The sequence below is a fragment of the Trachypithecus francoisi genome, unplaced genomic scaffold (assembly GCF_009764315.1).
Source record: "Trachypithecus francoisi isolate TF-2019V2 unplaced genomic scaffold, Tfra_2.0 Lachesis_group3, whole genome shotgun sequence".
Classification (NCBI taxonomy): Eukaryota; Metazoa; Chordata; class Mammalia; order Primates; family Cercopithecidae; genus Trachypithecus; species Trachypithecus francoisi.
The window spans coordinates 114,764,677-114,876,213 of NW_022681468.1; the positions used below are offsets into that span (position 1 = coordinate 114,764,677).

At 51.9% G+C, this 111,537-nt stretch overlaps 2 protein-coding genes and 2 long non-coding RNA genes across 10 annotated transcripts; 3 read left to right on the forward strand and 1 right to left on the reverse strand.

The window, feature by feature from the left end:
• Positions 1–3,680: 3,680 nt before the first annotated feature.
• On the forward strand, positions 3,681–4,330 carry LOC117070373. The gene has a single exon (XR_004431897.1). It is a non-coding gene; the product is annotated as an uncharacterized LOC117070373 (long non-coding RNA).
• Positions 4,331–19,607: 15,277 nt separating this feature from the next.
• UBL7 (ubiquitin like 7) lies at positions 19,608–34,728 on the forward strand. 7 transcript variants are annotated; one of them, XM_033189388.1, is made up of 12 exons: positions 19,682–19,698; positions 20,029–20,096; positions 21,606–21,818; positions 23,997–24,116; positions 28,321–28,403; positions 29,183–29,267; positions 29,845–29,902; positions 30,620–30,753; positions 31,014–31,063; positions 31,324–31,491; positions 32,069–32,191; positions 34,474–34,728. In XM_033189388.1, the coding sequence occupies exons 3-12, from the start codon at positions 21,635–21,637 to the stop codon at positions 34,609–34,611; spliced, it is 1,143 nt and encodes a 380-aa protein (XP_033045279.1). In that variant the 5' UTR covers positions 19,682–19,698; positions 20,029–20,096; positions 21,606–21,634; the 3' UTR covers positions 34,612–34,728. The 7 variants fall into 7 exon arrangements, with proteins under 7 accessions (XP_033045276.1, XP_033045275.1, XP_033045277.1 ...); XM_033189387.1 differs by lacking the exon at positions 19,682–19,698 and adding an exon at positions 19,748–19,769; XM_033189390.1 differs by lacking the exon at positions 19,682–19,698 and adding an exon at positions 21,046–21,057 and having other exon boundaries at positions 20,034–20,127.
• Positions 34,729–46,225: 11,497 nt separating this feature from the next.
• Positions 46,226–71,398, forward strand: SEMA7A (semaphorin 7A (John Milton Hagen blood group)). The gene is made up of 14 exons (XM_033189391.1): positions 46,226–46,941; positions 61,769–61,920; positions 62,407–62,448; positions 62,746–62,838; positions 63,040–63,124; positions 63,270–63,380; positions 64,000–64,139; positions 64,721–64,905; positions 65,756–65,864; positions 65,958–66,156; positions 68,702–68,829; positions 69,004–69,158; positions 69,355–69,416; positions 69,725–71,398. Exons 1-14 carry the CDS (start codon positions 46,770–46,772, stop codon positions 70,084–70,086), a joined length of 1,995 nt encoding a protein of 664 aa, XP_033045282.1. The 5' UTR covers positions 46,226–46,769; the 3' UTR covers positions 70,087–71,398.
• Positions 71,399–86,190: 14,792 nt separating this feature from the next.
• Positions 86,191–102,079, reverse strand: LOC117070376. Its single transcript, XR_004431898.1, has 4 exons — positions 101,980–102,079; positions 99,646–99,728; positions 89,852–90,413; positions 86,191–87,630 (listed from the first exon to the last, which is right to left on the reverse strand). It is a non-coding gene; the product is annotated as an uncharacterized LOC117070376 (long non-coding RNA).
• Between the last annotated feature and the right edge of the window lie 9,458 nt (positions 102,080–111,537).

Consider the following 111,537-nt stretch of genomic DNA (forward strand, 5'->3'; position numbering starts at 1 on the left):
GCTCAAGCCTGTAATCCCAGCACTTTGGGAGGCCGAGACGGGCAGATCACGAGGTCAGGAGATCGAGACCATCCTGGCTAACACGGTGAAACCCTGTCTCTACTAAAAAATACAAAAATCTAGCCGGGCGAGGTGGCGGGCGCCTGTAGTCCCAGCTACTCTGGAGGCTGAGACAGGAGAATGGCGGGAACCCGGGAGGCGGAGCTTGCAGTGAGCTGAGATCCGGCCACTGCACTCCAGCCTGGGAGACAGAGCGAGACTCTGTCTCAAAAAAAATAAATAAATAAATAAAATAAAATAAAAATAAAAATAAATAAATAAATAAATAAAATGAAATAAAAATAAAAAATAAGCCAGGAGCGGCAGCTCACACCTGTAATCCCAGTACTTTGGGAGGCCAAGGTAGGTGGATCACTTGAGGGCAGGAGTTCGAGACCAGCCTGGCCAACAGGGTGAAACCCCGTCTCTACCAAAAAAAATAGCTGGGTGTGGTGGCGTGTGCCTGTAGACCCAGCTACTCAGGAGGCTGAGGCACAAGAATCCCTTGAACTTGGGAAGCAGAGGTTGGAGTGAGCCGAGATCATGCCACTATACTCCATCCTGGGCAACAGAGCGAGACTCCATCTCAAAATAAACAAACAAACAAAATCCAGCTGGGCGCAGTGGCTCATGCCGGTAATCCCAGCACTTTGAGAGGCTGAGGCGGGTGGATCACCTGAGGTCAGGAGTTTGAGGCCAGCCTGACCAACATGGTGAAACTCGTCTCTACTAAAAATACAAAATTAGCTGGGTGTGGTGGGGGGCACCTGTAATCCCAGCTTCTCCCAGGAGCTGAGGCAGGAGAGTCAACTGAACCCGGGAGGTGGAGGTTGCAGTGAGCTGAGACTGTGCCACTGCACTCTAACCTGGGCGACAGCAAGACTTGGTCTCGAAGAAAATAAAAAATTCAGGCCAGGCACAGTGGTTCATGCGTAGCAGGACGAGCTGCAGACAAAACTCCTCAGACACCGGATTAAAGAAAGAAGTGGTTTATTTGGCCAGGAGCATCGGCTGACTTGTGTCTTAAGAGCCAAGCTCCTTGCAGTGAGCTGAGATCCGGCCACTGCACTCCAGCCTGGGTGGCAGAGCAAGACTCTGTCTCAAAAAAAAAAAAAAAAAAAAAAAAAGACTTCAACATGATGGAATTTTTCATTGTGTGTTTTTCTTGGGGGATTGGGATTACAGCTGTATGAACTGGACGGTGATCCTGAAAGGAAAGAGTTCCTGGATGACCTCTTCGTCTTTATGCAGGAGTTGGAGACCAGCCTGGCCAACATGATGAAACCCTGTCTCTACCAAAAAAAAAAAAATTAGCCGGGAGTGGTGGCGCATGCCTGTACTCCCAGCTACTTGGGAGCCAAGATCATGCCACTGCACTCCAACCTGGGTGACAGAGCAAGACTCCATCTCAAAAAAAAATTTTTTTTTCAGTAAGAGGCAGGATTCCAGGCTGAGGTGTAGTGACACTATCATAGCTCACTGCAGCCTTCAATTCCTGGGCTCAAGCCATCCTCTTGCCTCAGCCTCCCGAGTAGCTGACATTACAGATGCGTACCACCACACCCAGCTAATATTTTTATATTTTGTAGAGACAAGGTCTTGCTGTGTTGCCCAGGCTGGTCTCAAGGAGTCCTCCTGGCCTCAAGAGGTCCTCCTATCTCAGCTTCCCAATGGGCTGGGATTACAGGCATGGGCCACCATGCCTGGCTGGGAGTTGGAACAGTCTAAGATCTTTATACTGTTTGGGAGGGAGGTGGTGATACTGATTAACTGTAGAGTTTGTTAAGCTAAATGTGCATTCTGTGCTTTTAAGGGATACCACTGAGAGAACCGAAATGGAACTGTGACTTCAATGTGGATTGGAAGGGAAGGGCAAAAAAGAAAATTTGATTAAGCCAATGGGAGGCAGGAATGAAGAAAAAGCAGCAAAGATACAATAAAAAGAAAGCACAAAGCTTCCTGATTGTTGTGGAAAAATGGCAGATGCCTAAAATCCCTTCACAGTCCTTCACAAACCATACAGATTGACAATGAAAGCAAATTAAATCACCCCATCCCTCACGGCATCACTAGGAGACAAGGCATACCTCAAACTTCAATTTACATGTAAATGGGGAGATAAATATCTGCAACCAGCAGAGCTAGGTCTAGAGCTCACTTCTGAACGGGAAAGTCAGGAGGGTTGTGTGGAAGGCAGCAGAGTGCAGCCAGGTCCTGGAGGTGGCGGCACACTGATAACATTGGCTAGAATTAGCCCCAGAGGACCCTATCCTAAGACTTGGTGGATCAGAGAACTGTCTACTGAGTAATTGAAAGAAACATTCGTGAATTAGCAATGGCAGAAACAACATTCTCTGATCACAGAATGCAATACAATGACAAATTAACAAAATTAGAAGCAAAAAGACTTTTCGAATTTTTTTTTTTTTTTTTTTGAGATGGAGTCTCGTTCTGTCACCCAGGTTGGATGGAGTGCAGTGGTGCGATTTCAGCTCACTGCAACCTCCGCCTCCCGGTTCAAGCAATTCTCAAGCTTCAGGCTCCCAAGTAGCTGGGATTACAGGTGCCTGCCACTACGTCCAGCTAATTTTTGTATTTTTAGTAGAGACGAAGTTTTGCCATGTTGGCCAGGCTGGTCTCGAACTCCTGACCTCAAGTGATCTGCCCCCCTTGGCCTCCCAAAGTGCTGGGATTACAGGTGTGAGCCACTCTGCCCGGCCTAGAAATTTTAAAGAACTAGATCAAGCAACTCTGGAATCAACAGGGTAATACAAACCAAAATTGCAGAATTTCATAAAATAACAATAATGAAAACACAGCTTATCTGAATCTATGAGGTACTGCTTACAGTTGTCAGGAAATGTATTACATCAAATACATCTATCAGTAAAAGTAAACATCAACTAAAAAGTTAGGAAAAAAGCAAAGTAAACAAAGAGAAAGTAGAAGGTAGGAATGAATATAGACATAAATAGAAATTAATGAGTTAGGGCCAGGGGCGGTGGCTCACGCCTGTAATCCCAGCACTTTGAGAGGCTCAGGCAGGTGATCACTTTGAGCTCAGGAGTTCGAAACCAGCCTGGGCAACATGGTAAAACCGTGTCTCTACTAAAAATATGAAAATTAGCTAGGCACATGGTGGCACGTGCTTGTAATCCCAGCTACTCAGGAGGCTGAGGCAGGAGAATCACTTGAACTTGGGAGGCAAAGGTTGCAGTGAGCTGAGATTGCACCACTGTATTACAGCCTGGGCAACAGAGTGAGATTCCATCTCAAAAAAGAAAGGAATTAATGAGTTAGGAAGCAGGAAAAATGGTGTTTGGAGCTGGAGATGGCATGGGCACTGGTAGAACTATTCTGGCTGTGGTGAGGAGGTGACCCCTGCCTGGTCCAGGAACTCCCAGCTCTCCCTGCACCCTCCTTGGCTCCAGCCTTTGAAGCTTTTCTGCCTGCCTCACTCCTACTTTCCTGCGTTTCCTCGTCCTCTGCCCCTCTCCACACCATTGAAGGCAGAAGAATGGGGTGTTCCCCTGTGCCAGCTGTCCACGGGCAGTACCAATGGGCAGAAGGCAGTTAGGTCTCTGATTCACCTCTCTTGTTTCTCCATTCCACCTCCCCATCCTCCTCCATAAGAAGACTGGATGCCTGTGCTAATGCAGAGATTGAGAGACCCCAACATAAACCCTTGCTTGAAGGAATCTGATGCTTCTACCGGAGGAATGGATGAAAATGACCATGACAGGGAAACATGTTCCATTTATTTATTTATTTATTGGTGGTCTTGCTGTGGTGTCCAGGCTGGCCTCAAACTGCTGGACTCAAGGGATCCTCCTGCCTCAGCCTCCCGAGTAACTGTAATTACAGGCCACCACTCTGGGCTCTACTTCTTGGAATGCAAAAACTACCGAGAGTCTGGAATTCTATCATGGTCCAGAGAATACAGGATGGAGTGAAGCCATCTGTGTCCACAGCAGAGAGAGAGATGAAATCTTGGGAAAATGGGAAAGAAGCCCTATTGAACGTTTGCATTAAAATTGTTTGTATAAATTGATGCCCGCATCAACATGGACAAATATAATCATTATGCTGAGTGAGAGAAAACAGACTCAAAGGGCTACATAATATATGATTCCATTTATGTGACATTCTGGAAAAGGTAAAACCTTAAAGTTACCAGCTGCTGAAATTGGGGATGAAGAGTGCTGAAAAAGAGGCATGAGTTATAATTGAATATTGATTGTGGTAGCACTTATTCTATAGTGTATATATGTCGAAAGTCATCATATTGTACAGTTAAAATGGGTAAATTTTATTGTATGGAAATTAGGCCTAAATAAAGTTTTTGTTTGTTTGTTTGTTTTTGAGAAAGGGTCTCACTCTGTCACCCAGGCTGGAGTGCAGTATCATGATCTTAGCTCACTGCAACATCCTCTGCCTGGGCTTAAGTGATTCTTGTGCCTCAGTCTCCCCAGGAGCTGGGACTACAGGTGTGAGCCACTACACCTAGCTAATTTTTGTATTTTTAATAGAGACGATGTTTCACCATGTTGCCAGCCTGGTCTTGAACTCCTGACCTCAGGTGATCCACCCGCCTCAACCTCCCAAAGTGCCAGGATTACAGGTATGAACCACTGTGTCTGGCCATAAATTTGATTTTAAAACTAAAAAAAAAACTGTGTAACTTGACGCAAATAATTTATTTTTTTCTTTTTCTTTTTTTTTTTTTTCAAGACAGAGTTTTGCTTTTGTTGTGCAGGCTGGAGTGCAATGGTGCTATCTCAGCTCACTGCAACCTCTGCCTCCCGGGTTCAAGCGAGTCTCTTGCCTCAGCTTCCTAAGTAGCTGGGATTACAGACGCTCGCCACCATGCCCAGCTAATTTTTGCATTTTTTTTTTTTTTTTTTTTTGAGACGGAGTCTCGCTCTGTCGCCCGGGCTGGAGTGCAGTGGCCGGATCTCAGCTCACTGCAAGCTCCGCCTCCCGGGTTCATGCCATTCTCCTGCCTCAGCCTCCCGAGTAGCTGGGACTACAGGCGCCCGCCACCTCGCCCGGCTAATTTTTTGTATTTTTTTTTTTTAGTAGAGATGGGGTTTCACCATGTTAGCCAGGATGGTCTCGATCTCCTGACCTCGTGATCCGCCCGTCTCGGCCTCCCAAAGTGCTGGGATTACAGGCAATTTTTGCATTTTTAGTAGAGACGGGGTTTTGCTATGATGGCCAGGCTGGTCTCGAACTCCTGACATCAGGTAATTGACCTGCCTCAGCCTCCCAAAGTGCTGGAATTACAGGCATGAGCCACTGTGCCTGGCCAAGAACATTGTTTTAATGTCAACTGACAATAAACTATCTATCTGAATCCTAAACCCAGCTCAGAAGATTTTAAGTCATATGACCTTGATTGTTAAATATGATTCCATTTGAATAAAAAGTGGATTGTTTAAAAAAAAAGAAAAAGAATATAAAAAACATAAATTAACTGAACTGCTGTTTCTTGGAGAAAACAAATCAGTCAAGTAGATGAACTGCTAGCTAACCTAATCAAGAACAAAAGGATATGTTCCCAACACAAAGAGATGGTATTTGAGGTGATGGATATCCCAGTTACCCAGATCTGAACATTACATATCGTATGCTTTTATGAAAATATCACATGTACTCCATAAATATGTATGACTATTATGTATTCATAAATTAAAAAAAAAAGAACAAAAGAAAAAGGCATCAGTGTGCAAGATAAGAAATGACAAGGAGGACAACCACTGAAACAGAAGACAATTTACAAATCCTAAGACACTACTTTTCTCAAGTCTAGACAAACACCTTTGAAAACCTCGGTTAAATAGATAATTTTCTACAAAAATATTATTTACCCGAATTGACCCTGGTAAATACAGAAAATTTAAATAAATTAACGAATTGCTCTTTAACAAGTCACAAGGCCCAGATGGATTCACAGGAGAATTTACTAAACCTTCACAGCTACTTAAAATGTTACAGAGCATAAAAAAAGAAAGCTTCTACTTATTTTTAAACGGCCACATGCATTTTAAAGAAACTAAGAGGAAAAAGTAGTTTTTAATGTGTATTTACATATTTATAAATTTGTCCTTACTTCACTCACTTTGTTTAAACAAGGTTAGGCACATATTAACCATTTCTGATGCTCATCAGTCTTTTCTGAAAATTCCAGTTTCCATCTGGTTCTGGCAAAGGGGTGCAAAGGAGAGATGGAGTAGCACCTACAACTGGAAGACAAAGCTTTTCCAGATAACCTTGGCAGTGTTTTGCTGGCCAGAGAGGTTGAGGTCATCCCCAGTTGCAAGGGAGGTAGGGAATTGTAATGTTTTTGCTGGACACATTGTGATATGGTATGGCTGTGTCCCCACCAAAATCTCATCTTGAATTGTACTCCCATAATTCCCACATGTTGTGGGAGGGACCCGGTGGGAGATAACTGAATCATGGAGGTGGTTTCCCCCATACTGTTCTTGTGGGGGGAAATAAGTTTTGCAAGATCTGATGGTTCGATAAGGGGAAACCTGTTTCACTTGGCTCTCATTCCCTTCTCGTCTGCCGCCATGTGAGACATGCCTTTCACCTTCTGTCATGATTGTGAGTTGTCCCCAGCCATGTAGAACTGTTAAGTCCAATCAACCTCTTTCTTTGTAAATTGCCCGGTCTCGGGTATATCTTTATCAGCAGCATGAAAAATGGACAAATACACATTCCTTCCTCCATCAAATTCAGGGTTGTACTAGTCAAGAAGAAAAGGAGACTGGTCATTGGGTAGAAGGAAAGCAGTGACTGCCATAGCCCACCCTTGGCTATCCATCCTCACATGCACAGAATATACTCCCTTTCTAAGGGAGACAGTGCCAAATTCTCACCCAGAGCCTACATCCATCTCAAAACCCAGAATCTCCAGCTGATATATAGTTTTCTCCCTTTAGTCCTGATGTGAATCTTCAGAGTCCAGTAATCTGTGAACTAAAAGGTAAGTTATCTTCCCCCAGCATGTCTCATATACAATAATGGAGGAGAAGGAACAGAATAAAACTTCAATGTAGGACAGGGAAGAATGTGAATAAAGGGGCCGGGCGCGGTGGCTCAAGCCTGTAATCCCAGCACTTTGGGAGGCCGAGACGGGCGGATCACGAGGTCAGGAGATCGAGACCATCCTGGCTAACACGGTGAAACCCCGTCTCTACTAAAAAATACAAAAAACTAGCCGGGCGACGTGGCGGGCTCCTGTAGTCCCAGCTACTTGGGAGGCTGAGGCAGGAGAATGGCGTAAACCCAGGAGGCGGGGCTTGCAGTGAGCTGAGATCCGGCCACTGCACTCCAGCCTGTGCCGCAGAGCGAGACTCCGTCTCAAAAAAAAAAAAAAAAAAGAAAAAAGAATGTGAATAAAGGAGAGAATCTCTCTGTTCTAAGCATGTCAAAGCTATTGCAAATATTGGATCTATAACAAATGTCAGATCCTGCTAGACAGGAGTGGCCATGACTCCCTTCCAGGCAGGGAGTAATTTCCTTGTTCAGTCAACCTACTCTCTAGGAGGAATTCCTTTCTCTATTGTACTCTGTGGTCCAAGTTCCATCCTCTTCTGAGACGGCTTCTTGTTCATTATCCTCTTTAACCATATCTGAAGTGAACTTTGGGGAGAATATGCTTTCTGTTGTGTGAATTCAGGAGCCTGGGATTGAAAAATTATATGCTTTTGCTGGCCAGGTTTTTAAATTTTTGTTTTTGGTGATATGATTCCTTAAAAATTGTTGCAGGCTCTCAGTGTATTTGCCTCTGGTTGATCCTATGTTTGAGTCACCATAGCCAAATCGCCTATATAGGCATAGTCTTTTAGGCCTGAAAACCTTCCTTTGTTAGCTACTGGCCTTTGTGTCCTGCCTGTCCCTCTAGCCTTTAACTTAACGATTATTGACTTGAGACAATTTGAAACAAAAGATTCTAGTGGGAAGAAACCACTTTGCGGACTCCACTTCCTCTGTTGAGTGATGAGTTCTTAGAGGAAGGTGCTTAGGAAAGGCCCAAGACACCAACCAGTCTTACCTTCTTCCACCATATTGCTTGGCAGCCACCACTCCTATATGGAGAACAGAGCAATTATCTTTTTTTTTTTTTTCTTTGAAACAGGGTCTTGTTTGGCTCTGTTGCCCTGGCTAGAGTGCAGTGGTGTGATCATGGCTCACTGCAGCCTCAACCTTCCTAGGCTCGGGTGATCTTCCTGCCTCAGCTTCCCAAGTAGTTAAGACTACAGGCACATGCCACCACACCAGGTTAAGTTTCTGTATGTTTTGTAGAGATGGAGTCTTGCTATGTTGCCCAGGTTGGTCTAAAACTCCTGGTCTCAAGTGATCTGCCCACCTCAGCCTCCCAAAGTACTAGGAATACAGGCATGAGAAACTTTGCCTGGCCCACAGCAATTGTCTTTTTCAGCCCTGCAATTCTCCAAATTATGAAATGCTCCTTCAAAGCAGATTTGCAGGCCATAGGCAGAAGTACTACTTAGTGAAGTAGCACTGCCTTCCTGTTTTCCTTCAGCCTGGATAACTCAAGTTCACTGGTCTTCTTCAAGAATTCATTGAAAGTGGACTGAAGTCACCAACAGGAGCCAACATTCTGATTTATTCTAGCCATTTACCCTATCACTACAGACTTGGTTGATATGTGGGGTGTCTCCCATAAAATAGCGGATTGACTAAATGTTTCCCCACAGCATAGGAGGGTTGTCAGCATTCCTGTCTGCAGTATCTGTGCCCCCACTGCCCAAAGCTCTGTCTCTACCACTCAAGGAAGTCCACGTTTCAGATATTATGTGCAGCATCCCACTTCAGTGGACTGAATTCTCTATTTGATAGGAATGCACTTGGCTGTACTTAACAAACCCAGCAAAGCAAAGGCTTAACAAGAAAGGGGTTTACTTTTTTTTATGTTACGAGGAGACTGTGATAGGCAGTCCAGGGCTCTCGTAGCAGCTCAAGGAATTTGGTTCTTTTTATCTTCTTCAGTCATCCTTAGTGTGTGTCTTTTGGCTTCATGATCACAAGGTGGCTGTAACTCTTCTGGTTTGCAGGTAGGAAGAAGTGGGTGGGGGAAGGCAGAATGCATGTTCCAGTTGAGACTGGCTTCTCTTCTTCTTTTTGAATCAGCTAATCAGTTGCTTTTCCAAAAGTACCACCCAGTGACTTTCACTTGCACCTTATTGGCCATTAACACCCTTAGCTCTGGAGGAATGTGGGGAGATAAATATCTAAAAACTCTGAATAAAATGGGGGTTCTGCGAGGAGGGGAGAATAGGCCAGGTAGTGTGGTGACTCACATCTGTCATTCCAGCACTTTGGGAGGCTGATGTAGGAGGATCTCCTGAGCCCAGGAGGTTGAGACCAGTCTGGGCAACATAGTGAGATGCCATCACTACAAAACATATATTTATTAATTAATTATAGAAATGGGTTCTTGCTATGTTGCCCAGGCTGGGCTCAAACTCCTGGGGGTCAAGTGATCCTCCTGCCTTGGCCTCCCAAAGTGCTAGGATTATAGGCATGAGCCACCATGCCTCACCTACTACAGAAGATTTTTTAAAAAATTAGCTGGGCATGGTGGTGTGCACCTGTGGTTCCAGCTACTTGAGAGGCTGAGGTGGGAGGATGACTTGAGCCCAGGAGGTCAAGGCTGCAGTGAGCTGTGATTACACCACTGCACTCCAGCCTGGGTGACAGAGCAAAATCCTGTCTCAAAAAAAAAAAAAGAAAAGAAAAAGGAGATTAGATATTGTACAGTCAACTAGGTCTGCCAGACCAGTACAAACTGGTTTATACACAAGAAGTAATTTATTGGCTTAAGTAACTGAAAAGTTCAGAGGGGTTGTGGTTACTTGATCCAGCAGTTTACCAAAATTATCAAGAAGTTAGGTTCTTTCCAGCCCTCCCCTCTGCCTTAGTCCATGTCAGAATACTCTGTGGCTAGCTCCCCTTACAGTCCTCAGAAAGCACCCAGGGCTATGTGCTTTCTCATTCACGCCCAGTGAAAAATATAGAGTTTCAGCACCCTAGCATTTGTGGCTAACATACTGAACCCATCAATGGGCTCAGAGGATGGACTGTGCTGAACGGCTTGGCTTATGTGATGCCACATGCCAGGAACTACATGGATTGATCCCCAAAGGGAAAGTATAGTCTGTTGAAAAGAGGCCAGGGATCTCTGGGAGTGATGTGGGAAAATGGATAAGACAACCAACAAATGTTCTGCAGCATAGCTGAAGAAAGAGTCAACAAGAAGGGATGAGTTACCACTGGAGAGGCTGAAAACAGGACAGTCCCTGAGGTGACATTGGTGATGCTCATCTGAACACTGCTGGGGGAGAGGGAGCCCTGGGCCACGATCACATCCTGTGCAGTTCTAGTGGCAGATCCATCTTTACCGTGAAGGTCTTGAAAGCACATTCCTATTCTCCCTTGACCTCCTCTCCCATTGTGGTGCTCTGAATCCAGCTCTCCAAGCAGGCTTGTGATTATATTTGGCTTTCCATGTGTTTTGTTGTTTTGTTTGGTTTGTTTGTTTTTTGAGACAGAGTCTCACTCTGTTGCCCAGGCTAGAGTGCAGTGGCATGATCTCAGCTCACTGCAACCTCCGCCTCCTGGGTTCCAGTGATTCTACTGCCTCAGCTACCTGAGTAGCTGGGATTACAGGCACCTGCCACCACGCCCGGCTAATTTTTTTGTATTTTTAATAGAGATGGGGTTTTACCATGTTGGCCAGGCTGGTCTCGAACTCCTGACCTCAAGTGATCCACCGGTCTCGGCCTCCCAAAATGCTGGGATTACAGGCATGAGTCACTGTACCCAGCCTGCTTTTTTTTTTTTGAGACGGAGTTTCACTCTTGTTGCCCAGGCTAGAGTACAATGGTGTGATCTCGGCTCACCACAAACTCCACCTCCCCAGGTTCAAGCGATTCTCCTGCCTCAGCCTCCCAAGTAGCTGGGATTACAGGCTTGCGCCACCACGCCCAGCTAATTTTGTATTTTTAGTAGTTTCTCCATGTTGGTCAGGCTGGTCTTGAACTCCTGACCTCAGGTGATCTGCCTGCCTCGGCCTCCCAAAGTGCTGGGACTACAGGCATAAGCCACTGCACCCATCCCTATCCTGACCTCTAATACCATAGATTAGTTTTGCTTCACTTCTTATAAATGGGATTATACCATATAGGTTTTTTTTTTTTTTTTTTTTGAGACACAGTCTCACTCTGTCACCTAGGTTGCAGTTCAGTGACATTGACATGACCTCAGCTCACTACAACCTCCATCTCCCGGGTTCAAGCAATTCTCATGCCTCAGCCTCCTGAGTAGCTGGAATTACAGGCATGCACCACCATGCCCAGCTAATTTTTATATTTTTAGTAGAGACGGGGTTTTGCCATGTTGGCCAGGCTGGTCTCGAACTCCTGACCTCAAGCGATCCACCCACCTTGGCCTCCCAAAGTGTTGGGATTACAGGTGTGAGCTATGGTGCCTGACCCCATCTATAGCCTTTTGTGTCTAGCTTCTTTCATTCAACATTATGTTAATGTGATTCTTCCAGGTTATTGTGAATAGGGGTGGCTCCGTAACTCTCATTACTTTATAGTGCACCACAGTTTGAATATAACACAATGTATTCATTCATTCTACTATTGGTGAATATTTGTGTTATTTCCCATTTAGCGCTATCAGGAATGGTGCTGCAATGAATATTCTTGCACATGTCTTTTGTGAGCACATGTGTGCATTTCTGTTATCAACATACTTAGGAATAGAATTGCTGGGATATAGGGTAAATGTAAATTCAGCTTCAGTGCATATTGCCAAACAAACATCTCAAGAACTGTACTAATTTATACTCCTACCAGAACCATGGGAGTCCCAGTTTCTTCATTCCCTTGCCAGCACTTGGTATTACTGATCTTTTTAATTGTAGTCATTCTGATGGGTGTGTAGTAGTATTTCATTTTTGTTTAATTTACATATTTCTTATGACTAATGAGCATGAGTAAATTTCCATATGAACATTTAGATATCCTTTTTTGTGAAGTATCTGTTCATGTAAGATTCAAGTCTGCTTCATAGACTCTTCTACAAGATCAGAAGGGCAGCTAGGCAGGTTATGAGGCTCACAGCAAGAGATGCTAAAGATGAAAAAGAACTTTGAGGCCGGACACAGTGGCTCACACATGTAATCCTAGCATTTTGGGAGGCCAAGGCAGGTGGATCACTTGAGCTCAGAAGTTCAAGACCAGCCTGGGCAACATGGTGACACCCCATCTCCACAAAAAATGCAAATACTAGCCAAGCATGGTGGTGTGCACCTATAGTCCCAACTATTTGGGGGGCTGAGGGAGGAGGATAGCTTGAACATAGGAGGTCAAGGTTTCAGTAAGCCGAAATCATGTCACTCTACTCCAGCCTGGGTGACAAAGTGAGACCCTGTCTCAAACAACAACACCACCACCAAAAAACAACTTTGCATCAGGCTGGACATGGTGGCTCATGCCTGTAATCCTAGCACTTTGGGAGGCTGAGATGGGCAGACTGCCTGAGCTCAGGAGTTCAAAACCACCCTGGGCAACATGGTGAAACCCCATCTCTACTGAAAATACAAAAATTAACTGGGCGTGATGACATGTGCCTATAGTCCCAGCTACTCAGGAGGCCGAGGGAGGAGAATCACTTGAGCCTGCGAGGTGGAGGTTGCAGTGAAATGAGATCATGCCACTGCACTCCGGCCTGGGTGACAGAGCGAGACTCCATCTCCAAAAACAAACAAACAAACAAACAAAAAAACAACTTTGCATCAGCTCCAACCCAGCCTTATCAGCATCAGGAATGATACAATGAGATTCCAGAATAAGATACTGAACTCCATGAGACCTCAAACGAATACCCAAGAAGTGGATGGTGGAGTGGACACATGGCAATGTGGGGGTTAGGGTTTTTCAAGGGAAATCTATTGGCTGGTTGCTCACAGACTCACAGGTTGTCAGGTATCTTGAAAGTACCAGGACTTCAGGGTCTGGTTCTCAACCACACAGACTCAGAAAGGAGCTTTTGCAGACACAGTGAGTCAGAAATAAATGTAAAAACCAGAGCTGCCAAGCATTCTAGTCTCTGATTAGGATACTCTTTCCCTATTAAAAAACAAACAGGGCTGGGTGTGGTGGCTCATGCCTGTAATTCCTGCACTTTGGAAGGCTGAGGCGGGTGGATCACCTGAGGTCAGAAGTTCGAGACCAGCCTGACCAATATGGAGAAACCCTGTCTCTACTAAAAATACAAAATTAGCCGGGTGTGGTGGCACATTCCTGTAATCCCAGCTACTCAGGAGGCTGAGGCAGGAGAATCGCTTGAACCCGGGAGGCGGGGTTTGTGGTGAGCCGCGATCGCACCATTGCACTCCAGCCTGGGTAACAACAGCAAAGCTCCGTCTCAAAAAAAAAAAGAGAAAAAAAAAAACAAACCGGATAATGGCTACCTTTGGAGGAGGAGTGGGTAATGACTGGGAAGGTGCACGAGAGGTGCCTCTGAGGTGTTGTTAAGGTTCTAATTCTTGATCTGGGTGGTGATTATATAGATATGTTCACTTTGTGAAAATTCATCAAGTTGTATAATTATAATTCATACCCTTTTCTTAGGTGGGCTCACTCATATGTCTATATGCGGTCTGGCAGGCAGTTAACCAAGGCTGGCATCAGCTGGAGCAACTCAGGAGTCTCAGCTCCATGACATGTGTCTGTCATGTTCTCATGATGTTAGAGGTGCAAAAGGGCAGCTCCCAGTGTTCAGATCAATTTCAAGCCTCTGCTGCCATGGTATCTGCTAACTTTCCATTGGCCAAACCAAGTCACATACTGGAAGTTAGAATTATGGGGCAGGAGAGGTTACTCCTCTCATGGTGGTGGGGGGCACTGCACAGTCACATGGTAAAGGGCATGGCTACAGAGAATGTGATGAATTGGGCCATCAACACAGTCTACCACAGTGTGGGAGAAAGAAAAGTGAATAGTTAATGACAATACAGAGAAACACATCCAATAATTAAGAAAAGCAAGGCCAGTCATGGTGGCTTATGCCTGTAACCCCGGAACTTTGGGAGGATGAAGTGGGCAGCTCACTTGAGGACAAGAGTTCAAGACCAGCCTGGGTAACATGATGAAACTCCGTCTCTATAAAAAATACAAAATAATTAGCCTGGCATGATGGCATGTGCCTGTAGTCCCAGCTACTGGGGAGGCCGAGGTGGGAGGATCATTTGAGCCCCGGAGGTTGAGGTTGCAGTGAGCTGTGATCACAGAGCACCTTAGGGGCACAGAAAAGGACATACTTCATATTTTCTCTTATATTAAAATTATTCATGGAAAAATTTATGCATGTGCATATCCCCTTCAGGATTCTGAGCTTCTTGTATATGCTTCATTTTCACATTTTCCACAGCTCCTGACACAATATCTTGCATATAATAGGCACCTGAATATTTGTGAAATAAAACTTCAGCTGTAGTCATTTCTTCTTTGTCCTTTTTTTTTTTTTTTTGAGGCAGAGTCTTGCTCTGTCACCCAGGCTGGAGTACAGTGGCATGATCTCGGGTCACTGCAAACTCCGCCTTCCAGGTTCAAGCGATTCTCCTGCCTCAGCCTCCCAAGTAGCTGGGATTACAGGTAAACACCACCACGCCTGGCTAATTTTTGTATTTTTAGTAGAGATGGGGTTTCGTCGTGTTGGTCAGGCTGGTCTCCAACTCCCGACCTCGTGATCTGCCCACCTTGGCCTCCCAAAGTGCTGGGATTATAGGCATGAGCCACCATGCCCGGCCTAAACATGGAATTCTTTGTAGTATTAAGAGAGTTACAAAGAGGAAGGTACAGTAATGAGTATAGGCTCAGATAATATACAGCACATCTGTTAAAATGGAGAGAAGGAATGGAGGGGATAGAATGAGAAGGGCATATGCAAACATTTTTTAAAATGTCTCAGTAATTATATTGGTGGTGATAGTGTCAGTAGTATTGTTATTTTGAGACTGCTGTGTATGTGATGTCGGATAAAGGAAATGAGTAGTTATGGGATATTTAAATACTGTTGTCCCTTATGTTCTTGAGAACTAGTATTCTCAGTGTGGAAGAAAGGAAATAAAGATGTAATATAGAAAAGATTAAATTAAAATTCTGTAGTCTTACTTCGGGAGGCTGAGGCAGGCAGATTGCTTGAGTCCAGGAATTCAAGACCAGCCTGGGCAACATGGTGAAACCCTGCCTCCACAGAAAATACACAAATTAGCTGGGCCTGGTGGTGCACAACTGTAGTCCCAGCTACTTGGCAGGCTGAGGTGGGAGAATCGCTTAAGCTGGGGAGTTCGAGGCTGCAGTGAGTCATGATTGCACCTCTGCACTCCAGCCTGGGCAACAGAGTGAGACCCTGTCTCAAAAAACAAAACAAAAAACAACCCATAAAACCAAAAACCAAAACCAAACCCAACCTCCGTAGTCTTGACTTTGAAGTGGCAGTATAAATGTTCTCTATTTCTATCTCTATGGATAGAGATCTCCCTCTAGCTCCATCCATTAATGTGGCTTACAAGTAACAAACAATTCAGTAGTAATAAGCATCCCTAGTGCCCAGATTGTGATCTTAATATACAGTTTCCCACAGAAAACAATATGAATTTCTTGAAGAAATGGCTAATTTTTATGCCTAGGGCAGGAAGTACAAGATTAGCCAGGAACTCTTGTCATGCTAGATAGCAGGGAGCTATAAAAAATCTCCAGAGTTATGTAAAAAAGACTCAAGAATCGAGCTGAAGAGGAGGCTCCATTGTTATGGTACTGTATTAGTCTGTTCTTGCAGTGCTATAAAGAACTACCTGAGACCAGGTAATTTATAAAGAAAAGGGGTTTAATTGACTCACAGTTCCGCATGCTATATAGGAAGCATGGCTGGGGAAGCCTCAGGAAACATACAATCGTGGCAGAAGGTGAAGGGGAAGCAAGTACATCTTCACATGGCAGAGCAAGACAGAGAGGGCAAAGGGGGAAGTGCTACACACTTTTAAACAACCAGATCTCGTGAGAAATCACTATCATGAGAACAGCAAGGCGGAAGTCTGCCCCATGATCCAATCACCTCCCACCAGGCCCCTCCTCCAACACTGAGGACTACAATTCAACACGAAATTTGGGTGGGGACACAGAGCAAAACCATATCAGGTACCATGAATTTCAACATGAGAAAATACAAGTATATCCTGGAAAATGAGAATCAAGTTTCTTACTGTTGCAGAAAGGAGGTAAAATTATAGAGAAGAGGAAGACTAGAGAAAAATATGTGCTATCGGACTGGAATTTGAGTTACTGGTGTGAACTCCTACTTTATATATATACATTTTATATATACATATATTTTGATATGTGTGTACATATATATGTTCACATACATAGATCTATACATATGTATATATAACATACACATCTATATGCACACATATTTAAATATATTTAATAGAAATATATTCATTTATTTGCTAGGTCTAGTCACTGAGATAGACTGGAAATAATGACATCTCAGTAACAATAAACAAACCTAGCAGCCAGACTTGGCTTCTAAATACCATTCATTCTTCACTAAAAGGAACTAACGCTCTTTGGAGAAATGACTGATGTGACAGATGTGAAAATCTATGACATAACTTATGAAAATGGCAGAGAGATAATCAGCCTCCACCCAACTGGAATGGTTGATGAAAGCTGAATGAGATTGTAAGTTACATGGTAGTACTGTATTTATTAATTTCTTGATTTTGCTGGGTTGTACTGTGGCTGTGGCATAGAATATTTCCTTGTTTTCAGGAAATAATGAAATACTTAGGGTAATGTCTGTAACTGGCTCTTAAACGGGTGGAAAAACAAAAGAACAATATGCATAGTGAGAGAGTGAGACAGAAAGAATAACGAGGTAAATATAAACTATTAACAATTGGGGACTTTGGGTTAAGGGTATGAGGGCATTATTTTGTAATATTTTTGCAACTGTACTGTAAACTTGAAATTATTTCAAAGTAAAAAGTCTCAAGAATGCGCACAAGGGAAATATTCAAGCTAAGTAAAGTATGTAGATTACTAAACAAATGTGCAGTGTAATTTAAATTTTGTTGAATGCATATATATTTAAAATTAAAAGTAAAATTATACTTTTAGAAGCATAAGGCCGGGCGCGGTGGCTCAAGCCTGTAATCCCAGCACTTTGGGAGGCCGAGACGGGCGGATCACGAGGTCAGGAGATCGAGACCACCCTGGCTAACACGGTGAAACCCCGTCTCTACTAAAAAAATACAAAAAACTAGCCGGGCAAGGTGGCGGGCGCCTGTAGTCCCAGCTACTCGGGAGGCTGAGGCAGGAGAATGGCGTAAACCCGGGAGGCGGAGCTTGCAGTGAGCTGCGATCTGGCCACTGCACTCCAGCCTGGGCGACAGAGCGAGACTCCGTCTCAAAAAAAAAAAAAAAAAAAAAAGCATAAAACAAAAGTTAACAATTGTCATCTATTGGTGATAGAACAGCCATGCCCCTCTTAAAGGAAAAAGGCTAGCAGATATCAAGATCTACTCTAAAGTTATAGAAATCAAGACGTGTGATATTGGCACAATGACAGAAAAATACACCCATGGCACAGAATAGAGTCAAAAATTGACCCAGACATACACAGTCACCGGATTTATGACAAAGCTGCCACTGAAATTCAGTGGGAACAAAATTTTTAAATAGTGCTGGATCAACTGTACACCCATATGGAAGAGAAGAATCTTGATGTCTAACTCCTATCATATACAAAGATTAATGTGAAATTAATCATAGACCTAAATGTGAAAGATAAAATAACACGGAAGAAAAACTAGGGTAATATCTTCACAACGAGGGCAGGCAAAGATTTCTTACATAGGACACAAAAGGCACTAACCATCAAAACAAAATATCAGGCCGGGCGTGGTGGCTCCCGCCTGTAATCCCTGCACTTTGGGAGGCCAAAGCAGGTGGATCACCTGAGGTCAGGAGTTTGAGACCAGCCTGGACAACGTGGTGAAACCCCGTCTCTACTAAAAAAAACAAAAATTAGCCGGGCATGGTGGCAGGTGCCTGTAGTCCCAGCTCCTCGGGAGGCTGAGGCATGAGAATCTCTTGAACTCGGGAGGCGGAGGGTGCAGGGAGCCGAGATCAGCCACTAGTGCACTCCAACCCAACCTGGGCGACAGAGTAATATTCCGTCTCAAAACAAATTTTTTTTTAATGAAATTAAATTATCTAATACCATTAAGAGTTAAAAAAAAATCATGAACTGAGGAAAGTATTCATAATATATAATTTTGATAAATTATGGAGCTCAGGTGCAAGTAACTTAGGAGAGGAAGGAGTCTAAAGATCTGGTTAGGAAGGATTACTGAAAGAGTGGGTGTATCTAAAAATGGGTAGGATGGGAAAGGGAGACTTTGGGAACAGCCTTGGGTTCCTAATATGCCCACAACATACACGAAGATAAACTCCCTGAAGACAGTGAAAGTCATTTCAAAAACCCCCCACATAACTTATGAGAACAGAGGGGTGATCCGCCTTTAATGTTAGGCCTTCTCAGACCCTGCGATCTGTTTGCTCTCAGTAACATTACCCTGCTCAATTGCTGCCCTAATCCCAGGCCGTACATTGGAATGTGGGAATTCAGCATTTACATTTGCCCACACAGGATCAGCCTTCAGTTGCTACGATCAACTTCAGTATTTTCATATAATCACTTCTTTCTTTCCTTAGTTCTTGAATTATTAATTCCTTGAGAAGAGTCCAATCAGAGGTAGTCTTTCTTCAGTATCCTAATTTCTGTGCAAAAAAAGTTCTGTTCAATTTTAACCATGCAGAACTTTCTCAGTTACCTAAAACACAGTTTCTCTATGAGCGTTCAGCGAAAATTCCCCTCCCCAAACTGATTCTATGAATGACTGTTAGATAAGCTTCACCACTGCATGTAGAGGGTGTATCAGGAACCCAAGTTAGTAGCTCTCTTCAAGGACCCAACTTTTGGAGGGGGTCAACGTCCGGTTCCCGGTATGCCTCCACAGGTAGGCCCGCCGCAGGAAGTCAGCGGCGAGGAGCACAGAAGAGGCTGCCAGCACCAGCGGACAGCAGTTTTCATCGTGAGGGCCGTGGGAAACCCCTGGGATGTGTCTTAAGAGGCCTCTTGGGAACCGGTCCTTCTGGAGGGAAGGGTCGAAGTGGGAGGGGATTCAGGATCCGCCTTACGGCCGAGTGTCCAGCAGCGCGTTCCAACCTGGCAGAACCGACGTACTTCATAAGCTCCTCAGGGGAGCGCGGGAATCACCAGGCTGAAGAATGACTGGAAATGCGACCCTCTCCAACTAAAGCACCAAGAGACCCGGGCGCCGGTCATTTCAAAGAGCGCGGAAGCCACGCCCTCCCCGAGAACCGGAAGCCTTGCAACTAGGCTGTCTATAAGGGGGCGGGGGCCACAGCGGGAACTACAACTCCCAGAATGCAGCGCGGAATTTCCGGTTTCCGGCTAGAGGGCCAGAGTGAGTGTTTACACCGGCGGCAGTGCGGCCGGGTTCCTTCCGCGGGACGGGTGAGGGCGCTGGGTCCCTGGGCAGCGCGGGCTCGATGTGTGTCAGCTAATTAGCTGGTCCCACTGGAGCGGTGAGGTCGCCACCAGATATGTGCCCCTGCCCCATTGCTAGCGATCTGTGACCTTGGGCCAGTGACTTTACTGAGTCTTGGTTCCCTCATCCTTAAAATGTGGCTAATGCCTGCCGCAGGGAACCGTTGTGAGGATTAAGTGAGACATGGTATATAAAACGACCTCCTTCTGGCATAAACTTGAGGTGGAAGGTACCTTGAGGATGCTTTAAGGTCTGCTAGGCAGCTTCACAGCCTTTTCTTTCCTCTTCCCTACCAGAGGTCTCTTTGGAAGCAATAATGATGACTATAACAAGAACTTATCTTGCTTTGCAAGATTCTTCCGCCGTAAGAGTTTCTGATTTATTTTCTGGGGTCCATATATGCCAGGTGTGGGGACAAGGATGAGGAAAACTTTAGTCTTTTGTTTCCAAGAGCCTTCAAGAATTGGGGTGGAGGAGGGAGCAGGCAGATATTTGTAGCCCTTTTGTTCTGAGGGGATGTGGGAACAACAGAGGAAAGAGAGGGGACTGAAGTTGTTGAATCTGTTGGTTTCGGTAGGAGTTTGCTAAGAGGCCAAAAAGGGAAGAGAAATTACTTGCAGAGTTAGATGAGCAGAGGTGTAAAATAGGGGAGAGCTTTGTTATGAGTGTGTACTTATATGTTGTGGAGGCCCCTGGAAGGGTAGGGCTCTGTTGGGGAAGGAGCCTGGTAGGGAGTTTTGTAAGCCAGGCGATGAAGTTTATACTTAATTTATATAGATGGTTTGGAGGCATTGGAAGATGTCTTTTTTGGTGGAGGGCGGGGACGAAGTCTCTGTCGCCCAAGCTGGAGGGCAGTGGCGCTATCTCGACTCACTGCAACCTCGACTCACTGCAACCTCGACTCACTGCAACCTCCGCCTCCCAGATTCAAGCAATTCTCCTGCCTCAGCCTCCCAAGTAGCTGGGATTGGTTACAAGCGCCTGCCACCATGCCTGACTAATTTTTTTCTATTACAGTAGAGACGTAGTTTCACTATGTTGGCCAGGCTGGTTTCGAACACCTCATCTTAAGTGTTCGGCCGCCTCGGCCTCCCAAAGTGCTAGGATTACACGTGTGAGCCACCGCCTCTGGGTTGCTTTTTTAAATTTTTATTTATTTATTTTTTGCGACAGAGTCTCATGTCACCCAGGCTGGAGTACAGTGAAGTGAGATCTTGGCTCACTGCAACCTCAGCCTTCTGAGTAGCTGGGACTACAGGTGTGCACTACCATGCCCGGCTAATTTTTGTATTTTTAGTAGAGATGAGTTTCACCATGTTGGCCAGGCTGGTCTCAAACTCCTGAGCTCAGGCAGTCCGCCTGTCTAGACCTCCCAAAGTGCTAGTATTACAGGCATGAGTCACTGCACCCAGCCCGACATTGGAAGAGTTCTAAGCAAAGAAGTGACTTGATCAGATCTGTGTTTTAGAATGATGGGTTGTTAAGTGGCAGCATAGATATTTGATAGGGAGAGGCAAGAGTTAGGGAACTTGTTATAAGGCTGTTCTACTGGTTCAAACAAGAGTTGAAGAAAATTGGGAAAAGGACCATACAGAAGGGAGAGGGTTAGATGATCTCTTTCATAACATTACTATTAGGTTGGATGGCGTTTTTATGTCCACATTAGGGATGAAGAAACTGAGGCCTAGAGAGCTGTCCATCACAGTATGAGTAGAGAGAGAACCCCAGATTCTAGTTCTGGCCTCCTGATGGTGCACCCTGTGCTTCTTCAAGAGTGTCACGTTGAATTGTCTTTTATTCAACCCTTTGGTGGGTGGGGGTGGAGTAGGGTGGTGGTCTGTCTTTTAACCACTGAGGCTTTGTTCTTTTACAGGGAGAAAGAGAGAGCGCGAAAGAGAGAGGATGTCTCTCTCAGACTGGCACCTGGCGGTGAAGCTGGCTGACCAGCCACTTGCTCCAAAGTCTATTCTTCGGTTGCCAGAGACAGAACTGGGAGAATACTCGCTTGGGGGCTATAGTATTTCATTTCTGAAGCAGCTTATTGCTGGTAAACTCCAGGAGTCTGTTCCAGACCCTGAGCTGATTGGTGAGTCTCTCTGGAATGGGGTTGGGCTGCTGCTCTGATCTCTTTTAGGGGAGGATACTTCTGGAATTACAAGAGTAAAGTAAGGGCTTGGGATTTGTTGCCTCATAATGTTAACACTCCAGGGACGTGAGTGTTGGGTAAATAGAAACACAAATCATATAATGAAACTATGGGTTGCCATTTTCAGCCATGTATTATACTGAACTACTTTATCACCAGGTTCTTTATGACATTGTCTTATTTTATTTATTTATTTATTTATTATTATTATTTTATTTTATTATTATTTTTTTTGAGGCGGAGTCTCGCTCTGTCGCCCGGACTGGAGTGCAGTGGCCAGATCTCAGCTCACTGCAAGCTCCGTCTCCCAGGTTTACGCCATTCTCCTGCCTCAGCCTCCCGAGTAGCTGGGACTACAGGCGCCCGCCACCTCGCCCGGCTAGTTTTTTTGTATTTTTAGTAGAGACGGGGTTTCACCGTGTTAGCCAGGATGGTCTCGATCTCCTGACCTCGTGATCCGCCCATCTCGGCCTCCCAAAGTGCTGGGATTACAGGCTTGAGCCACCGCGCCCGGCCTATTATTATTATTTTAAATTTATTTTTTAGACGAAGTCTTGCTCTGTAGCCCAGGCTGGACTGCAGTTTTGCGATTGCAGCTCACTGCAACCTCTGTCTCCCGGGTCCCAGTTCAAGCAATTCTCCTGCCTCAGCCTCCCAAGTAACTGGGATTACAGACATGTGCCACCATGCCCAGCTAATTTTTATATTTTTAGCAGAGACATGGGGTTTCACCATGTTGGCCAGGCTGGTCTTGAACTCTTGACCTTGTGATCTGCCCACCTTGGCCTCCCAAACTGCTGGAATTACAGGCATGAGCGACCGCTCCCGGCCAACGTTGTGAATTCTTTTTCTGAAAGAACAGACGTTTGGGGTGAGTTAGGGAAGGAGAAGTTGGTCAGGGGAGGCTCCTCAGTATATTTGAGGTAGGTCTTAAGGGATGATTAGGAGGATTTGCTTGGTTGATTGGTTAAAAAAAAGGCAGTAAAAAGGAAAATGAAAATGACGTGAGCAGTCCAGGTGGAGGAGGGAGGAATTTAAATATAATTAAATTATACTGGAAAGGTAATTTATAATAGCTAAAGGATCCAACTGGCAAAAAAGATGTTTTCAGTCATACCTGGATTGGGTTCATCCTGTTTTGTTGTTTTTCCATTGATTTAAATTGGGCAGTCTTCACAATGTTAAACTCTAGAGCTTTTCTATGGATAGATTCTATGTGAATCCTGTTTTTTTTTTGAGACGGAGTCTCGCTCTGTGACCCAGGCTGGAGTGCAGTGGCACGATCTCAGCTCATTGTAACCTCTCTCTCCCAGGTTCAGGCAATTTTCCTGCCTCAGCCTCCTGAGTAGCTGGGATTACAGGCGTCTTCCACCATGCCTGGCTAATTTTTGTATTTGTGGTAGAGATGAGGTTTCACCATCTTGGCCAGACTGGCCTTGAACTCCTGACCTCAGGTGATCCACCCACCTCGGCCTCCCAAAGTGCTGGGATTACAGGTGTGAGCCACCGTGCCTGGCCCTAATTTTTGTATTTTTAGTAGAGACAGGGTTTCGCCATGTTGGCCAGGCTCCAAAAGTGCTGGGATTATAGGCGTGAGCCACCATATCTGGCCAGATTCTATGTAAGTCCGTTTTATGAGTTTATATTTGCAAATAGTTGTTAAAATATATTTAATTGGCTAGACGTGGTGGCTCACGCGTGTCATCCCAGCACTTTGTGAGGCTAAGGCAGGAGGATCCCTTGAGCCCAGGAGTTAAGAGACTAGTCTGGGCAACATGGCAAAACCCTATCTCTACAAAAAACTACAAAAATTAGCGGGGTGTGGTGGCATGTGCCCATAGTCCCAGCTACTCAGGAGGCTGAGGCGGGAGAATTGCTTGAGCCCAGGAGGTTGAGGCTGCAGTGAACCGTGATGGTGCCATTGCACTCAAGCCTGGGCAACAGAGTAAGACCCTGTTTCAGAAAAAAAAAAAAGTATTAAGTTATTAAATAAGAGTATCTTTTAAAACATGTATCATGCTCCAGGTATCTATCCAATCAAAATAAGTTTCTCAGGGAACAAAAACCATCTGAATTTGTTTTGAGGAGCAAAATGTAAGTGGACAGTTCTTTTTTTAGATCTGATCTACTGTGGTCGGAAGCTAAAAGATGACCAGACACTTGACTTCTATGGCATTCAACCTGGGTCCACCGTCCATGTTCTGCGAAAGTCCTGGCCCGAACCTGATCAGAAACCAGGTGAGTGAGAGTCAGCCCTTAAGCAGGCAGAGTTTCTGTAATATCTGCAAGGGAAAGGTCTATGTGTTCTTGAGACACAAGCCTGGGTGGAACAAAGGGATGATTTACTAAGCTGATGATAAATGATATCTTTATTACTTATTGGATTAGACCATGCTGATAAACAGAGTCCAATTTTGACCTTCTTACTGCTGGTATCACTAATGGGAGATTTGTTTCTCCACTTTGTTTTTTGGTTTTTGTTTTTTTTTTGAGACAGAGTCTCACTCTGTTGCCCAGGCTGGAGTGCAGTGGCACAATCTTGATCTTGGCTCACTACAGCCTCCACCTCCCGGGTTCAAGTGATTCTCATGCCTCAGCCTCCTGAGTAGCTGGGATTACAGATATGTGCCACTACGCCCAGCTAATTTTTGTATTTTTAGTAGAGACGGGGTGTCTCCATGTTGGTCAGCCTGGTCTCGAACTCCTGACCCAAGCCATCCGCCCCACCTCAGCCTCCCAAAGTACAGGCACCATTCCTGACTGTTTCTTCACTTTCTAAGTTTGTCATCCACTGTTTTTTCCTAATGGGATAGTGAGTTTGTGTCTGCTTAAACTCTTTTTTTTTTTTTTTTTTTTTTTTTTGAGACAGAGTCTTGCTCTGTCGCCCAGGCTGGAGTACAGTGGCCGGATCTCAGCTCACTGCAAGCTCCGCCTCCCGGGTTCACGCCATTCTCCTGCCTCAGCCTCCCAAGTAGCTGGGACCACAGGCGCCCGCCACCACGCCCGGCTAATTTTTTGTATTTTTTAGTAGAGACGGGGTTTCACCGTGTTAGCCAGGATGGTCTCGATCTCCTGACCTTGTGATCCGCCCGTCTCGGCCTCCCAAAGTGCTGGGATTACAGGCTTGAGCCACCGCGCCCGGCCGTGTCTGCTTAAACTCTTTTAACAGTTTATTTTTCAGTGATACAAAGTAAACTTTGTATCCTTTTATTATTGTTGTTCTCATTAGAAAAAACTGGAAACTTTTGGCACTTTCCTAATGCCCCAGTTTGTTCCCTTGTTAACAAATCTTCCTACAAACTGCCTCAGGTGGTGATTTGTTCAGTCAGCTAACTGCTCTTGCTATACTGGTAATTTATTTTCCTGAAGATATTCAAAGAGTATTTAAATAGCTCTTGGAGAAAATATACAAAGCCTCGGATGCCTTTTTGGTTTATAAATAGAAGGTGCTTGGAATTCATGATTTAAATTTTGCATGTGTGTTTTAAAAGCCTCTCCAAGAATAAAGCTAAGCTGTGTAAAAGAGATTAGCTTTGTTAAACTGGCAGGTTGACATCTTTTTATAATGTTCATGATTGCTGTGACTAGTTATCAGTTTGAAATTTACCCCCCTTTCAGTTATAACCGTAAAAGACAAAAATGTCTTTCATACCCTGATGGGAAGTGAGAAAGAGGAACGGAGTTCCTGACATCCAGAGGTTGGCCTGGCACTCACAGCCTGGCCTTGGAGTCCTTTTGGGGAACATGAACAATTGTACAGATCCCCAGTATCAGTCAAGGCCACTCTGAGACCACTATGGATTAAGACAAAAACAAGATCCCTATCATTGCTGAACCGAGACAAAAACATGAGCATTATCCAAATCACAAAAGTGACCAAGTATCTTTCTATCTTGGCTGATGAGAGTAATAGCTGCTTCTTTGCCAATTACAGCTTCCACCTTGCTCTAGTTTTCCTTCCTTCTAGGTAAGAGTTATTAAAATACTCAATTATAAAATCACTCCCACTGCCAAAAGCATCCTATCCGGAGTAAAACCTTACTTCTTTAAATTTTTCCCCAAATCACCCAGACAAAGCCAAAATCGTGTAAGAAGCCCTTTCTGGCTGGGCTCAGCGGCTCATGCCTGTAATCCAGCACTTTGGGAGGCCGAGGCGGGCGGATCACCTGAGATTGGGAGTTCGAGACAAGCCTGACCAACATGGAGAAACCCCGTCTCTACTCAAAATAAAAAATAAGCTGGGCATGGTGGTGCATGCCTGTAATCCCAGCTACTTGAGAGACTGAGGCAGGAGAATCGGTTGAACCCGGGAGGCAGAGGTTGCCATGAGCCAAGATCATGCCATTGTACTCTAGCCTGGGCAACAAGAGCGAAACTCTGTCTCAAAAAAAAAAAAAAACCAAGAAGTCCTTTCTAATATCCTCTTACTGAGACAGCCGATGGTTTCCTATGGTGTTCATTCTTCTCTCTGTACTGAGCAGTACACCCAACTAGTTTAAATACAGATATGACCCTCAGCTCTTTGGCTGGAGGGCATTAACAGAAGGAAAATAACATTTGTGGCTTTTGTGAGCCAGGTTTTTTCCCTTTTATACCTCATTTAATCATTACAGTGGCCCTGCAGGGTAAGTAACAGCATTAGCATCTTATGGAGGAAGAAAAGGGTTAGAAAGGCATTTATTCAAGGTCAGCTACTTAGAAAGTGAATGCAAGAGCTGGGATATGGACCAGGGGTTTTCCTGGCTCAAGAGGAAAACCATTTCCGCTGGGCTGGCTGCCTTCCACTTTCAAAGGATGAATTTAGCTCAGAGATCTTACAGTGACAGCCATGACTCTTAGCTGAATACTGGCTTAAGATATTAAGAGTCCTTTTCCTCCCACCTTCTACCTGGAGGATTATTTTTGAAACAAATGACCTTTTTATTGGAAGGTTACAATAAACTCTTAGATCTGTGAAGAAACTGTCTTGTAACAGTGTTTTAGATATTTTCTCCTTGAGTGCTTTTCTTCACAAAGGAATCACATTTCGTGTTCTTCTACAGATTAGGATCTGTAGGAGGAGAACCCATTGTTGTCTGTCTTCCCAGCTGGATCCCTTTGGTGGTTCTCCATGGCAGGTTACAAATCCCTTCAGGACCTCACTTTATTAGCCTGCTGTTTGAGCTGGGATGTGTACCCCAAGCTGCAGCCACAAAGAATGACTTGCTGTTTGTTCAAAGCACCACATTCTTTTATTCTCCCATGCCTTTGCACATGTTCTCATTTAGGCTTGGAATACCTTCACCCCCCAGTAAATATCGGCTCTCTCTTTGATACCCATTTCAAATGGTCTCCTCTGGGAGGCAGCTCTCTGTCTTTACCCTCCCTCTCAGTGGTGGCTGTCTGCCTTTGTGTTCCTGGTGCCCTAGCTGGGATCCACATCTCTGTTGAGGTCCTCAGCGTGGCATTTTGTAATTGTGTGTTTGATGTAGTCTCATTTCTCCTACTGCCGTAAGAGTTTCTTGACGGCAGGGGTTCTTATTTTTCACATTCTAGTTCCCTGTCCAAAGTCAGGCATGGAGTAAATGCTTAGTACATGTTTGTTGAATGAATAAATTAGGTAATTTACTTACGGTGACTATTTTTCAAAAGACAGCCTCATGATCAGGACTGTCGATAAGGATGTGGTTGCCACACTGAACCCCAGGAGTGCTATTCACCTTGCTTTGGGAGTGGTGCCCCTGGAGTTGGGCAGTACACAGTCAGTACAGTCACAAGTAGTGGTCCTTCAGGAGGATAACCATACTTTAAAAAGTGTGACCCAGGGCGGGGCATGGTGGCTCACGCCTGTAATCCTAGCACTTTGGGAAGCCGAGGCACTGGATCACTTGAGGTCAGGAGTTTGAGACCAGTCTGACCAATATGGTGAAACCCTGTGTCTACTAAAAATGCAAAAATTATCCAGGAGTGGATAATTGCACACTTGTAATCACAGCTACTCGGGAGGCTGAGGCACGAGAGTCGCTTCAACCAGGGAGGTGGAGGTTGCAGAGAGCCGAGACTGCGCCACTGTACTCTGGCCTGGGCAAGAGATGAGATTGTGTCTGAAAAACAAAGGCAAAAACACCAACAACCAAATGGTATTAGTCTGGAATTCCTGCAGTGGGATGTTGATCAGAGCACTATTTTTCATGTGGTAAGATTCTCCTCTGCCACAAGTTGAATTTGTTTGTTTTATCTGTGGAAGATGCTTACAAGCGAATGTAAAGATGCTTACTAGCAGTTTTCACATCCGTGGCACAAATGGGTTTTTCTGAGTGGGCACTCACATTCTTAAGGGGTAATGAGGGAAGGGAATGCACAGACCAGGCTGCTCCTTGGCACATGCTGAAATGATGTTACCATGTCTGTGGAAGAGACAGGGCCTGTGCTGTAGGGTAACTCTGAGTGTCTTGTCCGCCAGAACCTGTGGACAAAGTGGCTGCCATGAGAGAGTTCCGGGTGCTGCACACTGCCCTGCACAGCAGCTCCTCTTACAGGGAAGCGGTGAGTGTGTGCCACGGCCCCCAGCCAGGACTGTAGGAGAGGGTGTGAACGCTGGCTGGCGAGTGGTGTGGAGTGGGAGCTGGAAGCCCGTTTCCATGACAACCAAGAGTTCCTTGGGGAGTTTTTGCCATGTCTGTGGGCCTCAGTAGAGCCCTGTCTTTCCCCAAAGAGCCTGTCTCAGTCAGGCATTGTTGATTCCCTCTAATGATAATCATACAAGCTGCCCGTATGGTGACAGCCAAAAGATCCACATACTGTTTCTGCTGGACCTTGTTCTTTGACTTTGGCTGAACTGCCTGCTTATCGCCCCTTGACCTAGATGTCCTTACTGGGGAAGTGGGCTGATGTCTTTCTGTAGGAGAGTTGAGAGGCAAAATTAGTACAGCTGTGAACTTAGCAATATATACAAATATGAAATAGTAATTGTACAGAGATTGAAAAGGACTTTTGGAACCTAGAGAAACCTTTGTTACCGGGCTTGTAATGAGAGCTTTTATTTTGGAAGCATTAAACTGTAGGTGGGGAAAAGGAGCACAGAGATTTGAAGGTTTACTGTGGTCTTGCCTTTTTTTTTCTTTTCTTTTTTTTAATTGTTTGTTTCCCCTCTAGTAAGCTACGATCTTAGACCAAAAAGAGGTTCATCTGTTTCCGGGGCTATTGTTCCATTGTGGTGATGTACATGCAAGCACTTAAAGGGAGGAAGTCCTCAGCACAATGTGGGCATTTGATGAGTGCATTGAGCTGGTTGGAGTGCTCAGCCCTCCCCATTTCTCCTGCAGGTCTTTAAGATGCTCAGCAATAAGGAATCTCTGGATCAGATCATTGTGGCCACCCCAGGCCTCAGCAGTGACCCCATTGCTCTTGGTAAGTGCAGGACTGAATTTGCGGAAATAGGAGTTGTCGGAAAAGGAGAAAACAGGAGAAGACAGTTCTTCTAAAGAGACTTAGACTATCTTTTGAAGAATGACTGGTCTTGTGGGAAGAGGGAGACTAATCAAGGTGTGTTTGATATACCCAGCACTTTAAGAGCTCTCAGTCCCACAGAGAGATAATGGCCTAACTAACATCGTAAATAAGGGTATGAGGATGCCAAATGAGGACAGCAGTTAGCCCACATCACAGCAATCAGGGAAGGTGTCTTGCACACCTTGAGTAAGGGAAGAGCCCAGAGATACGGGAGAAAGAGACAGGTGTGTTGGTACCCAGTCTGTGATGTGACTGAAGTGCAGGGGGAGGTGGAGAGCTGGGGACCATCCTCCTTAGAGCAAAATCGGGAGTACCTGAATTGTGTTGCTTGGTGCTTTGTTTCCTCTACTTCTGATGAAGATTGGCTTGTTGTCCTATGTCCCTGTTGAGCTGGTTGCTCTGAGACACAAAGCCTCTTCTCCCTCGTGGATCTGGCTGATTTCCTTTCCCTGAGGTGAGCTCTGCTCTTTTTCAGGGGTTCTCCAGGACAAGGACCTCTTCTCTGTCTTTGCTGATCCCAATATGCTTGATACGTAAGTGTACCTGTCCTATTAGAGGGTACCTTCTCTCTCCTCATGTGCTAATTGTCACCCTACAGTCTGCTCTGGGAGCCCATCCATAGTCTGTCACCAAGTCTACCCTCTAAATATGTTGGGGGTGAGAAAGAGCAAAGCGCAAGAGCAGGGCTTTTGTCAAGAGTGTTGGGAGGAAGCAGGATTCTGAGGGAAAGGATCTTGCCTGCCAGGCTCAGTTTAGGTTTCATTTGGTAGAAATTAGGGAGCTTTCCAAGGATTTTAAACTGGTGAAAGGAGAAGCAGGTGTACAGATCCATAAAGTGTCAAAGCTGCAAAGGACATGTCCTCATTTTGCAAGTGAAGAAAACAGCCACACCCTGAGAAGAGAAGGGACTTGTCCAGGGTTGCCTGATGTAGTAGTGGTGCCTAGACCAGAGGCTCCTCATGTGCTCAGGCCAGAACCCTGAGCCTCCCAGGCTGCACCTTTCCCATCATGCCTTGCCTACGGAGAGGGTGAAGAATCTGCAGTGGACCCAGGAATTGAAGGCCTTGCTCCTGTTGCTGGGGGCAGATCAGCAGGAAGATAAATCTTCCTGGCGGAAGATGCTGAAGACTGAGGAATTTGAGGGCAGGCACAGGTGGCTGCATTGTTGTGAGAGGGCACCCAGAACTCTTGTCGTGGTCGAGGGTGCTCTTTTGGAGTCACCCTTGGGTTTCTTCCTGCTTCTGTCCTAGGTTGGTGCCTGCTCACCCAGCCCTCGTCAATGCCATTGTCCTGGTTCTGCACTCAGTAGCAGGCAGTGCCCCGATGCCAGGGACTGACTCCTCTTCCCGGAGCATGCCCTCCAGCTCATACCGGGATATGCCAGGTGAGCCCCTGAATAGCGTAATATGGGCCCCTTAGGAGCCGGCAGTGGCCCAGGAATTTGCTTTACTCAGCAGCTATGTATAGCGTTGGCAGAGGGCGTTCCTTGGGAACTCTCGGTTTGAGTCAGGAAGTGCATCTGTCCTGTAATTTTCCAAGGGGAGAGATGAAAATATGAATTTGGAGAGTAACTTGAGCTAAGATTCTGGAGCTGCGCCTGTGCCTTTCTGTTCTTCCTCCTGAAATCTGTTCGTCCTCCTCCAGGTGGCTTCCTGTTTGAAGGGCTCTCGGATGATGAGGACGACTTTCACCCAGTAAGTGGACTGCCTGCCTGCCATTTGGGGGAGATGGTGCTGGGAATGAGCTGCATCCTGGGACCTGGCACTCCCAAGGCTGGGAGGTGGACATAGGCCATTGGGGGGCCAAGACCATGTCATACTATTTCTGCTTTGGGATTCCTTTCTGAACCTGGGAGCTTAAGAGTTTCCCCAATAACTATTCCTGGAGGTGGGTGAAGTTCATCTGGAAGTTTCATAGTACTGCTTGCCTGATTCTGAGTGTCTTCTTTCTCTAGAACTCCAGGTCCACACCCTCTAGCAGTACGCCCAGCTCCCGCCCAGCCTCCCTGGGGTACAGTGGAGCTGCTGGGCCTCGGCCCATCACCCAGAGTGAGCTGGCCACCGCCCTGGCCCTGGCCAGCACTCCAGAGAGCAGCTCTCACACACCAACTCCTGGCACCCAGGTATGAAGACAGGGCCTAGAAGATCAAGGCTGGGTCCCCAAGGAACAAGCTCCCCAGCAGTAGAATAGATTTGCCTTTGCTGACCCTGGTGCTAGATCTAGTTTAAGCTGAACCCTGGACTCCTGGTGGGGATTTCTTACTGCAGCTTAAGCGACCTCCCCTTCACTTGCCTTGAGGACTCAGAGGTCTAGATTTTAACATGGTCCTGAGTAGTCCCTCCTGTTAGTTCAGAAGACTCTCCCCTCACACAATACGCCCTTCCTCATCCCTGACAGGGAGCAGACACTACCAGCTTAAGCATTTCTGGGTAACAAGTCACTTCAGCTTTCAAGGCCATCTCTCCCAGTGCTGGGGTCCTAGGTTGGGACAAGGGGCTCAGTGCAGAAAAGAATGGAACCTTTCCTGCCCACATTGAGAGTTTCTAGGTACCTTTTTTTGGTTGTCTCATGGCAGGTCTTTGTTGGGAGGCAGAAGTTGGGTACCTCAGGAGCACTATGGGGTGATAGGACAACAGCGAGTATCTGCTATAAGATTGAGATGGCTCTGAGGGTGGCACTCACCACTGATTTGTCTCTAGGGCCATTCCTCAGGGACCTCACCAATGTCCTCTGGTGTCCAGTCAGGGACACCCATCACCAATGATCTCTTCAGCCAAGCCCTACAGCATGCCCTTCAGGCCTCTGGGCAGCCCAGCCTTCAGGTCAGTCTTCCCCACTTCCTGGTTTCCATGTGGCTTCCTTGTTATTTTGGATGCCCATCCTTTTTTTGCTCTCTGGGGGTCCTTCACACCTGGCATGCTTCATTCTGGGAACAGCTGGAGCATGGCAGTGGGACAGGTACAGAGTGTTCCCAGCAAGGGCACACTCTCAGACCATACACAGTGGTCACTATGGCTTCTCCTGCCCCTACTGACCATGGCTTGACTCCCTAGACGACCTGGCTTAGCTAATCATGGCCATTTCATTCATTCATTCAGTGAGCATTGACTGAGCATATATATACTAGGCTGGAGTCCAGATGCTGGGCTAGAGGCAAGCTGGTTCTCATCCCTGCCATGGAGGGGTACCAGGCAGGTACTGAGCCGGGGAGCAGCAAGGCAAGAAGCCCAGCTGCTTGAAGTAAGGGCCTAGGTCAGATAAAACTTTTCTGAGGGAGGGGTATTTAAACTGATTGTCAGAAGAATTAGAAGTTAGCTAACCAGGGAGGGGGTGTTTGAGGTAGGAAGGGGATGATTTCCAGGTGAAGACAGCTACCTGTTTGTGCACGTGTGGAGGTATATGTGATGTACTCAAAACTACGAGGCTAGGATGCAGTGTCCAGTGTAGAAGATCCGCCGATGGGGCTAGAGAAAGAGAGCAGGAACCTACATGTGAGGGGCTTGAATGCCAACCTGAGGAGATGAGACTTGATGACTTGATGTAGCAGTCACCAGGGATCCCTGGGAGGCGTTGATTGATTGATTGATTGATTGAGACAGGGTCTCACTCCAGGGTGGAGTACAGTGGTGTGATCACAACTCACTGCAGCCTCAACTTCCTGGGCTCAGGTGATCCTCCCACCTCAGCCTCCTGGGTAGCTGAGGTAGGGACTACAGGTATGCACCACCATGCCTGGCTAATTTTTTGTACTTTTTGTAGAGATGGGGGTCTCCCTATGTTGCCCAGCCTCTTCTTGAACTCTTGGGCTCAAGTGATTCACCCACTTTAGCCTCCCAGAGTACTAGATTACAGGTGTGAGCCACCACACCTGGCTCATGGGAAGCTTTAAGGAGGGGAAAGGTCACCCTAGCAGCTAAGGGGCAGACCTGAGGGGCCAGCATTGTAGTTCACAGCTCCATGCATGAGCTGTTTGCTTCACATCTCTTTTCCTCTATTCCACATAGTAAGCCAATGGGTAGAGCATCATTCCTGGAACTTGTCTGGGGTCAAAAGGCCATGAAGTTGTAACGATAGCGTTCAAGCCTGTGTGATTTTCCGTGTTCCATGTAGTCCTTGTGGACAGTAAGGGAATAGGAGCAGGATGTGTGAAAGACTTGTCTTCTCCATTTTTGCATCTCCCCTGTTGCTAGATGCCTGTTTACTTTATTCCCTAGCTCAGGAGCTTTCACTGGTTCCACCTGGCCTGTAAAATGAATTCAAATTGATTTGTGTGGATTTTTTTAAAGCCCTCCACGTTCTCATTCCTGCCTGCCTCTTTGACTTTGCTTTTCTTCCCCTTTGCATTGCCTTCTTCCCACATGTGAACACATTGTTTTCCCTAAATTGTGCTCATCCCTGAAAACATTGTTTTCCCTAAATTGTGCTCATGCTCTATCTCATGAAATAGAGATATTAATGAAGCTATGAAAGTACTAGAAGAAGATATGGGTGAATTTCTTCAAATCCTTATAGTAGGAAAGGGCTTTCTTGGCCGAAACTCAGTATCCAGGAGCCATTAAATAAAAGTTCTGCATTTTGAGTTTGTAAAAGCGAAAAATTTAAAACATCTCTTACACTCCACAAATAGATATACGTACTATATACCACAAAAATTTAAAACATTTAAAAAAAGGTGAAAATTTCTGCATGGCAAACCAAACCAAACAAAAACCGAAGCAAAGTCCGAAGGCTAACAACAAACTGGGAAAAAAATCTGTAACACTCATCACATAAAGAGCAAAATCTTGCTGATGTGTGTGTACACATAGCAAGAGAAAGAAAGTAATTTAGCCTCTTGGAATTCAGACAGTGAATAATTTGTACATTCTCTTTTGATCCTTATGCCAAGAATTTCCTTTTTTTATTGTAAAACTTTGGATTTGTTCTCTTAACCCTCAAGCCTATCTTTTAGTCTTCCTAGAAGTACCATGTTCTGTGGAACTCAGCATCAACAGCTTTGCTGAGGACTCCCCCATCTTCCTTTCCTTCCCCGGAAAGCACAGACCTAAGTGAGTCTTCACTGGATCCCAGCTAACAGCTTCTGCCCATTCCTATTTTTTCACAGAGCCAGTGGCAGCCCCAGCTACAGCAGCTACGTGACATGGGCATCCAGGACGATGAGCTGAGCCTGCGGGCCCTGCAGGCCACCGGTGGGGACATCCAAGCAGCCCTGGAGCTCATCTTTGCTGGAGGAGCCCCATGAACTCCCTGCTTCCCCTGAACTCCCAGCAAGTTGCAGAGGCTGCTGCCCATGGGAGGCACTCATGAAGGTGCCTCCATCTCTCCCTCCCCCAATATACCCACCTGATGGTCAACTCTCCTGCTTTGTCCAGTTCTTGATCTTTCTGGCTGATCTGAGTTGGTGGAGGCAGTGGGGCAAACAAGGTGTGCTGGTCTTGATGCTGTGGCCTCGGAGCAGGGCTGGCCCCTGGTTCTGGGCCCTGGATGGAGGATTTTAGACCCCACATCGTGGGATGCTGTGAGATACCCATGTTCACTTCTGGGAGAAGTTTCCAGCCGTAGCCCCCAGACTCTCTGGGGCTTTGGAGTTTGGCAGCCTCAGGATGTGCCGAAGGCTGGGCAGGGCTGCGACCCAATCTTCAGGGTGGCTGCTGGATTACAGCTGTGCCCAGAAGAGGCTTATGCTTCCGAGACGTCCAGTCTAGGGAGTGGCTGGGTGGACTTTCATGGGAAGCAAACGGAGGCAGCTTGTCTTCCACATTTCTCTCTCTCTCAATGGCTTCCAAAGATTTCCTTGTCCACCCCACCAGCCTACTCTTACCAAGCATTTTTTGATGCTTGTTCTGTAATGATGCCAGAATCCGGGCCTCAGAGCTTTGCCAGGAGGCAGGGCGCTCCTTGTCCTGAAGGCATAAATACAAGAGCAGTTAAATAGCAATACTAAAGAACAACACCAACATGAATAGGGCTTAGCTTTAATATTGAAGAGAGGGCACCAACCCCCAAGCTGCTGCTCCATCTGCCTGTGCTCACTCACGTTCCCCTTGGCATGGTGTTCCCTGTGACGTTCCCTGTGGCATCACAGACATGTCCAAGTTGAGAAAGTGGGTTTTAAGTGCTTTGAATACTTCGTTGGGAAAAATCTTCTTCCCCTCAGATGGTATTTTGGTTCATTTGGGAATAACATGGGTGGAAAGGGGCTCAGAGGTCTGTTCCTGCCCTCTGCCTTGGCAGACGTTTCATCTCCACCATTCCCAGTCATGGTTGTTTGGTTTCTGCTTGTCTCCTCCAGGAACAAAAGATTTACCATTTACAGCCTATTCTGTCCTTTAACTATTTGCCAGGGCATTACCCCTTGGTCCCCTCTCTGCCCTAAGGAACCACTCGGAACAAGCCTGCTTTCTCTTCTACTTTAGTGGGGCTTTAATTACTTACGGAATGCCATGGTGGGTCATTGACTTGCCCCTTTGACCTGTCCTTCTGGTTTTGGTTCCCAGCACATCCTGTTCATTTCTCTGGATGACCTCCAGTGTATCAGTGATACTCTTAATGTCCAGATATGGCCTGAACAGTATGTTATTCTTTGCCTCTTCCAGAAAATTTGAGAAGTCTATTTGCATTGACAGAAAAGATTCAGAACTGGCCTTCTCAGTGCTAGGCCTCTGTGTGCCTCAGTGGTCTGCCTGGAGCCCAGCTGCCTACTTGTGGTTGAGAGCAAAGACCAGGAAGCTCTGTCTTTGAACACAGTGTCTCTTGCTTGTTTGTGGTGGAAACAAAGGCCAGTCCCATCCTCATGGGTCTGTCTTGGTCAAATGGGGCTGACACAGCCCTTCTTGTGCCCATGATACAGCCTGCCCAGAGCTGGTTTCCGTTCTGTGGCAGCTCTCACCCTGCCTCTGAGGACTGCCTTGAAAGATGCTGAGGTTCCTTAACTCCCCCACCCCATTATGCTGCAGAACATTTGGGTCACCCTGCCCTATCCCTTGGACCAACCCCCAATACCAGTTCCCAGAACAGAGCTGTCCCCATGGTTTCCCTTTCCCTTCTTTGTTGGCTTTTTCCTCCAGGGGCTTGGCAAGTTGGCTTTGCTTCCTGTGGCCATGTTTCAAGTAGTCTATGTTGAGTCTGATAAGTGCCCCCACTGAGCCTGGGGCTTTCCATGAGCCAAGGACTCTTTCCTCACCACTGTCCCTTTCATAGTTTCTTTTTATTTTTATTATTTAAAAAAAAATTTTTTTTTTTGAGACAAAGTCTCACTCTGTCGCCCAGGCTGGAGTTGAGTGGCACGATTTCGGCTCACTGCAACCTCTGCCTCCTGGGCTCCTGCCTCAGCTTCCTGAGTAGCTGGGACTATAGGCGCGTGCCATCACAGCCGGCTAATTTATGTAGTTTTAGTAGAGATGAGGTTTTGCCATGTTGGCCAGGCTGGTTTCAAACTCCTGACCTCAAATGATCCATCCGTCTCAGCCTCCTAAAGTGTTGAGATTACAGTCGTGAGCCCCCGCACCCGGCCACCTTTCATCCTTTCAAAAACCATTGACTGAGCCTCCACTCTGTGCCAGATAAACATGATGGTATCCTAGCTCTGACAATGCTGTGTTGTTGGTAAGATGGACAAACAGATGATTACATTAAAGCCTAATGAGAACTGGGCGAGGCAAGTCTAGGGGCTGTGGCGCTCACAGGAAGGGGGGCTAATGTGGGCTGGGGTGGGAGTGTGAGGGTAAGAGAAAGCTTCATGGAGAAAGTGGCACTACACTGAGACCTGAAGGGTAAGGGAGAATTGGGCAGGAAGGTATATGTACTGAGGGGGCTGGGAGTGGGGAGCAAACCTGGCTTCTGTAGCCCTGTCTGTTAGGGTGGCTTGCAAGGCAAGTGGGTGGGCAGAGGCTAGATCATCTGAAGGCACGTAAGGGGTTTAGACTTAACCCTGGAAAATGGGAGTCATAGAATGGCAATCAGGAGAGAGTCCAATGTGTATTTTAGAAAGGTCATTCTGGCTGCTGTGTGGTGAATATATTGGGAGTAGAAGGCTAAGGGAGGGCAGGCATGAGGAAGCTGGGGAGGAGGCTCTAGCAGTGATCCACTTAGAACTGCTGGTAGGCTGACCTGGCAGCGTGGCAGTGAGGAAGGAGAGGAGGAGGTAGAGAGGCTTTAGGAGTTAGAATTGATACCAGATCTTTGGGAAAGGCAAGTATACTGTTGTCTCCACTGAACAGATGGGGACACCAAGGTTCCAAGGGTTGAAATCATCTGCCCACAGTCTCATGGGTAGGAAGTGGACAAGTGGTCCCAGAAACTCAGGTCTGTCTTACTCCAGAGCTGGCGCCCTTCCTCCCACTGCCCTTGGCCTCTGAAGTGTGGAGGAATGGGAGATCATGAGGGCTTAGATCCAGCTGAGGAGCTAGGGCTTTCCCTGAGGGCAAAGAGCACCCCTGAGACAGCTTCAGGCAGGGCCGTGGGGGACCAGATCTGTGTGTGAGAGAATCTGACAGCTGTGTGGAGGCTGGATTTGTGGGAGGTGAGACTGGGGGTAGGCGACCAGCTAGGAGGCTGGCTGGATCCTCCAGATGGGACACGGAGGGAGCCTCAACTGGAGCTGCTGCAGGGGAGCTGGGTGGAGGGGAGCTGCTAGGTGTGAAGGACAGACTAGCTCTGGGGGCTGAAAGTGGGAAGGGAGGCAGGATGTGAGCGGGCGGATGGTGGTGCAGCAGTAAGAATAAGGGACTGGGGTGACAATTTGGAATGAGGTGCCATGGGACAGCCAGGTGGGGATGTATATAATTAAAGACAGTTGGATGTCTTTGGGCTGAGGTAGTGATCAGGAAGTTCTAAGTTGAACACTGGGCCTGTGTCATGTGAGAAGGCAATTAAGCTTTTCAGAGAAAGGTAGAGGAAAAGGGATACCCACTAAGGAGTTCAGCTTTATGGGAAATGGTGACTGATAGATGTGAGGCATGGAACGGGGGCAGGATCCGCTGCTTTCAGGAAGATGAGAGCAGGAGTAAGCAAAGCTGAGGGAGTGGAAGGAACTGGACAAAGAGGGCATGGTCAGTGGGGTCAGATGCCACAGACAAACCTAGCAACAGAAGGACTGACCTTGGACTTGTTGACTTGTGCCATGGTGACCTTGGGGAGACATTCCAATGGAACCGGAGCCAGATAGCAGGGGTTGAGGACTGAACAGGTGAGGGGCAGTGGATGCAGAGAGGGCAGGGGACCTTGCTGGTGAGGGAGAGAGTAGTAGTTAGAGGAGAGATGGGATTGAGTGTGAGTTTTTGCAGTTCAGCAGAGGTGAAGTTGGAAGTGATCACAAGAACTTTTCTAGGAAGCTGACGGAAAAAAAGGAAAAGACCCCAAAATAGAATATGCAAATATGTAGAGATGGGTGAGTTTTCTAACAGATCCGTTCTCCTGATATAACTCAAATTTGGCTGGGCTGGTATGGGCTGGGCTGGCACAGCTTGCTGGGCACATGGGCCCCAGATCTGCTCCTCGCCTCAGCCCCATCTGGCCTGGGCCCCAGACCAAGCTCTCAGAGCCCTACCCTGAGGTGGCTTCTTGTTGCTGTTGCCACAGACTTTGGCAGTGGGTGTTTGTTGAGGATGTTGGGGAGTTTATTCAGGCCTCCCTCTTTCTGCTTACCCAGTCTCTCCAGCAGGTGGAGTCCCCTCTGGCCCTGGGCTGAGTTCAGGTCGTTCAGCTGTGCCGCTAGTTCCCCTGGGCCTGGGCCTGTCTCGCTCTCGTAGGCCCCAAGATTGCTGGGAATAGAATTCAACTTCTATGCTTGAAACGCTTTCGTGGCAACCCAGGCACTGGCCTATTCTATCTTGGCAAAACTAGCTAATATTAATAGCACACTGCACAGCACAGTAGTGCTTATTTATCAAGCATCCTGTCTGTGCCAGGCATTGAGCTAGGCACTCACATGTGCCATCTTAGTTAATCCTCACAGTGACTCTGAAAAGTAGATATTATTAGCCCTATGTACAGATGAGTGCTTCCTGTATGCTGGGGAAATGGCCTTTCTAGGGGTTGGGTGGGATTGTGTCAGCATGATTCCATCAGTGCACCTACCTGGGGCCTTGTGCCTGGCTGACTGAAGGGTCTCCTAACCACTTATCTTGGGAGTGCAGCTCAGGTCTTGGAGGGGACTTAGGCTTCTAAGTCAGACTGAGGTTTAGATTGCTTTTCCACATATGACCTAACTTCTTGGAGCATCAGTTGTGCCATATTTGACATTTCCCCTCAATTTCTATAAGTGGATATTGAGTGTATGTATCAGAGATGCCAGGCACTCAGAGCTGGGCCTTTGAATGTTCTAGATGGCATCAGGGCCCAGACAATGAAGTAACCCTAACAAGGACAGAAGCAAAGAAAGTCTAAGGTCTTGCAGTGGGGACCAGAAAATTAATTGCTCTTATGCAGAATCGAGTCTCATTTCTTCTCCTGGGCCCAGATTCACTGATCTTTCTCAAATGTGCATCCCAGAGAGCCACTACTGATGGTTGAGAATTGGCCCAGGGATAACCCTGGGCTAAGATCAAGAGGATTTAACAACGTGGTGTCTCAAACCATTAAGAGTGCCCTTAGAGGTGCTAGAATAAGGAGGAAAGAAGCCAGTCTTTCAGCCCTTTACTGCTCAGCCTCCATACTAGGTGTGTTCTGATCTGAGGCCTGATCTTTGAAAGAGAGAGAGACAATCTGGACTGTTTAGCATCTAGGAGGGGTCGGTAAAAGTTTGTTAAATAACTGACTATGTCTTAGAAATCAACCAGGATTAGCGAGCTTCTCAAGGAAAGCCCCATGAGGGATCTATTTGAAACTGGGGTTATTTACCATGAATAAAGAGCAGATTTAGAAGGATATGACCTCTGTGAAATCACTGAAGGGCTCTATTCCAGGAAGAGAGATTAGACATGTCCTTGTGGCCTCAGACGGCAAATTTAGGACCACTGTTTTTGGGAGTCTTTCACTGGAGAAGAAGGCCCTGTGTCAGAGCTAAACAAGATGGGCAAGACTGGCTTGTGAGGGAGCTCATCATCACTGGAGGTATGTAAGCAGAACCTGCATGGCCGCCATAAGGAGTCTTGTGAGTGGCTTTCAGGTAGCTACTCCTAATTCCAGGAATTGAGATTCTTGGATCATTATATTCATGAAAGAAAGTGAACTGTTTGTGGGTGACCACACTTCTGCATGTGTATCTCCTCATTGAAGTGGCCTCAGCAGGCCCAAGGATCACATCAGAGATGGGAGGGTCCTGGGACATCATCTCTCCTGTAGACATCACTTTATTTTTATGTTATTTTAGTTTAGTTTAGTTTAGTTTAGTTTAGTTGTGAGATGGAGTTTTGCTCGTTGCCCAGGCTGGAGTACAATAGCATGCTCTCGGCTCACTGTAACCTCCACCTCCTGGGTTCAGGTGATTCTCCTGCCTCAGCCTCCTGAGAAACTGGGATTACAGGCGTGCACCACCATCCTCATCTAATTTTTATATTTTTAGTAGAGACGGGGTTTCACCATGTTGGCCAGGCTGGTCTTGAATTTCTGACCTCAGGTGATCCACCCGCCTTGGCCCCCCAAAGTGCTGGGATTATAGGCATGAGCCACCACGCCTGGCTGACATCACTTTATTTTTTTTTTTTTTTTTTTTTTTTTGAGGCAGAGTCTCGCTCTGTCGCCCGGACTGGAGTGCAGTGGCCGGATCTCAGCTCACTGCAAGCTCCGTCTCCCAGGTTTACGCCATTCTCCTGCCTCAGCCTCCCGAGTAGCTGGGACTACAGGCGCCTGCCACCTCGCCCGGCTAGTTTTTGTATTTTTAGTAGAGACGGGGTTTCACCGTGTTAGCCAGGATGGTCTCGATCTCCTGACCTCGTGATCCGCCCGTCTCGGCCTCCCAAAGTGCTGGGATTACAGGCTTGAGCCACCGCGCCCGGCCTAACATCACTTTAAAAGCATAATTTATTCATCCTACAGAAGGAAATGCAGAAGATGGAATGAGAAAGCTTTGTCTCTCTCTGATATAGACAGAAGATAGACCAGGAGAAGATACGTAGTTTTAACTCCTCTTTCTCATTTTGTACACAAAGAAACAGAGCCGTGGACTGGGTCAGGGCCTTCCTTGAGTCAGTATCCAGGCTGAGACTTCATCTTTGGCCTCCCAGCCATGTCTAGTCAGGAGATTTCGTTAGTCTAGATGGATTCCATATGACGTCCATGAGATTCTGCCCTGCCTTAGGCCTTGGACAGTGAGAATAGAGGCTCAGAGATGGATTAGGGGCATAGGAATGGGAGGGAGAAATTTGTCTCTAGAAAGTCTGGGGAGTGTCTATCACATAAAAGCACATGTAGAATGTATGACTAGGACAGAGCAAAGATGCACTTAGTCTCTGCTAAGACTAGGCTCTGTTCCAGAGTGGCCACCAGGTGGCACTCCCACCACAAGCCCAGTGCCAAGTTGGCCAAGTTTGGGGCTTGGGTCTAAGGATGTTGCTGATTTGTCTGTGGAAGGCACAGGACCTGTAGTGTTTTCAGGTGAGCTGAGTGCCCTGGTAGAAGGAAAAAAAAAGTCTGTCTCTTCTCTGCTGACTGAATATTCCTCTTTGGATTTTTACTGTTTTTGTCTGTCTTAACTTGACCTGCTGTACTTAGATCTTAGTAATTTAGGCAGGGTTGATCAGATAAAAATGCACGTAGAATGATTAGGACAGAAAGCAGAGATGTAGGCATGGGATGCTGCTGGGAGTGAGACCCTCAGGGCTAAGAGGGTGGTGGCAGTTCTGAGAAGTTCTCCATTCACAGTGGGCTGAACAGACGTATGGAAGGTGGTGATCTCTGAACTGGTCTAGGAGGAAGAGTCAGGCACTTGAGGGGAATGTCCTGGCTGAGGTTTGGAGGCAGGCAGAGCACTGAGGGGAGGGTGAGGCATGGCCTATGCAGCCTGAGAAGTGTCTTCTCAGCACTCCTTGCCTGACATGGTCTGCCACGAGTTGGGCAAGGTACAGTGACTGTTGTGCCTGTGCCTGTGAGATAGTCACAGTGGGCACATGGTATGTTGGGGGTCCCAGATATGGGCCCCAGACCTGTTTTTGTTTGCCCATATCCATCCTTCTTAACTTCTGAATTATTTGCCAATATTTTAAAAGTGAGAGTTTCAACGGAGTCAATTTTCTTTTCTTTTCTTTTTTTTTGATGGAGTCTTGCCCTGTCACCCAGGCTGGAGTGCAGTGGCGCGATCTCAGCTCACTGCAACCTCCACCTCCCAGGTTCAAGAGATTCTCCTGCCTCAGCCTCACAAGTAGCTGGGATTACAGGTGCGTGCCACCACACCCGGCTAATTTTTGTATTTTTAGTAGAGATGGGGTTTCACCATCTTGGCCAGGCTGGTCTCGAACTCCTGACCTTGTCAGATAAAAATGCACATAGAATGATTAGGACAGAAATCATTGACCTTGTGATCCACCCACCTTGGTCTCCCAAAGTGCTGGGATTACAGGCATGAGCCACCATGCCCAGCCTCTTTTTTCTTTTCTTTTCTTTCTTTTTTTTTTGTAAGACAAGTTTCGCTCTTGTGGCCCATGCTGGAGTGCAGTGGTGCGAACTTGGCTCACTGCAACCTCCGCCTCCTGGGTTCAAGTGATTTTCCTGTAATTACGCCTGGAATTACAGGCGCTAGCTACCATGCCTGGCTAATTTTTGTATTTTTTAGTAGAGATGAGGTTTCACCATGTTGTGTAGGCTGGTCTTGAACTCCTGACCACAGGTGATCCACCTGCCTCGGCCTCCCAAAGTGCTGGGGTTACAGGCATGAGCCACCGCACCCAGCCCTCAATTTTCAGCTTCCCTTGAAAATCATACTACCTTTCACTACTGGGTTTACTTCTTCATGGTTCCATGGGCTGGAGCTGAGTGGAAATTACCTTATAGACAGGACAGGGTTCTGCAGACCCCAGCCGACCCACTCCCCTCATTCTCATCAGTGCCTAGTCTCTGCCCCCTGCAATAGGTAGTAATGGTGGTAGGCAATAGGAATTGTTGCTGCTGTTAGTAGCCAGGAGGCCTGGGTGGCCACCAAGCTCTGAGGCCTCAAAGCAGGGGTGGGATCTAGCATGGAGGGGGCTGTTGGGGGTTGAATGCTCTCTGAGAGCTACTTCTAATCCTAAGAATTGGGATTCTTGGATCATCGTATCTATGAAAGGAAGTGAACTGTGTGTGGGTGACCTCACATCTGCATATGTTATCTCTTCAGGGAATCCTTCTACCTCCTACAGGCCTCTTGTTTGGGGTGGGTCACTCCTGTGAAGGCCGTGTATAGCCATGGAATCAGGGCTGAGGAGGAGGTCACATAACCCTGGAGAATGGAAGGATGAGTTAAGTTGGACCCTGAAAGGTGAGAGGCTTTAGTTGGAATGTTGGGATTGCCTGGGGCTTCTGCTAGTGCTTCAGGACCATTAATCTCAGCTCTGTGTGTATCCATTTCTTTCATTCCAAAAGGAGTCTTCTTGGATTGGGCTGTGCCTCAGCTGTCCATGGGGCTCAGGAAGTGGTCTCCTCAAGGTATTTTTCTTATAGATTGAAGCCCTGCATCATTTCTTTCTCCCAGCCTCCTTCCTCCTTCCCCTGAATGTGGAATCACGGGGAAGGGAGGGACAAGAATGTGCCTCCCCATCAGACATATCAGCATCCACATCTGTTGCTTCCTCTGCTGGTCCACTTTCCATCACTGGCTGTGAGTGGGGATTGTGCCCTTGTTCTTAGTCCAGGCTCAAGAGCCAGCCTTGGCTTTCAATGAGGCAGGCAGGCCCCTGACACCACCTATACCATTCTGACTTGATTTTCCTATGCTGCCTGAGGCAGGAAAACCCATGCCTAAACTCTGGTCATAGTGTCTGCCCCACAATCTAGCTGCCTTTCCCCTTATAAAGTTATTGCCTCAAGTCATGGGCTTAGTTTTCTCCTCCCCTGGCTGCCTGCAGCCAACCAAGAGAGTGGGCTGCCATCTCGCCTGGCCCTTTGTCCCCAGGTTGGCTGGCTTGTGGGGAGGATGGTCTTCAGTACTACTTCCTTCCCCCCTACCCCCAAGTCTGGAAAAAAATTATCTGGCATCTACCCCAGTTTCCATCTGCTGCTCTGTTGATTGGGAGATTGAGCCCATTCCCTGGTCTGCCCTTCTACCTAGCACCTGGTGACCTGGGCCCTGTCTAGGTCCTTCTGGGGATGGTTTGGATCCAGACTTCAGCCACAGACAGGAGGCAGCAGTGCCAGGGTACATCACACAGAGAGAAGTCAAGGGTGTGGACCCTTGAGAAACCACCTGAGTTTCAATCCGTCCTGCCTCTAGTTGTGCGATCCTGGCACTTCATATCCCTTGTCTGTGCCTTGATTTCTTCATTTGTAAAGGGAGGTGACTAATAGCTCCAATTGCATAGGAGTATGAAGATTGAATGAGTTCAGATGAGGCTGTGAGATGGCACAGCACATGGGAACCACAGTGTTAGCAATTGTTATTGCAGTCAGAAAACCCATCTTCGTTCTACCATTTACCGGTTGACCTTGGGCAGGTCCATCCTTGTCCCTCCCTGTACCTCAGTTTTCTTCTCTGCAATGGAGTTATGCTTCTTCCCTCAGTGAGAGGAAGAGAGTGGAGGACCGGCAGAGATGATGTAGGTGAACATGGGTTATGTGTTGTGAGTTGCTGTGCACATGGGCAATGTTATCATTGATTTTGAATCCATTTGAATTCTTAGTTCCAAAAGGCAGAGACAGGTGATTTCTTAGTTTGCTCTAGCTTTGCATAGACAGGAGAGACACTAGGGGCAATACCTATTTAGCAGATGAAACTGAATGTCCATCTTAGAGGCTAGCCTGGGCCAGGCTCCACTGCTGGCTTCAGGGCCACAGGCTTAGGTGCAGGCCTGAGGAGGAGCTCTTAGACTGTCTACAGCCTCCCTCTCTGGGGCAGTGTGCCCCTGGGTATCATGGGGTTGTTGGCTCCACCCAGTGGGCCAGGAACCTCGCTCTGCACTGTCTCTGGAGGTGCCTTGAGTTTACCTTCCTGGCCTGCTGGGGTGCCTCAGGGCTCTCAGGGAAGAAGGAGGGGTAACTGGAAGCAAAATGTAGAATGGTAAAGTCAAACTTCTTGGTAGCAAAACTTTCCTGGTTCCAGGGGGTAAAAACAACAACCAAATGGTCCTGGCCCCATGGAGCAGGGCAGAGGGCAGAGGGCAGCTAGCCCACCGCCTTTGCGGGTGTCTGCAGTGCGTGAATCATATCTAGGTCTGTGAGTTCTGAAGGGTGGATATTCACCTCTGCTCCTTCCTCATCCTGTCTTCTCAGTAAACACTAGATAAGTACTTACTGAGCTGGGTAGATTTTCCATTCATGGTTCCCTGGGGCACAAGTGGAGGTGGTAGATCTGGGCCCTCTCTGGTCTAGAGAGAGGAGACCCTTTTACAAAGGGCAGGCACGTAGTTCTGAGAGGAGGAACTGATGGCAGAGCTGGCTGGGCTGCTCAGGTAACTGCAGAGGGTCTGGGCCTGGACCCCCCAAGGGAGTCCCCACTGAATGGTCAGATTGCCTGAGATAGGTGAGCCCTAGGTACTTTGTGGGCAGAGATCCCCTTAAGCTGCTCTCACCCTCCCTCCCCCACAGTGAGTCTTGGGCATGGGGGATGCTCCCCTCTCTACTTGGGGAAGGGGCCTTCCTAATTATATCCCCCTCCACTCACATGGAAATGAGTTTGGATTTTCTGAGCCTACACCAGCTGGCTGGGGGGGAGGCAGCCCAGAAGGCTGCTGGCTGGGGAAGGGAGGAGAAAGGAGAGGGAGGGGAAGGAGCCAGGCCAAGATGAAAAATTTCCAGTGTTCTCCCAGGCAGAGCAATAGCGGGTCCCTGAGTGCTCCCCACATATCATCGTTGTACCTGCTGGTAGGCTCAGCAGGGAGCTGTGTCCACTTAGGCGAACCCATCCTCCAAGGACCATAGTCCTCAGGGTGCGAACCACTTAGCTGGCCATAGCAAGGTTGTTGGGTGTTGGACTCCTCTGTGCCCTTGGACAGAGGTCCTCCACGACTTCTAGGCCAATCTTTTTATGGGGTGCAGGGAGTGGAACTGAGGCCCAGAGAGGGGATAGGGCCTGCCGCCCCTGGCAGAAGACCACAAGTCTGGCTTGTCCGCAGCTGGGCTTTCCCCGTAGAGTTGCCCGGGAGAGAGTGGCGAAGGTTCCCCCAGCGGTTCCGCTCTCACTCAGGAAAGCCAGTGAGGCGAGAAAAGGCTGCGAGGGGCGGGGGGAGGGGCGGGGTGGGGTCAGTGCTGGCTCCGCCTCCTAGCGCTTGGGTCTGCCTGCGGCCGGGCGCTGGCTCAGTCTCGGCTGATTGCTGCTGTCGCTCCCGGGGCCACGGGATGACGCCTCCTCCGCCCGGACGTGCCGCCCCCAGCGCACCGCGCGCCCGCGTCCCTGGCCCACCGGCTCGGTCGGTGCTCCTGCTGCGGCTGCTGCTCCTGCTCTGGGCGGCCGCCGCTTCCGCCCAAGGCCACTCAAGGAGCGGACCCCGCATCTTCGCCGTCTGGAAAGGTAGGCGGCGCCGCGCGGCTGGTCGGGCGCGGGATCAGACGCTGCGCGGGGCGGATGCGGAGTATGCTGCACCCGGAGGGAGTGCGTGCACTCGGCTCTGCGGGTCCCGGGCTGTCCCCGCGCTGTCCCCGCGTGGAGCGTGTGGGTTTGGGTGAGTGTGTGTGAGTGTGCGCGCTGGCACACCAGAGCTGGCTGTAACGCTGCGGCGAGCGAGCGGCGGAGCCGGAGCCCCGGCTAAGTCGCACCAAGTCCCTGGCAGCCGGGAGCCGCAACGCCCGGGCGCCAGGGGAGGGGGCGGGCCCCTCTCTCGGCCCGGAGCCACTCTGGGTTCTCTGGCGCGGGGGCTTCGGCGCAGGACCCTTTCCCCGCCCGGGACACCAACCCCGGTCCCCTCCTCTTGAGCTGCGGGCTCTGCTGGCGCGCAGGGCGCAGGCTGGGCCGGTGAGGGGGGCGCGGACCCCTTGCCGCCGCCGCCGCCGCGCTTCGGCAGCGGAACAAAGACCCCGCCGCCTGCCCCCGCCCCCGCCCCGGCCTGGAGCTCGGGCCAGGCAAGGGGGTGGGCACCCTGCGGCGAGGCGGCAGGACGTGGTGTGGTGCGGGGGCTTGGGGTACCAGGGCGCTGCCTCCGCAGTGCCGGCACCGGCCGCTCCCCCCTTGCCTGCACGTGGCAGTTGTCACCAGAAATCGGCTCCAGCGTTGGGGGGCAGTGCCCGTTGGGTGGGGCACGGCTGTTGGGACCCCCAGGCATTGGATCTAGGGCGGGGGTGCAGCCTTTAGGCCAGGGTAGGTATAAGAACCTGGGGGACCAGAGTCTCCCCCAAGGCACCTCAGTTTAGACCCTGTACTATGGGACAGAAAGCCGGCTAGGCGGGTGTTTGAGGCTTTCTGCCGTGAGGAACTGATCTCCCCTCCCCTGCATTGCACACAAATGCCTCCCCGCCCCCAGGCCGACTCGGCTCTGTCCCCAAATTTGGCGTGTCTGCAGCCCCCCTGTGGTGATGGTGAGGGAGTCGCAGTGGGGACTGGGGGCACTGGTCGGGTCTGGCCCCACCGGGAGCCTTTTGATGCCTTTGGCAGTTTGCAGGGATTGCGGGAGTCTGAGCATTATCTGGGGCAGGTATTATTAGCAGAGGGGGAAAAAAAAAAAAAAAAACGTACAGGAAAACGAGTGGCCCGAACTGCCGCAGTAGCTGAGGGAATGTGACTTGCCCAAGGTCACTGAGCAGTGTGGGTGCTTAGGTGCAGGCAGGGGCTCTGATCTGGCACAGGACCAGTCGAGGTTCTGGGTTAGGGAGGGGAGAAGGATTTAGATGGTTCAGGGACTATGAATGAGGTGTTCTGGGGACCAACTCGGCTACCCAGCCTGAGGTGCTCCTGGAGGAAGCCGAGCAGCCCTGCTAGAGCTCTGGCCGCCTGTGCATGTAGGAGACCTGCACACCACTTTGCAATCCTAGCTCCAGCCCCAGCTTCCTTTGCCCTCCCAGCAGCTTTGCCTTCCCTCAGTCCCCTTAGCTGTCTTGGACATCATAGCATGTGGGCACTCTGGAGGGGACAAATGGGCATGTCTGAGTGTTCTGGAATCTTTCCCTGCATCAAACCCTTTGCATTTTGGCTCTGTTTGCCTGTCCCACAGTCTTCCCATGACCCCCCACCCCCACCCCACTTAATGCACACCTGCTTCTTAGCGCTTAATGCATACATCCCATCCTGGCCACTTAGTTCCCACCCTGAGGCTATTTAAAGCTGCTTTCAGTCCTCTTACCCACTTTTCGAAGCTCCCAGCCCAGCTCCATGGCCTACCTCCCCTACCCGCAGTTCACTGCTGTAGCCACACTGGCTGTGCCCTCTGCTTAGTAATGCACTGTTGAACCCCACTGGCTGGGGTCTGCCAACCATTCACCAGTCTTGTCCAAGGACAGTCTGTGGTCTCCTTCACCAGTGCCAGGTGCCCCACTGGCCAGACAGGCCCTGCCATTCACCTGCCCCCCACCCCCAGGGCCACCAGCTGGTGATGGTGTGCCCGACTGACAGCTGCCTCCTGTCTCCTGTGGGGTGACACATGGTAATCGGACAGGAATGGGCTTGGGTAGGACAAACCCAGGAATAGGGTAAGAGGGGGTCTTGCTGGAAGCCTAGAGCTCTGTCTACCAGTGGGTGGGTGGGAGTATGGTGGTATCCAGGAATGACAAAATCAGGGATGGTGGTGGTTCTGGAGCCGTTTCTCTGTGAGGCATAGATGGGGATTTTAGTTTTGAGTCAGGACAGCTGTGGGGACTGGAATAGGTATGGAAAGTTCTTTATTTTCTGCTGCTTGGATCTCCAAGTTCTAGAGAAAGATTAAAGCAGGGAACTCTGAGAGGGGCCCAGCCTGCACTGATCAGGGAGGTTGCTGCCTCTGCAGCCTGATGAAAGTCTGGCACAGTGTAGCTCAGGCCAGGGAGAGAGATGGGCCATCATGTACCTGCTGGGTGCCCTTGAGCTCCGCACTTGTCTTTGACCCTTAGAGCTTGCCAGAGCAAGAAAGGCTCTAGGGGTTGTCTCCCAAGGGCTGTCGCTGACACATGGGCCAGTCAAGGATGTGCATGTGTGGTCCTGATCTTCCTGCAAGCAGCGACTGGAAGGGAGTAGATTGCAGGTGAGGGCTGGGGCTTAAAAGGAGGTTGGCATGCCTGTGTAAGCTGTGCACCCCTCTTCCATTTTATCAGTGGTTGGAGGAGGTAGAGAAGGCATGGAAGGTCCTGAACCCCAAGGTCAGAGGTGAACCAGCCTGTCCATGGGGAAACAGAGCGCACATCCCCAGTCTCAACCTGCCCAGCTGGTTCTGCCCTCCCTTGCTTTTGTCCTATTAAACAATGGGATGTTATTGTTGACTTGGTGGCTGCTGGGGAGCCATTCTGGGGCTGCTCCCCAGGGCAGAAGGTTTGTTACCTCCTCCAGGGGATGAGGTCACATCTGGGACTCCCCAAGCATCAGCATTTCCAGTGGAAATCCTTGCCCCCTTGGGGACTTAGATGTGTTCATCACCTTCAAGGTGAACTTCCTCTGCAGAGTCTCATGGTGGGGGGGCAATTCTCCGGAGGAGAGGGGGAGTTTCCTAAGCCGAGAGAAATGCATGGTGAGGTCATCAGGAGCTTCCTACCAAGCTCTGTGACCCCTCTGTCCTGGACAGTGAAGATTCTGAGAGCAGGTCTGGTGGAATGGATGCTGGCACAGGTCCAAGGATGACCGTGGTATAGGTGAGAGAGTTGGGAGGTCGGGAGCCTGGTTCAGGCTGTGACCTAATTTGCTCTGTGACTCTGGGCAAGTGTTTGTCTTTTACTGAACCTCAGTTTCCCCAAGTGCCCAAAGAGGGTAGGGGAGGGGGCTTATCCTTGTCTGAGATTTAATGCCTTAGGATTTCTATCTCTCTGGGATGGGAGGGGCTAGACAGAGTCTGTGGTGGCCTGTTTAAATCTTAGATTTCCAGAAATCTAGAGGAGAAATTGAAACCTGGGAAGTCAGGGGAAACCCTTAAGTTTCATGTTCTTTCCTTTTTTTTTGTCTCATGGGCCAAAGGCTGAGGATCATTTGGAGGAAATGGCTCATTAGCTTGTGCCCTCAAGGGTGGACATATTCACTCAGCAAACATTTGCTGGGGCCAACCTTGTGCCAGTCTTGGGGCTGAGCTTGGGGATCCGGTGGTGATGATGAGCTTGGAGATCATGGAACAAGATGATTCTATGCCCTTGTAGACTTTTCAGTGTAGATGGAGATGGGCAGATAAACCTGCAGGTACAACAGAATGTGTAACAGAGAGCAGCTATGGGCACTGAGGAGATGTGTAACCCAATTTTCCCAATCAGGGAGGGCTTCCTGGAAGAGGTAGCAAGCTGAAATGGCAGGAGGAGTGAGTCAGCTGGGGGAAGGGAGGAACGGGAGGAAGCACCCCACTTAATAGGATTTTAAACCCAAGAATTTACGGCAAGGACCACAGAGAGGAGAGAAGCCATGTGAGGGGCCCCCATATGAGAAGGTATTGAGTCAGCCTGGGCCTGGGGGCTTCCGGAAAGTTTGAAACTTGTCCAGCTGGGCATAGGTGAGGGGATACCTGTCATCCTATGGCTGGCCCAGCAGTGGGGAGGAAGGCTGCATCCACTGGAGAAAGACCGTGGCAGGCAGGGAAGGCCTCTCGAGTGCTGGCAAGGCCATAGCCCCATCACAGCTCCCTGGTGGGAGGCTGGGGCTGGGTCCAGGGAGACCACGGCTTTCCCCATTGACTCCTGACCACAGGACAGTCTCCAGGTGAGAAAGTCTGTCCCTCAGCTCTGTCTTCTCCTGCTCTTCCTCTGTAGAGATGGAAGGAGCCTAGAGGTGGCGGGGGTGGGGGTGGCGTGGATAGATCACTATCTGGGCTGAGGGTGGGGCCCTGGGGGAAGCAGGGAGAGGTGGGCTCTGTTTTTTGAGGAGGGCCAGGCAAGGTGGGATGTGAAGTTCAGCCCAGGGGGCAGGTCTGGCAGCCCTCAGGGGGCAGTAGCGGGAGTGGGTGGCCCACTAGCTGATGGCCTGTCCACCCCCAGCTTCACAGGGCTCTGTCACAAGAGATTGACTGCACTTCCCCCGCTTTGGTCCGCAGCTCTGCGCTGAAAAGTTTCCACTTCTCTTGATTTCCTTTTTTGGCCCAGCGTGGCTGCCGCAGGAGCCTTCCTTCATCCATGGTTGGGGGAGGAAGGGGCCCTTAACCTGTCCTGCCTTCAGAAGAGCCAGGGTTCCGTACCCTTGCAGGAAGGGCCAGCCACCAGGTGTATGGCCAGCTGTCCTGTCCTCAGGGAGCCAGACAGGCTAGAAAGAAAGCCAGGGGATGGAGAGCCCCGGCGTCTTGTTGGGCCCTGCCTCCTCAGAGGACAGAGTTCCCCCTTCTCTAGCCAGCCAGGCCTCAAGGGACTGTCCCCTCTCTGCCCTGAATGGTATGGGGTGGCTCTCCAAGCCCTTTACTCTCCCTGGCCCTGGCCTTACCGTCTCTCCAGAACTGTGCCCAGCCTCCTGGAGGACCTCCATCCCTATGCTGCATCCCATCTGGAACACACGGCACACAGCTGCCGCCTTCCCCATGCCCTGCATAGTGGCCTGGCCCCACTGCCTCCTGGACTCCCATGGTTCTTCCCTCACTGCTCCCTGGCTCCCCCACTCCTCTCTGCACCCCACTCCTCTCTGTACCCCACTTATCTCCTCCTTTCTGCCCAGAAAGGAGGCTGCTGGTTCTTTCTCAGTTCTTCTGAGGGACCTTCTCGGATGACCCCAACCCACACAGCCTGACAGCGCTAGCTTAGGATGTCAGAAAAGAAATGTCAGAGATTAGCTGGGCCAGCCAAACATTCCACAGATGGGGAAACTGAGGCTCAGAGATGACAGGGACTGGCCCGAGGTTACCCAGTGAGACAGGCAGAGCTGGGACCAGGGCTGAGTCTTCTGAGCCTGTTTCTGCACCAGCTCTCAGCCTGTTTCCAGCTTCCTGTCTGCCGTCATACTCTGTCCCAGGCTGGGGGCTCCTTGAGTGCCTTTTTTCCTCAGCTAGCTCAGCTGGGCCCAGACTTCCTGCCCCACTGCTGTCTGTTCTAGGAGCCGCACCAGCCATCAGTGCCCTCTCTTCAGGACCTTGGATTCGGACCAGCTCCATATACCCCTTCTGGTCTTTCCTCAGGTGGTCTGGACCTTGGGTGCCAAGGACAGGTTGATCTGTGTCCCAGCTCGGGCTAATCTGGTTTTAACTGTCATGACAGCCTGGGATTAGGCTGATCCTGCCATGCCTTCTGCACCCCATGCTTCCAGCCAGAGGCTTGGGCTCTGTGCCAGCACCCCTGGGTAACTCCTCATCATGGAGGGCAGCAGGCCTTGGTCTGTGTTCAGCTCCTCTGGGGGAAAGTCAGGAAGAGAAGCCCTGGGTTTGCCCTTGGGGAGCCCCCCACATTCCTGGAGAGGTGGGTCTTCTGCCTGTGAAGTAGGGTGGACCCCTAGGGAAGTCAGGAATGACCTGCAGATGTAGCCTAGGACTGTGACAGGAGGTGAGAGCAGGAAAGATCAGTGTGGGATGGTGTAATCAAGGAAGGCTTCCTGGGGGAGGAGGAAGAGCCAGGCTAGAGCTTGGGGCAAGGGCATAGGGTGGGGGCAGAGGACAGCACAGACAACTATTCATATTGTTGTTTGTACAGAGTCTCACGCCTATAATCCCAGCACTTTGGGAGGCTGAGGCAGGTGGATCATTTGAGGTCAGGAGTTCAAGACCAGCCTGGCCAACATGGTGAAACCCTAGCTCTACTAAAAATACAAAAAATTAGCTGGGTGTGGTGGCACACATCTGTAATCCCAGCTACTTGGGAGGCTGAGGCAGGAGCTCTGGCCCAGCGTGTCGAGGAAGGAAGGTCACTGTGATGACTTCTGCACCCCATTGGTGACCCAGGCATCTGTTCTAGGATACCTGTCCCTCTGGCATGGGAGTTTGGCCTGCCCTAGTCTTGCCTTTCTTCATTGTCTGAGCTGCTCCCTAGCAATGGAAGACATGGAGCAAGAGGAAGCCTTGTCCTCACCTTCAGGACCCCACAGGCCAGATGAAATCCCATTAGACAGCATGATCTGAGCAAAGATGGTAGTGCCAGATGGTTTGTGGTACAAGGTTGAAGGTACGGGCAGTGAATCTGGAATACTTCCTGGATCCAAGGGATTTAGCTAGATTTTCAAGGACAGGTAAGATCCATGTGCACAGAGAAAAGGGGAAAGGTCAATCCAGGGAACGGAGAACAGGAGCAAAGTGCAGAGATGGGAATGAGCCATGGCAGAGCTGTGCAGAAATGAGGTGGGCCTTGACTGCCCTGCCCTGAGGTTTTGGGCCCTGCTTGGATGGGCAGATAGGAGCCATGGTGGGTCCTTGAGCTGAGGAGTGGAGGTGAGTGTTTTGGCCAGGGCTGGCTGGGTGGGGACCTGGCTGGTGAGCACACTCTGCCCTTCACTGTGGTCAGCTTCAGAGCATGCAGTACTTTTTTTTTTTTTTTAGAGACAGGATCTCACTGCCTCCCAGGCGGAGAGCAGTGGTGCAATCATAGCTCTCTGCAGCCTCGAACTCCTGGACACACGTGATCATTCTGCCTTGGCCTCCTAGAGTGCTGGGATAACAGGCATGAGCCATGGCGCCCGGCCCCGCAGAGTACTTTATGTTCTGAGCAGAGATCTTGAGAGACTTGTCTTCCTAATCAGTCACTCAGGACCAGGGCCCCATGCCGCACCATGAGAAGATTCCTGCCCCACTGTTGTAACTTAGGATCTTTAAGATGGAGAACACCCCTTCCATGATTAAGAGAGAGACAGGTGGAAATAAAGATGTTGTTACTAACAGGTCTTGAGGGATACCTGGCATACCTGAGGCCACACACGTGGAGGTCAGGGAGCACGTGCAGGGTGGAGGGATCCATGGGCCAGCATCTTTATGGGGTCCAAGGTTTTATTCAAACAAGTTTTTCACGGGGAGTTTGTTTTGTTGTTGTTGTTTTTTGGAGATGGAGTCTCACTCTGTCACCCAGGCTGGAGTGCAGTGGCGCGATCTCAGCTCACTACAACCTCTGCCTCCTGGGTTCAAGCGATTCTCCTGCCTCAGCCTCCCAAGTAGCTGGGACTACAGGTGCACACCACCATGTCTGGCTAATTTTTTTGTATTTTTGGTAGAGACAGGGTTTCACCATGTTGGCCAGGCTGGTCTAGAACTCCTGACCTCAAATGATCTGCCCGCCTCAGCCTCCCAAAGTGCTGGGATTACAGGCGTGAGCCACCGTGCCTGGCCTCCACAGGGAGTTTTAATTGGTGGGTTTACAGCAAGCAGTCATGAGTTCCAGGAGGTCATGTTGTGACTGAGACAAGGTCACTGGCCTGTCTGCACAGTCCATGTGGGCTGTGGGGTCAGCGGGACCAGTTAAATGGGCTGTATGTAGCTGTCCCACAGGGAGGCAGTCACCAGGAGATGACTCTCTATGGTAGATATCTGGATTGAGCACATTGAGGAACTAGGAGGGGGCAGGGAGCTGGAAATGGTGTCAAGGGTGACAGCGCTGCTTCTGGTGTAAGAAAGCCCAGATTATATTCAAAACGGATGCCAGGGCAACATCAAGGCATAGGAATTCACTACACTCACCTGGGCCTGCACACCCGTGCTCACTTACACACTGTCTTCAGGGTGTTATGGGCAGAGGTCAGGCCTTCGTTGGCCAAGTAGCCTCTAACTGGGCTTCACCCTCTGTGGGCCTTGGTCTCCTCATCTGTCTGGGAATGGCTGGCCTGGAAGCCTCCAAGGGCCCATCTCTGGAATACAATGTTATAAACGCAGATTCTGGAGTCAGCTTGCCTGAGTATGAACCTCTGCTCCACCTCTTAGTAGCTGTGTAATGCTGGGTAAGTTACTCAGCTTCTTTGTGTCTCACGATCCTCATCTGCAAAATGGGGATAATAAAAGAACCTACTTCATGAGAGTTCAGTGGTGATTGAGTTAATATCTCTAAAACTCATTTGGAATAGTGCTTGGCACGTAGTAAATGCGATGGAAGGGTTGGGTGGTAGGGGCATCATCATCGTCGTCATCATCTTCCTCCTCCTCCTCTGGCATTTCTGGTTTCTGATGGAATGCAGCCCTGGCAGCCCAGCCCCTGCCAGTTCTCCCTAATGGGCTTTGCTGGCTGGCTGCCCTTGCTCAGTCTCCCCTGCTGGCTCAGGCTAAGGCTAAGACTGGGTAACCTTCTGTTTCTCAACAGTCTTCCACCTGCCTCCCTCCCTCCACTTGGGGTGGTGTAGCCATCCTCTGCCCTCTCCCCTACCCCTGCCCTGGCTCTGGGCCCAGGGGCAGGCCCTGCACCGCTACCCATTGTCTGCTTTGAAGGAGCCACCAGCTGACTTCGGCCCCACTCTGGGGCTTTTGGAACCTGCTGGGCTGGAGAACAGCCGGAAGGTGGACAGGACATGGTGTTTGTCCTGGGCTTCCGGCCTTCCCTGGGCTTGGGCTCAGGGCCTCCTTGCCGGCCTTCCTTCCCTGAGTCCTTGAATCCTGCCCAGGACAGCCCCTCATCACACTGCTTTCCACACTGACCCTTCTCCCCAGGACTTTGCCCCAGATAGTCTCCCCAATAGCCAAACCTTCTTCTGGTCCTTTGAGCACAGTGGTGCCGTGGGGAGAGCCTCCAGACCTTGGTGGCTTGGAAGGGCATTAGTTTTCTTGTTTGTAAAACGGCAATACAGGTTGTCCTGCCTTCTTTACAGGGTGGCTAGGGGTTTGGTGGGCTGGTCAGTGGAAGCAGATGAGAGTGTCAAGTTTTTTCTGCTGCCTCCACTTCCAGAAAACTGTCTGACTTCTGTGGCACTCAGAGAGTCACACTTTCTCAGAAAGACCCATGGACTTAACCCTGATTGTTTTGTGATTTGTTTCAAGAATCCTGGCGGGTCGTAAAACCCAGGCCCAAACAAGTACCAGCACCCACCCCAACTCACACCCAGCTAAACCACAGAGGAGGAAAGTGAACCCAGGAAGGCCCAGCCTCAGTCACCGTCACAGCCAGCCAGCTGTCCGGCCACCAAAGAGATAATGAGACTTCTTGGAGTCAGGGCTGAGCCACACGAGATATACTCCCCTCCCACCCACAGCTGACCTTGGTGGGTGGGAGGATACTCCCCTTTGGCCCAGCACACAGCTCATTCTTCTCATGGCTCATAAAGAAGGTAGACTACTCACTCCTCCATGAGCTGAGTGCTATCTCGAGGCCCCACCACCTGCCCCAGCACACAGGCTCTGCCCTTGCCAGGCAGCTAGCTAATCTAGAACCTAACCCTGCCTGAATTTTGCCAGGACCCACCTGCAACCATGACCTGTCCTTAGCACCAAGCCAGTGCCACCCTGGAAACCAGGCTTCTCACACCCTCTTCCTGGCCATATCAGGAGAGACAGAAACATTTGTTCCTGTGCTCCCACCCTTAGTGGAAGGGTTTCCTCTACCACTCTGACATGCACAGCACCTACACTTCCACCATTAGTCACTCCTTTGGATTTAAGGCTTTGATCACTAAAGGCCCCTGGGAGAACAGGGCCTCACCTGGAAGGTGGGTGGGCGGGTGATTCCCTTTAGTTATCAGGTTAGTGACTCGGCACCTAGTGAGCAAGAGAGGGAAGGGTAGAGTAGGGATGATTCAGGGAAGTAGGGAGAGACTGAATATACAGCTTTTTTGCAAATCAGAGGCTCTCCAGGAAGCCCAGGATGTGATCCTGGAGAGAAGCAGCTGGGTAATGGGTACTGGAAACTTGGAGCTTCCCTCGCTCTGTGTCCTTGGGCCAGTGGTACAGCCTCTCTGGCCTCCATGTCCTTCAGTTCAATGACTGTTCAGATCCTCTCCCTTCCACCTTGACAAGTGGATGTGGGATTCCAAAAGGTGGAGAGGCTGCAGGCTAATTCCTGGGCAGCATGTGGGCCTTCCCTCTACTCTGTTTGCCAGGCATGTGGTTGGGCAAGGATGTGAGGTAGGCCTGGCAGTGCAGGGGTGGGGGCACAACTGTGGGAGGAGGCTCCTGCCAGATGTGCTGGCTCTCCAACCTGAGGTCGGCCTGCTTTCTGCTCCTTGGCCCGGGGCCTCTCTGACTGCCTGACTTAGGCATTCTCTGGGGGGGTGCCCACATTCCTGCCATTTTCAGAGCCTGACTCTCTGCCCACTTTCAAAGGGCTCCTTGAGGTTAGCATTCAAGGCCCACTGGGTCAGTGGGTCAGGTTGCAAGGCTGGCTTTGCCAGACCAGAGCATGGGACCCAGCCCCTTCATGGGCAACACCACCTCCCACTCCGCCCTCCCCTGGAGCTGCACTCTTCTTTCACAAACAAGAGTATGGGGACAGCAGGCCAGACGGTGACAGCACCAGAGTGAATGAGAAGAGGAAGCGTGCTCCACCAGGCAGGCCTGCTTTAGGAAACGCACCCCAGAGGCCCAGACTTGCCACAGTCGGTCAGCTGCTGGGGTGGTGATCAAGGGTAGGGGCCTCAAGGAGTCAGGCCCCATTCTTTTCAATGGGATCAGAGCCCCCTGAGCACCCGGCCCCAGGGCTATGTCTGGTGGAGGTTATCTCCTATAATCCAGCCTTCCTTGCAGCTCGCCTATCTGACTGGAGCTGGGCCTTGCTGGCCCTGCCACCATGAGAAATGGGACTCAGGGGAACTATGGAGTCCGGCTGGGTATGGGGCAGCCTGAATGTACTTTCTTGGTCCAGCAGGAGCGAGGATTGGCTCAGAATCACATGGGGTGGGGGGTGGGTTGTCTTGTGCCTGGCTTGCCTCTGGGCTATGCCCTCCCCATGTGTCCCTAGCCCCATCCCCTGCCTGAACCCCTGGTTATTCTAGGAGCTTTTAGCTACCACTTAGTCAGCCACTAATGCGTCAGGCTGGGTAGTGAGGGGGGAGACACGGTGCCAGACGGTGCTCCTTTTAGACAAGCAGGATGGGAAGCAGGGGGAGCCAGGAGGTGGGGGACGCCAGAGGATGGGGAGGCATTTTCCACTCCTGGCCCTGCTCGTAGAGTTCAGGCAGCAGGGGAGAGTGATGGGCAGTGGGTCAGTGTGTCCTTGGACAGGCTGCATCTTCCCTCCCCCATCACACGTGGGCCTCAGCTCACCTTCCCGATTCTTCTCTCATTAGGACTGTGCCAGGCTGCAGCGCATGGCCTCTGCCCTCTGTACAGCCACCTTCCCTACCTTTGCTCAGGCTGTGTCCCCTGCCTGGCGTTCCCTCCCTGCCTGTTCTGGGCCCATCCAACTTTTATCTACCTCTCCTCTCTCTTTGAGTTCATAAAGCAGCAAAAAGAAAATGTTCAGGGATATGACACGTACTCCCTTGGCCTGGCCTTTTTAGGGGCAGCCCCTGGCCTCGCTCAGCCCCTGCCTGCGCAGAGACTCGAGGCCTGTCCCTGATGGCTTGGTGCTGCCTTCACTTCCAGGCAGCCCTCCTGCCCCTGAACCCCCAGCCCCCGCTCCTGCCAACCTAAACAAAGCTTCCTTTCATGTATTCATCGAGCTGCTGCTGCTCGACACTTCCCCGGTACAATCAGGCCTTTTGAGGGCCTCGGGCGGTGCGGGAGCCCAGGCCGGGGCTGGGGTGGAGAATGGGCCAAGGCCTTGTCCTGGGGCTGAGCTGGTGTCATTCCCTCTAGCCCATATGCATCACCAAGAAGTGAGCTGGGAAGGGCAGGAACCTGGGGGTCACGGGAGGCTGTGCTCCTGGGTTCCTGTTCGTTTTCCTGCAAAATGGGACGGACAGTCCCTGCCTTCCTCCACCCTAGCCGTTGTGGCTAGGGTTTGAAGGGAACTGGGCTCAGGCTTGCAGATCTGCATGGGATTGTCCTGGCCCTAGTGCCGCAGCTCCTAACCAGGGGCCAGCAGCCCTCACCCTCCCTTCATGTCTTCAGCAGATACTTTGTGGGCAGCCTTGTGGTCCATGCTAAGACAGTTTTGCTGGGAAGCTGTGGAAGCTTTCTGTGGTGCGGCTGTCTGACCCCTCAGATGTGTTCCCAGAGTAGGGCCAGGCCTCCCCCTCAGACCTTACTCTCCAGGACCCAGCCATGCCTCGGCCATCAGGGGCCATCAGACTCGACTCCCTAGGGCAGGACTGCTTTCCTCTTCTCTTCAACAGCCCTGCAACTCCTAGACGAGGCACCAACCCCCAGCCCAGGGTCCTATCTGGTGCCTCTTTCCCCTTGAGTAGTTGTACCAAATTGGCCCTGCTGGGCCCCTTGGAGACCCGGGCCTGTGGCCTTGGTGCAGGTGTGGGGCTAAGGTGACTGATGGAGGTGGCTAGCACAGTCTGACGGCTGGGACTTTTCTGGGGCTATGGATCTCGGGTCCTAGCCCAGCATCTCCCGATGCAGACATGCACCTTTTCCTGGCCGCCAGGCTGGCTATTGGGGGATGGGAGGGGAGCGGGAGGGGAGTTGGGGCTGCAGACTGTCTGGATCCCAGGCTGGGCCATAGGGGATGGTGGCTGCGGCTTGGGCTGCGGGTGGAAGGGGAGTCATGGGAGCTGAGTCGGGAATACTGTGTCTGTGACCCCAGCACTCTAATTCTATCCCAGGAAGGGAGGGGGAGCAGGGCAGCACCCAAGACCTGCCAGTTCTCCCTCCCTCCCTCCCACTGAAGTGCCAGTAACTCTCAGCCCTTGCTCTGCACATCTGGGGCCCACAGGAAGGGAGGCTTGGGGGCCAGGGAGGGCTGATATCCCCGGAGCTGTTCAGTTGGGCTGTTTGTGATGTGCACCAGGAGAACCACACCACCCGAGGACAGTGAGCTCAGCATTTCTCTCTGTGGCCTACCTTGCTCTTGAGAGCTGATACTCCAGCTTTGGACAAGCTGATCTGTCCTGCCTGCTGATGTGACCTTGGCATGTCTCCCAGGGTACCTCAGCACTCTCCTCTGCACACTGCACCAGGCCACAGAAGAGGTGAAGAATGCTCACTTCCAGGGGTGACCTGACCGTGAAGGGATGTTTCTTAAAGAATGAAGGTGTGGTTGCACAGTGTGTGGTCCAGCTGCTCCATACCCCCATTAAATGCAGAATCAATATGGCTCCAATGGGAGTAAGAGGGATCGGAGGCAGAGTTGAGGAAATGGTAGTTTTTTTGATCAGAACTGGAACTTGGGTGTCACTGCCAAGCTGGCTGCCCCAGAGTTTCCTGCAACTGGAAAAACAGTGGTCAGACCCAGTTCCTGGGTGAGGCCCCGGCTGGTCAGAGGGGAAGATGCTGGCTGTGGCTGATTGCTGGGGGCACAGCCACAGGCCATCCCATCCCTATAATTTACTCCTACAACCAGGACAACCTCAGTAGTGTCACTGGAGATGAGACATCTCCCCAGAGACAGTGGCTGCAGTCAGTTTCTTTTTTGGGGAAAATTTTTCCAGTCAGCCCTTCTGCTGAAAGGCCCAGGCTGTGCTCTGTGAAGGTCCCCCTGTCCCAGAGTTGCTGGGGAGGGAGAGCTGATCTTTACCCCCAGGAGAGCTAACATCTCCGTGGGTAAAACCAGGCCAGAGTGGGCCATGGAGCAGAGTCCAGCTTGGTAGGCAGGAGCATAGGCTCTGGTTCAGGAGCTGCTACTGACCTGCTTCCGTGTGCCCTTGGGCTGCCCCTCCCTTGGCCTGTTTTCCCATCTGTGAAATGGGAGGGAGTAGATGTTGAGATTCCTTTCCTCCTCTAGTCTAGTGCTCACTAAGGGGCTGGGGACGGGCCAGGAGGGGTTGGAGAGGGATTCCTGAGGGAGGAGAAGGGATTCTGAGCATTGTGATTCCTCGGAACCTGGACTCCAAGGGGAGTGCTTGGAGGCCCTGCTGCCTGCTGAAAGGCCCGGGGTCGCGGGGCACCACTTGCTTTGGCTTAGGGCAACGGAAAGCCTCCCAGAGCATGGCCAAGGAGCCCTGGTCCTCCTGCTGGAGCCCAGCCCCTCAAGAGTGTGTGCCAGAGGAGGGGGTCTGTTCCCCCAAGAGGTCCCTAAATCCTGCCCCATTCTGAAGTCACACTGTGACTACTGTGAAGGAAGGAGAGGCTGCCACGCTAGGGGAGGGGCCGTGCTGTAAGTGAGGACAGCTGGTTGCTGGAGCCCACCAGTGGATCTCTTACTTCTCCTGTCCTTGGCTCTCTGAGTCTGGGTGCCACCCCCGCCCAGAGCTTGTCTGAGGCCCTGCCAGGACCCTGAGCACAAAGCACTGGTTGTCAAGCAGGTTCCGGTGTGCCATGTGGAGGGGACCCAGAGTCTTCTCTCTTGGGACCTGGCTTCAATTTTTCTACTAATTGTCTCTTCCTCAGGCCATGTAGGGCAGGACCGGGTAGACTTTGGCCAGACTGAGCCACACACGGTGCTTTTCCATGAGCCAGGCAGCTCCTCCGTGTGGGTGGGAGGACGCAGCAAGGTCTACCTCTTTGATTTCCCCGAGGGCAAGAACGCATCTGTGCGCACGGTGAGCCTCTCTCCCCTAATGCCCCACCACCCTCTTATCTCCCCTCTAGCCCTGCCGAGGGGCCTCAGGGAATCCATGGGAGCTGGCATCTCTTCCTAAACTACCCCCACCTCCATATGCTATAAATGGCTCCTGGGGGAGGCTCCCTAAAGGTAGTCCAGATTGGAGTGGGGAGCTGGGGCAGTGTGGAGAAAACAGGAGCTAATGGGCCTAGCCAGCTGGGCAGTGCTGCTGCAGAAAGCCCAGGCTGGAAGCTGGGCCCCAGAGCCCATGGCTGGTCTTCTGAACCCTCTGGGCCTCAGCTCTGGATATGAGACCCTGTTTGACCTCAGGTAGATCACTCACCCTCTCAGTGCCCCAGTTGCTCATCTGTCAGATGAGAATAATGGTTGCTTCCTTTGGGGCTTATCCTGAGGCTGTGTGGAAAGCATTTCAGGGGCATCTCACCCCTGGCAGAGTGAACTAATGCTTCTCCCCTTCCCCCAGGTGAACATTGGTTCCACAAAGGGGTCCTGTCTGGATAAGCGGGTGAGTTGGGGAAGGAGTATGGAGGGGTCTGAGCCACTTGGTAAAGGGAGAGGAGACCCTGAGGGTCTGAGGAAGGAAGCATGGCCCTGCCCTGTGAGACCCAGACTGATGGGGAGACGTGGTCCTCTGTGCTTAGGGAATGGCATCAGCTGCACGCACTCTGGGCTGTCCTGGGAGGCTGTCACCTATGCTCAACCCTTCCGACACCTTCTTCCCTGATCTGGGGGTCCTAGTGCTAGACGTGCTAGGGCCTTCCAGCAACCAATTTCTCTTCTCCCTTCTCTCTTCCCCGGGCAGGACTGCGAGAACTACATCACTCTCCTGGAGAGGCGGAGTGAGGGGCTGCTGGCCTGTGGCACCAACGCCCGGCACCCCAGCTGCTGGAACCTGGTGAGAAGGCTGCTCCCCATGTGCCTGATTAGCTCGCCTTCTACTGGGTGGGCTTCTGCCCCTCATGGTGGGAAGGAGATGGCGAGACTCCAGTGCTGCCCTTGCCCTGGGAGGATTGGGCCCCTGGCCGAGAAACTGGCCATCATGGGAGGCAGTGGCTGTGGGATTATGTGACCATCCAACCCTCTGGATCTCCCACAGGTGAATGACACTGTGGTGCCACTTGGTGAGATGAGAGGCTATGCCCCCTTCAGCCCAGATGAGAACTCCCTGGTTCTGTTTGAAGGTAGGGCAGTGCTGGAGCAGGCGCCCCAGGGGGAAGCTTCTGAACTGGGCTGGGAGAGGGGTGGTCAGCTCCTTGTCCAGTGTCTGGAGGAGGGACTTCCAGGAGCTGCCTGCCCTTACTCATGTCCCCCTCCCACCATCCCCAGGGGACGAGGTGTATTCCACCATCCGGAAGCAGGAATACAATGGAAAGATCCCTCGGTTCCGCCGCATCCGGGGCGAGAGCGAGCTGTACACCAGTGATACTGTCATGCAGAGTGAGTCAGGCTCTGACTGGGCTGAGGGTGGACCAGGGGGTGTGAGCACCTAAGGTGGCAGATGGGAGCCTGATGTTTCTGGGAGGGCTCCCTGAGGGCCGCTGGGGCCATGCAGGAAAGCAGGACCTTGGTACAGGCCTGAGGAGTTAGGGTTGGCTGGAGGCAGAGGAACAGACAAGGTGTAGCAGTGGGATGGGCCCAGCCCTCTTTGGGAACACAAACAGAGGGAGCCCCAGACCCAGCGCAGGGTCCCCAGGAACCAAAGTTTATCCTCTGCTGAGTTCATGTGGAGGCAGCCCCCAACTTCCTCCTCATTAGGGCTCTGCCAATTGGGCAGAAGTGACATAGGGCCCCCAGGGACCTCCCCTCAATCCCCAGGCATGAAGTCATTGCTCCTGGGCTGATGACATCTTTGTAGGAGGAGGGCAAAACAGGTGTGGGGTGGAGGTGCAGAGCCTAGGGCCCCTTGGGGTGTTGGACCTGATGTTCTGAGTCCTCTTCCAGATCTGATTTGCCATGGTTTGTGCAGACCCGAAGGAGAGAGGAGAGTGTGCAGGGTTGGGGTGGTCTCCCGGGCAAGCTTCCCAGCTTTATGCCCACTCGCCTCTGTCCCTGGCAGACCCACAGTTCATCAAAGCCACCATCGTGCACCAAGACCAGGCTTACGATGACAAGATCTACTACTTCTTCCGAGAGGACAATCCTGACAAGAATCCCGAGGCTCCTCTCAATGTGTCCCGTGTGGCCCAGCTGTGCAGGGTGAGCAGGGGCGTGAGGGCTGCTGGCTGCATATCTGTGTGTGAATAGGTCTGAGTGAGGGTGAGTTCTGTGTGTCTGTGTGCATGTAGAAGTTGTGTGGATGTAGGAATGGGTCTGTCTGGGACTCTGGGAGTAGCTGTGTGTACATGGAGCATCACGTGTCTGTGTGGGTAAAGGTGGCTGAGCTCCTGTGCACATATGATGGCATGTGAGCATGTGAGAGTATGATGGTGTGGGTGTGTGTGTGTTTTGCCTGTGTGAGTGTACTGTGCCATGTGTGTGGGTGTGTGAGTCAGTAAATGTGTGTCTGAGTCCGTCTGCTCTGTGGGGACCTGGCACTCTCACCTGCCCTGACCCCGAGCACCGTTGGTCCTGGGCTCTGGCTCAGCCAGGCCTGCTGACTAGAGTCTTATCTGGAGACCTGCCCTGAGTCCTGGGGCACCCCTGGCAGGTCCCGGCCCCTCACAGCCTGCCTTCCTCCTCTGGGCCCAGGTGCTGATATTGCTGGCAGTGGTTTCCTGGAGGGTGTGGGGAAGCCCAGGCAGGTGCTGAGGGGCCTCTTCTCACCTCTACCTTTCCAGGGGGACCAGGGTGGGGAAAGCTCACTGTCAGTGTCCAAGTGGAACACTTTTCTGAAAGCCATGCTGGTATGCAGTGACGCTGCCACCAACAAGAACTTCAACAGGCTGCAAGACGTCTTCCTGCTCCCTGACCCCAGTGGCCAGTGGAGAGACACCAGGGTCTATGGCGTTTTCTCCAACCCATGGTGAGTGGCCCTTGTCCTGGGGCTGGGGCTGGCATTGGTTCAGTGTCCAGTAGGGACAGGAGGCCTTGGGCCCTGCTGAGGGCCTGCCTGGTGTAGCATGAGCAGGGGCTGCAGGCTCAAGAGGCGAGGCTGTTGCTGGGTGTGGGGTAGGGGGACAGCCAGTGCGATGTGTGTACTGTCGTAAGTGAGTCTGCACTCATGGGTGTGTGTGCATGCCCTATATGTACACTCATGACTGCACTTGTGCCTGTGTGTCCCACCACCTGTGTGTGCCCAGAGTGGACCCTGGGCCTGGGAGGAAGCTGCTGAAGCATCTCTCGGGGAGCTGGGTGCTATTACACCCGCTTAGGCACTGCCTGAGCCTGATAATTCACACTTCTTAATCATTCTCATTGATTGAAAACACGGCAGGCAAAAGTGTTGGGTGTGTGTGGGGAGAGTTAGGGACAGAGTGGAGGAAGCCAAGACCCTGCTCAGTGGCTCCTGGGTGGGTGGGGCTGCCCTGGCTGGGAAGGGGTTGGGGGTCTGGCCTCCTGGGGCATCAGCATCTCACTGTGCCCAGGGAGGGTTAGAGAACTGCTCAGCCCATGTTGGGGTTCCTCCTGCCTTGGGGTTGGGTAGAGCAGATGGCCTCTAGACTCAGTGATTCTGTAACAGGATACAAGGTTGTGGTTTTAGATTGCAGCACAAAGAAATTAGGCTGAACTCCTTCTCTCCTTCCTCCCCGCCATCCCTCCCCATTTTCATGGGTGTTTGGTAACTCAGTGCCAGGCACAGAGCGGCCTGGGGGAATAGAGGTGGATGGGTGGATTCTGGGCCCCCCATTGAGCTGGTCTCCATGTCACTGTAGGAACTACTCAGCCGTCTGCGTGTATTCCCTCGGTGACATTGACAAGGTCTTCCGCACCTCCTCACTCAAGGGCTACCACTCAAGCCTTCCCAACCCTCGGCCTGGCAAGGTGAGCATGACACCAGCCGTGGCCCAGGCCCCAGCCCTCCTTCTGTCTCACCTCCCACCACCCCACTGACCTGGGCCTGCTCTCCTTGCCCAGTGCCTCCCAGACCAGCAGCCGATACCCACAGAGACCTTCCAGGTGGCTGACCGTCACCCAGAGGTGGCGCAGAGGGTGGAGCCTATGGGGCCCCTGAAGACGCCATTGTTCCACTCTAAATACCACTACCAGAAAGTGGTCGTCCACCGCATGCAAGCCAGCCACGGAGAGACCTATCATGTGCTTTACCTAACTACAGGTGAGAGGCTACCCCGGGACCCTCAGTTTGCTTTGTAAAAATGGGCATGAAAGGTATAAGGAATAATGTAGTTAACATCTAGTTGGACCTTTACATGTGGAAGGAATAATTGAGTGACTAGAGTTGTCGGGGGTTAATGTGTGTAGGTGTGGAAGAGTCAGGCAGGGAGAGCTTCCTGGAGGAGGTAGGGGCAAGAGGGGAAGGGGGATGGGAGAAAAGAAAGCATTGGGGGGAGAAAAGAAAGCATTGGGATTTGGAGGCGGAAATCTGGAGAATCTGAGCAAAGCTAGGTGCACCTTTGGTCCAGATGTCTGACTCAGGGAAGGAGATGGTAGGAAGAGATGTGGCAAATGAGGAGGAGGGGCCTGAACCACAGGGATCCTGGTCTCTGCCAGGCAGAATGAGGGATTCAGGCCCTGCGCCCGTCTTTGGGATTGTGCAGGTGAGAGGAAACATTTGAGGAGTTGGTGGGACACATATTAGGCATGAGGAAGGAGTTCCAGGGGCAGAGGCTTTGCCGTCTCACAGAGCTCAGGGGCAGCTTCTCCTCTTCCCTGGAGTAGGCCCCGCCGGGGGAAGCTGGGTGGAATGCCCTGGGAGATGTTTCTGCATTCTGGAAAGCCACAGGACACAGAGGAGCCAGTCCTGAGTTGGGTTCGTGGCAGTTTCCCATGCCAGCTGCCTTCCTTGAGACTGGAAAGGCCCTCTAGCACCTCTGGGGCCATTCGATTCAGGCCCAGGCACCCATCCTCAGTTGTTCACATTCCCCATGTGATTTCCTGTTGCTGCTTCACCTTGGAACTATCTCGGCTTTGGTGACCTTGTAGGAAACTGGAACCCCAGCGCCATTGTTTGGCTCCTGGAAGCCTTGGGGAGAGGAATTTCCTACAGGGCAGGACCTGGGTCCTGAGTCCCTTTTTACCCCGCATTCATTCCAGCTGCACCCTTGGGCCCCTGTCCTTGCGTAGCTTCTGTAGTGGCTGGCACAGCTGTTGTGGTCAGCCAGGGATGGCACTGGGGAGCAGGGGAGGAGAGGTCACACAGTGTGGAACTGGGAGCAGGAGCTAGGACAAGGAAGGCTGGACTTGGGTCATGGATTCCCTTCCTGCAGACTTGGGAGGTGAGCACACTTCAGTGATTAGGGAAGGTGTTTTGGTTCTCTCTGAGGGCCGTGCAGGAGGCCACATTTTGGAGCCTGTAGCATTCGTATTGGGGATAGATTAAAAAATAGAGCTTTTTGAGTCCTCTGCAGAGAATGGGAGGCTCTCACAACTGGGAGAAGTATTGGCTCTTTTCCTGAGAATTTTGCCAAGGGGATGCTGTTACTGGGGCTGGTTTGGAAAGAGGTACAGGGCATTATGTCTGTGAAGGCAGTGGCTGGGGTGGGGGCTTATCAGGCCCAAGGAGCATCTGGCCACATCTCAGAGTCCACAGATGAGGATCACAGACGTGTAGAGGAAATGTCCTAGGCAGGCGATCATCTGACTGCTTTTTTGGGGCAGGCGATGCCCTGGGAAATTGGGAGGGAGGGAGAGAGGGAGGTAGGCTATTCTAGAAACTGGGACAGCAGGTGAGGTAGGATTGGGAGGACCAGGGGTCAGGATGCCCATTGGTCCTAATTGTGGACAGAGAGAGCATTGGTCTAGGAGGCAGGCAGCTCGGTTCTAAGACCTTGGGAACTCTTGATTTAGAATCCAAGATCCTTTTTAGATCTCAGATTTTATAAAATTAAGATATCCCCTAAGACCAAATGCAATGCGGAGTCCTGAATTGGATCCTAGAACAGAAGAAGGACGTTTGTGGAAAAACTAGTGAAATCCAAATAAAGTCTGTAGTTTTGTTAATAGTAATGCACCAATGTCAGTTGCCTAGTTGTGACAAATATACCGTGGTTATGTAAGATGGTAACATTGGGGGAACTGGAGAAGGGTAGATTGGAGCTCTCTGTACTATCTTTGCAACTTTTCTGGGAATCTAAAATTACTCCAAAATAAAAAAATGTATTTAAAGTAAATATATTCCCTGAGAGTCCAGGAGACAAGGGGAGTTGTAGAAGCAGCTGAGTGGTTGGGCGCTGACAGATTTGGGTTCCAACTTGGTCTCTGCTGCTTATCAGCTCTGTGACCTTAAGCAAGTAGCTTAGCCCTTCTGAGCCTGATTTCCTTATCTGTGGAGTGAGGAAGATGACAGCTACCTCACAGGGCTGTGGAGGGTTAAATGAGGTGATGCATGGACAGTAGCCACACTGTCCTTGCTGGTGTGGGGCTCCTGTTTCTGTTCTTCCCGTGCAGCCTTGGGAATGTTGGAGGCCGTATCCAGGGACCCCTGGACCTCCCAGGATGGCCTCTCTGGACCAGCCTTGGAAAGTTCTGGGCTGCCCTTAGGCTCCCACATTCCTCCCCAGTCACGCTCTCCTCACCCTGCCCACCCCAGTCCCGTGACCCTTGCCTGAGCTGTGACTTCCCACCCCTCCCTGGCCTAGAGGGAGGCTGCCCAGCCCCACAGTGGGGCTCCCGCCCACTGATCCTCTGCCCACCGCACACAGACAGGGGCACCATCCACAAGGTGGTGGAGCCGGGGGAGCAGGAGCACAGCTTCATCTTCAACATCATGGAGATCCAGCCCTTCCGCCGCGCGGCTGCCATCCAGACCATGTCGCTGGATGCTGAGCGGGTGAGCCTCCCCCCACTGCATCCCATGATCTGTGCAGTGACCGCAGCTGAGGACAGGGCTCCTTTGCATGTGATTTGTGTGCTCTTTTAAGAGCTTCTAGGCCTTAGGGCCTGGACGCTTAGGACTGAGTGTGGGGTGGGGCCCAGGCCTGATGCAGTCCTGCTGTCCTTCCAGAGGAAGCTGTATGTGAGCTCCCAGTGGGAGGTGAGCCAGGTGCCCCTGGACCTGTGTGAAGTCTATGGCGGGGGTTGCCATGGTTGCCTCATGTCCAGAGACCCCTACTGCGGCTGGGACCAGGGCCGCTGCGTCTCCATCTACAGTTCCCAACGGTACGTTGGCCAGGATCCCTCATCCCTGGGAGAAGGTGGGCGTGGGAGAGGGTGAGGTGTTGGGCTGGAGGAGGTGGCGGTACTGGGCTTTTCTGGTGGGACCCTCCTCTCTGCTGGAACTGCATTGGGGTGAGGACAGGAGGGCCAGGTCTGCAGCCTTGTATCTGCTGAGCCTCTTTCGTCCTTCCCACTCCAGGTCAGTGCTGCAATCCATTAATCCAGTCGAGCCACACAAGGAGTGTCCCAACCCCAAACCAGGTACCTGATCTGGCCCTGCTGGCGGCTGTGGCCCAATGAGTGGAGTATGGCCCTGCCCTGATTGTCCTGGTCTGAGGGAGACATGGCCTTGTCCTGTGGGCCCCAGGCACATGGGGCAGGATACAGTCCTGCCAAGGGAGCCCTCTTGGTGGGATGAGTGACACGGAAGAACAAAGGAGGAAGCTGAGGGCTGGGTTCCCCATGTTCCTTCAGAAGCCTTGTCCTGGGATCCCAGTCCATGGGGAGGGCACATCCTTCCCTGGAAGCTCTTGGTCCCTCCTCATGGCTGCTTTCCCCTGCCTCCCCAGACAAGGCCCCACTGCAGAAGGTTTCCCTGGCCCCGAACTCTCGCTACTACCTGAGCTGCCCCATGGAATCCCGCCACGCCACCTACTCATGGCGCCACAAGGAGAACGTGGAGCAGAGCTGCGAACCTGGTCACCAGAGCCCCAACTGCATCCTGTTCATCGAGAACCTCACGGCACAGCAGTACGGCCACTACTTCTGTGAGGCCCAGGAGGGCTCCTACTTCCGCGAGGCTCAGCACTGGCAGCTGCTGCCCGAGGATGGCATCATGGCTGAGCACCTGCTGGGCCATGCCTGTGCCCTGGCCGCCTCCCTCTGGCTGGGGGTCCTGCCCACACTCACTCTTGGCTTGCTGGTCCACTAGGGCCTTCCGAGGCTGGGCATGCCTCAGGCTTCTGCAGCCCAGGGCACTAGAACATCTCACACTCAGAGCCGGCTGGCCCGGGAGCTCCTTGCCTGCTGCTTCTTCCAGGGAGCAGAATAACCCAGTGGAGGATGCCAGGCCTGGAGACGTCCAGCCGCAGGCGGCTGCTGGGCCCCAGGTGGCACACGGATGGTGAGGGGCTGAGAATGAGGGCACCGACTGTGAAGCTGGGGCATCGATGACCCAAGATTTTATCTTCTGGAAAATATTTTTCAGATCCCTCAAACTTGACTAAATGCAGCGATGCTCCCAGCCCAAGAGCCCATGGGAGAGCTGGGACCCCATCTCTCGACCCTGGGGCTGAGGCCTGAGTCCTTCTGGACTCTTGGTACCCACATTGCCTCCTTCCCCTCCCTCTCTCATGGATGGATGGCTGGTGTTGCTGAAGACCCAGGGCTACCCTCTGTCCAGCCCTGTCCTCTGCAGCTCCCTCTCTGGTCCTGGGTCCTACAGGACAGCCGCCTTGCATGTTTATTGAAGGATGTTTGCTTTCCGGACGGAAGGACGGAAAAAGCTCTATTTTTATGTTAGGCTTATTTCATGTATAGCTACTTCCGACTGCATCTGTATGAAAATACCAAAACTACATGCTGGGGGGGTGGGAAAGGGAGGGGCTGGGAAGGGATGGGTTGGGGAGGGGGGTGATCCCAGTCTGAGGCTCCCGGGGATGAGATAAGAGTCTGGAGATGGGCATGGGTTCTTGGAGAGTGGCATGAGCTGGCTCTGCCCTGGGAGCCCGGTCTGAGGGGATGTTGTTGGAGCCCCCAGTGTTGGGGGTGGTTATGGGAGGGGGTGGGGTGAGAGAGACAAGGGAGAATGAAGGAGAAAACTGAGCCGTAGGTTCACCGTGTTCATTTAGAAGGACGAGCCGGGTCCTCAGGGGGAGGTTCCAGGACTCTGCCCTTGGCGTTGAGGGTTGGGGGGCGGGGGGCCTCCTCCCTTCCCCTCAGCCCCCTTCCCCAGGGGCTGTGCTTCCATGCTCCTAGCCTCCCACCTTCGCTCAGGACATGTTATAACTTAGGCTAAACTGTGAAAATTCCGGTGGGGATGGCCTGGACCGAGCTCTCCAGGCGGGCGGCCCTGCCCCCAGCCCTGTCCATCCATTTCAGTCGGGAGCTGGGCCCTTCTCCGGCTGTGTCTGGCCGCCCAGGGCAGGGGCTGGGGCCAGCGGCCTTCCAGCTTTGGCCCCTGCACCTCTTCTCAATGCACTTTAATAATGTAACATATTACTAATAAACGAGCTATTTATTTACCTGTGCCTGTTCCTTGCCTGCAAAGCTGTCCTGGTCAGGGGGTGAGGGTGGGGGCTCCTGTTTATTACTCGCCACCCCCTGGCTACGTGAGCATCACACGCATTCTTGCACGTCCTGGTTAGGGCCCAGGAGCCAGCTTAGCAGGGCTGTAGCTAGTGAGAGGCAGGAATGGGGACCTGAACCCATGACTCCTCAGCAGCGTGCTGCTTGCCCGAGCCTTGACCCCAGAGCCCCAATAGCACTTGCACCCCTTTTCCCCATTCCCAGCCTCCACCTCCCACCACTTTCCCTGGGAGGCCTGGCCTGGGCCATGCTAGAAACAGCCTCAGGATTCCCTGCCTTCAAGGGGCAGTTCTGGAGGGCAAGTTGATCAAATGCGGCCCTGTGGGATGCTGTAGGCTTGGGTGTGTGTGCAGGAGGCTGGTGCTGCCTGAGGGGATGAGGGAATGGGATTTGCTCCAGGCAGGGTAGGGGTCTGGGTGAGGGTTGGAGAGTAGGGAGGGACCTGTGGGGAGGGTTTATGAGTGATGAGGTGGGATCTGAGTTGTAGAAACTCAGGGCTCCCTCCAAGATCAAGTAAATAGGTTTTAGAACACATAAGTTTGTACAGGAAGGAGCCTCTGAGGCTGGGGTGGAAGGATGCAGGGGAATTAGGAGGCTGTCCAGTGGCGGGTGGAGGTCAGGATGAGGGCAGTGGCTCTGGGATGAAGGGCAGGGACAGTAGGGGGAACTGCAGATAGAAGTCCAGATGTCCCCCAGAGACCTCATCTCCCCCTTGTTCCCTTCTCTCTGTCCCCTGTCTCTGGAGGCAAGAACCTAGGCCTTTGGGGTCTGCTACGTGTTTTTCCTGAGCAGTGACTGCTGGAGGGGTCCGTGGCAGACTTGGGGCAGTTGACTTCTCTGTCTGAGCCCAGCTTCTGGTTGGCTCTGGCAGACCCCACAGGATTGGAATCGCCCCCACCCACAGCGCTCCCTCCCACTTCAGTTTGCTCTGCACTCTCATAGCCAGCCCATTCCTGAGGATTCTCCCCATCCTTTTCTCCCTCAACACTCAGCGTGCCCTGGGGAACCAAGGTCTCAGCAGGTACACGGGACCAGGGGTCTCTGGGAGTTTGGGGAACCCAGAGAGCCCTGGGTGACTGGGGCAGAGACCTGGGGCTGCTGCCACAATTTGTGGTCCTGGGCAGACCCTCGCCTTTCCCGAGCCTCATTTCTTTCCTGTGTAGAAGGCAGGGCTGGACCTGGGCTTCTGTGGACCCCTTTCCTGTACATCTTGTCTATCCCAGTCTGTCCGTATTCCAGTGTACAGCCAAGCATCAGCAGCAGGACGGGGACTTCACAGGCTCCCGCTCAGCAAGCTGGAGGCTGGTGGCAAAGCAAAGGATGGAAGTGAATTCCAGCCCCAAATGGGCTGAGCGGCAAGTGGAGAAAGTGTGGGCTTAAGCCTTGGTCCCTCCTGGAGTGCTGGTGGTCTCCAGTGAGTTCCCTGTCCTCTCTGGGCCTCAGCAGCCTGCCTCTTTCCAGAGATGCTCTTGGTACTCTGATGGGTCCATGGCAGGGGATTTGAGTGATGGAACCCACTCTTTTGTCTCTGTGGAGGCACCAGGGGAGGCTGGGCTGGGAGGGAAGCCGTGTGCATTAAGGCATGAAATGAGCCCATGTAAATTCCGTGTAAATGAGCCAGCAGGGAGGAGGCCAGCCAGGCACAAGCCTCCTGCCCTGTTTTCCCCATTGGACAAACAGCACAGCAGGCCTCTGGCTGGCGGTGTGTGGGCAGGACGGTTAGGCTGGGCCCAGGTGGTGGGAGGATCTGCTCTAGCCATAACCACACGATATCCACGGTGCCAGCACTGGCTTCTTGAGGGCCAGGACAGGGACAGGAGCCAGGCCCATCCTTCTGCCCTCTCTTGTGCATTCTCGTTGGGAAGGAGGAAGAGGGATGAGACTGAAAACTCAACTCTTCTGGGAAAAGCAGCTGGGAACTGGAGATTTTGTTCTGCCTCCCTCCCACTTTAGGAATGTAGAGTCACTACAGTTTATCCCCCGTCCACATGTCCTGTCATCCTCTCTCCCTGAGGGAAGGCTGCTGTGTCCTCTTGTCACTCTGCTACATCAAATCATTTAACAGCTCCCTGCACTTGCAGACTGATCAGTCTGGATCCAGCATTCATGGCCCCGCTATCCCTTCCCATCTCTCCTCAGCCTTCTACCTTCCTTTGCTGGAACCACTCTATGCATTTGCTCCTGTGATTCCCTCCCCTGGAATACCAGGAGGAGGATGCTCCCTGGCAAAGATTTCAGAATGACCTGGAATTCTCCAGAGGAATCCTGGATTTCCCCCCCCAATACTAATGCCTCAACCTGTTCACTCCTGATCTTTGGGAGGGTGCACCTGGAAGCAAGCTCTGGGGTCCCTGGGAGAGAAGGCACAGCCCCTGCCCTGGAGACACTCAAAGCCTGGTAGGGAAGGGCAGTGGGCTGGACAGTGACCATAGGTGTGACGGTCCTAGGTGGGAGGTGGGAGCTCAGAGGGGGCCCCTAACCCATTGGGCAGAGTGCTCAGGGAAGGCTTTGAGTAGCGCCTTAGAGGATGTGTAGAAGTTCCCCGGGAGGAGATTGACTGAATGGAGAGGGAATAGCATTTACAAAGGCCTGGGAGTGTGAGAGGGCTGGCTGGAGTAAAATGAGCTCCATGAAGCCAGAAATCCCCATCAGTTTTGTTCACAGCTATATCTCTAGTACCTAGAACAGTACCTGGCACATAGTAGGTGCTCAAGCCATTCTTATTGAATGAATGAATAAGATGAGAGAAGGGAGAGTATCTAGAGGGGAGACTGGATGATTCCATCAGTTCCTGATCCTGAGAACTAAAGCAAGACACTAGTGTCCTGCAGACACTAGGGAGCCATTGAAGGATTTTGAGCAGGGGTGGGGTAGATGATAATGATAATAATAATAATGGTGAGGATAATGGGAGCCTGAGATCCATGTTTTCTTACACCCCATTTCTTACACCAAAGACCCACTCCTCACCATTTCCAGGTGTTTGTAGCTCCTTACATGGTCCAATTTTAGCCTCTTGCTAACTGGAAAAGGAAGTGCAGCCATCCTGGCTAGAGTGCCAGACAGGAGGTCTGTAGGCATGGCCCAGTGGAATGGGGCTGAAATGGCTAAATCTGGGGCTCAGGAAACACTTTTATGTCAGCATTGGTTAGCTCTGGGAGGAAGGGACCTTGGGAGAAAAACAAAAACAAAATCCACATTCTCAGGGTCACCAATGGCCATGAGTCATCTCCCACCAAGGGAAGGAGCACAGAACCACCCTCGGGAGGCCCTGGCCCTCTTAGTATGCCGGGGCCTTTCTCTAGGGTGGTGTTCACACCAGAACCGCTGCACTCAAACCAAGTCAAGGTCCCAGAACTCTGGCAGTTCCTTCAAGTTGGGCAAAATAAATGAGCTCAGAAGGGCTTAGGTAGAGGTGAACACGTCCTTGGGGCTGAGCCTACATCATGGTGGGCACACACATGGCTTGCAGCTTGATTCAGCTCTAGCCTATGCCTGGAGCAGTCATTGCTAATCAGTCGTGGCATTCCTTTCCTGAGCTCAGATGAGCGATTTTCTCTAGAACTTGCGTTCTCTGGGGGCTACTGGGCACTTGAAATAGGGCTCATCTGAATTGAGATGTGCTGTAAGTATAAAAGACACACTGGATTTTGAAAACATAATATGAAAAAGATGACCTTAAATTTTTACATCAATTACACTTTGAAATGATAATATTAGAGGTCGGGTGCGGTGGCTCACACCTGTAATCCCAGCACTTTGGGAGGCCAAGGCGGGTGGATCACCTGAGGTCAGGAGTTTGAGAGCAGCCTGGCCAACATGGTGAAACCCTGTCTCTATTAAACATACAAAAATTAGCCAGGCATGGTGGCATGTACCTGTAATCCCAGTTATTCTGGGGACTGAGGCAGGAGAATCGCTTGAACCCGGGAAGCGGAGGTTGCAGTGAGCGGAGATTGCACTATTGTACTCCAGCCTGGGCAACAAGAATGTCTCAAAAAAAAAAAAAAGAAAAGATAATATTTCAGATATGAGATATATTTGGCTAGATAAAATGTAAAAATTCCACCTATTTCTTTAACTTTTTTTTTTTTTTTTTAGATGGAGTCTTGCTCTGCAGCACAGAATGAAGTGCAGTGGCAGGACCTTGGCTCACCACAACCTTCGCCTCCCAGGTTAAGCGATTCTCCTGCCTCAGCGTCCCGAGTAGCTGGGATTATAGGCGCCCACCACCACATCCAGCTAATTTTTGTATTTTCAGTAGAGATGAGGTTTCACCATGTTGGCCAAGCTGGTCTCGAACTCCTGACCTCAAATGATCTGCCCGCCTTGGGCTCCCAAAGTGCTGGGATTACAGGCGTGAGCCACCGCTCCTGGCTTCCTTTAACTTTTATCTAGTGTGGCTACTGGAACATTTTAAATTATATGTGTGGCTCATATTGTATTTCTGTTGGACAACACTGCTACAGAATGTCTGTTCTGTGGGGGCAGGGAATTTTGTCTTTTTTTGTTCACAGCTAAATTTCACAGCACCTAGAGTAGCACCTAGCACACAGTAGGTGGTCAATAAATTATTTGTGGAATGAATGAATGGATCCTCACCAGCATTTCTCTTTAGGAGCCACCAACAATTGATCAGATGGAATATATTTGCTGCCCCGAGCCTAGCGGACGCCCCACCACGGTGCTAACAACCCCCGTTTGTGCTTCTGACTTTCGAGTTCGTGTCACCCTCCTGGGACACTCCTGATGCCCAGTGGGGCAGGTGAAAGTGGACTCGCGTGAATGCACTGCCCTGCTGAGGGTCTTCTGAAAGGGAACTTTTCTGTTCCTTCTGATCAGGAAGCAGGGCAGTGTGCAAATGGTATGGAAATCACCTCTTGTGGGTGTTTGCCTATCTAGGGTGCTGGGGATACTTCCAGTCCGCCCCCTGACACCAGCCCTTGGTCCCTAGAGACAAAAGAGGAAGCTCTGGAGACTTTGAGCTCTGGGGGCAGATTGGGGGAACTGGGGCCCCCTTAGTCTTTCCCCAGCGAATGAGGGCTTGTAGCCCGGAGCATCCTCATCTCTCAATTCAGCAGGAGCCTAAAAATAGTCTGCAGTTTCAGCCTCCCCCACAGCCGCCCGCGCCAAGCGGGGCCCTGCGCCCGGCAGCTCCTCCACAATCCAGACTGTCTGCACAATCTGCCCCAGCCACCGGCCTCCATCTCCTCAGCTGCTGTCCCATCCTGGCCCCTGAGAACCCTGAGCTCATCACTCCCTGCTGTCAGGCTTGCTGAGGGTCTGCCTCCCACTCTGCCTTTCCTAACAGCCTGGACCCTGACCCCTGGATTTCCAGATCCCATGCTTTGTCCACTCTCGATTCTGGAGGGGACACTAGCCAGACATAAGTGGGGTGAAGGTGTTCCAAGTAGTGGAACCAGCACGTGCAAAGCATGGGGTGCAAGAGAGTGCAGCATGCCATGGAAACGGTGAGCCGAAGGGCTGGGTGCACAGGACGGAGCGAGGGGACCAGGCCCAAGTTGGAAGGCAGCACCTCAGGTCTGTCGGCTCCCACCCCACGCATGGACGCCCTGGAGTAGATGATGTCTTCGTCCTGCCCACGGTGGAGCAGGGCTACCCCTCGGATCTGGCAGCCTGCAGTCGCTCCAGTGCCACCCACACCTTGTGTAGAGCCCAAAAGGAATGCTCAGGTGCCAGGGCCTGTCTCCCTGTTTTGGGTCTTCCACACCTTTCATTTGTGGGAAGCCCTGGTACCTTCCGGCTCTGAGCTTCTGGGGTTCCTGCCTGCTCAGCAATACAGGAAAGCTCCTCAATGAGGTCCAGCAAGGGAAATTCCTTGAGGCAACCAGCACCTCGGTAGCAGAGCTGGAACCAAACCCTCCATATCCTGATGCCCAGCTGGGACCCGCCCCTTCCCTCAACGTCGGACAGCCACTGCTGAGGACACATCCTGGTCGGAGCGTGAGATATGGGGCTTGGGGACCTGCCCTGCAGAAGGGTTTCCTGGTGGCAGGAGGGAGTGTGCAGGTGACACCGCTGGCCCATGATGGTTTCACACTCTGAGTGAGCAGGGTCCCAGCTGCAGGAAGTGGTGGCAGCAGAAGTCACAGTCACCTTCCTCTCCTGGGGGCTGGCTTTCGGGGAAGCCAGGGGAAATGCTGAGCTCATGGGCTGTTCTTCCCACAGCTGGTTCCCAAGGTCTCTTCTTGTCCCTGACATCTCCCCATGGCCTCACCACAGCCCTCAGAGGCGGAATGCCAGCGTGGGCATTACTGTCTCATTAGGCAGAGCAGGTGCAAGGCCAGCCTCTTGCTCTGAGCTACCTGGCCCCTCAGAGCCTGGCCTAGAACCTGGACTCCTGCCTCTTCCCACCTCCACACAAAACCCTCCCCCAAGGAAACAGGGGTGGGTGGAATCTAGAAGCTTCTCAGGCGAGGCAAAGGTGTTGGGAAGGGATTAGAACTTGAGATTTTCTCACCTCCACCAGCCCCTCATTTTCCAGCAGACCTGAGACCTCTTTGGTGTGCACGTCAGCCTGTGACAGGTCAGTCTCACGATGTTTCCCCCAGCATGGGGCTTGTCAGAGGTGCTCCCCTTCCCCAGCCACCTCAAGAGCCCAGAGTCACTGGGAGCGTTCCCGCACCCTGGAAGGCATCCAAGGGATCCAAGCCCATTCCTCAGCTTGAGGACACGGCAGCCCCTGCAGAGGGCCCTGACTGGCCCTGTGAGTATGGAGGTGGGGGCATCCTAGCCCTGATACATCCTTTCCTGAACCCCTCCCCAATCATGGGTATAAACATAGGCAGAACATCAATGAAGTGAGAGGAGAGTTGTCTGCCTTGGCAACCAGCACCAGGGAAGATGGAATTGTAGCTTGTCTACCTCTCTGGTCTTCTGTTGTTCTCTGTCTCAGTCTCATTCTGTTTCCCTGCTGTTCTCTGTTTCTATTCTCTCTCTCTCTGTCTCTCCTTGTTCCTCCTGTTTCTCTCTCTGGCTTGACTTCTTATGCTCACTTACACAAAACAGGCATGCATATATACAACATGCGGGCATATGGGACCACACGTATGACCTGCTGACCCGTACACATGTACAGACATGCACATCTGTGCACACAGGCATCCACACAGAATCTTCCCTCCTCAGATCCTGTATGTGTATTCAGAGAAGGGGGCGGTGGTGAAGTTCTCTTTCCACGTGCCCACAGGCTCAGGGAGAACCCACAGCTAATTTCCAGGCTGTTCCTGCCTCCCTGTCACTGGCAACTGGGAGCTTGGAGGAATAGGCTGGTGTCCCCACTGATATCTGGGACTCTGGTGGGGATCTCTGGGCCATGATAATCTGCCAGCGAAGAGTGTGAGAGGGGAAGGGGAGTCTCTGGAGGTGAGCAGAGGGGATGAGACAGGAAGATGAGATGTGGAGTTACCAGTGCGCTGGCCTGGAGGGCTCTCTGGCTCCTTCCCCTCCTGATGCTCTTCCTGGTGGTCCTGCTGAGATGCCCTGTGACCCACCTGAGAGCTGGGGACCAGGGATGACTGGACCACAGGAGGCCCCAGAGGGAGGCGCCTGCAGGGAGGGAAGCCTGGTCAATCATTTGCCCCACCCACAGAAAGCTGGAGGCTGGACGTCCCTAGGGGGGTGGCCATGATGAGAGAGCCTTTGTTCCTGTCGTTTCAGGACAATGGGCTGGATGAGGCCCCACCAGGTACTTGGGTTTCCTGGGCAGATCGGGGCTTTCCTGGAATGCTCAACCTTCCTGGTGTCCCAGGGAAGAGGGCAGGCAGGAAGCCCTTATGGTCAGTAAGGACCTGTCCTGCCCTGGAGTCTGGGTTCAGGTGGTCATCAGAACCTGCACCCCTCCACCACTCTCAGCATGTGAGCCTGCTCCCTGTTCAGAGCAACCCCCTTACTGGGCTTCTGTGTGGTGCAGGCTGTGCTGGAAGGAGTCTTGTGAAGGGCAGGTGAGCCAGGGCTGGGCACCAGAGAAGGAGGCACCCCTCTCGCTGCTGGGGCAGGAGCTAGAGCCCCCATGGGCAGGTTCTGGCATGGGGACAGACTCAACAGGAGCCCGGGGATCTTTCTGAAATGTGACACTTGCCTCTACCCTCCTTGCCAGAAAGGGACATTGCTCAGTCACTTGGCTCAGCTTCAATAAGCAAGTAGTAATAGTGGCGAACAAAAGCCAAATGCATATGTCATGCACCTGCCCAGGACTGTTCTGAAACTTTATATGAATTATCTTGGTTAGTTTTCTCACCAGCCGTTTGAGGTCAATACTATTATTACTGTCTCTATTTCATAGTTCAAAGAACTGAGGCTGAGAAAGAGTAAGGAGTTTACCAAAATTTCACAGCAGAAAGATGCATCTAATCTTTGTCCTCAAGAAACAGGGGTTTTACTTTTTCCTTTTTTTTTTTTTTTTTTGAGACAGGGTCTCGTTCTGTTGCCCAGGCTAGAGTGCAGTGGCACGATCTTGGTTTACTGCAATCTCTGCCTCCTGAGTTCAAGTGATTCTCCTGCCTCAGCCTCTTGAGTAGCTGGGATTACACCACGCCTGGCTAATTTTTTTTTTTTTTTTTTTTTGAGACGGAGTCTCGCTCTGTCACCCAAGCTGGAGTGCACGGCCAGATCTCAGCTCACTGCAAGCTCCGCCTCCTGGGTTCACGCCATTCTCCTGCCTCAGCCTTCGGAGTAACTGGGACTACAGGCGCCCGCCACCTCGCCCGGCTAGTTTTTTGTATTTTTTAGTAGAGACGGGGTTTCACCGTGTTAGCCAGGATGGTCTCGATCTCCTGACCTTGTGATCCGCCCGCCTCGGCCTCCCAAAGTGCTGGGATTACAGGCTTGAGCCACCGCGCCCGGCCTTTTTTTTTAAGTAGAAACGGGGTTTCACCATGTTGACCAGGCTTGTCTCAAACTCCTGACCTCAAGTTATCCACCTGCCTCAGCCTCCCAGAATGTTGGGATTACAGGCGTGAGCCACTGCGCCCGGCCCAAGCTCCTGCTCTCTTTGCTGGGCTCGAGGTTAATAAAAGTGATACACACAGCGGAGGGAAGCAGTCAGGTGGGCCACTCTGACAAAATGGCAAAGATCAGGTCTGGGACAGAGTCTGCCCCAGTGACCAGGGTTCCCTACACAGAGTCCATTAGCACCTGGGGCTTGGACCTCAGAGGAAGATGATGGGATCACCTGTTCCAAGACACCCCGAGGCTCTGAGACTGGGAGGTGACCTGTCAATCTGTCCTACTTGGGACGGACAGGGGCTGAGAGGCCCTCTGTTTGGGCCGCAGGGCCCCTGGCAGGGTTGGAGATCAGCCTTCTCCTCTCATTGGTTCCTGCCAGAACCATCTTAGGGAGCAGCTGCTGTGGGGGCTGCTCTCCCACAGCAGGGAACCCACATCCTGCCCCATTACAGCAAAGTGAGCATCCGGTGGGGGAAGGACCCCTACGGGGGCCTGAAGCTGATGAAAGTTGAGTCAGGGTGACTCAGTGGAAGCTCCGCCCACTGCTGTCTCCAAGTGGAATACTGTGGTCAGACCAAAGGAAGAACTTCCCCACCTCTGGTCCCACATCTGGAATGCATGCTAAAAAGGGGTCTCTGAGAGAGCACAGCAGTTCGGCAGTTCTCAGGCTCTGTCATGCTACATCCTGACCTCAGAAAGACCCTCAGAGGCAGACTGCAGATGGGGAAACTGAGGAAAGGGACAGGACCTGTACCAGAGCTGGGACTGCAGCTGGACCTTGAGTCTGCTCATCATGGGGGCACCTACCCAAGGAGAGGGCACCACCCCACTGCAATGTCCCCTAGGTTTCCCCAGAGCCCCTCTCCTCCCACCGGCTCCTCAGAGGCCTTGTCTCAAGGTAGGAGTGGAGTGAGGGGGTGGCGGTTTCCCCGAGTAAAGAATGACTGTCCTGCAGAATGCTGTTCTAAGAAACACACAAATAGACAAGCTACCCAGCCAGTCAGACAAGTTTGGCCTTCCAAACGTGTCCCTGGGGTGGCTGTTGTTGCCTATTTGTTTATTTAGTGAGAAAAGATTCATATAACACAAATTTTGCCTTTTCAAAATGCACAGTGCAGTGGTTTGGAGTATATTCATAATGCTGTATGACACCTACCACTGTCTAACTCCGGAACATTCCATCACCCCCAAGAAACCTCGTGCCTGTTAGCAGCCACTTCTCCTTTCCTTGTCCCCTAACTAATGTACTTTCTGTCTATGGATTTGTCTCTTCTGGACATTTTTTAAAAAATTAAATTAAATAATTTATTTAGAGATGAGGTCTCGCTATGTTTTCCAGGCTGGATTCAAACTCCTGGGCTCAAGTAATCCTCCCACCTGGGCCTCCCAAATAGTTGGGACTACAGGCGTGAACCACTGCATCTGGCTTCTAGGCATTTCATATAAATGGAATTGTACAACATGTTACCTTTTGTGTCTGACTTTTTTCACTTAGCATACTGTTTTCAGGGTTTATTATGTGGTAGCATGAACCAGGACGCCCCATCTTCTCACTGCTGAATGATACCTCATTGTGTGGCTAAGGTCATATGCTGTTTATCTGTGCCTCAGCTGATGGACATGGACATGTTCTCACTTTTTGGCTATTATTATAATATCCAGAATAATGCTGTATAAATATTTGTGTACAAGTTTTTGTGTGATCAGATGTTTTCAACTCTTTGGAACATCTATTTACCTGGGAGTGGGACTGCAGAATCCCACGGTAACTCTGTGTTTAACGTTTTGGGCAACTGCCAAACTGCTTTCCACAGAGGTGATACCATTTTACATCCCCGCCATCAGAGTGTGAGGGCTCTAATCTCACCACAGTCTCACCAGCACTTGTTATTCTCTCTGCTTTTATTCTTTCAGCACACACACACACACACACACACACACACACCACACACACAGAGAGAGACAGAGAGACAGAGAGACAGAGAGAGATCGAGAGAAGGTCTTGCCCTGTCACCCAGGCTGGAATACAGTGGCACAATTTTGGCTCACTGCAATCTCCATCTCCTGGTCTCAAGCAATCCTCCCACATCAGCCTCCTGACTCAGGAGCACCACAGGTGCATGCCACCACACCCAGATAATTTTGTGTGTCTTTTGTAGAGATGGGGTTTCACCACATTACCCAGGCTGGTCTCAAACTCCTGAACTCAAGAGATCTGTTGGCCTTGGCCTCCCAAAGTCCTGGGATTTCAGAAATGAGCCACTGTGCCTGGCCTTCAACACATATTTTGTTGAGTCCCTGCTTGGTGTCAGGCCTGTGCTGAGGTAGGGGATGCAGGGGCCCAGGCTGCTCTTGCAGAGCCAAAGGGACAGAGATGTGACCCAGTGGTGGCTGGTGCTGAGCAGAGGGAAGGAGGAGGTGAAGTGATGGGAGTGACCTGCATGGACAGGCAGGGCAGGCTTCAGGGAGGCAGCGTTTGTGCCCTGGGGAGGTCTTGGCTGTTACTGCCCAATCCCAGCCTCTGCCCCTTCCCAAGTCCCCAGGATGAGTGGTGGTCAAGGTGCCGGGTGCCTCAGTGTTACAATGTGCAAAGTCTCAGCCTGGCCTGAAACTCAACCATCAGAGCCCTCACCTGCAGACTCTATGCCCACAACCCAAGCCAGATGAGGAAATTGTGGCTCAGAGGAGGGAATGACTTCCCAAAGGTCATCCCAAAAGGTACGGGCAGAGGGAGACCAGATCCCTGATCTCCAGATGCCCAGCCTGGGGTCCTTTTAGCTCTGATGGGGTGAGGCCTGGAGCAGCATGAGACTGGGAGTGGGGAGCGGGGGCAGGGTGGGTGGGGGGAGGGCGCAGGAGGCTGAGACAGCCCAGGTGAGAGAGGGCCAAGCTTGAAAGGTTTTCCCAGGCTTGGGGAGAGGCCCTGGTCAGGATGTGTATGGGGAACAGGTGAGAGACAGAGGTCCCTGGGGCGGGCCCAGACCTGTTTCTTCTCTGCCCAGTTTCAGTTCTGTTTCACTTGTCCCCTGAGACCCCAGCGTTCAGAGTGGGTTGGGGTGGCTGTGGGATGACTCTTAACCCCCATCTTGATCCCTATGGCGGGGGATGAGGAGATGGGCTTAACTCCAGACACCACTTTCAGTCCCCTTTCCTGCCCCCACCCTGGGTCCCCCAGTCTAGGGGTGGAGGTGGGAGGCCTGGCTGGGTCCATCCTCACAGGGAAGGGTGAGCTGGGCAGAGCCTGGCTGGCCTCCCCTGCTGCCATACCTTGGAGCCCACAGCCTCCAGTGGGTAGTGACTGGCCCCAAATCTAGGCATGGGTAATATTTGCTTAATGAGCTCATGTGTTATGGGACTAAGTTGAAATGCTCTGCCCCTTACTCATACACCCGTATTGACTCACAGGACCCCAGGGTGAGTCATGTCCACATCAGGTACTGTGGGTATATGAGACAAGATGGGATGCAGTTTCCAGTCCCCTTGCCAGCATGCTCAGGGTACCAGGAAGGGCAGTGGGGGCTGATGGGCCCCAGATTTACCAAAGATGGCTCCAATTGGAGGCCTTGGACTGCCATGGGCATGTCAGGGGCCTTTGTGGCCCTGGGAGGAGGTGTCTGGGGCTGCTCCAATGTCTTTGGGGTCTCTCAGGTTGGGGTGGATCCTTTGGGAGTGCTGGGCACTGGCAGAGACTCAGGCCGTGGGGAGGGGATTCTCTTTCCCTCTGGCTCCCTCCGGAGGCCTTGGCTGCAGGGCTGGGTGCTGGCTGTCCTAAAGCCCTTGTCCTCCAGCCGCCTGACCTCTTCTCATTTCCTCATCTCAGGTTTCAGCCCACTCAGGCTGACGTTGCCTTCTGATCTCATTTTCCACCAGCCCCCAGGCCGGTCTCAGTGGCTGCTGTGCAGAAACGCGAGTGGTTGGGGGAAGTCCACATGACCTTGAAGAGCCTCCTGCCAGCCAGGCCTCAGGAGGGCTCACTTCCCCATTGCAGAGCTCCTGCGGGGACCCAGGGGCAGTTTCTGGGTCTTTAGCACAGGGCCTCTGAGGGCCTGGCTTTTCCTAGGGGCTGCCCTGGTGCTGTGGCACCATGGGGTGGGGGATTTCGGCAACGCCAGGGGCTCGACATGGCTGAAACTTCCCTGGACAGCTCAGCTACCCCAGGTAGAAGCCTCTGTCCCTCCCCCAGCCAGGCCTGTCCCAGTTGCAAAGACAGACATTGGGATGTACCACATGTCTTTGGGATGAGTAGCCCAGTGGGCTCAGAGCTCTGACAGTGAACCCAGATGGGGGTGCTGTGCGGGACCGGGCAGGTCTAAAACCAACGAGGTGCTATGTGAGTGCATAGGTGCAAGAAGGCTGCTCCAAGGGACTCTTGAATTGTCTTTGCGGAAAAGTGGGAGTTAGCTGGAAAAGAAGGAGCTGAGTGGTCAGAGGTGTGGAGGCAGGCAGTGGAATGACCCATGTGGAGAACTGAAAGCATTTCCATATGACTGACTGAAGTGTGAGGGGGTGTAGGAGACTGGAGGGCAGGCGGTGGGCAGGGGGTTGGAGAAGGACCCTGAGGGCTCAGCCAAGGAGCAGGACTTTTCCTGAAGCAGCGGAGAGGCAGAGAGTCGGGCCCCTCCTGAGCCCTCTCACTTCTGTGCAGAGACGCCTCCCAGTGAAGCAGGCCTGGGTCTCAGAGGCACCCAACCCGGGATGCTGACTCAGCTCTGCCTCTGTGTGGGCCAGCGGGAGGCTGCCCACATGAGCCATGGAGCCATGGCACAGCCTGGGGCTGGCTCTCCTGGGCTGCCCTCCACCCAAGGTCTTCAAGGGGTCTGACTACCCAGCCCTAGCTGAGGACGGACCCTGTAGCCTGCTCACTGGTGTCTGGGATGCCACTGCCAGTCCCACTCTGGCTCTGGTGGGGAGGCGGAGGCAGCCGCCAGAGAAAAGAGCCTAGGTGGGGAGAATGTGGGCAAGAGGCCATACTTTCTCCCGCAGCCTTCATGAAGGCTCAGAGTGTTTCTGGAAGTGTTTGGGAGCTGGCCTCTCCTCCTCCGCTAACTCCAACACCTCCCAGCTCGGCCCCTACATATCACGATCAAGTGGACCGACCCTGAGTGAGGCAGATAGTAGAGTTGGCCCCTCACCACGGGCTCCAGCCCTACTGCTGAAGGAGGCAGGATGGCACAGAGGTGAAGGTGTGAATTCTGCATCACTCAGCCTTGGGGCTAGATCCTGGGTCTGGTGGGGAGCACACTGGGCTGGCAAGGCCGTGGGAAGCAGCACGTCATGCCTTACTAGCTACCTTTGACCCAGCAATCCCACCTCTGGGAGTCTGTCTTACAGAGACACCTGCATGAATATGACAGAGGCACAAACACTAAGCTGCATACCTGTGATGGCAGAAGATCAAAAACATTCTTAATAGCCATCTACTTGCGACTGATATATCCCAATGGTATGTCCCCGTGATAGAATTCAAGACAGCTCTAAAAAAGAATGTGAGACTGGGTGTGGTGGCTCACGCCTGTAATCCCAGCACTTTGGGAGGCTGAGATGGGCAGATCACTTGAGGTCAAGAGTTGAAGACCAGCCTGGCCAACATGGCGAAACCCTGTCTCTACTAAAAATGCAAAAATTACCCAGGTGTGGTGTGCACCAGCTACTCGGGAGGCTGAGGCACGAGAATTGCTTGAACCCAGGAGGCGGAGGTTGCGGTGAGTTGAGATTACACCACTGCACTCCAGCCTGGGCAACAGAGCGAGACCCTGTCTCGAAAAAAGAATCTGAAAGTTTTCTGTATATGAATGTGCAAAAAAGCTCTGGGATTTCTGTTAAGTAAGAAAGCAAGTATAAGTCAGTGAAGAGTAGAGAAAATGCCCAATGCCCAGGCCGGGACAGGAGGCAGCATGATGGGCTCGGGAGGCCCTGGGGAGTTTGGTGGGACTGGGAGCAAGAAGGGACAGACCAGGCAAGTGAGAAGGAGACCAGCTTGGGAGGGCCCCTGGGTGCAGAGAAGAAACTGAAAACTACCAGGAGCCAAGGGATAGTTTTCAGCAGATTCAGATCTGCTTTGTCTGGTAACAAGATCTGGCAATTGTAAAGCAATAATCCACATTTATAATGTGCTTTGCATGCACCGTCTCATTTAAACTTCTCAGCACTCCAACCTCTATGAGAGAAGTGCTATTATCACAACATGTGGAACTGGAGCACGGGAAGGCTAAGGAATCAGTCCAAAGTCATACCGCTGGTAAACAGCAGAGCCAGAGAAAAGACCCTGAGCCCACGCTGGAATCACCTTGCTATCCTGCCTTTCACAACGGTGTTGGACTGGAAGGGGATGGCTGGAGGCCAGGGACAGTCAGGGGCTTTATGAGATGGGGACCCAGATGAGAAACAGTGAGGCCCAGGGAAGGCAGCAAGTTTGGGATGGGGTCTCAAGTGTAGACTGAAAAGCTTTGAAGGATGTGGGAACAAGACCTGCTGGTGAGTGGGGCCCCTAATCCATTTATTCATTCATGTAGCAAAAGTATGGAGTGCCTACTGGGTGCCAGGTACTGTCCTGGGAGCTGGGCTTACATCAGTCACCAAAACCAACACATGCCCTGCCTTCAAGGGGCTTTCCTTCTAGCTAATGGAGACAGACAATAGTAATAGACATAAGAAATATGTAATTAGGTAATCTGTTAGAACCATGGAAAGCTAAAGTAAAGGTAAGGGGGATTGGCAGCCCGTGTCCAGGAGACAACTGAAGTTTTAAGTGAGGTGGTCAGGAGAAGCGTCATCAAGAAGGTGACATTTGAACAAAGACGGAAAGAAGGTGAGGGGCGAGCTGTGAAGGTGTTTGGGGAAGGGCACTCCAGACAGAGGGAACAGCCAGGGCAAAGGCCCGGGGCGGGGGCATGTCTGGCGCATTCGAGGAACAGCAGTGGGGAGGGTCACCCCTGTCCATCAGTGCCTGTCTCTTCTTCTTGGCAGAGGGAAGGGCTACACTTCTTCCATTTGGGGTTAGGCCCAGCTGTATAATCTGCTCTGGCCAGTGAGATACGAGTGAAGAGATGCGTGCCACTTCCGAAGTATGGAGGAGCCAGCGAGTGACTCCATGTTCCCTTCACCCTGCCTGGAAGCATGTGATGCTCCAGATGTCCCCGACATGGTCACGAGCAAGGACAATGCAGCGTAGCCCTCCCTGCTGACCCTCATGCACATGAAACTGGAATGAGAAACGCCCCTCTCTGTTTTAAGGCCCAGTGACTGCAGGTGGTCACCGTGGCACATCCCAGCCTGCCTCAACTGATACCCCAGGGGAGGCCTCTGCAGTGCAGTCAGAGAGAGGAGGGTGCAGGGAGGAGAGCAGGGGATGCGGGCAAAGAGGCCAGGGTGCCCAATCATTCCCTGGCTTTTCCTGAGAGCGACACAGGAGCCATCAGGAAGCGTCAACCAAACAGGAAGGCTCTGGCGACTGTGCTGGGAACACCTGGGGGCAGGAGTGAGAAGGTGGGAGCAGGGAGGCCAATTAGGAGGCTTCTGCAATGATCCAGATGAGAAATGATAGGGGCCTGGCCCAGGGTGGGGGTGGTGGTCAGACTCTGGGTCTCCTTTGACATTACAGCAGCAGAGTTTGCCAGTGGACAGGAGAGGGAGACGGGTCTGGGATGCCTCCAAGGCTTTTGGTCTGAGCATCAGGAAGGAGAAAGCTGCCAGCCGGGGGTGGGGAGAGTGTGGTGGTGGGGGAAGTGGGTTGGGGTGCTGTGGGGAGCGGGAGCTGGAACGGCTGAGATGTTTGTTAGACATCCAAGTAGAGTGTCGTGTGGGCGGCTGAGGAGAGGCCTGGACGGGGGAGGGAGGACAGCCAGGCGTCTGTTTGGGTGTGGACAGTATAGACAGCATCTAATGCCTTGAGACTGGATGAAATCAGGAGGGGTGAAAGCTGGTGCCCCTTTCAGCATCTGGGTGGAGGACAAGGGAGAGAGAAGGGAGGGCATCACGGACATCCTGGAGGTGGTGTCCAGCAGTTATGTAGATTATCTGGTCTGGACCTCAAGAGAGGAGCCAGAGGGTGGGGGCTTGAGGATGCAGGAGGAAGGGAAGGCTAGGGGTGGGAGAGGTCTGTCTCCCCGGGTGGAGGCGACGGAGGGGATAAAGGCCAAGGACAGACTCCTGGGTGGGGCTTCTTTGAGGGTGTCCCCAGGAGAAGGAAGTGGAACCTTGAAGGGGCCAGTGATGGAGTGGGCAGAGAGGTGGGAGGAAATCTGGGTGGGCGTCTCAGGACCCAGGAGAGCGGGCACATGTTTTAAGAAGAGAAAGAAGGATCTGTGCTTTGGAATGGCGTTGAGGAGTGGAGGCAGGGGTGGCAGGGAAGTGCCCCAGACATAACAGCAGAGAGGTGGTCAGTGGCCTCGGTGGGGTGTTAGGGCAGGGGTTAGATCCCAGGAGTTAAGGGGATGGGGAGGAGGGGGTTCATGGAGGCAGTGGGTGGAGACTGTGCTTTCCAGAACTGAGGGCAGAGGCTGGAGGTGTGGGGTGCGGGGCTATTGAGAGAGGGGTCCTGTGGGATGGGAAAGACTCAAGCAGCTGGTTTGATGCCCAGAGGCAGCAGTAGGCAGTAGGGGGAGGCTGAGAAGCCAGGGAGACAAGGCAGAATGTCAGCAGATGCCCCACCGCCTTGCTGGCTCCTGAGTACTGAGGAAGGAGGGGAGACAGGCTAAGGTGGTGATGGGAGGGGGACACAGGCAGAGCCAGGAAGGGGCAGAGGCAGGAGAGGAGGGAGTGTCAGCTGCTTTGACAGATAACTGATGTGACCATGTAGTGAGAAATCCATAGAACACAGGGGAAGGCCTCCAGGCAGGGCAGGCCTGCAGGCACGGAGGTGGAAGCAGGAGTGCATGGGGGCAGGTGGGTGGCCTTGGCAAAGCCATGGAGGCAGGAAAACCTGTGGGGCTTTGGGGAGCAGGACGAGAGGGGCTCAGGGGAGAGAGGCTGGGGTCTGACCATGGAGACCAGCCTGCCAGGCATGGGCATCTGTGAGTCGCTCAGCAGCCCTTGGGTGCTGCTGGAATCTTGGCTGAGCTCCGCCTGATGGAAGATGCCCACTGTCCCTGTGTCTACCTCCTGCTTGGGTTTGGGAGGGCCTCCAGGTGTTCACATCCTCTCCAGGCCTGGCCTCAAGGTCCCAAGAGGGGACAGGTGTCCAGAGGCAGAGTTGGGTTGGATGAAAATTCAGGTGAGAGGACCTGACTTTGTTAGCTTGCGCCTCCTGGGCACACCTGGAAGTCACCTACTGAATCATCAGAGCCACTTGCCTGGGGGTGGAACTAAGGTTTCCTAAGAATCCACCCATTTCCTCTTTTCTAAAAGTCCCTTTCATCACTTCAAGGAAAAGGAACTCGTCTTTGTTGACATCCCTGCACACACAAGAGCAGGCCATGATTTACCTGGTGTGGTACTCATGATGGCTTCATGGGGAGGGCACTGTTATTCTCCCCATCTGACAGGTGGGGAAGCTGAGGCCGTGCAGGTACTGGGACCTACCCAAAGTCACAGTGTGGAGTGAGTCTGTGGAGGTCACAGACACAGTATGGAGCATGGGGGGCCTGGCCATGGTGTTATCCGTCTCCTGCATGTGGCTGCCAAGAAGCCTCTGTGACCTGGTCAGTTCCTGATCTCTCCATCTATCTTGGGTGCCAGTTTGGTTTCTTGAATGCTTGACGTTCCTGTCACTCTCACGGACATACCACAGAGTTCTTCTATCTCCCGTCACAGGCACTTCATGCGGGGCCCCACGCGACCACCGTGGGCTTCCTCATTCTTGCTTCAAAGGTCATGGCCTCCTGGAGGCCCAGGAAGGGACATGAACCCTAATCCCACCAGCTGTACCGTTGACTCCCTGAAGGCAGGAACCAAGTCCTAAAGCTTCATTCCCCATTTCTTTTCAGAACTGACTCAGTCCTGGTGCCTAGGGGTGGATGGTGGGGGTCATCCCAGGAGGCACAGGTCCTGTAAGAAAGGAAGTAGCACTTACCGAGCAGTTTTTATTATTATTATTATTATTTTTGAGGTGGAGTCTCACTCTGTCGCCCAGGCTGGAGTGCAATGGCACGATCTCAGCTCACTGCAAACTCCACCTCCTGGGTTCAAGCGGTTTTCCTGCCTCAGCCTCCCGAGTAGCTGGGATTACAGGCACCCGCCACCACATCCAGCTAATTTTTTGTATTTTTAGTAGAGATGGGGGGTTTCACCATGTTGGCCAGGGTGGTCTTGAACTCCTGACCTCAAGCAATCTGCCTGCCTTGGCCTACTAAAGTGCTGGGATTACAGGCGTGAGCCACCTTGCCCGGCCTTTACTGAGCACTTTGGCTGAGCCAGGCTCTAGCACCATCTCCCCCACTCCTTTACAGGAACCCTCTGAGGACGATGTTACTGTCAGTGCCCCCATTTTATAGGTGAGGGAAGAAAGGTGACATAGCTGGCTTCCGGTCCTCATCTCCGAGCCCAGAGCCTGTACGCTGAGACATGTAGGGCATTCCTGGCTGGGCATTTGCAGGGGGCTGGGATGAGCAGAGAGCAGGCCTCTTTGTGTCACGACAGGGGAACCAGGTCAGCCCCGTCACGCATGGGCCCCCAGCACTGACCAGCAGCCCCCCTCAAGGGACAATCCCGAGTCCCCAGTAGGACGCCCAGCAGTGAGTGCTCCGTGGTGCCCTGGGGATGGGGTGGGGTTGTGGGGGGAGGCGGGGGCTGACCTGGGCCTGTGAGGCAGGCCATGAACCAAGCGTCCCTGCACAGCCTATCTCAGGCCATTCACAGAAAAGGAAAGAAAATATCTTGAGTCTTGAGATATTTTCTGGCCTTATCAGCCCCACACAGAGGCCCCATTGTGGTGTGGTAACAGGATCAGGGAGTGTGTGCTCAGATAAGCGCCAGGCGTTTCTGAGAACCTGCAAGACACCGTCCTGAGTTCTCCCTCTCTAGAACATTCTTCTCCCACATGCTGCACAACCGGCTCCCTTAGGTCCTCAGGGCATATTCTCAGGCCCTCCCTGCCCAACCTTCTCAACCCCTCACCCTGCCCTCGTCTCCCTCCTGGACACTCTTCTCTGGGAGCCTTCCGTGGATTCCTGGCTGATGTCTGTTTTCCCAGCATGAGGGAAGCTCCCGGAGGGCAAGAGACACATCTGTCTGGGCCTCAAATTCCTGGTGCTGCTCAGTAGTGCCCATTGTCAGAGTGAGGCAGAGAAGGAGGTCTCAGCCCTAAGGTGCTCTTGGCATGGGGCTTGGCCTATGCGTGTATTTTATCTAATTCCTCTAACGACTTTACAAGGCCAAATGTATTATCTTCATTTCATAAATGAAGAAGCTCAGAATGTAGAGCAGCTTGTGGGAGATCACAGACAGTGAGTGGTAGTGGGGATTTGAACCAGGGGGGTTTGTGAGGCTCTAAAGAGATGGATGATGTCCCCTGAGCTGAAGGGGTGGTAGGGCAGGAGATCTGTCCTAGTGTGGGCTCACCTCGCAGCCTCGCTCTGGGACTGTGGGCCTCAGACTTCTCTTTGCAGACCAGGGGCTGGGGTCACTCCCTGAGCTAAGATCCTGGCTCCAACAGAAGAAAGGTGATTTGCAGTGAGGGGGGCGAGGGAGCTTGGAGCCTCGGAGGAAGGGGCTGAGGCTGGGTAGGGAACGAGGGACCGGATCCTCCTGAAGTGCCAACATGGGAAACCGTGGGGGAAGGGCTTGGCCACAGGAATGAACTCAAAAAAGGGATCAAAGCAACCTGAACTGGATGCAGAGGCGGGTGAGTCTCGGAGGCAGGAGGGACCTGCAGGGGAGGGCACAGCAGCCCCATCCAGGCTGTGTGTCCCTGGGCCACACCCTCAGCCTCTCTGTGGCTTTCCCACCTTCAATCAGAAGCCCAACCCGGGGAGAAGCTGCTCTTTGGGGTTCCCCTGCTCCTAGCCTCAAGGACCCAGCCTGCTGGGTCCCACCAGCCCTGGGGCTAGGTCCACAGTTGCATCTGGGCTCCATGGGCTGCTGGCCCCCTGCCCAGCCCTGCTTTGGCAGCGCTCACTGGCTGGAGAGCAGGGGTCTCCTGAGGGGTGGGGCAGGGGCCAGGGCTTGCCCTCTCATCCCACCCCTGACATTGTCTGGGCCCAGGGCAGGAGCAAAAATGGAGGTCCACACACACTGTATGTCTGGATATTTCAAAGTTGTAAATCAAGCCAACAGTCTCTAAATAGGATATGCTCTATCCTCCTACATTGACAAATACACCTTCGTAACACCCTGAGGACCAGGTTTGCACTTAGAATTCTTGGGCTCCTAGAATCCAGGACTGGAGTGTGGCAGGCAGAGGCTGAGCCAACCCCAGCTCCCATCCCAGGCTCCCCCTCAGGCAGTGTGTGACTTTCCCAGGCCCATCCACATACATAGCAGCGGCTGCCCCTTAGCCACCCCCGAGGCCTTGGGGTGTGCACACCTGCTGCAAGTCGGTTCTCAGGAAGGCAGGCCCAGCAGAAAGGCCCATGCAGGCTATGGAGTTGGATTTGGGGCCCTGTGGGCAGGGAATTCTGGGGTTCTGTGTTTGGAGGGGGGACGTGGGGCTTGAGTGGACACATTTCCTTGGCTCATGGACCTTTTTTCCCTGTTGGAGGGGCAAGGCCAGTGGAAGGCTAGAGTGGGATCCTCTAGAATGCAGGGGCCAGGGCAGGGCTCCTTTTTGCTTGCTTCTAAGGGTGATGCTGTCCCCGGGTACTCCCAGAACCTGGCTATGCAGCAAATGTCCCTACCCTGCTTACATCTCAGCATCTGAGGTACCCTGGAGCCACACTAGACTTGCTTACCTTGCCCCACCCACAGTCTATGGTGCTGGTCTTTCCTCGCCCTGGACACTGGCACTCCTCTCTGGCACCAGCCCCTCCCTTTCTGCCCAGCATGCCCACTTTCCTCATGTGGCAGGGGCGGGGGCGCCTCCTGTCCCCCACCTCTCTGGGACCTTGGTCTCCGCTGGTCCATGTGCTGACCCTGCCTGGTCTGGCTCGGTGGATCTCTCGGTGCTGAGCCCTCCCGCCCTGATCGGGGGCTCTGTGGGCAGTGGGCAGCCCTCCCTTGCTTGTGTCTGGAAAGTGGGGCACCAACTCCACGTTGTTTCTCGCTCACTCAGCTGAAAAGCCACCGTTTCCCTGAGGCTCCCAGCCCTCACCCCACCGGTGCTGGCAGCTCCTTCCCTGATGCTGTGTGACAGGCCCAATGTCAGGGTTCCCGCACTTGGCCAGCCGCCCTGGTACTGGGTGCCTCCCCCACAACACCTGCCACAAGCCATTCAGGGCACTGCAGCCCCTGCTGTATGGGTGCTGTCTGCCTTTGGGCCCAGCATGGGCCCTTCTGGGCTCCCCTGTTCCTGTCCAGTCTCCCCTCCCATCCTGAGGGGTATCACGGCAGAAAAAGTGGGGGTGGTGAGTGGACCCTGCTGTCGGGGTTGAAAGGTGATTCAGAGGCCTTTTCTGTCCAGAGAGAAGGGGGTTGGGCCCTGGGGAGAGGTGATGGGGATTTTTGGACTGAGCTATGCCCCGAGGGCCTTGACCAGCTTTGCCCCACCAAGTATTTGATCAGGAACATGCTGGCTGGAACACTCGGGCAGAGGCCATCCTGTGCCTCCTCAGCCTACAGTCCACGGTGCTGGCTGCCGCCTCAGGAATGACTCCTGCACACGTAGCCCCTTCCCATGTTTCTTTGTTCATGACTGGCCTGGTTCTTGCTGTGTCAGCATCGGCACTGTCCCCTGCCAGGCATGGCCGCAGTCCCGCAACCAGCATGGCTCCCCAGGGAGGACAATGCCGGGTGGGAGGCTCCCGGTTGTGGGGACCAGGTCTGGGCCTGGGCAAGGAGAGTGCCCATCTCATCCTGCCAGATAACGGATGGAGGGAGAGGCACCCACTGCCTCCTGTACAGCTGTGAGTTCCCCTGGACAGGCTTGTGCCTGCCACCCTGGGGAGGCCCCTCCTCCTCTCTCCTCATCGGGATGGCCTGGCCTGTCTCCCTCCTGCTACAAAGCCCCTCCCTGCTGGCCCACCAGGGTCCAGGAGCCTGAGCTACTGGGACATAACCAGCTTACAATGGACAATGAGCCCAGATCTTCCCCTGCAAGCCAGCCGACGTTGGGAGGGGAGACAGGCCAGGATGGTCACCTGAGGGGGATTCCTGAGTGCCTCCTCTGCTCTGCCCTTTGCACCTGTTGAGCCCATCTCAATACCTTCCTCCCTCCTTGTTGTGCTTGAGCCCCCCACAGCACTCCTCTCTGAGAAGCCCTCCTGACTGCAGAATTCCCTAGCGTGAGTCTGAGTGAAGGACCCGTCTCTACGGGTCACTGTCCTGGGAGTCAAGGCTCCTAGGAGCCGGCCCAGGGTGTCCTTTTAGCCTTAGCCTGACCCCCTCCTTGGCTCATGCTAGGCCCCTGGGCTCAGTAGAGCCTTTCACAAGAGGTGGGGGCTCGTGGCGGCCACAGCATGCTGGCCTATGGCCTGTGGCTCAGTTGCCCATCTGAGAAATGGGGGTGCTGTCACATCTTCTCCCAGCAATGGTCTCCATTCTTCCCCGCCTCTCTGGTTTCCTTTACGGAGCAGCTCAGCTGCTTCCCAGTTGGGAAGTGCCCTGCTCCTCTGGGAAGGGCTCAGGAAGCAATTGAGGATCTGACTTCATGTTTTCGTCCATCTAACCCTGTCTGGTGCGGCCAGATGTCTGAGGAGCTTCTGTGGGGGAGGGGGAAGGGGTAGGAGATGGGACTGCAGGACTAGGGGCTGGATCTAACCCAAGCCCCTCTTGGCATGAGGCTGTTGTCCCTTTTGATGGGGAACTGAGGTCCCAAGTTGAGGGGAGCTCAGGCTGCAGAGCTGGCCGCCCATGCCTTCCTGCTCAGAGCTACCCCTGGCATGTGCTAAGGAATTTGCAGGGGAAGAATTACAACTGGATGCCAGGCCTTGAGGCCACCTGAGTCCCACAGGCTGTGAGAAGGCAGGTTTGGGCTGGAGCTGGCACAGGAGCAGGGTCTGCCAGGGGCCGGGAAAGGCAGGAGGCTGACCACAGCTTGGGGGATGGAGTGGGAGGGCCAAGAGGACAACAGGCAAGGGAGGCTGGTCCGAGTGCCCCGAGGAGCCTGCCCAGGTGGGAGGCTGCCAGCCAGGCCCTGGGGAGGGGACCTCTGAGGCACTGCACCCTCTCTGGGAGTACCACTGAGCAGGGCGGGCAGGAAGGCTGGGCTGTTTGTGTTTCAGGACCAGTCACTTCCTCTCTCTGGACCACACCTTTCAGATGAGCTCACCACCTACTTCAGTGCCCAGCCCACCCTGATGTTGCAGGAGCAAATAAGGTGATGAAGACTCTGAAAAGCAGAAAGGTGGTATTATTAGCAGAAGTCATATTTGACTTGCTAATTCACTTCCTAAAAATAGCCACGTTTATTATAGCATGGGGAGAACCCTATGCTACAGTTGGCACCCTGGATTCTTGGTGCAGCTCTGTGACAACTATGCTGTGTGACCTTGGGCTGGGCCCTAACCATCTCTGGGCATCTAATTTCTAGGTGGAGCGGCTGTGTAGTCCCTGAGGGCCATAGGCCCTGAGATTGGAACAGCAGCTGGATGCAAAATCATCAAGGAAGATGTGGACTGGATGTGGGCTCTGGAGGACTGGCTTCCTCTGAGTCACTGGGTCAGGGCAATTGATGTCACTGAGGCTACCCCTGTAACTTGTTGGAGGGGTATTGAGTCTTGAGTCTTGCCTTGATCTTGAGGCCCCAGGGGCAGGTTGCCTGGTCCCCAACACAGAGCCCAACCATTAGGAGGCTCCAAGGACTACAGATGAAAAGGGTCATAGAGAGGACCTAGAGCCAGACGGGGTTGGGTGGGGGGAAACTGCCGCGGGACAACCAGCTGGCTGGGGAACCCACTCATTCACAGCATGTTTACTGAGGGCCTACTATGTGCCTAGCACTGACTACTATGTGCCACATGCTGCAGAGACAATGGAGGGCGAGCTAGACCAGGCCCGGGTCCCCGCCCACCTGGAGCTTCAGCTCTAGTACAGGAGGCAGGCTCTCATCACTAACCACACAACTAAACTCTGCAAAGAGCTCAGAGAGGGGTGCATGGTGCCACAAACACATGTAATGGGGGATTTGACTTAGCTGAGAGGTCAGAGAAGGCTCACTGGAGGAGGTGACATAGGTTGAAACCTGAAGGATGAGTAGGTACTTGCTAGGCAAAGCAGGGGTGGTAGGGGAATGCTAGGCGGAAGAAAGAGCAGGAGCACTGGCTAGGTGATGAGCAGGGGGTGCAGAGGGGCTAAGGGGAAGCCAGAGTGGCTGCAGTGGACACCAGGACCCAGGAGTCCTGCCTTTACCATCAGCTTGGTGAAAAACCCCTGAAGTGGAGATTTTTTATCTGAAGCAGCTGCTATGTGGGCCTGATGGTGGTTGAACCAGAGTGCGGGGGTTTAGATGGGCATGGGCCAGACGCAGACGTCAGCATGAGGCAGCCGAAGGGATCAAGGTGGTTGTGTCTAGAGACGCTGATTCATAGAAACGCTGGTCAGGAAGTGCACATGTCAGAGGACACAAGTTACCTGGTGGGTGTTCCTTCCTCCTTCCTGAACTCTCCTGTCTGGTTTCAGCTCTTCTGTCAGCCCCATGAGTCACTGGCTCCTCCAGGCGGCGCAGGCCTGGGACCTGCCAGGATGCTGCCCCCACTCCCTGCATGTGCCCCCATATCCATTTTCCTTGCCCCTCTGTCCCTGGGTGCCTGCTGTGACTCCCCAAACCCCTGCCCACCCTGTCTGCTCTCTGTGCGGTGGAACCATCAGCCTGGGAGGACTGAAGAGTTAATTGTAGGACAACTGGCCCTGACAGGGGCTTTCCAGTAGACCGTGCCTGAACTTCAGTGTATGGTGGCATTGATGGGAAACCAGGGGAGTGGCGCTGAAAGGAGCCCCTTGGAGGTCATTTGTCCTTGCTGCACAGGGCACAGTGGGCTTGGGGCTGAGGACCACCATGAAGTCTAGTAGCATGGGATGGGAACGCCTAGCCCCCTGGCATTTTAAATCTTGGGAGAGGCAGGTGTGTGGGGCCTTTCTGACCTGGAGCTTCAAGATCCCCTGCCCCCTAGATCCTGTATTGCCAGCTGCTGTGGGACTTTTGCTCCAAGAAACTGGACTCCTGGGATTTTGAAGGGAGGCCTTGGGGTCACTCATTATAGCAGGGGTTCCTGCTGGGACCAGATCCAGAAGTTTGGTTAGGAATACAAGCCCTCACCATTGGGAAAGGTCCCAGGGCTGATGAGGGTGACGCGGAGCCCCCTGCACCCTGGCCATCTCTCCTGGGGGTCAGAGTGGCTCATCTTCTTGACCCCTGCGGCCCTCCTCACTCCCCCATGCCCCTGCTCTTCTTTAGCTGTCCTGGGGAAAATTCTCCCTTGTCCCACCTAAGGGGGGCCTGAAATAGCAATAAGGACATCTAGCCCCGGTCTCCCCATAGCACCGCAGTTGGCCATCCTTCTTCTAGAGCATTATTTTGGGAAAGGGACAATCCCAGAATCCAGGGTGGACACTCAGGGTGGAGGCCTCTAGAAGGTCCTCCTTAGGTCTAGCCTCCTTTGCAGGACAACTTTCTGTGGAAGCCTGTGGCCTGGGACACAGTCTCTTCTCCAGCCCCTTCCCCTCTCGAGAGAGCAGACTTTGGATGGAGCTGGGTGCATTTCTTTTTTTTTTTTTTTTTTTTTTTTTTTTTTGAGACGGAGTCTCGCTCTGTCGCCCAAGCTGGAGTGCAGTGGCGCAATCTCGGCTCACTGCAAACTCCGCCTCCCGGGTTTACGCCATTCTCCTGCCTCGGCCTCCGAGTAGCTGGGACTACAGGCGCCGCCATCTCGCCCGGCTAGTTTTTGTATTTTTTAGTAGAGACAGGGTTTCACCGTGTAGACCAGGATGGTCTCGATCTCCTGACCTCGTGATCCACCCGTCTCGGCCTCCCAAAGTGCTGGGATTACAGGCTTGAGCCACGGCGCCCGGCCGCTGGGTGCATTTCTAGAATGTTCTCTCAACCGGTGGAGGTGCAAGGAGAAAGGAAGGGCTTATTTCCTCCCTCGCTCAGGTTAGAAGGACCTGGCATCAGAATCTGCCCAGGAGTCCCATGCTCAGCTCTGCGTGCTGCTCTTCCCACCCCAGAAACCCTGGCCCCCACCTATGCCTTCTGTGTCTCCAGCCCTGGTTCTGCCCTGGGACCTTGGGATGGGCCTGAGGGCGGTGGCTGGGAGCCTGGGAGCTGTCACTCCTGGGGCAGTACCACCCCCTGCTGGCCACCCAGAGAGGCCCAGAGGCTAGAAGTTTCATCCGGTGCCTGCTGGTCAGTCCAGTGCCAGTTGATTGGCCCCATGGGGCTGGTTCCTGGGTTCTCCAGGAACAGCCTGGGTGTGCTCTGGCACAGATCCTGGCTTGGTCTCTGGCAGGCTAAGTGGCTTTAGATGAATTTCTGTTCCTGCCTGGGTGGGCCTCGATTTCCTGATCTGTACAAAGAGTAGGGTGACTCAAGGAGGTTCCTCCAAGGTCTCAGATTCGGAACCTGCTCCTAGCCTGCCTCTTCATTCCCGTTCCTGCTCTCCCTGCCCTCAAGGCCTCCCAGCCCCTCCTGGCCTCTCTCTCTACTTGGCATGTCCCAGTGTTGGCAGCCCCCACTTGGGCTCCACTTCCGTGGGCCCCCCTCCCACTGCCACAGTCCGCCTCTCCTCCCACTTGGCCCCTCACTCAGTGCCGGGCCTGGCTAGCTGAGATGGGCTGAGGAGCACCCCCAATCCTCCTCCTACTCAGGCATGAACTGCTATGAGTGGGCTCCTGATGAGTAGGTAAGAGATCATACGTATCCAGTTTGTCAACTGTAAAATGGGATAATAACACCCAACTCTCAGAGTTGTTATGAGGATTAAACAAGATAATGATATATTTGCGAAAGAGCTTTGTAGATGGTGTCTGTGTCAGAGGAGGGGCCAAGAGTAACTTGGGCAGGCTGCCTGGATGGTCCCTGAGGCCAACAGTGGAAGGCTGGATGACCTAGACAAGCCCTTGCTGGTCCCAACCCACCCTCCTGGGGTTAGAAGTCAGGTCAGACCCCTGGGAGTCCAGTCCTGATCTCCTGTGGTGAGAGAGGCCTGGAGTCTGGCAAAAGAACTCTGCCGGGCATAGCTCCAATACTTACTGGTCCCAGCAGAGACACGGGGGTGGTGGGGGAGCCAGAGACAGACCTCTCAGCACCCCTGGGGCAGGAGGGGCTCTCAGTCCCTGCAGGAAAGAAAGCACGACATTCCACAGGCACCACAGGCACCAAGACATTCCATAGGCACAACACTGATCAGAGACTTAAGACTTTATCCTGAAGGCTCTCCACTCATCTCAGGAGAAAGTTCCCAGGCCTTAGTTGAGCACCAAAGGTCTTAAGGACTTAAGGACCTGGCTCCTGTGCCCCTTTCTGCTTTGTTTTATCCCCTCCCTCCTGTCCCCTATTGGCCACTCTGAATTCCTTGGTAACCAGACTATTCACAGGCAACTCTAGGAGAGAGGTACTATTAAGACAATGATGCACAGAGAGGTTGAGCAGCTTGCTTAAGGCCACATAGTCAGTGAGTGGAGGAACAGGGGATGGAATGCACTGGAGCCCTGCCTCTAACCTCTATGCTATGCTGCTCTCAGGACACACGGGAGGGGGCAGGTTCAGGTGGGGAGAGTAGGGAGGGGCCTTTCCAGAATTCTAGGGGACAGAGGATGGTGGCCTGATGTGGGGCAAGTCCCGGGGTCTGGGAAGAGAAGGGTGGGGTTTGGAGACACTTGGAAGAAGGAGCAGGGGGAGCAGCAGTTTGACGCTTTGAAGACTGGATGAAAGGGGCTTGGGGTGAGGAGCAGGGGCAGAGGAAGCTGGTAGGGTTGGATTTGGGTGTGGCATAGGTGTGGGCCTGGGAGTTGTGGGAGGTGGGAGGCTGGGGCTCAGGAGTGGAGCCACTTGGGAGTGCCAGCTCTGTGCCTAGGACTGAGTGTGGGCACCTGGGGGGCGGGTATGTACAGTGAGAAGTCCCAGGGAGCCTCCACGTCGGGGCTATCTCAGAAACTGGTGGGGCTAAGGAACCAGGCGAGGTTTAGGGGAGCCGGACACCTGCCCAGGAGAGGACCAGTAGATGGGGCAGTATCCATTGGTACATCCAGAGCAGAAGGAGCAGTAGCCCCAGAGACTGGAGATGGGACTTGTGGGAAGAAATTGCACAGAGGAGGCGGGGCGCGGTAACTCACGCCTGTAATCTCAGCACCTTGGGAGGCCAGGTGGGTGGATCACTAGGTCAGGAGCTCAAGACCAGCCTGGCCAACGTGGTGAAACTGTGTCTCTACTAAAAATACCGGTTGGGTGCGGTGGCTCACGCCTGTAATCCCAGCACTTTGGGAGGCTGAGGTGGGTGGATCACTTGAAGTCAGGAGTTCAACACCAGCCTGGACAACAGGGTGAAACTCCATCTCTACTAAAAAATACAAAAAGTAGTTGGTCATGGCGGCGGGCACCTGTAATCTCAGCTACTGGACAGGCGAGGCAGGAGAATTGCTTGAACCTGGGAGGTGGAGGTTGCAGTGAGCCAAGATCGTGCCATCGCACTCCAGCCTGGGCGAAGAAGTGAGACTCCGTCTCAGAAGAAGAAGAAGAAGAAAAAAAAATTAGCCAGGTGTGGTGGCAGGCATCTGTAATCCCAGCTACTCGGGAGGCTGAGGCAGAGTATCACTTGAACCTGGGAGGCAGAGGTTGCAGTGAGCCGAGACTGCACCACTGCACTCCAGAATGGGCAACAGAGCGAGACTCCATCTCAAAAAAAAAAAAAAGAAAAGAAAACGAAAAAGAAATTGCAGAGGAGGCTGGATGTGGTAGCTCATGCCTGTAATCCCAGCATTTTGGGAAGCCGAAGCGGATGGATCACCTGAGGTCATGAGTTCGAGACCAGCCTGGCCAACATGGGGAAACCCTGTCTCTACTAAAAACACAAAAACTAGCCATGAGTGGTGGTGCGCAGCTGTAGTCCCAGCTACTCAGGAGGCTGAGGTGGAAGAATCTCTTGAACCCAGGAGCCAGAAGCTGAAGTAAGCCAAGATCGTGCCACTGCACTCCAGCCTAGGCAACAGAGTAAGACTCCCTTTCAAAACAAAACAAAACAACAACAACAACAACAAAATCCCCAAAAAACAACAAAAAGGAAATTGCACAGAGGGAAACATCTTGATGGAAGAAGAGCTTTCTCATTAATGGAGTATCCAAAGGTCACAGAGGCTTGGGGTACTAACTCCCAGTCACAGGAGTTATCAGAGGCAGGGCTGGATGGTTGCTCTGCACGATGGGGGCTGTTGCTAAGGGATCTTCAGTGATGGTGATGGACAGGAGGCCAGGGAACCTGTATCTAGTGGAAGGACCACTGCTTTCTAAACTTAAACAGCCCCTTTCCTGGGGAATGAGCTCTAACTCATGCTGTGAAACCACGATCCACCCTGGCATTCTAAGACTCACCTGCTGTGTAGATGGAGGCCTTCTGCATGACCAGAAGAAGTCCCTCTCCCCCTCCCCTTGTCTCAAGCTCATCATCTTGAGGGGTTTTCCCTGCCTCTCTTCATCCCACACCCACCCCAGAGCAGGCCTTTGAACCAAGGTTTCCTTCCTGGTCTGGCATGAAAGGAAGCCAGGAGGGAGACGTCAGCAGTGGCCACAGGCACTCCCACTCCATTCCGGCCAGCCTGGGGGCTGTGGTTGACAGGCTGGCCCCAGGGAGGGGTTCCTGAGATGCTTCCTTAGACGCGTAATTGGAATTGCACAGCTTGGTAATTAGGAGAGGCAGCAAAGTGTTCTATGAATGGCTGTAATTATGGCCAACATGGCGAAACCCGTCTCTACTAAAAAATACAAAAAAATTAGCCAGGCATGGCAGCAGATCCCCCTGTAATCCCAGCTACTCAGGAGGCTGAGGCAGGAGAATCGCAACCCAGGAGGTGGCGGTTGCAGTGAGCCAAGATCAAGTCACTACACTCCAGCCTGGGCGATAAGAGTGCAACTCTGTCTCAAAAAAAAAAAAAGCCTGTAATTATAGTTACTTTCTGCAGCCAAACCAGGAGTTTCCGGGATCACCTGGGGGAACTGGGTGAAGGGGAGAGGAAGAGGGAGGGGAAGATCTGGAGGCCAGACCTCCTCCATGAGCTATATACATGTTCACAAGGCCCCTCCATGGACTTCTTGGGGGTCTAGACCACCAGCGGGCCTGGAACCCATCTGGTTCAGGGTCCCAATTTGACAGAGGCGAGAAGCCTAGAGAAGGGAGTGGACGTGGTCCAAGTGACAGAGGCATCAACAGCAGAACCTGGGCTGGAACCCAGCCATCCCCTCAGCCAGACTGAGCCACACATTTTTAGTTTTTGGACCATGCCAAACACTTTGTTTTCTCCTGGTCTTTCCCCCAGTTCCCTCTCTAGCCTGGCACTCTCCCCTTACTTCTTTCTGGGATACATTTACCTTTCCCTCTGTTCTCTATAATGCTGCCTCCTCCAGGAAGCCTTCCCTGAACCCCTGCACAGAGTGTCTCCTCTGGTTCTCCATGGCCCCCATGCATCCCTCTGTCCCCTCACAGATTGCCCCACCCTGGGTAGACCTGTCTCCCTCAGACAGCAGGGACCACATTCAATTCCCAGTGATGGGCTACAGCCAGCTAGTACTAGCTCATGGGTGCTGGTGGCCACATTTTCAGAATTTTGTGAACGAGTTGTTAAGCACAGTCATTGTTAGTAACTAAATTAAATAAGCTTACAATTAAATAATTTTGTTATAAAAGGAAATACCCACTAGAAACTCATCATTTCCTAATTATTTTACTATATGTTACCATTATTCACGCTTGTAAGGTATTTTGTGTCTCTTGCACCTGGTGGTGTGCATGCTTTGTGATGGTGTGAACCAGCTCCATGCTCAGTGATGAAATACTGGTGGCTTTATATCTGCCAGGGTAGGAATATTTGCACCACAGAAATGGGCAAAGACTACAAATCAGGGCCCCTCATCCCAGTCTAGAGAGCTGATTCAGCTCTCTTCAGAGCTGTTCAGCTCGCCCCTGAATTTGCCTCTGACTTTCTGGCCTTGACAGCAGGCTTGGCACCTGGCAGATCCGGCAGGTGCTCAGTGAGGGAAGGGTCACCGCACAGGAGGAGAAAGGATGCAGGCTTGGCCATGGGAGAAGGGACTGCCTGCTTCTGCTCCCAGTGCTGGCTCTGGCCTCTGCCCCATTTTCCGACCCCCACCTAGGACTCTCACAGGGTGTAGGTAAGCCCTGTGGCAGGGGCCTGCATCTTGGATTTGGGTGAAGCCACTTTCCCAGACCAGGGCTGAGGGGCCCCAGAGAGTCAGGCAGGTGTAGGTGGCCTTGGCAGGGCTCACAGAGAGTTGGGCCTGGAGGGGTTCCTGGCTCTTCCTCTTCCAAATTGTACATGGCAGTGTGCCACCTTCCTGCACCCCTACCAGCCTGGCCACAGCAGGTGGGGTGGGTGGAAAGGCTGTGGGAGTAGGAGGTTTCAGAGAGGCATTTAGTGGGTTTTGGCATTCTACCACACACAGGTCAGGTTTTGGGCTAAGGATGTTTGCAGAAATGTGTTGGGGTTAAAGGTCATACCACACCTATAAAAACTGGAAATGGTCAATTATTGCCAATGTCAAGAAGAAACATTGCCCCTTTGTTGCCTTTTCACTATAGCAGAGTGCTACTTCAAACAAACCCATACGCAAATACCAGCCCACGGGTGTGTTCTGAGAGGGATCTAAGAATGATCTGGCCCTAAGTATCAACAGTGCTGAGGCTGAGAAACCCTGCCCTGAAAAGATGTTCTCACACACACCCAATTTCAGGGGAGCCTTCAGTCCGGAGGAAAGAACCCCTGGTCTCTGCAACCTTAGTTTACAGAAGAGAAACTAACCAAGGGCTGAGGTGGGGGTGGTAAAGAGCATGCTCACGATCACCCAGCAAGTCCCCCTTGTGCACTCAGCATGGTGCCTGCCCACAGTAGTGGCTCAGTAAATGTTAAATTGGGAAGAAAATCAGGACAGGATTAGGCTCTGGCCTGAAACTCTTCTCAAGGTTGCCCTGGAAAGGATCCCACCAGCATCCCCTTGATCCTTGTTGGACTCCAGCTTCTTGGCAGCAGTCGCTACTGCTGATTAGCATCTTCTTGACTGACATGAGGAGGCCCGATCCTGGCTGATGGCGCAGGCAGGCGAGGCTGCCTATAAGATAAGGAAGAGTGGGTCAAGGTCAATTTCACACATCTAAGCCAGAGAGGACACAGTGGTTATAATGGTTCACTATGGTGGCAGGCACTCAGGGTATTGGAGAACTGGGCCACCACCCATGGTGATGGGTGGGCTAGCACAGGTTCCTGCAAGGTATGTGGGGTGTATGTGCAGGTTGAGCCCAGATTTTCTGACCCTACCTGCCTGATGACCCAAGGTCCTTAATTAGGGTCCTGTCTGGTGCCTGCTTCTGGAACTGGCCTTAAAGAGTCCACAAGGGTAATAACTGTGGGGGCCTCAGCTGCCACCTTTGCTCTCCATCCTTCCCTCCCTCTTCAATGGAAGCAAAATTGCATAGGCTTGTGAATGTCAGATTTATAGCTCTACTTCAAGGTTCATATCCCAGATTTGCTTCTTATTGGCTGTGTGACCTTAGGCAAGTTATTCAACCTGTTTTTGTTCTCAGCTGTAGAATGGGGTTAACACAATTGTATCCACCTTGATAGGTTTAATGGGAGAATCAAATTAATTTTTTTTTTTTTTGAGACCAAGTTTTGCTCTTGTTGCCCAAGCTGGAGTGTAGGGGTATGATCTTGGCTCACTGTCACCTCCACCTCCTGGGTTCAAGCGATTCTCCTCCCTCAGCCTCCCAAGTAGCTGGAGTTACAGGCATGCACCACTATGGCCAGCTAATTTTGTATTTTTAATAGACTCGGGGTTTCACTGTGTTGGCCAGGTTAGTCTGGAACTGCTGACCTCAGGTGATCCACCCACCTCGGCCTCCCAAAGTGCTGGGATTATAGGCGTGAGCCACCACGTCCGGCCCAAATTACTTAAAATTTTTTTTTTTTTTAACAGATCAGTCAGAGGGATGGCTGGCTTACAGTAACCAGTCAACGAATGTGAACTAATACCAGTACGGTTTTTATTGGGTTCCTCACACCCTCCAGGGATGGTGAGAACTAACTTAAGGCTCCTTTTCTCTCGAGCATCTCCATCTTTCTGCTGCCCTCTAGTGGAGCCGGCTGTATGTCCTGAGAGGACAGGAGATGAACTTGGTGTGTCCGGAGAGGTATTTTCTTGCTTCAGATTTCAAAGAAAGTGTGCCATTTAAGGAAACCTTGTGATTGGTTCTTGTACAGAGTCAAACAACTAGTTTCTCCCCCATCCTCCAAAGCGGAATGCACCTGTCGTTGGCATTTGTGTACTGGTTTGTTTGACGCAGCACTCTACAATAGTGAAAGGGCCACAAGGGCAATTTTTCTTCTTGACATTGACGATAATTGGCCATTTTCACTTTTTACAGGTGCAGTGACTTTTAACCCCAACATATTTCTGTAAACTTCCTTACCTGAGCTCTTATTGCAACCAGGTGGGGCCACATGTTGTCCCAGCCTGGTCCCCTGCTCCCACGGACCTTGCGAGAGGCGAAAGGACAACCACAGAGGGTGGGGGCTCTCTGCTGGGCACTGGGTGTGCAAAGCTGTACGTGATGTAACCGTGGACCCTGGAGAGAGGTTTCTTTAAGGGAAAGATAAGGATGGAGCGGGGCAGGGGGCAGGATAGGAAGGGGTCTGGATACCTACCTGGTTTGGCTGCTGGGAGGTCAGTGAGAGCGAGGGGAGGGGCAGGGCAGAGTACTGGATTGGGATGGTCCCCGGGCCCCCGGCTGGGGAAACTGAGTTCTGGGAGGGACAAAGCTGTGCCGAAGAATGCACACCTGGCTACCTGAGGGACCCTGGAGCTTGATCTCTCGCACCACGCCTGTGGCTGCGGGCAAGGCGGCCGACGGCCACTCCAGATGCTCGATCAATTCTGCAGCTCAGGCCCTGTCTCAGAAGGCTCCGCAACACCTGCGCCTGGTCTCGGCGCCTTCCCCACGCGTTCACGTTCCAGGTCCTCATGGCTCTCAGCCCCGCCCTTGATCCCGCCCCCCTCAAGGCCAGCCAATCCGAGAACCCCAGCAACCCCCTCGTCCAGTGCGGCGCCTCCGGATCCGCGCCCGCCCCGCCCCCTCGGCCACAGCCTCCGCAGGTGGCTGCTTTCTGCTGCTCGCGCCGCCGGCGTTTGTTCCCCGAAGCCCGCATCTTAGCTGCGGCCCGTCCCAGGAGGTGCTGGAGGGGACTGCGGCCTGGGCCCCAGAGCCAGTCGTAGGCTCCGGAGCCAAGCGTGTCCCCGGGCCTAGCTCCCAGGATCTCCCTTCCGGAAGCCGTACCTTCTATCGTGCGCCCTCCCCACGGGCAGGAGATACATCCCGGAAACGGGGCAGGGGAAGGAGCTGTGGACAGGGGCGCGGACTCTGGCTTCAGCCCTGTTCTGGCTCTCCTGGATCCTCCCCTCAGGCTCTCAGCCTCCTCATCTGACAAACGGGGAATTGTGGCTGCCTGGGTTGGCTCAGGGACCATTTAGCCTTTAGTACGAGTTCGGACGGAATAGACCATGTAAACCAAATAAGTCCACTGTGAGCTGTGGCTGGCTCTCCCACTCCTTTCCGGGCTTCCCGGTAGGGCCCAGACTCAGCCCGGGGCCCCCAGTCCCTTGCCTCGCGAGCCCACCTCCCTTCTGCACGCGGGCGGCTGGGTGTCCGAGCCCAGCGCTGTTGCTATGGGCTTTGGCTCCACCTAGTGGCGCGAGGTTTGATCCGAGAGGCGCCAGCTGAGGCTCTGGAGTGAAGGAAGCTGTATCTGAATGCCTCAGAGAGAGACTGGAACAAGGACAAAGTGGCATTTCTCTGCCTCAGCTTCTGCCGCAGACCTGGCTGAGGGTGGTCTCAGTCCTCTCCGCCCTCTGGTTCCGAGGGGAGGCTGGGGTACTGTGCACTTGCCTGTGTCACTGTGTTAGCTTTTTCATGTTCTCCTTGTGGGGTGCTGTTCTTGTGCCAGGTGGAAGCCTCTCATAGCCTGTTGGCCCCATGCCCACCTGCCTGGAACACCGAGGCTATAGTCTTCGAATAAGTGTGGGCCACTGCTCTGTGGCCGACTGTGTAAACCAGGCAGGTGGCCCTTCCCCTCCTGCCCCCACTACCTACCGTCCCCAAGAGGGAAGAGGTGCCCATGACAACCTCCGTGGCTCACTGGTCTTGAGTCTTAGTGCCGTTAGCAGCCCCAGCCACTGGTTGCAGTAAGAAGCTTCTTGCTTACATGACATGGCATGGCATGGCTTCTGTGATCTGTGATCTGACCGGCCCCATCCTCTTCCTCCTCTGGAACTGGACTCTGTCTCCATGGTCCAGCCAAGATGGACGTTTTTCCTTATGTGCCTGTGTAAAGGGGTGCGAGGTGTGTCAGGGGGAGGACAGGGAAGAGATGTTGGCCTGGTTACTTATGTACTGCCCGCTAGAGAAGCCCGCAGCAGGGACCTCCCAGGGGCCCATGTGAATATCTGACAGCTGAAGAAAAAATGATTGGCTCTGAAATAAGAACACTGTAAAATTGAAATCAATAAATTCTTAACCAAGTGTCCAACTGTAACATTATATCAACCTCATTAATTGTTAAATTTAGTATTCATAAAAATTTCATTACACTTGAAAGAATGTGTGGGCTAGGTTTTTCTCATTTCACAAGAATTCCCAATTGTGATTTAAATCAGTTACTCCTAGCCAAATGGTTTCAAGAGCAAAATTATAAATATCCTTTCAAAAACTTTACAGCAAATTTTTAATATTTTAACATGTTTGCACTGAGGAAGTGAAGTGAAGCTGTGAAAATAAAAATGAAACTGGACGCGGTGGCACGCGCCTGTATTCCCAGCTACTCAGGAGGCTGAGCCAGGAGAATTGCTTGAGCCCAGGAATTCAAAGCCAGCCTGGGCACTGTATAGTGGGGAACAGGGAGCCACCGTGTGCACCCAGGCAGGGAGTGCTCTGGGGGTACTAATTCACCCTTCAAGTTGGGGTGTGGGGGCTCCTCTGGACTTACAGGCGTAATGAGGACTTAGGGGAGTAGCAAGAGGCTGCACTGCATAGCTAAGATTAGGGCTCAGGTTCCAGATCACCATGTGGAGTAAGTTCTCATAGGAGGGCTGCAATTGGTGGGCCCCCAGAACCAGCCCTCAGAGATGTCCTTTGCAGGGACCCCCAATCTGGCAACACTCCTCTGCTGGGGACTCTAGGCCTTTGACTTCTGGGTCCAGTCTTCTCCCTCCTTCACCCCAATTACTCCTGCCTCCAAGTCTATGTCAACTCTGTCCCATATTTCCCTTCATTTCACTCTTGTTGGGCAGAAGGAATAGCCCAGGATCCATAAAAAGAAACAGTCCCCAAAGCAGGGTCCCCTTTCCTCCAGAACACAGAACATTCAGTCTTCATAATCCCTGACTACATAAGTCCTGGCCTGGGCAGGAACAATGTGTTTCATTCCTTCCTCGGGAATCTGTTTACCATACGGCCACGTGACCCCTCCCAAGGCCAAACAACAAACAAGAAAAACCGCAAACAGCAAAAGGAATCTATTCAATAATAGAATAGTTTTAACAGCCACATCTGATACTTAAGATGAGAAATGCCATAACCTTGAATGCCATCTCTAGGGCTGGTTTCTCTCCAGACATCTTAGGTCCTTGCCCCTCCCTCCTACCTTTAAACTGTTAGAGTGGGGTGGCACAGAAATAGATGAAACGCCCTCAGAGGAAGGAATAGGGTGGAGTCGGGGGGAAATGCTTCGGGGTATTTCACCCCCTTAGTGAAATACCCCGAGCTGTGCATGTGAAAACAAACAGGGAAAGAATCACCTAATTTTCATGTATGGTGTCCATACCCTAAGCTGAGCAAGAGGGTGGTGTTTAAGACAATGACATTAGGTGGGCTACTTTGAGAACCTATGAATCTTTTAAGTGCTTTTTTTTGTCTTGCAACAACCCCGAGAGGCAGGTCCAATTATCTCCATTTTAAATATGCAAAAAATTAAGTCTCAAGTAGCTCAAGTGTCTTGCCCTATGCCACATGAGCACTCAGTGGTTTAACTAGGATTGGAACCCAAGTCCATCTGGCTCCAAAACCCTTGCTTGTTTCATGATGCAAAACTGTATTATTATGTGTATGGTCTGGCTAGCACCTCCGCTACCAGGTGTATTGCCATCCAGAGCAAAACGACATTGCCCAGCCTCCCTGTACACAGGTATAGTCATGTGGTTACTGAATGGAAGGTCTTGACTGAGTTGTCCCGGTTCTTGGCGTGTTAAAGAATTGAACAAAACGCACAAACAAAGCAACAAAAGACAAAGAAATGAAAGAATGGAGTAAGGAAGGCACAGATTTATTGAAGATGTGAAAGTACAATTCACAGAGCAAGAGTGGGCTCGAGCAAGCGGCTCAGGAGCCCCTTCAATTAGAGATTTTATTAAGCTAAACAACAAGAACACCCCTGGTGCCCTCCAGAGGCCTCCAGTCCGTCACATTCTATGAAGGACTGACCCATGACCAATTAGAGGCTGAAGTGGAGACTTGGATTGTGGTTATCACAGGAGCGAAGATGTGGCCTGTATGTTGCCTAATCCTGCCCAGAATTGATTGTACCTGCTATTCCTTTTGCCTGTGTGAACTGGCTGTACCTGTTTTTCTTTTGCTCATGCCTTAACCCTTGGTTACCCTAATTCCCTATTCTCCTGCCTCAGTGTGGTTAAGTTCCCACCAATGAGATGTGGTTGGACTCCTGTGGGACTTTGAGGAAGGGGCTTAAATAAAGCTGGCTCTACAGGGAGGGCCCCTTTTGGTCTTCTTGAGTTCTTCCACCTTCCGGCCAGCACTCAAGCAGCAGCTTCCACTATCAGGTGGCCTTAGAGATGCCAACCAAATGTTTTTGTGGTGAAGCAGGAAGATGGAGCCTGGCGTTTTGCTGGAACCGACATACTCACCCTGGACTGCCCAGCCTTGGACATCCTTTATGGGAGAGAGAATACACTTCTATCTTAAGTCTGTGATCTGGAATTTCTTTTTATTCATCCAAACTGCCTGCAATGAACAAAATCATGTTCCCCACCCTAGGCAACGTTTAGATGGATCTAAATGTGTACACCCTCTACTCTGAGAATGATAGGATAGTTACAGAACGTGGGAGGAGAGAGCACTAAAGTATGGGCCTGTCTTGAGAGAGCCAAGAAGGACTTAGGCATAGTCGGGCACTAGGCTAACCTCACCTAGCAGAGGATTCACTTGCCCATCGTGAGGGGTTGGTGAGTGTTGGACCCTAACTTCCCATCACTTTTGAGAGGGTGAAAATTTCAGTTTGGGTACTGGCAAGAACAGAGAGAGGGAGGGAAAAATTATGCAATATACACATAATATATATCTTTTGAAATGTATACATCATTCATTAATATTCTCAATAGTCCCGAAACAGCCACTGAAAAGTTTTGAAGCAGGGCCAGTTTAATCCACTGAGCTTGGAAGCTGATCCTCCACCCTGGTCAAGCTTCAGGGACGGCAGCCCCTTTGTGAGAAATCCTGAGCTTGAGCCACTCAGCCACCCAACCACCCAGCAAAGCTGCTCCTGGTGCTGCACCCTCAGAAGCTGTGAGATCATAAACATTTATTGTTTTAAGCCACTAAGTTTTGGGATAATTTGTTAAGCAGCTGTAAACAGCTAATACATTCAGCCTCGTCTGGGGTGAGTGATGTGTTTCTGGAAGCTCTTTCAGAGAAGTGAGGGAACTTTTCTCACAGAAGCTGCCAGCAAAACTTTCCTTGTGTTTCATTGGTCCAAACCAAATCACTGGCCTATGCTGTGATGTGACTGTGACCATTGGGGAGGATGAGGCAATAACCCCCAGCGTGGGCCACTTCTGGGGAGGCGGTCAGTGCCCCAC

What these genes read in the sequence shown, in the direction of transcription:
- SEMA7A (XM_033189391.1), top strand. Translation starts at nt 46,770, where the DNA reads ATGACGCCTCCTCCGCCCGGACGTGCCGCCCCCAGCGCACCGCGCGCC. An exon ending in CAGTGATACTGTCATGCAGA is followed by an intron (nt 63,381 to 63,999) that starts GTGAGTCAGGCT and finishes TGTCCCTGGCAG; the next exon opens with ACCCACAGTTCATCAAAGCC. An exon ending in TGTGCTTTACCTAACTACAG is followed by an intron (nt 66,157 to 68,701) that starts GTGAGAGGCTAC and finishes CACCGCACACAG; the next exon opens with ACAGGGGCACCATCCACAAG.
- UBL7 (XM_033189390.1), top strand. Translation starts at nt 20,049, where the DNA reads ATGATGACTATAACAAGAACTTATCTTGCTTTGCAAGATTCTTCCGCC. An exon ending in CTCATACCGGGATATGCCAG is followed by an intron (nt 30,754 to 31,013) that starts GTGAGCCCCTGA and finishes GTCCTCCTCCAG; the next exon opens with GTGGCTTCCTGTTTGAAGGG. An exon ending in CTGGGCAGCCCAGCCTTCAG is followed by an intron (nt 32,192 to 34,473) that starts GTCAGTCTTCCC and finishes ATTTTTTCACAG; the next exon opens with AGCCAGTGGCAGCCCCAGCT.